The 136,226-nt window shown below is 43.9% G+C and overlaps 6 protein-coding genes across 7 annotated transcripts; 2 read left to right on the top strand and 4 right to left on the bottom strand.

Annotated features, from left to right (window-relative positions):
- Positions 1-19,682: 19,682 nt before the first annotated feature.
- Positions 19,683-32,400, bottom strand: LOC120034096. Its single transcript, XM_038980529.1, has 10 exons — positions 32,103-32,400; positions 31,499-31,631; positions 31,085-31,250; positions 30,726-30,835; positions 30,445-30,608; positions 30,079-30,098; positions 29,698-29,834; positions 27,875-28,041; positions 26,325-27,605; positions 19,683-21,947 (listed from the first exon to the last, which is right to left on the bottom strand). Exons 2-10 carry the CDS (start codon positions 31,609-31,611, stop codon positions 21,751-21,753), a joined length of 2,355 nt encoding a protein of 784 aa, XP_038836457.1. The 5' UTR covers positions 31,612-31,631; positions 32,103-32,400; the 3' UTR covers positions 19,683-21,750.
- Positions 32,401-37,693: 5,293 nt separating this feature from the next.
- Positions 37,694-56,061, bottom strand: LOC120034214 (serine/threonine-protein phosphatase alpha-2 isoform-like). Of its 2 annotated transcripts, none has more exons than XM_038980684.1 (8): positions 55,935-56,061; positions 55,558-55,668; positions 40,722-40,853; positions 40,224-40,454; positions 40,002-40,106; positions 39,496-39,719; positions 38,770-38,904; positions 37,694-38,589 (listed from the first exon to the last, which is right to left on the bottom strand). In XM_038980684.1, the coding sequence occupies exons 2-8, from the start codon at positions 55,610-55,612 to the stop codon at positions 38,473-38,475; spliced, it is 999 nt and encodes a 332-aa protein (XP_038836612.1). In that variant the 5' UTR covers positions 55,613-55,668; positions 55,935-56,061; the 3' UTR covers positions 37,694-38,472. The 2 variants fall into 2 exon arrangements, with proteins under 2 accessions (XP_038836612.1, XP_038836613.1); XM_038980685.1 differs by having other exon boundaries at positions 55,558-55,665.
- Positions 56,062-69,895: 13,834 nt separating this feature from the next.
- On the top strand, positions 69,896-70,727 carry LOC120034110 (claudin-4-like). Its single transcript, XM_038980543.1, has 2 exons — positions 69,896-70,027; positions 70,224-70,727. Exons 1-2 carry the CDS (start codon positions 69,896-69,898, stop codon positions 70,725-70,727), a joined length of 636 nt encoding a protein of 211 aa, XP_038836471.1.
- An 869-nt stretch (positions 70,728-71,596) lies between these two features.
- LOC120034129 (coronin-1A-like) lies at positions 71,597-80,543 on the bottom strand. The gene is made up of 11 exons (XM_038980572.1): positions 80,435-80,543; positions 78,428-78,631; positions 74,369-74,491; positions 74,055-74,184; positions 73,750-73,931; positions 73,392-73,511; positions 73,200-73,304; positions 72,670-72,815; positions 72,512-72,569; positions 72,158-72,373; positions 71,597-71,966 (listed from the first exon to the last, which is right to left on the bottom strand). The coding sequence occupies exons 2-11, from the start codon at positions 78,623-78,625 to the stop codon at positions 71,874-71,876; spliced, it is 1,371 nt and encodes a 456-aa protein (XP_038836500.1). The 5' UTR covers positions 78,626-78,631; positions 80,435-80,543; the 3' UTR covers positions 71,597-71,873.
- Positions 80,544-86,351: 5,808 nt separating this feature from the next.
- Positions 86,352-96,621, bottom strand: LOC120034079 (progestin and adipoQ receptor family member 4-like). Its single transcript, XM_038980503.1, has 3 exons — positions 96,456-96,621; positions 87,499-87,717; positions 86,352-86,785 (listed from the first exon to the last, which is right to left on the bottom strand). Exons 1-3 carry the CDS (start codon positions 96,619-96,621, stop codon positions 86,352-86,354), a joined length of 819 nt encoding a protein of 272 aa, XP_038836431.1.
- An 8,843-nt stretch (positions 96,622-105,464) lies between these two features.
- On the top strand, positions 105,465-108,669 carry LOC120034302 (perforin-1-like). The gene is made up of 5 exons (XM_038980806.1): positions 105,465-105,579; positions 106,212-106,799; positions 106,962-107,100; positions 107,264-107,481; positions 107,651-108,669. Exons 2-5 carry the CDS (start codon positions 106,267-106,269, stop codon positions 108,528-108,530), a joined length of 1,770 nt encoding a protein of 589 aa, XP_038836734.1. The 5' UTR covers positions 105,465-105,579; positions 106,212-106,266; the 3' UTR covers positions 108,531-108,669.
- The last annotated feature ends 27,557 nt before the right edge of the window (positions 108,670-136,226 follow it).

Below are 136,226 nucleotides of genomic sequence, written 5' to 3'. Positions count from 1 at the left end.
TTTGCCCAACTCTCCCTTCTGTCTTCTGCCTTCTCACCACCTCCTCCTCCTTTATCTCTCTGTCATCTTGTTCTGTATTAATCTTCTCTCTGCACGGTATTTGCCTGTGTATCTTCCTCTACAGTACAGTATTGATATGACTCTCCGTCAACCCACGTGACCAATGAATTAGACACATTTCACATCAACGCTGTAACTTGCATAAACAACCGCAACCACAACTCCCTCTAACCCTCTCCATTCTTTCCTGAGACAATCCCTGCTCTCGTCTGCTTGCCTTGCAATACTCCCCCATGCACCTCTCTCTGTCTCCTCGGATGCAGAAAAAGCGCTTCACTTACTGTTCTTCTTCTGTTGCACTTGATTCACAGATCCCTCCTTTGGAAATGGAGAGTGACAGAAGTGGTGGAGGGAGGGAGGGGGATCCACACACAAATAAGGAGAGAGTAGGCAGCGCAAATAAAAATAAAAAAAGAATGGGAGAAGTGGAAAAATCACCGCTGATAGTGAGGCCTTTGAAAATCACATTTTACGTGGTGTCCGGTGTCTGTGTGCTGTGGGGCGATGCATATTCTCCATGTCGGTCTTCTAGCACCAGGAGGCACAACCCAGTAGTAACACTTCTATTTCTCAGTCCTGAAAATGTCCTCTCGCTCTCCTCTGCCTCTCTCTCTTCCCCTCTAGCACGTTCAAACAGCCCAATCTCTCTCTCACTTTCATCTGGTTGGTTTATTTCCCTCTATCCCCTCCCATACCTGTGTCTCTCTCACTCTCTAGCGCTCTCGCCCTCCCCCTCATCTCTCCTCCGAGTCTCCCTCTCTCGCCTACACCAGCACCCAGATACAGGGCACACCCCTCCCTCTCTTTCTCTCTCTCTCTTCCCTCATCTCCCATTCTCGCTCTCTCTCCCTCTCTTTGATGTTTTGAAGAGTTCTTCACTCTTAGCTGGGAATAAAATAAAAAAAATACAGAACTGAAGACACTACAGAACACAGACAGTGGGAACCACCCAGCACCACAGACTTCACAGGGAAACAGACCCAAACTGTCAAATTACACACAATATCGACAGCACAAATACAATGGATAAAAAAATTATCCAATTATTTTCATCATCTCAATGATTGTTTTTCCTAATCAAATTATCCCAACAGACACAGTCTGAGCAGATGCAGCAGGACTGCCGAGCGACACACATAATGAAATATAAATTAAGAATGGAAAGGATGTGTATAAGGGGATAAGGGGGCCACTGCAGCAATGCTGATTTCCATACACAGAGACAGTGGGGGAGAGACTGTATGTGTGTGTGGGGAGGGGTAACAGTGGAGAGACTGTATGTGGTGTGTGGGGTGGGGTAACAGTGGGTGGAGAGACTGTATGTGTGTGTGGGGAGGGGTAACAGTGGGAGAGACTGTATGTGTGTGTGGGGAGGGTAACAGTGGGGAGAGACTGTGTGTGTGTGTGGGGTGGGTAACAGTGGGGAGAGACTGTATGTGTGTGTGGGGAGGGGTAACAGTGGGTGGAGAGACTGTATGTGTGTGTGGGGAGGGGTAACAGTGGGGAGAGACTGTATGTGTGTGTGGTGGAGGGGTAACAGTGGGGAGAGACTGTATGTGTGTGGGGAGGGGTAACAGTGGGTGGAGAGACTGTATGTGTGTGCGGAGGGGTAACAGTGGGTGGAGAGACTGTATGGTGTGTGGGGAGTAACAGTGGGGAGAGACTGTATGTGTGTGTGGGGAGGGGTAACAGTGGGGAGAGACTGTATGTGTGTGTGGTGGAGGGGTAACAGTGGGGGAGGAGACTGTATGTGTGTGTGGGGATGGGGTAACAGTGGGGAGAGACTGTATGGTGTGTGTGGGGAGGGGGTAACAGTGGGGGAGAGACTGTATGTGTGTGTGGGGAGGGGGTAACAGGGGTGGAGAGACTGTATGTGTGTGTGGGGAGGGGTAACAGTGGGGGGAGAGACTGTATGTGTGTGTGGGGAGGGGTAACAGTGGGTGGAGAGACTGTATGTGTGTGTGGGGAGGGGTAACAGTGGGTGGAGAGACTGTATGTGTGTGTGGGGAGGGGTAACAGTGGGGAGAGACTGTATGGTGTGTGTGGGGAGGGGTAAACAGTGGGTGAGAGACTGTATGTGTGTGTGGGGAGGGGTAACAGTGGGGAGAGACTGTATGTGTGTGTGGTGGGGGGTGGTACAGTGGGGTGGGGGGTTGAGGGGAGAGGGTAACAGTGGGGAGAGACTGTATGTGTGTGTGGGGAGGGGGTAACAGTGGGGAGAGACTGTATGTGTGTTGTGGGGAGGGGTAACAGTGGGGAGAGACTGTATGTGTGTGTGGGGAGGGGTAACAGTGGGGGGGGTAACAGTGGGGAGAGGACTGTATGTGTGTGTGGGGGGTACGTGGTGGTAAGAGGGGGGGAGAGACTGTATGTGTGTGTGGGGGGGGGTAACAGTGGGGGGAGAGAGTGTATGTGTGTGTGGGGAGGGGGAACAGTGGGGAGAGACTGTATGTGTGTGTGGGGAGGGGTAACAGTGGGGGGAGACTGTGTGTGTGTGTGGGGGGGGGGGTAACAGTGGGGAGAGACTGTATGTGTGTGTGGGGAGGGGTAACAGTGGGGAGAGACTGTATGTGTGTGTGGGGGGGGGTAACAGTGGGGAGAGACTGTATGTGTGTGTGGGGAGGGGTAACAGTGGGGAGAGACTGTATGTGTGTGTGGGGGGGGGGTAACAGTGGGGAGAGACTGTATGTGTTGTGTGGGGAGGGGTAACAGTGGGTGGAGAGACTGTATGTGTGTGTGGGGGGGGGTAACAGTGGGGAGAGACTGTATGTGTGTGTGGGGTGAGGGGTAACAGTGGGGAGAGACTGTATGTGTGTGTGGGGAGGGGTAACAGTGGGGAGAGACTGTATGTGTGTGTGGGGGTAACAGTGGGGAGAGACTGTATGTGTGTGTGGGGAGGGGTAACAGTGGGGAGAGACTGTATGTGTGTGGGGGGAGGGGTAACAGTGGGGAGAGACTGTATGTGTGTGTGGGGAGGGGTAACAGTGGGGAGAGACTGTATGTGTGTGTGGGGAGGGGTAACAGTGGGGAGAGACTGTATGTGTGTGTGGGGAGGGGTAACAGTGGGGGGAGACTGTATGTGTGTGTGGGTGGGAGGGGTAACAGTGGGGAGAGACTGTATGTGTGTGTGGGGAGGGGTAACAGTGGGGAGAGGACTGTATGTGTGTGTGGGGAGGGGTAACAGTGGGGAGAGGACTGTATGTGTGTGTGGGGAGGTGGTAACAGTGGGTGAGAGACTGTATGTGTGTGTGGGGAGGGGTAACAGTGTGGAGAGACTGTATGTGTGTGTGGGGAGGGGTAACAGTGGGGAGAGACATGTATGTGTGTGTGGGGAGGGGGTAACAGTTGGGGAGAGACTGTATGTGTGTGTGGGGAGGGGTAACAGTGGGGAGAGACTGTATGTGTGTGTGGGGAGGGGTAACAGTGGGGAGAGACTGTGTGTGTGTGTGTGTGTGTGGGGGAGGGGTAACAGTGGGGAGAGACTGTATGTGTGTGTGTGGGGAGGGGTAACAGTGGGGAGAGACTGTATGTGTGTGTGGGGAGGGTAACAGTGGGGAGAGACTGTATGTGTGTGTGGGGAGGGGTAACAGTGGGGAGAGACTGTGTGTGTGTGTGTGGGGAGGGGTAACAGTGGGAGAGACTGTGTGTGTGTGTGGGGAGGGTAACAGTGGGGAGAGACTGTATGTGTGTGTGGGGTGGGGTAACAGTTGGGAAGAGACTGTATGTGTGTGTGGGGAGGGGTAACAGTGGGTGGAGAGAATGTATGTGTGTGTAGGGAGGGGTAACAGTGGGGAGAGACTGTATGTGTGTGGGGGGTGGGGTAACAGTTGGGGAGAGACTGTATGTGTGTGGGGGGGGTAACAGTGGGGGAGACTGTATGTGTGTGTGGGGTGGGGTAACAGTTGGGGAGAGACTGTATGTGTGTGTGGGAGGGTAACAGTGGGGAGAGACTGTATGTGTGTGTGGGGTGGGGTAACAGTTGGGGAGAGACTGTATGTGTGTGTGGAGGGGTAACAGTGGGGAGAGACTGTATGTGTGTGTGGGGTGGGGTACAGTTGGGGAGAGACTGTATGTGTGTGTGGGGGGGGTAACAGTGGGGAGAGACTGTATGTGTGTGTGGGGAGGGGAACAGTTGGGGAGACTGTATGTGTGTGTGGGGAGGGGTAACAGTGGGAGAGACTGTGTGTGTGTGTGGGGAGGGGTAACAGTGGGAGAGACTGTATGTGTGTGTGGGGTGGGTAACAGTGGGAGAGACTGTATGTGTGTGTGGGGAGGGGTAACAGTGGGGAGAGACTGTGTGTGTGTGTGTGGGGAGGGGTAACAGTGGGGAGAGACTGTATGTGTGTGTGGGGTGGGTAACAGTGGGGAGAGACTGTATGTGTGTGGGGAGGGTAACAGTGGGGAGAGACTGTGTGTGTGTGTGGGGAGGGGTAACAGTGGGGAGAGACTGTATGTGTGTGTGGGGAGGGGTAACAGTGGGGAGAGACTGTGTGTGTGTGTGGGGAGGGGTAACAGTGGGGAGAGACTGTATGTGTGTGTGGGGAGGGGTAACAGTGGGGAGAGACTGTATGTGTGTGTGGGGAGGGGTAACAGTGGGGAGAGACTGTGTGTGTGTGTGGGGAGGGTAACAGTGGGGAGAGACTGTATGTGTGTGTGGGGTGGGGTAACAGTGGGGAGAGACTGTATGTGTGTGTGGGAGGGGTAACAGTGGGTGGAGAGACTGTATGTGTGTGTGGGGTGGGTAACAGTGGGGAGAGACTGTATGTGTGTGTGGGGAGGGTAACAGTGGGGAGAGACTGTGTGTGTGTGTGGGGAGGGGTAACAGTGGGTGGAGAGACTGTGTGTGTGTGTGGGGAGGGGTAACATGGTGTGGCGGAGACTGTATGTGTGTGTGGGGATGGGGTAACAGTGGGGAGAGACTGTATGTGTGTGTGGGGAGGGGGTAACAGTGGGGAGAGACTGTATGTGTGTGTGGGGAGTGGGTAACAGTGGGGAGAGACTGTATGTGTGTGTGGGGAGTGGGTAACAGTGGGAGAGACTGTATGTGTGTGTGGGGGAGGGGTAACAGTGGGGAGAGACTGTATGTGTGTGTGGGGAGGGGTAACAGTGGGGAGAGGACTGTATGTGTGTCGGGGAGGTGGGTTAACCAGTGGTGAGAGACTGTAGTGTGTGTGGGGAGGGGTAACAGTTGGGAGAGACCGTATGTGTGTGTGGGGAGGGTAACAGTGGGGAGAGACTGTATGTGTGTGTGGGGGAGGGGTAACAGTGGGGAGAGACTGTATGTGTGTGTGGGGAGGGGGTAACAGTGGGGAGAGACTGTTATGTGTGTGTGGGGGAGGGGTAACAGTGGGGAGAGACTGTATGTGTGTGTGGGGAGGGGTAACAGGGGGAGAGACTGTATGTGTGTGTGGGGAGGGGTAACAGTGGGGAGAGACTGTATGTGTGTTTGTGGGAAGGGGTAACAGTTGGGGAGAGACTGTATGCGTGTGTGGGGAGGGGTAACAGTGGGGAGAGACTGTATGTGTATGTGGGGAGGGGTAACAGTTGGGAAGAGACTGTATGTGTGTGTGTGAGAGGGGTAACAGTGGGGAGACTGTATGTGTGTGTGGGGAGGGGTAACAGTGGGGAGACTGTAGTGTGTGTGGAGGGGGTGACAGTTGGGAAGACTGTGTGTGTGAGGGAGGGGTAACAGTGGGGAGAGACTGTGTGTGTGTGTGGGAGGGGTAACAGTGGGGAGAGACTGTATGTGTGTGTGGGGTGGGGTAACAGTTGGGGAGAGAGTGTGTGTGTGTGGGGGGGGGTAACAGTGGGGAGAGACTGTATGTGTGTGTGGGGTGGGGTAACAGTGGGGAGAGACTGTATGTGTGTGTGGGGAGGGGTAACAGTGGGTGGAGAGACTGTATGTGTGGTGTGGGTAGGGGTAACAGTGGGGAGAGACTGTATGTGTGTGTGGGGAGGGGTAACAGTGGGGAGAGACTGTATGTGTGTGTGGGGAGGGGTAACAGTGGGGGGAGACCTGTATGTTGTGTGTGGGGAGGGGTAACAGTGGGGAGAGACTGTATGTGTGTGTGGGAGAGGGGTAACAGTGGGGGAGAGACTGTATGTGTGTGTGGGAGGGGTAACAGTGGGGAGAGAACTGTATGTGTGTGTGGGGAGGGGTAACAGTGGGGAGAGACTGTTGTGTGTGTGGGGAGGGGTAACAGTGGGGAGAGACTGTGTGTGTGTGGGGGGAGGGGTAACAGTGGGGAGAGACTGTATGTGTGTGTGGGGAGGGGTAACAGTGGGTGGAGAGACTGTATGTGTGTGTGGGGAGGGGTAACAGTGGGGGAGAGACTGTATGTGTGTGTGGGGAGGGGTAACAGTGTGGAGAGACTGTATGTGTGTGTGGGGAGGGGTAAACAGTGGTTGGAGAGACTGTATGTGTGTGTGGGGAGGGGTAACAGTGGGAGAGACTGTATGTGTGTGTGGGGAGGGGTAACAGTGGGGGGAGAGACTGTATGTGTGTGTGGGGAGGGGTAACAGTGGGGAGAGACTGGTATGTGTGTGTGGGGAGGGGTAACAGTGGGGGGAGAGACTGTATGTGTGTGTGGGGAGGGGTAAACAGTGGGGAGAGACTGTATGTGTGTGTGGGGAGGGGGTAACAGTGGGGGAGAGACTGTATGTGTGTGTGTGGGGAGGGTAACAGTGGGGAGAGACTGTATGTTGGTGTGGGTGGGTACATTGGGGAGAGACTGTATGTGTGGTGTGGGGAGGGGTAACAGTGGGGAGAGACTGTATGTGTGTGTGGGGAGGGGTAACAGTGGGGAGAGACTGTATGTGTGTGTGGGGAGGGGGAAACAGTGGGGGAGAGACTGTATGTGTGTGTGGGGAGGGGTAACAGTGGGGGGAGACTGTATGTGTGTGTGTGGGGGGGGGTAACAGTGGGAGAGACTGTATGTGTGTGTGGGGAGGGGTAACAGTGGGGAGAGACTGTATGTGTGTGTGGGGAGGGGTAACAGTGGGGAGAGACTGTATGTGTGTGTGGGGAGTGGTAACAGTGGGGAGAGAGGTAACAGTGGGGAGAGACTGTATGTGTGTGTGGGGAGGGGGTAACAGTGGGGAGAGAGACTGTGTGTGTGTGTGGGGAGGGGTAACAGTGGGGAGAGACTGTATGTGTGTGTGGGGAGGGGTAACAGTGGGGAGAGACTGTATGTGTGTGTGTGGGTGGGGTAACAGTTGGGGAGAGGACTGTATGTGTGTGTGTGGGGTGGGGTAACAGTTGGGGAGCGACTGTGTGTGTGTGTGGGGGAGGGTAACAGTGGGAGAGACTGTATGTGTGTGTGTGGGGAGGGGGTTAACAGTGGGTGGAGAGACTGTATGTGTGTGTGGGGAGGGGTAACAGTGGGGAGAGACTGTATGTGTGTGTGGGGAGGGGGTAACAGTGGGGAGAGACTGTATGTGTGTGTGTGGGGAGGGGTAACAGTGGGGAGAGACTGTTGTGTGTGTGGGGCGGGGTAACAGTGGGTGGAGAGACTGTATGTGTGTGTGGGGAAGGGGTAACAGTGGGGAGAGACTGTATGTGTGTGTGGGGAGGGTAAACAGTTGGGCAGAGACTGTATGTGTGTGTGGGGGAGGGGTAACAGTGGGTGGAGAGACCTGTATGTGTGTGTGGGGAGGGGTAACAGTGGGAGAGACTGTATGTGTGTGGGGGGTGGGTAACAGTTGGGGAGAGACTGTATGTGTGTGTGCGGTGGGGGTAACAGTGGGAGAGACTGTATGTGTGTGTGGGGTGGGTAACAGTTGGGGAGAGACTGTATGTGTGTGTGGGGAGGGGTAACAGTGGGGAGAGACTGTATGTGTGTGTGTGGGTGGGGTAACAGTTGGGAGAGACTGTATGTGTGTGTGGGGAGGGGTAACAGTGGGGAGAGACTGTATGTGTGTGTGGGGTGGGGGTAACAGTGGGGAGAGACTGTATGTGTGTGTGGGGAGGGGTAACAGTTGGGGAGATGACTTTCTGTGTGTGTGGGGAGGGGTAACAGTGGGGAGAGACTGTATGTGTGTGTGGGGAGGGGTAACAGTGGGGAGAGACTGTGTGTGTGTGGGGGGAGGGGTAACAGTGGGGAGAGACTGTATGTGTGTGTGGGGTGGGGTACAGTGGGGAGAGACTGTATGTGTGTGTGGGGAGGGGTAACAGTGGGGAGAGACTGTATGTGTATGTGGGGAGGGGTAACAGTGGGGAGAGACTGTATGTGTGTGTGGGGTGGGGTAACAGTGGGGAGAGACGTGTGTGTGTGTGTGGGGTGGGGTAACAGTGGGGAGAGACTGTATGTGTGTGTGGGGTGGGGTAACAGTGGGGAGAGACTGTGTGTGTGTGTGGGGGGAGGGGTAACAGTGGGGAGAGACTGTATGTGTGTGTGGGGAGGGGTAACAGTGGGGAGAGACTGTATGTGTGTGTGGGGAGGGGTAACAGTGGGGAGAGACTGTATGTGTGTGTGGGGAGGGGTAACAGTGGGGAGAGACTGTGTGTGTGTGTGGGGAGGGGTAACAGTGGGGAGACTGTATGTGTGTGTGGGGTGGGGTAACAGTGGGGAGAGACTGTGTGTGTGTGGGGGGGGGGGTAACAGTGGGGAGAGACTGTATGTGTGTGTGGGTGGGGCTAACAGTGGGTGGAGAGACTGTATGTGTGTGTGGGGAGGGGGTAACAGTTGGGAAGAGACTGTATGTGTGTTGTGGGGAGGGGTAACAGTGGGGAGAGACTGTATGTGTGTGTGGGAGGGGTAACGGGGGGGGGAGACTGTATGTGTGTGTGGGGAGGGGTAACAGTGGGGAGAGACTGTATGTGTGTGTGGGGAGGGGTAACAGTGGGGAGAGACTGTATGTGTGTGTGGGGAGGGGTAACAGTGGGGAGAGACTGTATGTGTGTGTGGGAGGAGGGTAACAGTGGGGAGAGACTGTATGTGTGTGTGGGGAGGGGTAACAGTGGGGAGAGACTGTATGTGTGTGTGGGGGGGGGGTAACAGTGGGGAGAGACTGTATGTGTGTGTGGGGAGGGGTAACAGTGGGGAGAGACTGTATGTGTGTGTGGGGAGGGGGAAACAGTTGGGGAGAGACTGTATGTGTGTGTGGGGAGGGGGTAACAGTGGGGAGAGACTGTGTGTGTGTGGGGGGAGGGGTAACAGTGGGGAGAGACTCGTATGTGTGTGTGGGGAGGGGTAACAGTGGGGAGAGACTGTATGTGTGTGTGGGGAGGGGTAACAGTGGGGAGAGACTGTATGTGTGTGTGGGGAGGGGTAACAGTTGGGGAGAGACTGTATGTGTGTGTGGGGTGGGGTAACAGTGGGGAGAGACTGTATGTGTGTGTGGGAGGGGTAACAGTGGGTTGGAGAGACTGTATGTGTGTGTGGGGAGGGGTAACAGTGGGGAGAGACTGTATGTGTGTGTGGGGTGGGGTAACAGTGGGTGGAGGTACAGTGGGTGGAGAGACTGTAATGTGTGTGTGGGGAGGGATAACAGTGGGTGGAGGTACAGTGGGTGGAGAGACTGTATGTGTGTGTGGGGTGGGGTAACAGTGGGGAGAGACTGTATGTGTGTGTGGGGAGGGGTAACAGTGGGTGGAGAGACTGTATGTGTGTGTGGGGAGGGGTAACAGTCGGGGAGAGACTGTATGTGTGTGTGGGGAGGGGTAACAGTGGGTGGAGGTACAGTGGGTGGAGAGACTGTAATGTGTGTGTTGGGAGGGATAACAGTGGGTGGAGAGACTGTATGTCTGTGTGGGGAGGGGTAACAGTGGGTGGAGGTACAGTGGGTGGAGAGACTGTATGTCTGTGTGGGGAGGGGTAACAGTGGGTGGAGGTACAGTTGGGGAGAGACTGTATGTGTGTGTGGGGAGGGGTAACAGTGGGTGGAGGTACAGTGGGTGGAGAGACTGTAATGTGTGTGTGGGGAGGGGTAACAGTGGGTGGTGGTACAGTGGGTGGAGAGACTGTAATGTGTGTGTGGGGAGGGGTAACAGTGGGTGGAGGTACAGTGGGTGGAGAGACTGTATGTGTGTGTAGGGAGGGGTAACAGTTGGGGAGAGACTGTATGTGTGTGTGGGGAGGGGTAACAGTGGGTGGAGGTACAGTGGGTGGAGAGACTGTAATGTGTGTATGGGGAGGGGTAACAGTGGGGAGAGACTGTATGTGTGTGTGGGGAGGGGTAACAGTGGGTGGAGGTACAGTGGGTGGAGAGGGAGCCTTCCAACTGACATGAATAGCAAGTAGAAATCCCTTCCATTACACCAATCAGGGATGAGTGAGGCATGTCAAAGCTGCTAGGGGGCTCTGATAGCAGACACACCCTTTCATGGCTCAAACACACTACCCTCAGAGGGAATCAGTCAGCACGGACGCCTGTGGATGTGTTCAGAAATATACATGGAGATGAAGTCCTACCTCCTAACACTCTGATATTAATATGAGTTGTTTGTGTTGGCTTGGTTAGTATCTGGATGGACAACCACTAGAAAGAGCTGTCAGTCATTCCTATGTATCCCAGGACTATCCCAGTGCCCCAGCGGTGTGTGCCCATCAAAGACATCTATCAAAACCATCTCACTGGCTGAAATATAATCAATATAAAAGTGACATATCAAAATGTGACTAAACTCTGTACTTAGTGAAAACACTGAGAGCTAAGTTCAATCAAATCTGCATCAAAATGTTTCCCCTGTGGGAAAAAGTCCACCCTTCACTCTAGCGAGTTACCTCATACAATATCAAGCACAATGTAAATGTGATCCATCATCATTGTCACTAAATTGAGTTTGCATTGATTTGTGTGTGTACGCACTGCCGTTGAATAATTTGCTTTTCCCCCTGCGTGATTGGGTGAGTCTGTGTGTTTACACAGGCAGACCAATTCTGATCTTTTCTAATTGGTCAATCCCATCAGATCTTTTTCACATCAGATATTTTTCAGAGCTGATCAGATTGGTCAAAAGACCAATTAGTGGAAAAAATATCAGAATTGGGCTGCCTGTCCAAACGCAGCCCCTGTCTGTGTCTATCTGTGAGAGTCTGTGTGTGGTTAGCTGAATTTAGTATACAATGAGTAGGTTTGCAAAGGGTCGGAAACTTTCCGGGAAATTTCCATGGGAAGTTAAGCCCGGGAATTTTGCTTAAATTCATCAAAAAAGTTAGCTTATAACAGTGAACCTTTTTTGTGGGATACACATAAGGCAATTCTAGGTCTTGTGGCATATTTTGGTTAAACTATCCCCAATTTGATGGAATCGCAACCCTCTGCATGCACGGTGCATTCTTCTATCACAGGTGTAGTGCACTCTTCCATCACATGTACAGCTGATTCTCAAGATCTTGCACACTAATGAGATGCTATTGAGCCCACACCACTACACTGTCTGAGCCAAGGACTACATGCTTTCTGGTAAGTTTTGATTATAATACTGGGTGGGTGTGAATATATTTTATATGACATACATTATTTTTTGCAAACTAGTAAATAGTAGCCTACAGCAAAGTGTGTTTTAAATCATTTCTAACTTGTTAACAATTTCTGCTAGTTAGTTTTTGCTACCGTGTGGATTTTAGCTTGCTTAAGCCTGCTAACTGAGGAGTGTTAATTCACCTGTTTCCATACATGTTTCATTTTAAAACATTTATCTTACAAAGGAGTTGTTTAATCTAACTGCTTAACTATGTATCTCTACATATTTATCTGGAATTGTATTTGGGGTTTAAAAAAAAAAAAAAAACGAATCTTTAAAGGAAAATGCCACGGGCATTATCTGATGTGTGGAGACATTTCACTGCAGGAAAAGCTGTATACATTTGCAAATAATGTGCCAAATCATATGTGAAGAATCCAACAAAGACGCAGAATCATCTGGCCAAGTGCATAAAGTTCCCTCAGCGCTCACAACAAGCAACCTCTGACAAAAGTCCCTCTACTTCTATTCAAGGTGAAAATGATGAATCAGACACCTTATCGATAGCAACAGCTCATGGTCCTCCTGGAATCAGAAGTTTTTTTTGACTCAATGAAGGACCGTAGTCAGAGAAATGCTGATGAATGTCTTGCTCGAGCTATGTATGCAACTGGTTCACCTCTGATGCTCACAGGCAACGTGTATTGGAAGAGATTTCTGAATGTTCTTCGCCCAGCATACACCCCAACCAGACATGCTTTATCTACTCTGGATGCAGAGTTCAACAGAGTTCAAGTGAAGGTCAAGCAAATCATAGAGAAAGCAGACTGTATTGCAATCATCTCTGATGGCTGGTCAAATGTTCGTGGGCAAGGAATAATTAGCAAAATCATCTCCACCCTCAACCAGTATTCTACAAGAGCACAGACACAAGGGACAACAGACACACCGGTCTCTACATTGCAGATGAGCTGAAGGAAGTCATCAATGACCTTGGACCACAGAAGGTATTTGCACTGGTGACAGACAATTCTGCGAACATGAAGGCTGCTTGGTCTAAAGTGGAGGTGTCCTACCCTCACATCACACCCATTGGCTGTGCTGCTCATGCATTGATCTGCTCCTCAAGGACATCATGGTACTGAAAAGAATCTACAAGAGAGCCAAGGAAATGGTTAGGTATGTGAAGGGTCATCAAGTTATAGCAGCAATCTACCACACCAAGCAAAGTGAGAAGAATAAGAGCACCACATTGAAGCTGCTCAGCAACACCCGTTGGGGTGGTGTTGTCATCATGTTTGTCTCCTGGAGGGAAAGGAGTCTCTCCAAGAAATGGCCATATCACAGTCTGCCGATATGGACAGCCCCATCAAGAGGATCCTCCTGGATGATGTATTTTGGGAGAGAGTGGTAAGCAGCCTGAAACTCCTGAAACCTATAGCAGTAGCCATTGCACGGATTGAGGGAGACAATGCCATTCTGTCTGATGTTCAGACTCTGCTTGCAGATGTAAGAGATGAAATCCGTACTGCCCTGCCACTTCACTGTTGCTCCAAGCAGAGGAAACTTCTGCCTGAAGCCCATACACGCCGCAGCGTACATGTTGGACCCCAAGTATGCTGGCAAGAGCACCCTGTCTGGTGCAGAGATCAACAAGGCCTATGGTGTCAATCACTACTGTGTCTCGCCACCTTGGCCTGGATGAGGGCAAGGTTCAACGATGTCGCTCTTGCTGCGGGTGATTCCCTGATCCACCTCTACGCAGACGACACATTCTGTATACATCTGGCCCTTCTTTGGACACTGTGTTAACTAACCTCCAAACGAGTTTCAATGCCATACAACACTCCTTCTGTGGCCTCCAACTGCTCTTAAACGCTAGCAAAACCAAATGCATGCTTTTCAACCGATCGCTGCCCGCACCCGCCCGGCCGACTAGCACCACTACTCTAGACGGTTCTGACCTACAATACGTGAACAACTACAAATACCTAGGTGTCTGGCTAGACTGTAAACTCTCCTTCCAGACTCACATCAAACATCTCCAATCCAAAATCAAATCTAGAATCGGCTTTCTATTTCGCACAAAGCCTCCTTCACTCACGCAGCCAAATTTACCCTAGTAAAACTGACTATCCTACCGATCCTCGACTTCGGCGATGTCATCTACAAAATAGCTTCCAATACTCTACTCAGCAAATTGGATGTAGTCTATCACAGTGCCATCGTTTTGTTACCAAAGCGCCTTATGCCACCCACCACTGCGACCTGTATGCTCTCGCGGCTGGCCCTCGCTACATATTCATCCAGGTCATCTATAAGTCTATGCTAGGTAAAGCTCTGCCTTATCTCAGCTCACTGGTAACAACACGCGCTCCAGCAGGTATATCATCCCCAAAGCCAACACCTCCTTTGGCTGTCTTTCCTTCCAGTTCTCTGCTGCCAGTAACTGGAACGAATTGCAAAAATCCCTGAAGCTGGAGACTTACATTTCCCTCACTAACTTTTAAACATCAGCTATCTGAGCAGCTAACCGATCGCTGCAGCTGTACATTGTCCATCTGTAAATAGCCCACCCAATCTACCTACCTCATCCCCCATATTGTTTTTATTTACTTGCTGCTCTTTTGCACACCATTATCACTACTTACACAGCACCATCTGCTCATCTATCACTCCAGTGTTAATCTGTAATTACTTTGCTACTATGGCCTATTTATTGCCTTACCTCCTCATGCCATTTGCACACACTGTAGATAGACTTTCTTTTTTTTCTATTGTGTTATTGACTGTACGCTTGTTTTATTCCATGTGTAACTCTGTGTTGTGTTTCTGTCGCACTGCTTTGCTTTATCTTGGCCAGGTCGCAGTTGTAAATAAGAAATTGTTCTTAACTCGCTTACCTGGTTAAATAAAGTTAAAAAAAGAAACTGTAAAGTCTGGAAAAGTACATTTCCAAGCAAGGGCTTTGGGATGGAGATGCAATATGGCAGTCGTACCAACAATCAATCAATCAATCAAATTTATTTATAAAGCCCTTCTTACATCAGCTGATGTCACAAAGTGCTGTACAGAAACCCAGCCTAAAACCCCAAACAAGCAAGCAATGCAGGTGTAGTGTAACGGCTGTTTGAAGAAGAGGACCAAGGTGCAGCGTTGTACGTGTTCATGATTTTTAATAAAGCTGAACACTAGAACAAAAAATAACAAAGCGGAACAAACTAAACAGTTCTGTCTGGTGCAGACACACAAAAACAGAAAATAACTACCCACAAAACCCATGTGGGCAAGAGCTACCTAAGTATGGGTCTCAATCAGAGACAACGATAGACAGCTGCCTCTGATTGAGAACCACACACGGCCAAACAACAAAGAAATACAAAACATAGAACACAAAACATAGAATGCCCACCCCAAACTCACGCCCTGACCAAACCAAAATAGAGACATAAAAAGGATCTCTAAGGTCAGGGCGTGACATGTAGAAACACGGTGGCTAGGAAAAACTCCCTAGAAAGGAAGAAACCTAGAGAGGAACCAGGCTATGATGGGTGGCCAGTCCTCTTCTGGATGTGCCGGGTGGAGATTATAACAGAACATGGCCAAGATGTTCAAATGTTCATAGATGACCAGCAGGGTCAAATAATAATAATCACCGTGGTGTCGAGGGTGCAACAGGTCAGCACCTCAGGAGTAAATGTCAGTTGGCTTTTCATAGCCGATCATTCAGAGTATCTCTACCGCTCCTGCTGTCTCTAGAGTTGAAAACAGCAGGTCTGGGACAGGTAGCACGTTCCGGTGAACAGGTCAGGGTTCCATAGCCGCAGGCAGAACAGTTGAAACATATCTCATCAGCCACCTGGTGGAAGGGACTTTGTGGATCTGAGGCTCTTTTCCCTGTTGCCTTCATCATCCTCCAAATCCCACCAACATCATGCCGCCTCAGAGCGCACTGGTCCTTGTTTGGGAACACACACCAAAGCACTCAACAGGTTGACCAATACAAGGGTTGAAAAACTGGTAGCCATCCGGGCAAAAGTTTTTTGAGCCTGACAACGAGCCATCCTCAAACAGGTTGGAAAGTGACAGTGAAGATGAGGCCTCAGAGTCTGATGTTCAAGAGGTGGACATTGAGGAGGGTCCAGGGAGAAGACATGAAGCCTGAGAGGAAGACAACCAAAGCTTTAGTTTCTAGACTATCATTTTACAGATGTATGTTGAAAATGTTTTTGGGAGATGCGATGGATCATTGGGGATCATTCAATATCCCCTTTCTTTTGTTGTTCAGTGAAATCATCCCATGTCAAGAGTCAAGAGTCAACTCATTTATTAAAGTTCAATTCGTAACTACATTGTTTTTTAATTTCTATTGTAAGGATTTAATCATTTGCAAATATGTCTACTTATGATAAGTTAAAAGCTTCATGTTTCTGTCTCCATATGATATGGTAAATATATCCAATGTAAAAAAACATCTACATTTAAATGGTATTAATATTAATTTGCATATATTTACGTTAATTCCCATATATTCCTGTTAATTCCCACGGAAAGGTTTCCACCTCAAATATTCCCCAAAATGTGCAACCCTAACAGTGAGTTTAATGACTATGAGGTTAAAGTACAGACTGTAAGTTTAATATGAGGGTATTTTCATCATTTTTTGTTTAGAAATTACAACACTTTTTTTTTTTACATAGTCCCCAATTTTAGGGGATCAAAAGTATTGGGACAAATTCACTTATATGTGTATTAAAGTAGTCAAAAGTTAAAGTATTTGATCCCATATTCATAGCACGCAATGATTAAATCAAGCTTGTGACTCTACAAACTTGTTGGATACATTTGCTGTTTGTTTTGGTTGTTTCTGATTATTTTGTGCCCAATAGAAATGAATAATAAATAACTCATTTTGGAGTCACTTTTATTGTAAATAAGAATAGAATATGTTTCTAAACACTCCTACATTAATGTGGATGCTACCATGGTTACAGATAGCCCTGAATGAATCGTGAATAATTATGAGTGAGAAAGTTACAGACACACAAATATCCTACCCCAAGTAATTAGCATTTTTGGGGGGGGAGGTATGATATTTATGCCACTGTAACTTATATATGGGACCAAATACTACACTTTTGACTGATGTTATACACAAGTGAATATTTCCCAATGCTTTTGGTCCCCTAAAATGGGGGGGACTATTTACAAAAGTGTTGTAATTTCTTAACGATTCACCCGATATGGATGAAAATACCCTCAAATGAAAGCTGACAGTCTGCTCTTCAACATCATAGTCATTCCATCATTCGAATCCAAAGTGCTGGAGTACAGAGCCAAAACAACAAAATAATTGTCACTGTTCCAATACGTTTGGGCTACCGTTATATCAATTAACTCAATCTAACAAAATAGTTGAAACCCCAAGCTCTAAGAGCAAAGAGTCTGACATTAAACTACTAACAGGAACTGTCAGAAAGAAAGATGTTCATAATAACGATAAAAGCCATGTCCCTGGCCGTGGAGCTGACATATTTATTCAGTCCTCTCTCTCCTCCACAATTGTCCAAGCCATAATTTACACTAATGCCCTGACACCACCAGCACTGGACACTCATTTGGAGCTTCAGCCTCCTGTCACCTGGAAAATAATGTCCTGCTACACTACCTCCTTCTAAGCCCTCTGCTTTCTCTCTCCTCTCCTCCATCTCTGCCCTGCTCTTTAAATCCAGCTCTTTTCTCTCTCTCCTCTCCAGCTGAGCTCATTTTTCAGGGTTACAAATGGGGGTGTTCTCTCTCTGTCTCTCCGCTCCACTGGCAGAGTGACTGAGCTGTACTCCTACTGTACTGTCTACCGCTGGTCTCCTCTAGACTCCAACACCAATTCCACTCAGTCCGTCTCAGCCATCTCTAAGACTACACCACTACACTACACATAGCTACAGCTACTCTCTGCCCCTCTGACAGCCTGTAATCACCAGAGGGTGTTAAACATGGGGGCAGAGGAGCTAATGCTGCTACATACACTATATATACAAAAGTATGTGGACCCCCCTTCAAATTACTGGATTTGGCTATTTCAGCCAGACCCGTTGCTGAAAATAGAGCACACAGCCATGCAATCTCCATATACAAACATTGACAGAAGAATGGCCTTACTGAAGAGCTCAGTGACTTTCAATGTGGCATCCTATTCCGATGCCACCTTTTCAACAAGTCAGAGCTGCCCCGTAAGTGCTGTTATTGTGAAGTGGCAACGTCTAGGAGCAATAACAGCTCAGCTGCGAAGTGGTAGGCCACACAAGCTCACAGATCGTAACTAGTGAGTTTTTAAGCGCGATGCGCTTAAAAATCGTCTGTTCTCAGTTGCAACACTCACTACCAAGTTCCAAACTGCCTCTGGAAGCAACATCAGCACAATAACTGTTTGTCGGGAGCTTCATGAAATGGGTTTCCACGGCCAAGCAGCCGCACACAAGCCTAAGATCACCATGCGCAATGCCAAGCGTCGGCTGGAGTGGTGTAAAGCTCAACGCCATTGGACTCTGGAGCAGAAGAAATGCGTTCTCTGGAGTGATGAATCACGCTTCACCATCTGGCAGTCCGACGGACGAAGCTGGGTTTAGCGGATGCCAGGAGAACGCAACCTGCCCCAATGCACAGTGCCAACTGTAAAGGAGGAATAATGGTCTGGGGCTGTTTTCCATGGTTCGGGCTAGGCCCCTTAGTTCCAGTGAAGGGAAATGTTAACGCTATAGCTTACAATGACATTCTAGATGATTCTGTGCTTCCAACTTTGTGGCAACAGTTTGGGGAAGGCCCTTTCCTGTTTCAGCATGACAATGCCCATGTGCACAAAGCGAGGTCCATACAGAAATGGTTTGTTGAGATCAGTGTGGAAGAACTTGACTGGCCTGCACAGAGCCCTGACCTCAACTCCATCAAACACCTATGGGATGAATTGAAACGCCAACTGCGAGCCAGGCCTAATTGCCCAACATCAGTGCCCGACCTCACTAATGCTCTTGTGGCTGAACGGAAGCAAGTCCCCGCAGCAATGTTCCAACATCTAGTGGAAAGTGTTCCCAGAAGAGTGGAGGCTGTTATAGCAAAAAAGGGGGGACCAACTCCATATTAATGCCCATGATTTTGGAATGAGATGTTCGACGAGCACGTGTCCACATACTTACGGCCATGTAGTGTATATTTAAGAGTTGAGTGGAATTGTGACGTACAGAAGAATAGGAGAAAGAGTGGGTGAGGCGTTATAGAATAATTGAAAAGGGAACATCACCGTTGTTAAAGATGGCCAGTTTCAGTTCCTTCATAGTGTGTGGCCTATTTTGCACATATATACACTAGGCTGTGTGTAGGTGAAGCTGATGGTGCATGGTGTGGATTAGTACCATTTACTAGCATTGATTTCACTGATTTGATGTACATGTAGGTGTCAGCAGGTACTAGCATTGATATCACTGATTTGATGTACATGTAGGTGTCAGCAGGTACTAGCATTGATATCACTGATTTGATGTACATGTGGGTGTCAGCAGGTACTAGCATTGATGCTAAGGGCTGTAGGATCATTCAGTGGTTGGTGAAACACCTCAAAGGATCCGGTCTCTTAGCACACTCAGATCGCCTCTCTGTCTCTCCCTCTCTGCTGCCTGCTTCTCTGCTCTGCTTGTCCTCATTATGGAAACGCTGTTCCACTTGGCATCACATTTAACCCCTCACTTTCCACTGAGACAAGCAAAGTGGGTCACAGGATCTGAAGCGCTAAACATGCCAATGGGAAGTACATGCTGCTGCACTTAGAGAAGAGGCTAGAAACAAGACTGAAAACTGAGTGATGGAGAAGATGGGAAACAGACAGGAGGAGGCTTAGTGACAAGACATAAATGACAGTCATATACTGTATGGATAGAGAGAAAGACATTACAGACTGGAGAGGGACACACATCCAGTCAAGAAAGGAATATGAAAGCTTGTGTAAATATGTTGAGTAAATAAGGAAGTAGTTGCCTGAAGGAAGCTTTCAATCAAACCTACAATCAAACCAGCATATTGTTTTTCCACCCCTAAACGTATGCACTGTTAGAAGTTTGGTATTTTCATAAACTACAGTATAACAAAATGTCTGAATGAACAAATAAGTCAATATAGAGTTTACAGCATTTTCTGTGGACTACAATGATGGTTGCAACCAAACAAATTCAGTCAAATAATATAATTACTGTATTTAATTAAGCAAAATGATTAACTAGCTAGGCACTGTAAGCTAACATTACAAGTTCAACATAGCATGCTTCAGACGATCCACAAATCTATAAATGAATCATGGTTCATAATACAGTTTCATGCCACACGACACAAAGGGGGTTTGTTGAACCAATAAATACATGTCATACCACGAATAAATTGTGAAGACACATCCAAAGCTTAATTTTTAAAAAAGAATGCATTTTTCTTTAATGATTTACATTTTACAATTCTACAGCAGACCATTAGAATGTTTACCTCTTCAGAAGGCTGATTATATATCACCACCTGAATCAACTCTAAATCTTGGTCCAGGGGAAACGTTGGGGAACCATAAATGAAATGTTAGATTTAAAAAAAAGTAAATAAACAATATGTTCTATCATGTAATATAAACAAACCTTTCATATCTGGAACAATCAATATTATATGTAAAATATTAAATTACAATAAAGCACCATTTTCAATAATAATAATAATAATAATAATACAGACAGACATGACTGCTTCATGGTTTTACATAAGATGATGTAGTCCTATTGAGTACCTCTGTTGGATTGCTACTGGAACGATGTCTAGATGACGAAAGTGGAATGCTCAAATGACATTACAAATGTGTAAGAGCAACATCCATTTCAAAAATGTGAATCTCATTCATGGATGTAAAAATAATACATGCAACCACGTGGCTGACTACACATTTCTCAGATAACATTTCATTGCGATCACCATCTACACAACTAGCCTAACCAGTGTGATCCAATTAAGTAATGAGCGAGACAAGACTAAAAGCAAGATTATCAAGTAACAAGTCACTGTCCTTGTTCTAATTCACAACAGATTGCTTTGAAGTTGCTTCATAAATAATGCCATAAGCACCAAGTATTCTCAGTGTGGATACAGAGGGGAAAGAAGGGAGGGAACACAAAATGTACCCACTTAGTCCAAGTTGCCCCACTAATACAGTATCATCTACCCCTTGACCTACACAAGACCAAAGAAAAAAACTCATTCTGCAGAAAACATTGCAGTCAGTCTCCCACCCACCCGGTCTCCCTCCCTCGTATACTGTGGGTGCTCTGGACAGCGGCTGCAGAGCTGCAGTTCATGTCATGCACGCCACCCCTCAGTGGAGTTGTCCTGGAATTTACAGGCCTGGAAGTCATTCTACAGTACACACACTGTTGATGCACAGTGCATTTCTTAATGCACCATTGACTGCTAATCTTCACTCAAATTGGCAAGGCAGTGCACAAATATACCATGTACAGAAAAGCATGGTACCTAAAATCACTCCTCACTCCCACACACACTTGCAAGTCTATGTACTTAGTGAAACAGAGAGCAGATCCAATAAAACTGTACATTTTAGAGCTCGTAGACAGAACTTAAACCGACTGGAATCAAAGCCCTACTGCCCAAAATCACAGAAACACACTTGTTTTAAAACTTAAAAACACATTTTTATGTCAAAGTAATCATGTTGTAGAATGTGCAAACGGTTTGTGTAGGCCTATCTTCCTGACGTGTCAACTTCAGAGAACAACCCATTCAACTATGTTACAGTACAATAAGAAGGCCTCCACATACTACTAACTAGAGGGTTCAATGTGCCCACCTTGAGGCTAACCTCTGCTATGACAGACATCATGCCAGAAAAGCATTGTGGAGACTGACTGATCTATTCACTACATATTTTCCTCTTGCAAATCACTGAACTTACACAGAAGATGGTTGTATTCACAAAATAAATAGAAGTAAAACTGTTAAGCATAAGCATTACTCGATCCCCACAGATGTCAATAAAACCTTCTCTGAGACATTCATATCATAACAGTATCCAAGAGAGGGATTAGAACAAACACCAGTAACCATTAAACAAACATAATGATAGGTAGACTGTGTAAATTGCTGTTTAAAAAAACATCAGGGCAGAGATATGCTCCTCATGAACAATTCTGTACAATAATGTTGATATATTACAAGCTGCATCAAAGTCAGATGAGAAGAACAGGTATAAATCAGTCTGTATACTGGAGGTCCAGATCCACTAGCCCATCAGTAACCACTAGCCTCAGTCTTTTGGGCTTACGGTCTGAGACCGGGGTACTCAAGGAGTGGGAGGATGTGGGAGCATGGTGGGATGTTGGTGGGTGATCTATGGGCTGGCACTGCTGTTGTGTGTCCCTCTTGCAGTGGTCATCCTGGCCTTTAAGCCCTGAAAAGCCCCCCACAGAGAAAGATGGTGAGTGTGAGAGTTGGGGTCCACATGGCTCCAAAACCAGCCTCCCCTGGGTGCCCGAAGGCTCCATGAGGCAGCGGTACGTATAGTTGGTGGGCGGTGACCCTGGGTAATCTCCCAGGCCCATGGTGACTGAGTGGTCACCAGTAAAGTTGACCACGTAAGGTGGACCTTGGTGACCATAAGAGTAGGAGAAGGAGGAGGAGGGGGGCTGCTGTTTGTTTGCTGGTGTCTGTGATCCAGAGGGAGAGCTGTGTGCTACTTGGGGGCTATTGTGCTGAGACATAGAGGGAGAGAGCGAGGTGGAAAAGGTCAAGTCTGAGGAATCGTAACACAGTTTGTCAGGTGACGCCGATGTGGCATAGGAAGAGTGAGGGTTCTGGGAGTGCACAGCAGCACAAGGCTTGTCCTGATTCAAACGTTTGCCATGAGGAGACCCATAACTCTGAGGTGCTTGGCTGGGGAAAAAGAAAGGCCTTGGGAGAGTGGAGAAGTTTTTGCTGCCAAAGCTGGTTTCAGTGTATTGAGGTTTGTCAGAGGGCGGCTTCTCCAAAGCTGTCGTTGTACTTTTACTGGACGTCTGGAAATAATCTGGATGGACTTTGTCATTGGGAAGATTTGACTTGATGGGGTAGTTTGATGCATTGAGACGAACTGGATCTTTTCCTGAAATGATGCTATAACTGGGCATGCTACCTTTATGGCCGCCAGTGCTAAAACCTGAACATTTGTTACTCTGGTGGACCTTGTCAGTGTCACTGTACCTAGATTTGGCAATATGAGGTTTGGCCGCAATTTTAGGGTTGCCAGCGACAATATTAACTTTAGAAGGGGCACTATTCAAATTCTGACTTGGTTTCCCTCCTTGAAACTTAAGCACACTCTGGATCACACTGGAGCTTTTGTCATAGGTGTTGCGAAAAGCATCTCCTACATTAGGATTTAATTGACAGCCAAACTTGTTAGAAACCACTTGAGGTGAATGGACAGACTTGACTGAGTAATTCTGGGGCCCGGTTTTGAAGGAACTTGGCACTGGCTGAGAGGTGGAAAAATATTGAGATTTGTTGGAAGAGCTCATCAGGTGGAAGGGACCCGGAGTTTTGACTTGAGGCTGGACCTTAGAAAAATTGGAATGAGCAGAACTAGCCTTAGTACCATTGGTGCTCTGATTGAGAACATTGACTGGGGTATTATGGGAATGGGAACCGATGGATGGAGTATTTGTGTTAAACATGAATGATTCTTTCTGAGAGTAGTGGGTTTTGGCTGCTGAAGATAAGGCCTGTGTCTTAGAATCTTCTTTTGACAATTTCATCCCAGGATTTTTCATCAAAAAACGATCCATGAAAGTCCCCTCAGCGCTGCTCAGGGGTGTAAAACAAAAATTTGCATTGAGCTGTCCTCTGTCTTTGGAAGTATCCTTAACTCCACAATCCAAAGGGAGAGACTCATTTTTGGAGCACACAAGACCATTAAGAAATTGCTGATCCTCTGCATTGAAGATACTTCCTGGGCTTGGAGGGCCAAGGTATGGGGTTTCTGGGTTCCAAGCATCCGAGGGGCTATGAGAGAGGGGACTACTAAAGGGCCCGCTGGGTGGATCCATTGGACAGAGGTCTATTGGAGAGGTTTGGAGGATGTTCTGTGGATGATAGAACCCTTCAAGATTGAGACACTGGAAGTCGAGGAGATCTTCACAGCAATTAGCAAAGCTGGATTCTGTGGAAAGCATCCTTTCTGGAAAACTGAACGGTGGAGACTGAGACTGGGATGGAATCTTTGAGGTGGAAGCAGTGTAATCAGAAGGTATGTTTTTTTCTAAGGATTGTGACTGACATAACCCTTCTGAGAGTCTAGAAAGACTGTTGTCTATCTGTAGCAGGTTATGACTAAGACAAGAAGTTCCCATCTCTCCAGTTGCAACCTTACGAGCAGTCTCTGTTTTCTGCCTTTCTTTCCGTCCCCTTCCCCTTCCTCCCCTATTAGTGATTTTTGGCATGGCCCTGTCATTCATTGTTTCAGGAGCATAGGCCATCACATCAGAACCCACAGGTTGGGGTGAGTTAAGGGTCAAGGGTGAGAGAGATAAAGTGAGGGGGGGAGGTTCTTTTTTCAGAAGAACAGCAGAGGAATCTTTTAAAGTGTTGCACTTGATTGCACTGTTGAGTTTCTGGCAGGTGGGAGGTTGAGAAGGGCACTCTTCTTTTAGCTTAACGCATGTCATTTCCTTCTTCTCTTTTTCAGACTCTGCTTCAATCTGCTCCAACTCCTGGCTGTCCACCTCCCATACACCCTGTATTTTTCTCCGCAGTTTGATCCGTGGCAAGGGTTGGTCCTCATCCTTTACTTTGTGTTCATGCAGTGCCCCACTGTCAACCAAACTACTCTCTACTCCAATACAAGTATCCTTCACTTCTTCTCTGTCTTCAGCCAAGGATGGAATATCTTTCTCTTTTCCACAGATTCTAACAGGACTTGGTGTGACTTGATAGTCACATTGCAGTCCCCCCACTCCGACAGACATACCCTCACTAGAAATTGTAAGGCCCTTTTCTCCTGGCAGTTGCTTTACTCCATAAATAACCTCGTCTAGCACCTCATTTATCTCTACCTCGCTGAGCTCCCCCTGTTCCTTTTTTTTCTCTTTCGAGTCTACAGCTACAACCTCACTCTGCCTGTTCATCAAAATGGGACCTCTATCTTTCAAACTCCCCAATCTGTCTCGTCTAACTTTACGTCTCTTCCAAAATCGTACGTCATGAGTCTCCTTCCCATCTGCCTGGGCACCCTTCTCCATTTCTAAGTTTAAGATTGACACAGAATCTAAAATGGCCCTATAAGGCTCCAATTGTTGTGAATCAATAGACTTTTCTGCTTCAATAATCAAATCCTCTCCTCCTGCAGGTCTGTCCAACTCCCACACTTTGCCCCTCTTTCTCTTAAAACGGATTTTGAAGTTGAGGCTCTGCCCTTTCCCGTTCTCTTCCTTGCATGTTTGCGAGGTGAGTGAATTCAGTAACTCAGTATGTGATTCTGGCTTCTTCTCTCCTTCATTTACATGTTCTTTTTTAGAATCCAGTGAGATTTCACCATGTCCTGCTTTGTGTTTGTCCTCATCAGATTCATTCTCCAGTACCTCTGAGTCTCGGGTCCCTCTTTTATACTTTCCTGCACTCCTCCGTGGCCGGTCTTGTTCCAGTTGATTGACTCTGGGACGCAGCATTCTGGGCGTTGCATTTTGTTTTGCTGTCCTCTTGAAGGTCTGTGTCCGAGATTGGACCCCAAACTCTGAAACGGTAGACTTAGGGTCACTATTAGACCGCAACCCACCTCTACCACAGTCCTCCAACACTTTGATAGCTTTGGTTTCTCTTCCTGAACACAGAGTCAGATTCTGCCTCAGCCCTGTGGAGGGTTTGAGGTCCTTGGAGGATGGCTCTGACACAGGAGAGTTGATGCTCTGCTCAGAGTCAGTCTCCACCGAATTACGGAACATCCGTTTCTTCAGAGGAATGTTGGCCTGGGTGTGTGTCTGAAGATATTCTGAAGAAGGAGGGGGAGACTTGGAAAGCCTATCTTTCGCTGGGATTAAATCATCGTTACTTTGTGGCGAGTGAATATGCAAGTCTTGGCCTGGACCCTCAAGTTTCATCTTACTAGCCCTTCCTTTCCCCCGTTTGGAAATTATCCCACTTTGTGTTGTTGCATGAGGCAAACTATTTGTCTGTGCATCAGATAATATTTGTTCCCTAACCTCTTTCCCTCCATCATTATTTGCCTCTCTGCCATCTTCCATTTGCTTATGGTTGGAGGAAATTAGATCTTTCTTTCCTGTGTTCCCACTTCCTGAGCCCCCAGCCTTCTGATCCCGCTCTTTTCTTAGAATATCAGAAAGTAGAACCCTCACCTGTTTGATAACAACACCCTTCTTGTCCATAGTTATACTACTCCCCTTTTTTACCATTTCAGACACCCTCTCATTCTTACCTCCATCCTTTCTGATAATGCTGTCACAACTTTTGCTATTTTGTCCTCCTGCTTTTCCATTACTCTGTTCTTCTGCATCATTTCGCCCTCTAAGCACCCTCTTATCACAGCCAACAACTTGAGATTGTACACTTTTACTATTTAGTTTTGCCCCTCTGTCAAAGTCTTTTACACTCCCCCTATGCCCCTTCCCAGCCACACTAACCTTTTCCCCCCCAGCAGCAGCTTCTATTTCAATGACCTTCTCACCTGCCCCTTTCTCACCATGTAAAACATCAACCTTCACCACAGCAGTCTGTCCCCTTCCTACATCAACTTTGTTAATCTTAGCCTTGAAATACATTTCCCTCACCCCTTTCTTACCTTCAGCATCTGACAACTCTCTGCCTGCTTCCTCCATGGACTTCTGCTGGGACCTGGACACTCTGGTGTCTGCCTCTCCTCCCTGTGTAGCTGATCTAGCCATCTGTTCTGCTTGCACTGGTACGCTGCTCTCTCTTCTCACAATGCCCTTTCCCTCCAATCCTGGACAGGCCCTTTCTTCTGCTACACTTCCCGGCACAGACACTCTTATCAAGCTAACTGTGACTTGCTTCAGTCCTGACATTATTGGAACATGGTCAAGTGAGGGGGAAGAGAGAGAAATGGTGCTAGGGGTGGTAGTGACAAGGGGAGTACTAATGGGTTTCTGGTGATTCCCAGGCTTCTTGGCTTTGTCCAAAGCACTTTGGCAAACTTCAACCCTTTTACCAGAGGGTTTGCTCGCCACAAGTGTCCCATCAGTCCCGGATTCTCCAATGGTTTTGATTTCCACTTTCAGATCCACTGGTTTCTGATCTGCATCCTGAGCCTTGCTGCCTTTGGGCCCGCCTCCACCAGTGTATGTTCTGTTGCTGATGTATGCCACATCATTGTTGTTGCCGCTGGTGTTATTTTCGATGGTTATGCAATTGGTTCCATGAATATCTTTGATAACATTGTGCGTGGCATCTTTTCCACTACAGCTATCCATGTGTTTCTGAGGACTTGCGCTGTTGCTTTTTCTGCAAATAGGTTTGGTGAGTTCAATGCGCTTGCTAATGATTTTGTTGTTCTTCTTGGCTCTGGAAACAGACGGGCGTGTGTGACAGTTTCTGATCATGCTCCTTGTTCTGGAAGAGATCCTTGCCTGGACAGATACTTTTTCCACCACTCGAAGGGGCTTGCCACCCAGTATCTGTCCACAAACTGCTGGTCCAGCATTCTGTTGAGAAGACAAGGAAGGGTGAAGAGTGAAAGGCTTCAGGTTTAACTCACAAGTATTGCTGCTCTTCTCTTTTTTGTCACTCTCTTTGGTTGTACAGCAGAGAGCAGATTGTTCCTTCCTCCACTTGTCTTTTGTCTCCACATGTTCAAGCTGGTGCAGCAAGGCCCTCTCTTTGCTGGTGGGGTCCTTGCAGCTCAACAAGAAGTTGAACGTGTGGCGCCGTACTCGGACCCTAAGGTTCCTCAACACCACCTCTGATAGGGATGGCATAATCAGTCGTTGCTGCTTCATTCCCGATATCCTCCTTTGCCCCTCCTGTTTCAACCTTTTGGTCTTCCTGCTCATCATCAGAGCATTTCTCTTCATCTGCTGGGTAAATGAATTCCTTGAAGGGATAGCTAAGACAGGAAGACAAAGAACTAAGAAATTCAGGCAAAACCAATAGCATAACAAATAAATGCATACTGGACCTAACATTACATTCTAGTTGCATACTGTCACTAACTGTCTTATCTGCAATACATTTAGCAATAACGACAGTTTATTGCTCAATGATCAATACGTAGTACCACTTGTATCTTCATAGAATGAGAATTTCAGGCATTGTTAAAAGACATGAACATCATTAGCTTAACGTTTGAAACGAGAGACACAAACACAAACTTACCTGAATTTGAAAATGTAAATGTAGGCCGAAATGTAGGAGGACAGGGTGCTTTCCCTCTGTTAAGACGAAGGTCTGTGTCTCTGAGGCGGTACTTCTGGCCAGACAGGTCATTAGAGTCATCACAACCAGGCTGCCTCTCTCTGTGTCGGAAGTGACCCTCTCCTTTTCTAAATAATAAAGAAATAGTATAATGTTACACGTCATTATATAGTACCAGTCAAAAGTTTGGACACATTCAAGGGTTTTTCTTTATTTTTACTATTTTCTACATTGTAGAATAATAGTGAAGACATCAAAACAACACATGTAGTGGGCCAAAAAAGTGTTAAACAAATCAAAATATATTTAATATTTTAGATTCTTCAACTAGCCACTCTTTGCCTTGATGACAGCTTTGCACACTCTTGGCATTCTCTCAACCAGCTTCATGAGGTAGTCACCTGGAATACATTTCAATTAAAAGGTGTGCCTTGTTAAAAGTTAATTTGTGGAATTTCTTCCCTTCTTAAGGCGTTTGAGCCAATCAGTTGTGTTGTGACAAGGTAGGGGTGGTATACAGAAGATAGCCTTATTTGGTAAAAGACCAAATCCATATTATGGCAAGAACAGCTCAAATAAGCAAAGAGAAACAACAGTCCATCATTACTTTAGGACATGAAGGTCAGGCAATGCGGAAGATGTCAAGAACTTTGAATGTTTCTTCAAGTGCAGTCACAAAAACCATCAAGCGCTGTGATGAAACTGGCTCTCATGAGGACCGCCACAGGAATGGAAGACCCAGAGTTACCTCTGCTGCAGAGGATAACTTTATTAGAGTTACCAGCCTCAGAAATTGCAGCCCAAATAAATGCTTCACAGAGTTCAAGTAACAGACATCTCAACATCAACTGCTCAGAGGAGACTGTGTGAATCAGGCCTTCACGGTCAAATTGCTGCAAAGAAACCACTACTAAAAGACACCAATAAGAAGATGGGACTTGCTTGGGCCAAGAAACACAAGCAATGGACATTAGACTAGTCCAAATTTGTCCTTTGGTCTGGAGTCCAAATTTGAGATTTTTGGTTCCAACCACTGTGTCTTTGTGAGACGCGGTGTGGGTGAACGGATGATCTCCGCATGTGTATTTCCCACCGTAAAATCATGGAGGAGGAGGTGTTATGGTGCTTTGCTGGTGACACGGTCTGTGATTTATTTCGAATTCAAAGGCACACTTAACCAGCATGGCTACCACAGCATTCTGCAGTGATACGCCATCCCATTTGGTTTGGGCTTAGTGGGACTATCATTTGTTTTTCAACAGGACAATGACCCAACACACCTCCAGGCTGTGTAAGGGCTATTTTTACCAAGAAGGAGAGTGATGGAGTGCTGCATCAGATGACCTGGCCTCCACAAACCCCCGAACCTCAACCCAATTGAGATTGTGACGGAAAAGCAGCTAACAAGTGCTCAGCATATGTGGGAACTCCTTCAAGACGGTTGGAAAAGCATTCCAGGTGAAGCTGGTTGAGAGAATGCTAAGAGTGTGCAAAGCTGTCATCAAGGCAAAGGGTGGCTACTTTGAAGAATCTAAAATATATTTTTTGATCTGTTTAACACTTTTTTGATTCCAAGTGTGTTATTTCAAGGTTTTGATGTCTTCACTATTATTCTACAATGTAGAAAATAGTAAAAATAAAGAAAAACCCTTGAATGATTAGGTGTGTCCAAACTTTGAATGGTACTGTATGTATGTATGTATGTATGTATGTATGTATGTATGTATGTATGTATAAGTTAAGCTGGTCATTGAGACAATGAGCAGATGTCTCAATCCTCTCACCTCTCACAGGTGCAGCATTCACACATTTCATTGTCTTCTCCAAAAAAGCTGTCACCATAGTAACAGGTGATCTCCTCCCCAGGTGCGATGGGCCTCACCACTTTTACACAGCCTCCATTCTTATCGCCAGGAACAAACTGGAGAGAAGGGGGAGGTGAGGGAAGAAACAAGGTGACATCGCTAGCCCTGGGGATGTAACACTTCAAACAATAAAACCATAATAGTACAAACAAAAGACACAGACGAAGAGGATAATAACAATAATCATGTATAACAACACTTCTATAAAAAAGGGAACAATGCTTAACAGGAACAAACACACAGAGCGATTAAAAATATAGAAGAGTAACATGACTAATAATATATAACATTGTTGATTACCTTACAGTTTGGTCTGCAGTCTTCACCCAGGAAACAGAAACAAACGTATGGTTACAATACAGATATAACAACTTAAAAACACTGGAAATTGTGCTATGCGTCTGTATAATAAAAGCATTGACCATTAGCAAATCCTGTGAAGCTCTGCTGTAGGTGAGCACATTAAATAACAGGATTAGATTAGTGCATTTGATTTGATCACTCTAGATCTAATGTATGACTTGTTAGGATTGCCTAATTAAGAGAAATCCCATAAGCAGATGCTCTGTCTGTGTGTTCTGTGATAGTGTATGCACAGTGGGTTTCTGTTTAAGTGTGTGTACAGTGTGGCAGACAGTAACTGGGGTTGAATCTTGAAAAACTCACCGTGGTTGATGAAAGCCGCAGGCCCAAGCCAGAGTTGTGCACAGCGCTTACGAGTGGAGTACATCACACTAAAGTCATTCACCCCTGCTCTCAGAACAGCACTGTCTGCTGGACTCAGCTCGGCTATACAACCCAACAGAACCTCCATCCGCTCACCAACAAACCTGCAGCATTCAGCGTCACAGTTAAACATGATATATAAATACACAGACAAGATGTATCTAATCTGCAGAGTAAGACATGACTATTGAATGCAACTGTTAAAAGAAGTTGATCCTTACCAGTGCTTGGTAGAGGTTATCTTTGCTCCGTTGGTTTCTGAAGAGTATCGGTCACATGACTCAATCTGGACACCACTATCCAACAGGAAGGCACAGAGGTAGCGATACACCTGAAGAAATAATAGCTGTCAAGACCATGCATATAGCCAAGCATGTTCATGCACACAATCATGAATACCCACAGAGTGAAAATAGCTAATATTAGCTAACTACCCAAACTAATAAGACAGAGGCCAACAAAAGTATATGAACAAATGAAAGAAATTACACTGACTAAAGAAAGGAAGGGGCAATCAAAAACGTACTTCTAGTGCACACTGATATAACAGGGTTAACTGATCCTGCAAACACACACTTACATGCTGTTTCAGTAGTTCCAGACGGTGTGTTCCCAGTCCAGTGAAGTAGTCACAGGCCCAGTCTCCCACTGTGAGAGCCTCAAAGGTGGCCTGCAAGTCATGTGTGCGTTGGAAGCGTAGCAGAGTCTCTTTAAGATAGCCCCAACGACGGACCTCTGGGGGGGGACTGCAGGGCGACAAGAATTAGGTGTGTGCTGTTCTTTGCAATTGTGAATTAACTTCTCCACTTCTCTTTGAAGAACGCTGAAGTTGTGCCTTAACTGCCTGATGAAGACTGATTACTAGACGTATAGAGGAACCATCAAGACCAAGCACAAGAAAAATGGTACAATGCATACATCTATGGCAAAAGTTTGTCATTTCACACACTTTTGTCAAATACAATGTAATGGATAGGAGGTTTAAAGAGATTACCTGACGTTCATTTTATGGGTGCTGAACCCCAGCAAGGGGTCCAGCACCAAGCTGGTGGCCAGATCATCCGTCTCACACAGCTCCATCACACTCATTTTACTGCATCCGTCCATCGCCTCCCACCATCAGCATGCTGAAAGGACAGGGGTCGGGGTCAAGGGACAGGGCGATGCGACTGACAACCACCCACAACTGAGTCAAGTTGTCCTCGTATCCCCATACAAGCTAACGTTAGCCTTTATGTACGGCTTCGATAAGCTAGTTCTAGCTCAAGCATCAATACGGTTATGTTAGAAACTAGCAAACTGACCAGCTCACTAGCTAGCCAGCCTTCTGATTTTGATGTCTAATTTAGCATCATAGTTAGCAGCTAGCTACCGCAGGACATAGCGTTAAGCTGAAAGTCTAGCTAGTTAGCGTCTCAGGCATAAGCAAACATGAGAAATATAACTAGCATCATAGTTAGCAGCTAGCTACCGCAGGACATAGCGTTAAGCTGAAAGTCTAGCTAGTTAGCGTCTCAGGCATAAACAAACATGAGAAATATAACTAGCTATATTGATTTATATAAGTTAGTCTGCAGTTATATTTAGCATAACATTACCTGGGAGTATTTGATAACGAAAGCCGTTAGCTAGATTGTATCCGTAGTGGTTGCAAGCTAGCCGCTAGCTGGCTATGTCAGATGTCGAGTCAGCTAGCTAACGTTACGTAGCCGAAACACAGCACAATTTCTTGGTGTTGCCTCGTTGATTCAACGCTGCAGATGTAATCAAATTAGCTAATCAGCTAGTTTCCACAGCAAATCGACTGACCCGAGGGAAGGAATATTTTTTTTTAAATGTTTGTTATTCTCGTATCAGAAGTTGGGCGAACAACCACTGAGGTATGCGAGTAACACTGCTGCAGTGAAACCGAACTAGGGCCATATCCGTTGTTTTTCATTGGCTAGTGCCAAGGTCAATTTTACGCCAGTTACGAAATCTCTCACAGGCCATTTGTCAATAGGGAGAGGATGTACTTTAGTTCTAGTAATACTGTTGGTTGTACCTGGTCATAGTAGGTTGGGTTTCAGTTGCTTGAATGGACAGTCGTTATTTATACGTTTCAGTTTAACAGAACTCACGTTACACAAATTGATAACCCTCTCAAAAATAACACTGTTACATCGACAGAATCCATGGCTAAGGACCCAGTCTCAGCCATCTACTACATTGGTGTAAGCAGTGGGATCATATCAGTGGTCCTTCATGGTCTTGGGGAAGTGTACCCTTACACACATGCTGGGTGTCTTGCACGGGACACGGAGTGGATAGCGCATCAGTGTAAGCTTGTAACTACCCAGGCTTGAGGTACAAATCGTTGTAGATCGAACCCATTCCAACTCACACCTACTACACTGAAGTTCTGGGCCAGTTTTCCAGACCTTGATTAAGCCTATACTCCTACGTCTGGGTTAAATACAAAGCCAATATTACGATGTTGGCCTTATAAATTAATTTACACAGGCAGTTATATGATATTTCTTCCTACCAATGGGTCAGCTCTGAAATGTGATTATAAGTGAAGAAAATAAAAAATCTGAATTAGGCTGCCTGTCTAAACGCAGCCAGTGTGAGGCAATAGAACACTTAGCAAATGTCTAGGACTAGATTGAAGAAGCCAGAAAACTGGAATGCTGAGGATTGATCAAGGACAGTGGATACCCCCCTCATGTCCTATAAACAATATGAAATCTATGGCACCACTAAATAAGTTAGACATACAAAGTCCCCCTATACCAGCAAGGGCCTGATTCTGGCCCCAGGTGGTACCCACTACAATCAGACCACATGTTTACTTAGCCAGACATTTAACTTTCCAAGGAAATGGTAGTAGACAGTTTCACATGATTGAAGACATCCAAAATTGGAGCTGCAATTTATTACAATGCTTGTGTAGTACAACAGGGATAATGGCATGTGCACGGGTAGAGGACATGGAGTGTCATGCGTCAAGCCCTCACTGACAGCAGCTTGTGTCACACATCTTGCCCTCCTTGCACACACACAACCAGCGGCGCACTTGCTGCATCCAGTTGGGCAGCAGGAACAACCTGGAGGAATGATAGAAGAGATTAGTACTAATTAATGACCATGACTGGTTTTCCAACAAGACCTGCGGCTGCTATATAACAGGCCTGAAGGCATTTTATCTGGGCTAAAAGTTCAGCTGAATGTTAGACATGCCACTGGTGGCAGCATCCGGAGTTTGACAGTGGATATTCAATTTGAAAATTATTATTTGGACATTACACTAAATACTTACAATGTAAGGAAAGATATGCAATTTTGTAATTTCAGGTGAAGGATTCCTTTAAAGCAGGGTTTCCAAACTTGGATCTTGGGCCCATGTTTAGATTTTTGGCCAAGCACTACACAGCTTGGGCAAAATCAAAGCTTGATGAGTTGATTATTTGAATCCGCTGTGTAGTGATTGGGCAAAAATCAAAGCATGCACCCAAGGGGGGCCCCAGGACCGAGTTTGGGAACCCATGCCTTAAAGGGACACTAGGGTAGTCAATTTCGCTCTTAGGTCTCAATGGTGGGTTGCGCTTTGACACTGGGCGGATTTGATTATGCCGAGCAGCGGGGCACAGCCTATGGCCTTTGATGTGAAAAGGCGAAGGCGGTGAGGGAGGAGCCGGTTCGCAAATCGAACAGTCATCTGCACCGCACCGTATTTGCAAACTAGTTGTTTTCATAGGGAAGGCAAATAGAGAAATTACTATTGCACGTGAAGGCAATCCTACTCATTACTCCACGCGCATAATTACGTCACTTTGAGCGGACTTCGCCGTGGGCTTTCTCCCGGCACCTGGCTCACGCCCAGGAGGCAGCCCGGTTCTTAAACGAACGCAATAATCTTGCTCTCGTTGTAACGCACGCCTACCCGGGCCAAATTTTTTGGAATCCTCTCATTGGTTTGGGATGTTCAGTCTGTCGAAGACGTGGCTACCAATTGTTCACAACTAAACTGTAAAGTTTTTTTTTTAAAGCAATCTGCACTTGTTACAGCTATTTTGACATTCACGACATGTACCCATTGATTCTTTAAGAAATTAACTTAAATGTATAATGCGCTTAGTTTTACTGTCGTAGGCCTATTCCATCAGAACACAATATAAAATGTTACTAAATATTGGAGAAAACACTAAAGTTACAACTATATATAATTGAATGGATAGTCAGTCCTTACATCCCATAGCGCAGTCTAAGTGTACATTTCGCCAGCTCCATCCGTTAGCGTCGCTTTGCACTTTATCAAATTTTATAGATCATACACATTTAGCAGAAGTTATTGCGGGTGTAACGATTCTTGTTCCGAGCGCAAACAGATCAACACATGCACTTACTTTTCGTGGCACATCCGCATTTTGTACACTTGCAGATTCCACCGCAACTGCAGCGTCCAGCTATAAACAAAACACGCCAACTACTAAATTAGAGTCACCTGCATTGCAAATCTATATAAAAATCCATTGTACCCGTTCAGGTCAATTCGGAATTTAGAGATCAATTCCATTAGGCAAACTTACTTTTTGAGCAATCACAAGGATCCATTTTCAGTTTGAATTATATCTTAGCCCAAACAATTCAACAAGGCTGACCTGACTCCGTTCCAGTGGCGCTTTGTCTGCTATTGATTTGAGATTTGGTTCAGCTGTTTTATATGATCGGAATTGATAGGGCAATGTGCAAAATAGAAACGTGCATTCATGCTCCGCTTATTTCTCCCTATAATACAATTTACTGTAAATTATTTCCTATAGATGAACTGCATACGTTGTTGTATACACTAGATGGCGCCCATTTAAAATGCAATCTGAAACATACAATATGTAGTATGTATCACAATATGGGTAATTCAACATTAGTGGCCTATAGCGTCAATTTATCTTACATTATACACAAACCATGGCTCATTTAAAGTTCCATTATGGAATATTGGCCGTTTCTTGAGACAAAAATGGTCCACTATTATGGACAGTAATAATGTCCAGAAATGACTTCTTTAGACAGAAGGGGGGCCAACCTCCCCACACCCATGAGCAAAAGTTTATATTGCACATCATGCATACGAACCATACAGCCAACACTCGAGCAAAACTTCCATATTGTATCATCTTTAAGACAAAAACAGACAAAGTACAAATTCACTATTTTTTATTTTCTACCCGGTAACAGACAGGATTTGTGATTGGTTGGAAAACAAATTACATAAAAATAAAACATTTTATTTTTATTTAACGTTTTTGATTCATTTATATTTTAGCTTTTCTAGCCTGGGGCGCGTTCAGCAGGACTTAACGTTTGATACGTTCGGATAGAAATAGGCTATGTAGAACAAACGCCTCTGACATGTAGAATACGAACGCATCAGCTCTATTCATGGCATTTCTATCTGCAACGTCCGGCAACTGAACGTGGCCTTGTATTGCCCCCAGCGACAGTGCATTAAGGAAAAGCGTCCCTGATTGGTTAAAATAAAAACGTTTTACATTATCACAATATCTATATTGCCCTAGTCCTTGAAATAAAAGTTCAAAAGAAATAAGATTGATATCGATAGTTACAGTAGATTCTTGGTGATGTCTTAATAATGATTTTAGCAAATGAATGATCTGACCAACATTACAAGCAGAACGTTTACCCTGCTATGAACAGAGTAGGGTCGGGTGAAATTGGAAGTTGTGAAGTATCATTCAGGACAGCAATACTAAGACCTGCAATGATCGCCAAAACAATTTATCTTCAAGTTGAGGCATTGCTCTACCCTACTGCCTAAAGCATGTAAGCAAAGCTTGTTTCCAAAATGCATATTTAAAAAAAAATTGCAGATGGTCTACATTACAGTCTACATTACAGCTCTGAATCATCGTCTTAAAGCCTTGTCAGAAAACAAGCCATTGACAATTCCGACAACTTGAAACTCCTGCCCTGTTATTTTTTCAGCAAAAAAGTTTTCCAACCCAAAATGTTCTAATATTACAGCTCTTTTAAAAACAAGCGTATTACCTTTCCATGTAACATATTGTATATCAAGCATTCAATATCCTTATAACAGCAAATAACACTTCCTCTGGTCAATAGATCATAACATGTCATTAAAACCAACACTCCTTGGTCTCACAATATTATCAATTTTCTTTATAAACTACAAAGCCAAAAAACCTTGAGCCATGTGCTCTTTAAAAAACATACTGCCAACTATGCACCATGAACGCACTCAGCACTGTTGGGGGCGCATTGAATGTACAGTACTCCTGATCCCATCTTCAGTGAGATGACGCAATGGTGAGTGTTGTATGAAATGCACCACCTAGTGGAGAGGAGAGAGCACTAGAAGCAGATATGCGCTAGCTACTAAAATGTGAGAAAGAACCCAGCACAGGAAATGAGCATTAATGCTGTCTGGCAAGTTGTTATACATCTTTAAATATAAAAGAGAAAAACATGAGCTGAGTAAGGGGTGGGGGGGCAGATGCAAAGTGGGGTGAGAATTGAGGTATGACATTCTTTGACTACTCAGAACCCAGAGGGAAACTGCTGAGCAAAATGGGAGACGGAATATGGAAGAGTGGTGAGAACCAGAGAGATTAACATTGACCGTGTTTAAAGGATAGGGGCAAGAACAACACATTTTAAGGAAAGGGGATGATAGAAAATGGCTAAGCAAAAGCCCCCAAAATGCTGTACAGGAAATGGGTATTTCTTGGAGCCAGCAACTTATGCCAACATCCCACCCTGAACAAACAAAGCTTTCCATACCGTTCAGACAAGAGAAGAGCAAGTGGGAATAACAAAGGGGGTAGAGCAGGGGTGTCAAACTCATTGCATGGAGGGCCGAATGTAACTAGGCAAGTCGGTTAAGAACAAATTCTTTACAATGATGGCTTACCCCGGCCAAACACTAACCCGGGCGACACTGGGCCAATTGTGCGTCGCCCTATGGGACTCCCACTCACGGCCAGTTGTGATACAGCCTGGAATCGAACCAGGGACTGTAGTGACTCCTCTAGCACGGAGATGCAGTGCCTCCCACTCGGGATCCCTGAAATTCCTTACTATTTAGTGACCTTAATTCATCAACCAAGTACAAGTGTGGAGCAAAAACCCACGGAAACGCAACCCTTTGTGGAATGAGTTCGACATGTGGGTTAGAGGAATTTAATATATAAACAAATCACAAAGCAATGGTGAGGTGAACATAGTGAACAGTGTGATGGAATATTTTAAATAAATGGTTCTTTATTAATCATCGGCTTCCAAATAAACTAAAACTCAAGGATTCAAACTTTTTTTATGCATCTTCAAAAAAAAAAACAAAAAAAAACAGAAAAGCAAAACTATTTCACATCCATGATTGCGTTTTCAAATCATTGGTTTTTGGGAGAAAAAAATAATAAACGTGTCCGCTTCTTGATCTTTGTGAATCCATAAACTAAAAGGGTCCATCTGCACATATTCACCTGTGCTCTGTGTGTGGTGTGTGCCGTTGTTACCATCTGACCATGCAGATTGACCCCATTCCATACACACACAAATACACCTCTCAAACAGGATGTACAAAAGCTTGTGTTGAGCATCAAAACAGTGCAGGGCCCTAACAAACAGTAAAGGCTCCTTTCTCCTCCCAGGTATGCATTTACATCACTGAAAGGAAGGACCTATTTCATCTACAAAGTGACAGGAGAACAGAGCAGGGGAAAGGAAGGACATACAGAATACAATAAACCTCTCAGACACACGCACGGACATACATACACTCAAACAGTTAAAAACAGGACCAGAGAAAAAGAGGACCGAACCCTAGGTACTGTCTGCTTTGTTGCTGTTTGGTGATGAGGGAAAAAGTAGGGAGGTAGAGAAAGAGTGTGGGGGGGGGGGGGGGGGGGGGGGGTGCCTGGTTCAGGGAGGGGGGTCCATTGGGTGTTATTTCTTGGCCTTTCCGCCTTTGGCGGAATTCCGTGGCGGGGTGACGGGGCGTCCAGATCCCATTCCTCCACCTCCACCATAAGAGTAGAGCTTCTTATCCGCTGGCTTGAGAATCTGAGGAACAGAGAGGCTTTCTTTAGACAGCTATAAATATACTCCTACAGACTGAACACTGCAGCAGATAACAGGTAAGACAGGGGACTGGCAAAGCTTAAAAATCTAGACTGACGGACAGGAACAGCCAGACTGAAGGAGAGAGAAAAGGGGCAGAGAGAAAAGCAGAGGAGTACACACCTGAAAGGAACACATGAGGGTCTCATCCACACTCATCATGGCACCGGCATTATCAAACTCTCCACAGTAGTTAGGGGCAGAGAACAGAGTAACAAGCTGTCTCTTTGCAAAGAACTCGTAACCGTCTTCTACCACCTGAGGACAGGAATGGAAGAGGTAAGAATGCATTGAAAAATAAACAGGAGAAATACCAGGAGTGGATAACCAACAACTGCAGGGCAATCAGTACATTTCAAACAGAGGAGTTACCATCTTAAATGAACACAACCTCCATCGCCAGTAAAAACACTAAATGACACGCTTTAAAGAAGGAATCTGCATCAGGGGAAACAGAGCCACTGTTCACCCCAGCACCTTTCTTGTTGTTTGTGTTGTGAAACGGAGTCGGCTGCTTCGACAGCACAGACCAAAAAAATTGCAGTACATATTCTGCTGTTCTATCGCGCGTGCAATGATGTCAGAGAGGAAAAATCGGGTTTGTTGTTTACAGCAACTCCTGTTGTTGTTGTAATATCCCAAACAGACGTGGCAGTGTCACCAATTAAGAATTCCAGCTTTGAAAAAAGTGCTTCAATATTTTATGTAGGTGCAATGACCTTCGATCATCTGATTTCCCTGATTAATAACAAGATCCCTCTATTCTTCCAAACCTACCATTGGTCTGACAGTGTCCAGCAAAATACTCTTCCCAGCCCCTAACCCCCATCCAAAACTCTAAACCATTACCTGATGTGCCCTGCATATAAGGTCCATGTCGTGTTTGTGCAGAAATTTGGCCACCACGTCTGCCCCGAATGTGAAGGAGACCCCGCGGTCGTTCTCGCCCCAGCCCAGGACATCTTTGTCTGGGTCGGCCCACAGCAGGTCACACAGCAGGCCCTGGTCAGGCACATCTGTGGGTCGCATCACTCTGCGCACCTGCTCCATGGACTGGAGGTCTGGAGAGAGGCCTGGACAGACCATAGCACACAGAAACATTACATCACCATACAAATGAATGATGACTGCCATGATACTGTCTTCTACCACCAAGAACAATAATATCTCAAATCACACCTTGATAACTACCACCTCTTATCAAACGTATAGTGTATACACTTGAGTCATCTTCCACCACAAACACTTAAGGGGAGTGGTTAATCCAAACGATCATGGGGCCACCAAGTGCTTATTGATAAGGCCCACAGGGGAAAGACCCACACACTCAGACCATGCAAGCATACACCACCCACCTCCATGGCAGCAGAAGATCTTCTCATCTACAATGGCAGCCACGGGTAAACAGTTGAAGCAGTCTGTGAACGTCTTCCACAGCTTGATGTTATACCGTCTCTTACCTAAAGAGGAGCAGGGGCCACAAAGAGCAAGGGGCATTACTAAATGGTTAATACTCTGTGTGTGTTCCGGTCTCCTGTTGTTAAGCATGTGTTCCAGCTTCTCGTCTCGGCACTTACACTCGTCATAAAAGCCATAGATACGGTTAATGGAGGCACACTCGTGGTTGCCACGCAGCAAGAAGAAGTTCTCTGGGTATTTGACCTTGTAGGCCAGAAGCAAGCAGATGGTCTCCAGGGACTGCTTCCCTCGGTCCACGTAGTCCCCTAGGAACAGGTAGTTGCTCTCCGGGGGGAAGCCTCCGTACTCAAACAGCCGCAGCAGGTCGTAGTATTGACCGTGGACGTCACCTGCAGGGGGCAGCACAGAGGTGGCTAGTCAGTCACTACCACACCCTCCCTGACTACATTAGATCTGTGTGTGTATACAGGCCGTTGGACTGAGATAGCAAAGGCAATTAGAGATTAGAATTCTACAGTAAATCAGACAATCAGTCGTGTTATGAAACCTTGGAGCTTTCACTGTCAGTTGTGTCAGAGGCGCAGCTGCTTTGCTACACTGACATTAATTACTATGAAACCAATTTCAACCATCGTAACTTATCCAATATGACTCACCGCAGATCTTGAGTGGTGCCTCAAGCTCGAGCAGGATTGGCTGGCTGAGGAAGATTTCGCGAGACTTGAGGCAAAGGCCACGGATCTCGTTCTCTGTCAGCTGAACGTTCTTGCCTGGCCGAGAGCCCTTAACTGGAGGAGAGAGAAAGACAGAGCAAACAGAGTGAGGACTGACGTTGCGCTTATTGGAACAAACATGCTAGGCCAAGACCATGGAAACAACACATACACAAATAGCACAGCCACAGATCTAACACACAGCACACCAGAGCAGAGAAACCAATCAATATCACGGGCCCCCGCTGACAGCACAACCCTGAGCATACTGCAGAGCCAAGGTGAATCTGCTCACACAGCACAAGCCAGGAGGATGAACTATTTGATGTGTGAATCTCAAGGTTACAGAGCGTGAAACCTAAATGAAGAGGGGGTTGGGGTCTTTGTTTCTGAGCACTCAAGGCTAGAGGATGATGATGGCCGTGTTGAACTGAGCACCAGCAGAAGGTACAGGCCTGGCTATGTGTCTGAACAAATGTGTGCAGTGTGCACCCAGCCCCAGAAGCACGTATGAACACACCACCTGCCTGTCTGCTGATATAACCAGGACAGAGAGGCTGCAACGGAAAGAGGCACACATAGCGAATCTCACACTGTACGACTCAAACAAGGATCAAATACACTGCCCTTCAAATCAAAGTAGTAGTAAGTGTATTCCAGTGACTCATGATGTATGGGGGACTTGTGCAAGAATGCGCATCAGGGTTGTGTGTCACAGAATCAATTCCACCCCCTTTCCTGCACGTTCTGCTGTCTTCCCTAGGTGCAGGTGAAAAGTCCAATGCCAGCGCTCTATAAACCATCCAATCTCACACAAATTATCAATGAATTATCAATGAACCTACCAGGTACCACCCCAAAGCCGTAAACACGGGCACCCTCATAGATATCATCCTAACCAACTTGCCCTCTAAATACACCTCTGCTGTTTCCAACCAAGATCTCAGCGATCACTGCCTCATTGCCTGCATCCGTAATGGGTCAGCGGTCAAACGACCTCCACTCATCACTGTCAAACGCTCCCTAAAACACTTCAGCGAGCAGGCCTTTCTAATCGACCTGGCCGAGGTATCCTGGAAGGATATTGACCTCATTCCGTCAGTAGAGGATGCCTGGTTATTTAAAAAAATAAATGCCTTCCTCACCATCTTAAATAAGCATGTCCCATTAAAAACATTTAGAACCAGGAACAGATATAGCCCGTGGTTCTCTCCAGACCTGACTGCGCTTAACCAACACAAAAACATCCTATGGCGTTCTGCATTAGCATCAAACAGCCCCCCGTGATATGCAACTTTTCAGGGAAGTTAGAAACCAATATACACAGGTAGTTAGAAAAGCCAAGGCTAGCTTTTTCAAGCAGGAATTTGCTTCCTGCAACACAAACTCAAAAAAGTTCTGGGACACTGTAAAGTCCATGGAGAATAAGAACACCTCCTCCCAGCTGCCCACTGCACTGAGGATAGGAAACTCTGTCACCACCGATAAATCCACTATAATTGAGAATTTCAATAAGCATTTTTCTACAGCTGGCCATGCTTTCCACCTGGCTACCCCTACCCCGGTCAACAGCACTGCACCCCCCACAGCAACTCGCCCAAGCCTTCCCCATTTCTCCTTCTCCCAAATCCAGTCAGCTGATGTTCTGAAAGAACTGCAAAATCTGGACCCATACAAATCAGCTGGGCTAGACAATCTGGACCCTCTCTTTCTAAAATTATCCGCCACAATTGTTGCAACCCCTATTACTAGCCTGTTCAAGCTCTTTCGTATCGTCTGAGATCCCAAAGATTGGAAAGTTGCCACGGTCATCCCCCTCTTCAAAGGGGGGGACACTCTTGACCGAAACTGCTACAGACCTAGATCTATCCTACCCTGCCTTTCTAAGGTCTTCGAAAGCCAAGTCAACAAACAGATTACCGACCATTTCGAATCCCACCGCACCTTCTACGCTATGCAATCTGGTTTCAGAGCTGGTCATGGGTGCACCTCAGCCACGCTCAAGGTCCTAAACGATATCTTAACCGCCATCGATAAGAAACAATACTGTGCACCCGTATTCATTGACCAGGCCAAGGCTTTCGACTGTCAATCACCACATCCTCATCGGCAGACTCGATAGCCTTGGTTTCTCAAATGATTGCCTCGCCTGGTTCACCAACTACTTCTCTGATAGAGTTCAGTGTGTCAAATCGGAGGGCCTGTTGTCCGGGCCTCTGGCAGTCTCTATGGGGGTGCCACAGGGTTCAATTCTTGGGCCGACTCTCTTCTCTGTATACATCAATGATGTCGCTCTTGCTGCTGGTGTGTCTCTGATCCACCTCTACACAGACGACACCATTCTGTATACTTCTGGCCCTTCTTTGGACACTGTTAACAACCCTACAGACGAGCTTCAATGTCATACAACTCTCCTTCCGTGGCCTCCAACTGCTCTTAAATACAAGTAAAACTAAATAGATGCTATTCAACCGATCGCTGCCTGCACCTGTCCGCCCGTCCAGCAACACTACTCTGGACGGTTCTGACTTAGAATATGTGGACAACTTCAAATACCTAGGTGTCTGGTTAGACTAAACTCTCCTTCCAGACTCACATCAAACATCTCCAATCCAAAGTTAAATCTAGAATTGGCTTCCTATTTTGCAACAAAGCCTCCTTCACTCATGCTGCCAAACATACCCTCATAAAACTGACCATCCTACCGATCCTCGAGTTCGGCGATGTCATTTACAAAATAGCCTCCAAAACCCTACTCAGCAAATTGGATGCAGTCTATCACAGTGCCATCCGTTTTGTCACCAAAGCCCCATATACTATCCACCACTGCGACCTGTACGCTCTCGTTGGCTGGCCCTCGCTTCATACTCGTCGCCAAACCCACTGGCTCCAGGTCATCTACAAGACCCTGCTAGGTAAAGTCCCCCCTTATCTCAGCTCGCTGGTCACCATAGCAGCACCCACCTGTAGCACGCGCTGCAGCAGGTACAGTGGGGCAAAAAAGTATTTAGTCAGCCACCAATTGTGCAAGTTCTCCCACTTAAAAAGATGAGGCCTGTAATTTTCATCATAGGTACACTTCAACTATGACAGACAAAATGAGGAGAAAAAAAATCCAGAAAATCACATTGTAGGATTTTTAATGAATTTATTTGCAAATTATGGTGGAAAATAAGTATTTGGTCACCTACAAACAAGCAAGATTTCTGGCTCTCACAGACCTGTAACTTCTTCTTTAAGAGGCTCCTCTGTCCTCCACTCGTTACCTGTATTAATGGCGCCTGTTTGAACTTGTTATCAGTATAAAAGACACCTGTCCACAACCTCAAACAGTCACACTCCAAACTCCACTATGGCCAAGACCAAAGAGCTGTCAAAGGACACCAGAAACAAAATTGTAGACCTGCACCAGGCTGGGAAGACTGAATCTGCAATAGGTAAGCAGCTTGGTTTGAAGAAATCAACTGTGGGAGCTCCCTCGATCTGGGGCTCCACGCAAGATCTCACCCCGTGGGGTCAAAATGATCACAAGAACGGTGAGCAAAAATCCCAGAACCACACGGGGGGACCTAGTGAATGACCTGCAGAGAGCTGGGACCAAAGTAACAAAGCCTACCATCAGTAACACACTACGCCGCCAGGGACTCAAATCCTGCAGTGCCATACGTGTCCCCCTGCTTAAGCCAGTACATGTCCAGGCCCGTCTGAAGTTTGCTAGAGAGCATTTGGATGATCCAGAAGAAGATTGGGAGAATGTCATATGGTCAGATGAAACCAAAATATAACTTTTTGGTAAAAACTCAACTCGTCGTGTTTGGAGGGCAAAGAATGCTGAGTTGCATCCAAAGAACACCATACCTACTGTGAACCATGGGGGTGGAAACATCATGCTTTGGGGCTGTTTTTCTGCAAAGGGACCAGGACGACTGATCCGTGTAAAGGAAAGAATGAATGGGGCCATGTATCGTGAGATTTTGAGTGAAAACCTCCTTCCATCAGCAAGGGCATTGAAGATGAAACGTGGCTGGGTCCTTCAGCATGACAATGATCCCAAACACACCGCCCGGGCAACGAAGGAGTGGCTTCGTAAGAAGCATTTCAAGGTCCTGGAGTGGCCTAGCCAGTCTCCAGATCTCAACCCCATAGAAAATCTTTGGAGGGAGTTGAAAGTCCGTGTTGCCCAGCAACAGCCCCAAAACATCACTGCTCTAGAGGAGATCTGCATGGAGGAATGGGCCAAAATACCAGCAACAGTGTGTGAAAACCTTGTGAAGACTTACAGAAAACATTTGACCTCTGTCATTGCCAACAAAGGGTATATAACAAAGTATTGAGATAAACTTTTGTTATTGACCAAATACTTATTTTCCACCATAATTTGCAAATAAATTCATTAAAAATCCTACAATGTGATTTTCTGGATTTTTTTTCTCTCATTTTGTCTGTCATAGTTTAAGTGTACCTATGATGAAAATTACAGGCCTCATCTTTTTAAGTGGGAGAACTTGCACAATTGGTGGCTGACTAAATACTTTTTTGCCCCACTGTATATCTCTCTGGTCACCCCCAAAACCAATTCCTCCTTTGGCCGCCTCTCCTTCCAGTTCTCTGCTGCCAATGACTGGAATGAACTACAAAAATCTCTGAAACTGGAAACACTTATCTCCCTCACTAGCTTTAAGCACCAGCTGTCAGAGCAGCTCACAGATTACTGCACCTGTACACAGCCCATCTATAATTTAGCCCAAACAACTACCTCTTCCCCTACTGTATTTATTTATTTAGCTCCTTTGCACCCCATTATTTCTACTTTGCACATTCTTCCACTGCAAATCTACCATTCCAGTGTTTTACTTGCTATATTGTATTTACTTCGCCACCATGGCCTTTTTTTTGCCTTTACTTCCCTTATCTCACCTCATTTGCTCACATTGTATATAGACTTATTTTTCTACTGCATTATTGACTGTATGTTTGTTTTACTCCATGTGTAACTCTGTTGTTGTATGTGTCGAACTGCTTTGCTTTATCTTAGCCAGGTCGCAATTGTAAATGAGATCTTGTTCTCAACTTGCCTACCTGGTTAAATAAAGGTGAAATAAACAAATAACAAATAAAATCACAGGAGAACAAGGCAATGACAAACAAGCATCAACAGAAAACCTAATATTCAACCATAGACACTTGTTGTGCTCTATCATGCACCTGGTACTGTAACTACTGAAGCTAAATGGGGTATCGATACACTTAAGAGAGCAGAACAATAAAATTGCCTGAAACCCTTCAGTGACATTCTGCTTCACAAGCTGGGTGCAGACAGTGTTCTTTACAAAAACACACGCTGGGGTTAATTGAACACTTGTCAAAGCTCTGACAGCTCAAACTGAACGTTGCTGACCTTGCCAAATACCAAACGAGAAAATGCAGTTCACACACAATACCACAGATGTGTCAAGTTGAGGGAGCGTGCAATTGGTATACTGACTGCAGGAATGTCCACCAGAGCTGTTGCCAGAGAATGTAATGTTAATTTCTCTACCATAAGCCGCCTCCAACGTTGTTTTAGAAAAATTGTGAGGCCAGTTGGACGTACTGACAACTGCATACCACGTTGTGTAGGCGAGCATTTTGCTGATGTCAACGTTATGGTATGGGCTGACATTAGGTACGAACAACAAACAATTGCATTTTATCGATGGCAATTTGAATGCACAGAGAAACCGTGACGAGATCGTAAGGCTCATTGTCGTGCCATTCATCCGCCGACATCACCTCATGTTTCAGCATGATAATGTCGCAAGGATCTGTACACAATTCCCGGAAGGTGAAAATGTCCAAGTTCTTCCACAACCTGCATACTCACCAGACAACTCACCCATCAAGCATGTTTGGGATGCTCTAGATCGACGTGTACGACAGCGTGTTCCAGTTCCCGCTAATATCCAGCAACTTCACACAGCCATTGAAGAGAAGTGGGACAACATTCGGCTTGGGGATTCGAACCAGCAACCTTTCAGTTACTGGCCCAACGCTCTAACCACTAAGCTACCTGCCGCCCAACTCTATGCGAAGGAGATGTGTCACACAAGATACTGACTGGTTTTCTGATCCATGCCCCTACCTTTTTTGTAAGGTATTTGTGACTAACAGATGCATGTGTATTCCTAGTCATGTGAATTCCATAGATTAGGGCCTAATGAATTTATTTCAATTGACCAATTTCCTTATTTGAACTGTAACCCAGTAAAATCTTAGAAATTGTTACATGTTGCATTTATATTTTTGTTCAGTGTAGTGCTTTCACAAAAATATATTCTGCCATAATAAAATCACAGGCAGTGGGAGAGGGGCACACACATTTGTTCTGAAAATGGAGGATGGAAACGGACGAGGACTTCCAGGTAGGACCTCAGCAATATATCTAAATGAGCAGTGTCATGTTAGGGCAGCAACACAGGCCTTGGCCCTAAAGAGTGAAATGTGGGTATAAATAGGGTAGTGCTGCTTGTCACTTTAAACCTGGATTAGGGTCGGCTAAGCCATGACAGAGCTTACTCTAAAGTTAGCCACATGGCCAATGGCAACAGTGAGCTTAGAGAAGGGGCGTGGGGGTTGGGGAGGGGGCAGACAAAGGGCTTTCCGCTTTGCTGGTCACGGGATAGAAAATAAAAAAGTTGGACAAGCACAATAGGAAAGCCGTTGGGAATCAACAGTTGGCTGGCTTCAGATTCCCCACCTGATATGTCCATGGCTGATATGGACATCCTCATAGATGGTGACAGGAGGTGGTAGTAGCGGCCTGGACTGACCGTTCAGATGTACAGGTCAGGAGGCTGATGGTTAATCCCATTGAAACTAGTCACACCGTCACCGCTTTTCCCTGGTTTGCAAACATTGTCACCAGGCTGGCCCATGTTTTAAAACTTCTTGACGCTAGGAGGCAGAATTTTTATGTTTGGAAAAATAACGTTCAATGTAAACGGCCTATTTCTCAGGCCCAGATGCTAGAATATGCATACAATTATTAGGATAGAAAACACTCTAAAGTTTCCAAAACTGTCAAAATATTGTCTGTGTGTATAGCAGAACTGATTTTGCAGGCGAAAACCTGAGGAAATCCAACCCGGAAGTGCCTCATTTTGAAAAATCCCTGTTCCATTGCCTGCCTATCCTCCATTTAAAAGGAAATCAACCAGATTCCTTTTCCAATGGCTTCCACAGGTTGTGAACAGGCTTTAGACATAGTTTCAAGCTTTTATTCTGAAAAATTTGCGAGATTTATCAAATCGCGTCAGTGGATAGCCAGGTGTCCTTTGATTAGTTCTTGCGCGCGAAAGTGGTAGCTCAACATTTTCTTTCTCTATTGTATTGAATAGTTTACCGTCCGGTTGAAATATTATCGATTATTTATGTTAAAAACAACCTGAGGATTGATTATAAAAACGTTTGACATGTTTCTATGAACTTTACGGATACTATTTGGAATTTGTCTGCCCTTCATGACCTGCCTGAGCCTGTGGATTTCTGAACATAACGCGCCAAACAAATGGAGTTTTTTTTACATAAAAATAATCTTTATTGAACAAAAGGAACATTTATTGTGTAACTGGGAGTCTCGTGAGTGCAAACATCCGAAGATCAAAGGTAAGCGATTAATGTTATTGCTTTTCTGACTTTCGTGACCAATCTACATTGCTGCTAGGTGTTTGTAATGTTTTGTCTAGTGATCAATAAACACAAACGCTTGGATTGCTTTCGCTGTAAAGCATATTTTCAAAATCTGACACGACAGGTGGATTAACAACAAGCTAAACTGTGTTTTGCTGTATTGCACTTGTGATTTCATGAAATTAAATATTTAGTAATTTTTTGGGAATTTGGCGCTCTGCAATTCAGCGGTTGTTGATGAAAATTATCCCGCTAAAGGGATCCGTGCGCCAAGAGGTTTTAACCTCTCTGGGGTAGGTGGGACGCAATCGTCCCACCTGGCCAATAGCCAGAGAAAATACAGAGCGCCATATTCAAATAAAATGATATAAAAATCAAACTTTCATTAAATCACACATGTAAGATACCAAATTAAAGCTACACTCGTTGTGAATCCAGCCAACATGTCAGATTTCAAAAAGGCTTTTCGGCGAAAGCATAAGATGCTATTATCTGATGATAGCACAACAGTAAACAAAGAGAGTAGCATATTTCAACACTGCAGGCACGACACAAAACGCAGAAATAAAAATATAATTCATGCCTTACCTTTGACGAAATTATTTTGTTGGCACTCCAATATGTCCCATAAACATCACAAATGGTCCTTTTGTTCGATTAATTCCGTCGATATATATCCAAAATGTCAATTTATTTGGCGCGTTTCATCCAGAAAAACTACTTTTGTAATACAACGTTAGGTATTTTTAAACGTTAATAATCGATCAATTTGAAGACGGGATGATCTGTGTTCAATACAAAAAGAAAACAAACTGACGCAACTTTTTTGGTAATGTGCCTCTCTCAAACAATTTACTTCAAGTGAACCTCATTTACGATTGCCGTACTTCTTCATTACACAAAGGAATAACCTCAACCAATTTCCAAAGACTGGTGACATCCAGTGGAAGCGGTAGGAACTGCAAACAAGTCCCTTAGAAATCTGGTGTCCCAATGAAAACTCATTGAAAAGACAGTGACCTCAAAAAAATACATTCTGAATGGTTTGTCCTCGGAGTTTTGCCTGCTACATAAGTTCTGTTATTCTCACAGACATGATTCAAACAGTTTTAGAAACTTCAGAGTGTTTTCTATCCAAATCTACTAATAATATGTATATCTTATATTATGGGGATGAGTAGCAGGCAGTTGAATTTTGGCATGCTATTTATCCAAAAGTGAAAATGCTGCCCCCTACCCCGAAGAAGTTAAGGTGTACATGGTGCAGCTAAATGTCGATGGTGGTCAGTCACCATTCTCTGACAAACAAGTGATTAAGCAACCAGAAGGCAGTTACCTTGGCCTGTCTCTACATCATAGAAATACAGCAGGATTGGAAGGACAAAAAGCCACAGGTGATGGTTTATGGACTGGCCAAGACTTAAAAACGAATTTAGAAAATGCCATACATGATGTGTTAGGCTAATTATGACAACTCTCACGACAGAGGCAAACACTCTGCCTTGTAATGAGTTGCCACACCGCAAAAGAAAAAAAAGGTTCGCTATATCCTGCCAGTACAGCTGTTTTTTTTGTTTTTTTTCTGAACTTGTCAGACAACCTTATCATGGACAGAGTAGACCACGGTTTCCACAACACTCTTCCTGCCATCAAGAGCCACAGTCAAAGTCAGAAGGGGCTAGGGCTGAGCGATATATCTAATTCATTTGAATGTGCATTTTAGTGCGAAATTCCAAACACATGCATCTCAAGAATAAAGTTCTCCCGTTTTTATGAGCGTTTATGTCTGCTTGTCTTTTTACTCCAGTGCTGTGTGCACCTTCCCATTCACCAAGCCCCTCCCCCTGCCACTCACAACAACAAAGTTGATAGACTACTTCTTTCTTCTTTCAACGAGCAGTTTCAACTGGCTATTTGCATTTGAGGTTTGGTACAACAGAATCATTCATATGGACACCGAAACACATTCGAGACATTTTACTGTAATAGAAAAGTGAACCTTTCCAACGATACCCTTTTAATGTCTCAACTCCCAAAATTTAGCACAGAGCAGACCCTGTCTAGTCTACTAGCTGTCTAGCCTGTTTTTAAATGTGAAATGAGCATAAAAACTAACAACTAAAACATTATGAAACTTCTATTTGATCAATTAAGTAGCAAATAAGCCATTCCATTGTTTGTTAACCAAATTCAACACCCATTAAAATATATATATATATTTCACCTTTATTTAACCAGGTAGGCTAGTTGAGAACATGTTCTCATTTACAACTGCGACCTGGCCAAGATAAAGCATTGACCTCCATACAAAAACACCTCGAAAAATATAAAAACAACATCTGCTGGAGAAGACAGACTTTGGGCCCAGCTATCCCTCTAGCTTCACCTCTTCCTCTCTGGTGTGACTCACACATTTCAGTTAATTACTATAGCTCCTGCCTTGGGCCAATCAGTGTCATCGTTCACCCAAGTTTCAACAAACTCGGGCCAGTGCTGTCTGAGATGGCGTTTTTACTAACGTACGAACAGAGACCGATCCACAGTCCCCATACCTGATTTCATTGTGGGAAACAACAAAGTGGACAGGATAGTATGTAGTTCAAACAGTTGGAGACAGACAATATGGTGGCGCCAAAGATGTTTTATAACTAACCCAAGATAGACCACAGCCTGCGTTTCCAACAGGAACAAATGAGTCATAGTGGGCAAAACAAGCAAGGAGTGGGCAGAGCCAAGCAAGAGCTAGAGAGGTCCTATTGGTGTGTTCTAGCATGTATTTGTATATTTCTGTTAACTTCTCTAGGATAGGGGGCAGCATTTTCACTTTGGATGAATAGCGTGCCCAGAGTGAACTGCCTCCTACTCTGTCCCAGATGCTAATATATGCATATTATTATTAATATTGGATATGAAACACTCTGAAGTTTCTAAAACTGTTTGAATGATGTCTGTGAGTATAACAGAACTCATATGGCAGACAAAAACCTGAGAAAAAATCCAAACAGGAAGTGAGAATTCTGAGGCTGGTCGATTTTCAACTCATCGCCTAATGAAATCCCAGTGGGATATGGATCTGTTTGCACTTCCTACGCCTTCCACTAGATGTCAACAGTCTGTAGAACGTTGAATGAAGCTTCTACTGTGATGTGGGGCCGGATGGGAGCTGTTTTAGTCAGTGGTCTGGCAGAGTGCCAGTTCCTGGTCACGCGCATTCCACATGATATCGACTTGCGTTCCATTACTTCTATAGACACAAAGGAATTCTCCGGTTGGAACATTATTGAATATTTATGATAACATCCTAAAGATTGATTCTCTACTTAGTTTGACAAGTTTATTCGACCTGTAATATAACTTTTTGAAGTTTTCGTCTGACGTTCACCTGGATCTGCGCGAGCGTTTGGATATGTGTACTATACGTGCTAACAGAAGTAGCTACTTGGACATAAATAACAGACATTATCGAACAAAACAACAATTTATTGTGGAACTAGGATTCCTGGGAGTGCATTCTGATGAAGATCAAAGGTAAGGGAATATTTATGATGTAATTTCGTATTTCTGTTGACTCCAACATGGCGGAGAAATGTTGTTTATATCTGAGCGCCGTCTCAGATTATTGCATGGTTTGCTTTTTCCGTAAAGTGTTTTTGAAATCTGACACAGTGGTTGCATTAAGAACAAGTGTATCTTTAATTCTATGTAAAACATGTATCTTTCATCAAAGTTTATGATGAGTATTTCTGTTATTTGATGTGGCTCTCTGCAATTTCTCCGGATATTTTGGAGGCATTTCTGAACATGGCGCCAATGTAAATTGAGATTTTTGGATATAAATATGCACATTATCGAACAAAACATACATGTATTGTGTAACATGATGTCCTATGAGTGTCATCTGATGAAGATCAAAGGTTAGTGATTAATTTTCTCTATTTCTGCTTTTTGTGACTCATATCTTTGGCTGGGAAAATGGCTATGTACTGACCTAACATAATCTTTTGGTGTGCTTTCGCCGTAATTCGTTTTGAAATCAGACATGTTGGCTGGATTCACAACAAGTGTAGCTCTAACTTGGTGTCTTTCATGTGTGATTTCATGAAAGTTTGATTTTTATAGTAATTTATTTGAATTTGGCGCTCTGCATTTTTACTGGCTTTTGGCCAAGTGGGACGTTAGCATCCCACATATACCAGAGAAGTTAAGGAACACCTACTCTGAAGTGTGTGTGCAATAACTCAATTTGCCCTTGCACTCCTTCTAAACAACATTTTAATTGTTTTACTTTGACAAAGGGTAAAATCTCCAAAACTTAGTCCACTCTTCATAACGGATTCTAGCTTTGAGAACAGAAAACTGTTGAGGTCAAATGTTTCATCGAGGAGAAAATAATCACAATGTCGGCAAAAATCCATCTCGTCTCACTGCCGGCCACTGGGCTTTCTCTCATCACCATATTAGGTAGTGAGTAGAAGTGTCAATCGGATGCTTCACACTTATACATCCGATGAAATGTCTGGATTATTGTTCTATCTGTGGTGGAGCCCTACAACATGATGCGCCACTATTACCATGATGTAGAGGAGCGATAACACTGAGAAAACAGACATGTGAAAATGTCTAGGTTAACTGCAGTACCATTACAGTCAATAATTGTCAAAACAGAAATAAACGATTGCCTATAAATTGATACAGTAATAATCTGTATACATCTAGATCAATAGATTTCTGAAAGGGAAGAACAAAACAGCAGATCCAGGGGTTTGAACACCTGACGTGACTTTTAAACCAGTTAGACCAGACTTGGAGAGAGACATTTTTTAAATCTAACTAGACAAGTTCCAAGAGCAGCAGAATGCCCCACTTCCTGTTTTCTGAACTGTTCCCAGGCCAGCAGAAGCTCATGTCTGGCTCAGCCACTGTGCTCATTACAGCGGAAGGCCCCTGCAGATTTAGTAGCTGGAGGGGCTTATGTTGGTCTGACAGCCTCAGGTCTCCCATTACGCAACATTTATCATACAGATCATAAGTTTGCTTCTGCCCCCCCCATGTACACACACAGTCCCCAAGGCTCATATCTGTTACTATAGAAGCCATCATAAATCTAAGGAGTGGCCAGGACTGAGGGTAGGCAAACCTGTGTGGTATAGACAGCTTCTCCCATGCATCAAACACCTACATATTATTCAACAGTCATTAACCTCCACAATACTCCCAAGAGTGGTGTGGTGGTCACAAACAGAAACACGGATAGCGGAATCGTTTTAATCCATCAATACATCCATAAGCTGCCCACAACAAAAGACGTGTTCAAAGTAAAAACCCAAGAGAAAGAAAGACATTAGGCCTGCTACTTGCAAACACTGTCCCTCACATTCCCCAAGTCTGCCCATATTTCTACTATTCATGCTTCGGTAGCCGTTGTGAAATACCTAGCTAGTTAGCGGTGCGGGCTAATAGTGTTCAATTACTACTAGCCAGCACCGCTAACTAGTGCTGACTCAGAGCTTGAAGTAGTTGTTTCCCTAGCACATGAAGGGACACTGCTTTTGTGGAGCTATAGGTAATGCTGCTTCTTGGGTGACAGTTGGCGGTGTTCAGAGGGTCCTTGGTTCAAGCCCAGGTTGGGGCAAGGAGAGGGAGGGCAGCAACACTTCATTGCATCATTACATTACAAATCTACTGCGATTGCAGAGAATGTAATGTGCCATAATGTTTCCACCTCTAATGTTTACAGTATGCACAACTTTCAGCCCTGCTATAAGCTACTTGCCCAAAGAAAAACAAACCCAAACCTGGATATTCCCTTTACTTTATAATGTAGTAAAGGCCATTGGCCTTCTTTAGACAGATAAGAGTCTAAAACCAGGGCACTGATGTTTCCTGTCCATGGAATTTGGAGTCTCACAATAGTACGTTATCATGGTGGAAACAGTTGCACCGAATGATAGCCAGTGTGACCCATTGGTGCCCTTCACTCTGTGTAACCAACCACTAATGATATGGCTAAACCTACTGTAGCTTGCATTTTAAAAATAAAAGCAAGTTATTACTTCAGCAAGCACGCTTTCAGCACATGATAATTGCATCCGCAGCCCTGAAAAACATGCTTAAGTATGCTTCTCCCTCTTCCAGGCATGAATTGCAATGGGCCTGCTCCTATATACAGCACCCTCCATTCAGGCTGCAAATGTACCATTTTCCTCCTTAACTAGCTTTAATTAATGGGCATTAAAAAAACTGAAAATATGCATACTTTCTTTATGAAACAATTAGTATTTTCGAACAATTTAGGATATTGCACATTCTTGGTTGAACATGGTGTGCAACATATTAGATTGTGCAAAAATATAAACAATTGTGGTGGGAAATTGTGTTTCAAAAAAATAAAGTAAGCATATTTCCCTTGAATGGAGGATGTTTTATGTACAAGCCGATCCATAGGGGGACACTAGTGTATTACCGGGAATGCACATCCAACATAGACGATAGTACAGATCTAGCGCCCATGTACTATCGTCTGCCTAGGCTACAGTATAACCGGTGTGTGTTAGACATAGCTAGCTAAATACTGGCAAACAAAAAAACGACATTATGGAAAGATTGGATGCAGGAAACAGAAATGAATGGTAAACAAAACCTACTAACCGACGTTACTGGCTAGCTTTGCATTAATTTTTGTAACAGCATACACCAGACAGACCACTGAACATTTTTAACGTTACAGTAGCTAGCGAGAGTTAGTTAACTAACACAGCACCATCGTAAAATAGCCGTGTTTGTCATCTTAATAATGATTTACCATTAATACCAATATTACAACAAAATGGGCACTTCAGGCCGAGTGACAAAGATTGAAGCAACAAGCCAGCCATCTCTCATTTGCCCTACTAGTTCGTAGATCTAGGTAACGTTATCTCTCGCTCTAACCCGGACACATCCTTTTCAAAGAGAACAGCTAACTTGACGTTAAGCCTGCTAGCTACGCTAACATACACCAGACATCGTTAGAATTCCGACGCTTCTTTAAAAATACAAAAATACAAATAGCAACTGATTCGTAATTAATCAAATTAAGTAGCTTGATTCCTAGTTAAGTGCAAATCCTCACCTTCCAGAAGACGCTGTATTATGGAGTCGATGTTTAATTTGTCCGGCTCCGCCATTTTACTTATTTTTTTGTCGTGGTTCAGGCAGTCAAGACCTTCGTTTCGTGTTGCTTCTTCGATGAGACAAAAAAACAAGTACCGATCAAGTTAAACAAACAACTAGGCAGCTTATATTTTGTTATGTCAAATTGAGGGGGGAAAATGTCATTTGGCTTTACTTTCCCTTCCGTGTTGTAGCTAGCTGGCTAAATGGGTTAGCTAGCTAGTTAGTTCAAGCTAGCTAGCCGATGTTAGTTAGCTAACAAACCAAGCTACCCGCTTTAGTTATAGCTAGCCAACAATGAATGATCCAAATACGAAATGTTAACATATAATCAACCTTTGATTTGACAATAGTCTTCCCGTGTAGAAGACAGGGCCCTTTCAGGTCTGTTTTGTGTCTTTTTGTCTTCGTATTTCAGAGTCCCCCTTTCTCTTCCCCCACTGAACTTAAAAAGGGCCGTGTTGTTCAGGGGAAGTGAGAAGAGAGGGGTTGATACTAAGGCGAGCTTTAGATATACTCAATGATGATTGGGTCACTGCTTGATTTTGAATCCATGTTGTCGTTTTCCATTGGATACATTGTACATCCACCACACACTGGTGCCCCACCTCCAGCTGTTTTACGGTTGACATCAACGGTCGTCACTAGTTACCACTACTGAGATATTAAGAACTACCACAGCCACGAAGTCAGAAACTCCGCCTATTTCTACAATGTATCATCTTAAAATGTGATTTTAGACCTAGCCTTTACCATAACCACACTGCTAACCGTATACCCAACCCTAACCTTAAATTAAGACCGAAAAGCATGTTTTCAATTATTTTTACGATATAGCCAATTTCGACTTTGTGACTGTGCTATCTAGTGGAAACCGACGTCAATGGGGTTGGTACCGGCAAGGACTGCCACCGTGTGTTAGAAGTTAAAAGTATAAGGCATATTTTGCATTAGGGTAGAGTCCAGGGTTTCCCACACTCGGTCCTGTTTTTTGCCCTATTACTACACAGATTATTCAAATAATGTAGTAGTTTAGTGTGTCGTGTGTAGTGTATAACTTTGTGGGAAGGTAATATGTGGATGTTGTGCAACCCTAACCCATCTCTTTCCCGACATTCCTCATTCCTTCCCATAATCTCCACAAATTCACGTTCCTCCATTACAGGTCAATATTACACGTTCTTTACCGGCTTTCCAAATCCATCCCTCACCTCACTGTGTTTCTATTCGTCAGACAGTTTCGACAGAGGTATGGGCTAAACTTTTCCTTGTGGGTGTGGGGTATGGGGTGGGACATTGTGAGTTCTGTGCCTTATGATACAGGTAGAGGTAGGGGAGGGGGTGACTTCGACTGAATTCACAGTGAATCATAGGCTACATATTTACTATGAATCAGAGCCTAAATGTGTGAGCTCCAAATGATTCATGGTTTCATGATGGTATTGAGAGATCTCTGCTGTTATTGTTGTTCATGTCTTCAATCTATACAACAAAAATAAACCATTTATCTTTCACTCACATATCCTTTGTTTTCATTTTTTCATGTAGTGGGTAGTGGGTAACACTTTATAGTCGATCTGTAGATGCTCTTCAGACTATCCGTAACATTTCAACTATCTGCTAAGCCTAGCCCTAACCCCAAACTGAATCCTTATCCTAACCCTAAACTTAATAACCCTAGCCCAAGCCCTAACCCTTACCCTAACTCTTATTCTAAACCTAACCATAACCTTAGCAAGCAGTTTCTCATCTACAGATGGACTATCCAGACTATCCAAATAAAGTGTGACAGGGTAGTGAACCTCATTTTGCAGTAGCTTGGTGGCAGTTGAACTAAATTTGAATCTAGGTAGTGTTTTCAGTATTGAATGACTTTTTTGAGATGTAGCGGTGTAGCTAACTACTGTAAGTACACAATACTTTTTTGCAAAAATATAACATGGGTGAAGTGGGCAATAATTTCCTTTCTTTTTCAGCATCAGACATTCATAATTCTCACTTGAAACAGTTTTTTTTTTTGGATCCCATTAGCTCTTGCAGAAGCAGCAGCTATTCTTCCTGGGGTCCACACAAAAACATAAAACACGACAAGTAACAAAACACTGATAAACTGACAGACAAGAACAGCCACACACATTTAAAATACAATGAAATACAATCAATACAATTAAAGAATAACGTGTGTGTAGATTGTGTGTGTGTTAGATTGTGTTTATGTGTGCGTGTGTTTGTGTGTGAGTGTCATTTCACAGTCCCTATCGTGCCATTAGATGTTGTTTTAGAATTTAGCTTTTTACTTTAGTAATAAGAGATGGAAGGGATTTCAATGCAATCACGGCTCTGTATAATACTGTGTGTTGCCGTAAATTTGTTTTGGACTTGGGACTGAGAAGAGACCCCTGGTGGAATGTCTTGTGGGGTATGTGTAGGTGTCTGAGCTGTATGTAATTTGATTATGCAGACAATCAGGAATTTTTATCACAGTAATATTTTTCATAAAAACTAGAAGAGAAGCAGTTCATCTCTCATCAGCCTTCAACCAGGGAAGACTGGCATGCATGTTGTTGATGTTAGTTCTGTATGTGTAGTTAAGAGCAAGGCGTGCTTCTCTGTTTTGAGCCAGCTGCAGCTTTGCTAGGTCTTTCTTTGTTGCATTTGACCATATTACCGGACAGTAATCAAGATGGGACAAGACCAGTGCCTGAACAACTAGTGCAGTTGATCTTTGTGTCAAAAACATAGAACATCTTTTTATAACAGATATACCCCTCCCCACCTTCACAACAACTTTGTCAATATGACTTGACCATGATAATTGACCATCCAATGTTATAACTAGGATCTAGCTTCCTCAACTTGCTCAATGTTCACACCCTTTATGCACAACTCCAGTTGAGGTTTACGTCTTACAGAAGGTTTTAAACCAAATACAAGGCTTTTAGTTTTAGATGTTTTTAAGACCAGTTTATTATTAATCACCCATTCTGATACTGACTGTAACTCCTTATTTAGAATTTCAGTGAGCTTATTGGCTTTGGGTGCTGACATGTAATGTGGAATCATCCGCATACATAGTAATTCTAGCTTTGTGTAAGACCAGTGGCAAATCATTTGTAAAAATAGAGAAGAGTAACGGCCCAAGGCAACTTCACTGAGGGACACTGCACTGTACATATCTGATGTTAGAGAAGCTTCCATTGAAGAATACTCTCTGGGTTCTATTGGATAAATAACTCTCCAACCATGTGATGGCAGGTGATGTAAAGCCATAGCAAGAGTTTTTTCAATAACAATTTATGATCCATAACATCAAAGGCTGCACTGAAATCTAACAATACTGCTCCAGCTATCATCTTATTATCCATTTCTTTTAACCAATCATCAGTCATCTGAGTCAGTACAAATTGAGTGTCTTCTCTGTATGCATGCTGAATGTCAGTAGTTAAGTTGTTCTCTGAAGAATAGCATTGTATTTGGTCAAACACATTTCTCTCCAGTCTACTAAGAACAGGCATCAAACTGATTGAGCAGCTGTTAGAGCCAGCAAAGGGTGCTTTACTATTTGTAGTCAGTGAAATTACTTTAGCTTCCTTCCACACCGGTGGACACACACAGTCCTTTAGGCTTTGGTTAAATATATAGCAAATAGGCGTGGCAATACAGTCTGCTACCGTTTTCAATATTTTCCCATCAAGGTTGTCGGTACCTGGTGGCTGATCATTATTGATGGAAAACAACAGTTTTTCCACCTCTCCCACACTAACTTGACCAAATTCAAAACAGCAATCCTTCTCTTTTATTATTAGATCTTTAATACATAAATAGGATTGGTTCACTGTTCAGTGTTGTCATTTCACTTCTAGGTTTGACCATTTTACTAGTGAAGTAGTCATTGAAATGATTGGCAATATCGAAAGGTTTTGTTATAAATTACCGATCAACTTCAATGAACGATGGAGATGAATTGGGTTTTCTGCCCACGATATCATTTAAGGTACTCCAATGTCTTTTTCCATTGTGCTTTATGTAATTTATATTGGTTAGGTATTATAATTTCTTCTTCTTTTTGTTAAGTTTAGTCACAAACTTTTTCAATTTACAGTGTCAACCAATCAGTTGAGCAGCCTGACTTGTTTGCCACCTATTTTGCACAATTTCCTTTAACCATATAATTGTTCAATTAATCATCAATCCAGGGGGCTCTAACAGTTCTCACAGTTAGTTGTCAACAATTGGCATACATGAATAACTTTACAGATACTGCATTTGGATTCACTTCCTCATACACATCAGACCAACATACATATTTCAACAAAAGATTGCTGATATTTATTTTTGTATGATCTCTTATAAATTACTTTAGGCCCAACCTTTGTCACTTTGGGTTTCCTTATTATTGTCACAGGGACCACTTTTACATTCACACCAATATCCCGTTATTATTTGGGATACTCAAGTATTTTGTTTTTAAACATCATATACCGTTAACAATAACCTGAAAAAGCTTGTTTCCCGGTTATAAGAAACCCGGGCTAGATACCTGGGATATGCTGATCTAAAACGGGATACTGTGGCATGTTAAATTTGATCCCGTTTATTGTTGTTTTTGCAGTTTGGGCAGGTTCAGTTTTGCATATCATATGTGTTGTGTGATGCATTATGTTTTCATCTGATTGTTAAACAAATCACTTCAAAAAGTAGGCTACCTGTGCAATTGGATCCACCCTAATAATTTAGCCTACTATAATTAAGTTACTGTAAGTTTCTGCTTATAATTTCCGACATTTGGTAGGCCATATTCAGGGACGACCTGTAATTCAAGGCAGTTTTGAGCCCCACATTGTTTGCAAAAAATAAGTAAAAAGAAAGGCTTGCCTGTTTTGTATGTTATTTTGGCATTAATGTAACAGTATGCTAACTAGCTAGCCATTTCACATCCGTTACATTAATACGTGTCAGTTTGCAAACAATTAAAAAAATATATAGATATCATTGAGTTAATAAAGCCGCATACAAACAAGGTCTCTTTTTTGTTTTTCTTAATAAGGAAGCCCCAAAATGCAGGTGTTTCAGCCTAGCTCAGTGCTTTCTGTTGTGGTGGGGCAAGCCAGCAGAAAATACGGAGTGTTGCGCCGTGATTGGCTCAGTGTTCTGTCAGTCATGGGGACACGACGTCACTGCCAAGGCTAAGGGCAGAGCTCTAAAATTCTAGCTCCTTGAGGGCTGCCATAGAGTTACATTAGAAGTGTCCATCCAGGAAGGCTCAAGGTCAGTGGCCACAGATAAAATGACGTCAAATCACGTTATATCTACAGTAGCTTTGATTGGACTGATCATGTCAACATCATACATTCAAAATCTTATCTAGCAGTCATCATGAATCAAGTCACCAATCTACTGGCAAATCCTTTTCAATCTTTGTCATATGAAGATAAATAATGAAGAGAAATTATAGATAAAAGCCATATCAGCTATGTTTTTTTTAAAGACAGTAAATGAGGCTGAATGAACTGTTTCACTGCCAGACAAGACTCCGCTGATAGCAAGGTGTAGCAGTCGTATAGTGCAATTAATGTATTGTTTAGTGTTGTGTTGTGTAGTGGCTTTGCTGGCATACATACCACTTTTTTTTGTTTTTGCCCCACCAATAGATTTACATGCTAAAATCGCCACTGGCCATATTATAATTTCCGACATTTGGTAGGCCATTTGTTTATCAACTATAGTTTGATACATGCAGCTTCTCTTCTGTCATAACTTGCTGCCCCAGAAGATTCAATAAAGTAGTGCTCACCAGAATAATGTCTACATCGATAGAATGAATGCATTAGTAATGTAGTTAATACCAGTAAAGTTGTCTGTTTTGTTAAGGGACCGGGGACAAAACGCAATAACTCCAAAACGATAGAAAGATTGGTCCTGTGCAAAAGGTTTGACCAGTTTTAAGGAAATTAAAAGCTGAGAAAACGACAAAACACGTTTCTGATAAGATTTCAGTTCGTCTTGGGTGCATATTTTATGTGGTTGAAATACGGTGTGCTTGCATAACAGTGTGAAAGATAACACATTACATGGGCATTTGCATTTTCTCAAGAGATCCTGAAAGAAAGAAATCATATTTCTCCACTCCTGTTCCCAAGACAAAATTTGAATTTGTTGTATAATTTCACTGCAAGAAATGCATAATTCTGCAGGAGTTAATATTATATTATGCTACATGTGAGAGGTTGTAGGCCTACAGTCAGTGTCCATATTTCAGTTACAATTCCATTTAACCCATATGAACTTAGATGAGGAATATTATTTTTATTCATGGATACAGGGATACTCATTAGAGGGATATCAGAGGTGCATGTAAATGGCTTATACCTATAAAGACCTTAAGCGAGATATGAGCTACTATCCGGAATACTGTGCGCACATAAATGTGGTCAATGTTATGGTCACTACAGCCAATGGGAACTGATATTGCTCTGGAACGACGCTCTGCAGTATTAGTGAAGAGATGATCAATACAAGTTGATGTAACAGATCCAACACTATTTGTATGCACTGTAGTTGGTTGAGTGATAACCTGGGTCGTATTACAGGCATTAGTCACAGGTAGAAGCTTCCTTTTGAGAGAAAAAAGATCTCTCTGTTAATATCACACACAATATCGAGCATTGCACACATATGATCCAAATACTGATTGTTGGCACTTTGTGGCGAAAAGTAGCACCCCACAAGAAAAGGGTTTAGATGAGATAGGGGAACTTGCAACCACAACACTTTGACAAAACTCTCTAAGTTTGACAGGAATATGGTTCTGAAAATATACAGCAACACCTCCCCTATAGGCATTCCTGTCTTTCTTTAGATGTTACATCCTTTTATTGCTACTGCTGTTTCATCAAATAAATCATGTACTGTAAGTGAGTTTCAGAGATGGCCAGTATATGAATGTTATCCGATGTTAGCAAGTTATTCATTTCATTAACCTTATTTCTAAGGCTACATACAGTGCCTTCAGAAAGTATTAATACCCCTTGACTTATTCCATGTTTGGCTGTGTTAGAGCCTGAATTTAAAATGGATTCAAGAGATTTCTTTTACACACACTACTCCATAATGACAAAGTGAAAACATGTTTTTAGAAAATGTAGCAAATTTATTGAAAATAAAATAGAGAAATATGTGGTACTCAGTAATGTGTTATATTGGATTTGCTCCAAACATAACACTTTGTATTCAGGGAAAAAGTTAATGCTTTGCCAATGTTTTTTGCAGTATTACTTTAATGCCTTGTTGCAAACAGGATGCATGTTTAGGAATATTTTTATTCGGTACAGGCTTCCTTCTTTTCACTCTGTCAATTAGGTTAGTATTTTGGAGTAACTACAATGTGGTTGATACATCCTCAATTTTCTCTTATCACTGCCATTAAACTCTGTAACTGTTTTAAAGTCACCATTGGCCTCATGGTGAAATCCCTGAGCGGTTTCCTTCCTCTCCAGCTACTGAGTGAGGAAGGACGCCTGTATTTTTGTAGTGACTGGGTGTATTGATACACCATCCAAAGTCTAATTAATAACTTCACCATGCTCAAAAGGATATTTAATGTCTTTTTTTTTTTTTTTTACCCATATACCAATAGGTGCCCTTCTTTGAGAAGCATTGGAAAACCTCCCTGGTTTTGTGGTTGAATCTGTGTTTGAAATTCACTGCTAGACTGAGGGACCTAACAGACAATTGTTTGTGTGGGGTACAGAGATGAGGTAGTCATCCAAAAATCATGTTAAACATTATTATCACACACAGAGTGAGTCCATGCAACTTATTACGTGACTTCTTAAGCAAATTTTTACTCCTGAACTTATTTAGGGTTGCCATAACAAAGGGTCTGAATATTTATTGACTCAAGACATTTCAGATTTTCATTTTTAATTAATTTGTAAAAAAAAATAAAAAAAATAGAAAAACATAATTTCACAACAAAATGTGGAAAAAGTCAATGGGTGTGAATACTTTCTGAAGGCACTGTATAATAATATGGGCTGTTCTTAGCCTTTTCCTTGGTAGCTTATTGGAGATAGATATGTGGAGAAGAAAAAATTCAATTAAAACATTGTTTAGCTAATAGTGTCAGTCAATCAGGCACTTGTGTCAGTTGCTGTGTGTGTGTGTGATGTTGGGCCGAAGCTACTGACCCAGAAGCTTGGCTCTCTCACTCCTCCCAGGCTTTTGGGAGGGAGGGTGGACAATGAGCTTGTAGTAGGCAATATAAGCAATGTCCCCACGCTCTCTGGCAGCTTTCATAGCTGGGATAAGTTCTTTCTACCTCTGGCACACAGCTTCAGAGAAGTCCCTCGTTGAGGAAGATGATTCCTCTCAAGTTTTTGTCTCTCTCCAGAACAGCCATCTTGTCCTTGAACCTTAGGAACTTGACCACTATCGGCCTGGGTCTGTCACCTGAGCTGGTTACAGGTTTTCCAGACCTATGGGCGCGCTCCACCGCAATCTTCCTATGATCCATCTGCAGCTTTTCAGTAAAAAAAGAATTGCTCACTTTCTCCTCAGACTATATCCAGGTCAGATGTGGAGACTCTGGTATGCCATCTACAACAATGTTATTCCTCCTGGATTGTCCTTCTAGTCTGTTTTCCCAGTCATTTGTAATAATGATTCACAGACAGTGTTGATGTCATCTCGCATAGACTTAGAGTTTGTTGTCAACTTGCTGCAAGTCTCTTTCAGAGAATCCACCTCTCCCTGGGAGAACTGCAAACTGTTCTTAAGGTCTTGGACCTCTCTGGTCAGATCGTCCATTCTTTTGTTAGCTGAGTCCACCAATATTTGGACAAAGCTCTTGAAGCTATTTTCCTGTTGCTGTAACAATTGCTTGTAGACATATTTTTGTTGATTTAAAAGATCACACACTTGCGATAGCAAAACACTGTCCTCTCCATTACTACCACCTTCTTTAGCTTTGGAGAGCATGATGGTAGCGTTACACATTCTGTTAACATAAAGTGTTCTGTTCTGTTGCAATTTTATAGTCAATGACATTTCAGATTTACATATGGTAATTTTTCACAAAGTAGTTTTGATGTAGTGAACTCGTTTATCAAAGTAACTTTAGTTAAGTAAACAATATTTGTCTTAAGGGTAACTTTAATGTAGCTTAACTTCTTCCAGTGTGAAGTAATTGGTAGCTTGGTAAACTATTTTCAGAGTAGCTGTCACGTTCGTCGTCCTCCTCATCTGAGGAGGAGTAGTAAGAAGGATCGGCGGACCAAAATGCAGCGTGATGATTATCCATTTTAATTAGAAAACTTGAAAACAAAGAACAAAACTGTAACGGTTCTCCTCTTCCTCTTCATCCGAAGAGGAGGAGCATGGATTGAACCAAGACGCAGCGTGATACTTCGACATGATATTTATTTAGACACGACAAAACAACGAAGACAAAAAACGAACTATACTTGAATTAACTAACAAAATAACAAAACGAATGTAGACAGACCTGGACGTAAGAACTTACATGTAACACGAAGAACGCACGAACAGGGAAATGACTACATAAAAAACCGAACGAACAAAATGAACAAACGAACCGAAACAGTCCCGTATGGTGCAACATAGACAGACACTAACACAGGAGACAACCACCCACAAACAAACAGTGTGAAAACACCTACCTTAATATGACTCTCAATCAGAGGAAATGAAAACCACCTGCCTCTAATTGAGAGCCATATTAGGTCACCCTTTACACCAACATAGAAACAGAAAACATAGACTGCCCACCCAAACTCACGTCCTGACCAACTAACACATACAAAAACTAACAGAAAACAGGTCAGGAACGTGACATAACCCCCCCCTTAAGGTGCGAACTCCGGGCGCACCAGCACAAAGTTTAGGGGAGGGTCTGGGTGGGCATCTGACCACGGTGGTGGCTCAGGCTCTGGGCGAGGTCCCCACCCCACCATAGTCAATCCCAGCTTACGTTTCCCCCTACGACTGACCACCCTCCTATTCCACCCACTTAATTTTTGGGGTAACATCGAGACAAGGGGCAGCACCGGGATAAGGTAGCTCAGGACAGAGAGATAGCTCAGGACAGAGAGGTAGGTCAGGATAGAGAGGTAGCTCAGGATAGAGGGGCAACTCCGGACTGAAGGGCAGCTCCGGACAGAGAGACAGCTCTGGACTGAGGGACAGTTCTGGATCAATGGCAGCTCTGGGCTGAGGGGCAGCTCATGACTGGCTGACGGCTCTGGACGCTCATGGCTCGCTGACGGCTCTGGCAGATCCTGTCTGGTTGGCGGCTCTGGCAGATCCTGTCTGGTTGGCGGCTCTGGCAGATCCTGTCTGGTTGGCGGCTCTGGCAGATCCTGTCTGGTTGGCGGCTCTGGCAGATCCTGTCTGGTTGGCGGCTCTGGCAGATCCTGACTGACGAATGGCTCTAGCGGCTCCTGACTGACTAACGGCTCTGACGGCTCGGGACAGACGGGCGGCTCTAATGGCTCGGGACAGACGGATGGCTCAGACGGCGCTGGGGAGACGGATGGCTCAGACGGCGCTGGGGAGACGGATGGCTCAGACGGCGCTGGGGAGACGGATGGCTCAGATGGCGCTGGGGAGACGGATGGCTCAGATGGCACTGGGCAGACGGATGGCTCTGGCCGGAATAGGCGCACTGTAGGCCTGGTGCGTGGTGCCGGAACTGGAGGCACCGGGCTAAGGACACGCACCTTCAGGCTAGTGCGGGGAGAAGGAACAGGGCATACTGGACCCTGGGGACGCACATTAGGCCTAGTGCGTGGTGCCGGAACTGGTGGTACCGGGCTGGGGACACGCATCTCAGGGCTAATGCGGGGAGCAGCAACAGGATGCACAGGACTCTGGAGACGCACAGGAGGCTTGGTGCGTGGTGCCGGAATTGGTGGTACCGGGCTGGAGACACGCACCATAGGACGAGTGCGTGGAGGAGGAACAGGGCTCTGGAGACACACTGGAAGCCTGGTGCGTGGTGTAGGCACTGGTGGAACTGGACTGGGGCGGGGAGGTGGCGCCGGAAATACCGGACCGTGCAGGCGTACTGGTTCCCTTGAGCACCGAGCCTGCCCAACCTTACCTGGTTGAATGCTCCCCGTCGCCCTACCCGTGCGGGGAGGTGGAATAACCCGCACCGGGCTATGTAGGCGAACCGGGGACACCATGCGTAAGGCTGGTGCCATGTATGCCGGCCCGAGGAGACGCACTGGAGACCAGACGCGTTGAGCCGGCTTCATGACACCTGGCTCAATGCCCAATCTAGCCCTACCAGTGCGGGGAGGTAGAATAACCCGCACCGGGCTATGAACACGTACAGGAGACACCGTGCGCTCTACTGCGTAACACAGTGTTCGCCCGTACTCCCGCTCTCCACGGTTAGCCTGGGAAGTGGGCGCAGGTTTCCTACCTGCCCTCGGCCCACTACCTCTTAGCCCCCCCCCCAAGAAATTTTTGGGGTCTCTTCTCGGGCTTCCAGCCACGTCTCCTTGCTGCCTCCTCATACCACCGCTCTTGGGCTCTCGCTGCCTCCATCTCCTCACGAGCGCGGCGATATTCCCCAATGTGAGCCCAGTGTCCTTTTCCCTCCAATACTTCCTCCCAAGTCCATGAGTCCTGATTTCTTGGCCGCTGCTCAAACTTGCGCTGCTTGGTTCTGGATAGGTGGGTGGTTCTGTAACGGTTCTCCTCTTCCTCTTCATCCGAAGAGGAGGAGCATGGATTGAACCAAGACGCAGCGTGATACTTCGACATGATATTTATTTAGACACGACAAAACAACGAAGACAAAAAACGAACTATACTTGAATTAACTAACAAAATAACAAAACGAATGTAGACAGACCTGGACGTAAGAACTTACATGTAACACGAAGAACGCACGAACAGGGAAATGACTACATAAAAAACCGAACGAACAAAATGAACAAACGAACCGAAACAGTCCCGTATGGTGCAACATAGACAGACACTAACACAGGAGACAACCACCCACAAACAAACAGTGTGAAAACACCTACCTTAATATGACTCTCAATCAGAGGAAATGAAAACCACCTGCCTCTAATTGAGAGCCATATTAGGTCACCCTTTACACCAACATAGAAACAGAAAACATAGACTGCCCACCCAAACTCACGTCCTGACCAACTAACACATACAAAAACTAACAGAAAACAGGTCAGGAACGTGACAAAAACAATAAACGGACAAACGAACGAAAACGTAACAGTCCCGTATAGTGAACACAAAACACAGGAACAGGAACAATAACCCACAATACAAAACAGGCTACCTAAATATGGCTCCCAATCAGAGACAACGAAAACACCTGCCTCTGATTGAGAACCATATCAGGCCAAACACATAGAAATAGACAAACTAGACAAACAACATAGAATGCCCACTCATATCACACCCTGACCAAACAAAACATAGAAACATACAAAACAAACTATGGTCAGGGCGTGACAGTAGCTTTCCCAACACTGCTAAAAAGTTGTGACTAAACCTGGAATATCAACACTGGAAACACAAATGAAAGCTGGGAAAGAGAGGCATGAGACAAGTCCAGTCTGGTTGTGAGGTACATCCCACCTCCCTCTCTCTCCTGTTCTTCCCGGCCCCACCCTACACCTCACAGTCCACTACAAAACCCTTTACATCACACCAGCTACATAACAGACCACCGCTTTACACAGATCAACACCTGAATTAAGAGAGTAGAATTTCCTTTTTAAAGAGAAGGAAAACCCTTGACAAAGAACTTTACTTTTCAAATTTCCAATCAAGACAAGAGGACACATAAGGTATTTGTTAAACTTTTCTGATTTTGTGCTATTTCAAATATGAAACATACCAGCTCCATAGTGCATTATAACTGCATTTTAATTTGTTATAACTCTTAGCGGAGTAACCTATCCAATCAAGTTTAAATAAATGAACATTGATGGTATGTTTAGGGAGCATACACATGCATGTAACATCCTTATACTTTCATGAATGTCACTTAATTCAAACAGACTAAGGTATGTAGGATTCAGGCCATATGCAAAGTACAAACAAATACACTTTTTTTTGTTGCTCTCTATCGATTAAAATATAATAAGTTCTGAGGAACATTTCCACCCAAACTTTTACTTTTGACATGAATCTATTGCGAAACAATCTATGGTTAATCCAAAATACGCAACTTTTTTTCAATATGGTATAACAAATGTATTCATACTCTATTCCATTGACGAACCAAACATAACGCCTTCATGTTATGCTCAGGATTCAGTGATTCACCAGGATCTCTAAGTAGCAACAATTACTATTAGTAATTTTGTTCTTACCACTCACCCCCATCCTCTCGACCTCCTCCTCTTCCTCTTACCCTCACCTCTATGGGTCCTTTAGAGAAGAGAAGACACATTTATGTCTTTGTTTTACTAGTCTGCCAGGTCTTGTCCAGTTGAATATAAGGAGAAGGGTCCAAGTAAGCACTATTGCATGTTTTCTTAATTCAATGAGAGTAGCATACCATCATGGGGCGGCAGGTAACCTAGTGGTTAGAGTGTTGGGCCAGTAACCGAAAGGGTTCTAGATCGAACCGCCGAGCTGACAAGGTCAAAATCTGTCGTTTTGCCCCTGAACAAGGCAGTTGTTCCTAGGCCGTCATTGTGACAAAAGCATTTGTTCTAAACTGACTTGCCTAGTTAAATAAATACAAAAATTGCTTAGGTGGAATAAATAATATGATCCCGTGGAGAAAATAAAGGTGTGACATTTTGCAAGGCTACTTACTGTTGGGGTGGAAGAAAAGCTCTTTTGGCTTGATTTAGTCAAGTTGTACTCAGCTAAAGGGATGACATTTGCTGGACTTTTTCACAGGGCTAGGTGAGATTGAGTGGATCCAGGTGAGGAGATGTTGAAGTCTCAGTGAGACTAGGAGTGGCAGCATGCCACTGAGCTGAAGCAGCAGCAGGCTGAGGTAGACCGGGCCTGTCACAACATGACTCTGTCCCAGGGCTGTGCTTTCTGAGACTTTGTTTTTAAATGCACCTCTGAGCTACACAATCCTGACTTGTACAGGCCTGTCATAGGGAATGAGTCAGTGTGTGTGTAAGTATGTGTGTGTAGGTGTTTGTTGGGTACTCTCCTGTGTGATGATCACAGAAATGACCATGTAATTCTATATCTACATTTAAAGCAACCACACTTCCTTTAATACCAGAATGTGAACTGTTTTGTATCCCCCCCCTCTCTCTTCCAGGATGGGATCTGCTGGGGTACAGATTGTATGTGTGGCCCTTGGGGTCCTGGGCCTGATCGGGGGCATTGTGTGCTGTGCCATCCCAAGGTGGAAAGTGTTATCATTTACAGGACAGAACATCGTAACGGCACAGGTACTGAGCAGATCAAGTGTTTTATTAGCCCTATGTGGTTTACATTTTAAACCCCTAAATACTTTCCATAATTATATTGACTCAAATGACTCTAATAACTCGGAAAACGTAGAATGAATGCAATGTGCTGAAGTCAAATAAGCTGTAATGAATGAATGGCGTGTGTATTACTGTAACTATTTGTCTCTGTGTGTAGGAAACTGAAGAGGGCCTGTGGATGACCTGTGTGGTGCAGAGTACGGGCCAGCAGCAGTGTAAGAGCTATGAGTCCCTGCTGGTCCTGCCATCTGACCTGCAGGCGTCCCGCGCCATGACCATCATCAGCTGCATGGTCACCTCCCTGGCCATCCTCATCTTGTTCGCCGGCGCCGACTTCACCACCTGCGTGGAGAATGAGGACATCAAGCCCAAGATCAGCCTTGTGGCCGGGATCGCCCTGTTGGTGTCTGGCCTCCTCCTCATCATCCCTGTCAGCTGGTCCGCCCACAACACCATCAGAAACTTCTACAACCCCCTTGTGGCCCAGAAGATGGAGCTGGGAACCTGTATCTTTATTGGCTGGGCTGCTGGGGTGCTGCTGATTCTGGCTGGAGGCCTGCTCATGTGCTTCAGCAGAGCCAAATCTGGCAGCTCGGGAGGAACCGCCAAGTACTACGGCAACAGCGCTTCAGCCCCCGCCGCCAACAAGAACTACGTCTAGTGCATTTACTACACCTCTGTATGTTTGTATGTGTGTAGAGAGATAGTTTGATGGAAAGGAAATGGGTCAGACAGAATGGAAACAAGAAAGGGGAGGGGTTTAATCTTGAGGATAGAGAAGGGACATTATTAGTGGAAATAATGGTTGTAAATATTGAATATTTCAAAATAGTAAGACTGGTTTAGTTGTAGTTAATCCAAGGGTCCAATATGGTGGTTCAATTTAAAATACAAATATATGTTTCTTTTTTGGGGGGGGGGGACTAACTCAATATACTATAATATACTACAAATCGAAACTGTGTAGAGATGATGATGTACCTACATCCATACAGTTTCTTAACTGTGTCCAGCTCGCTAATAATCACCTACATGAAGGTTAGACAGTCAAGGAGCTGCGGAAATTCCAAAAACGATGGATAGAGGAAATTATTTTACAAATTGTGACGGCGAGGAAATATAACCAATTTTCAGTGTGGATCTCCGGACCTCGTTGAAGACCAAATGCAGCCCCCGGGGCAGAATGAGTTTGACACCCTTGTTGTAATGTGTTATCTCGTTGAGTTTTTTAGTGCTGGGTGACATGCTTCTATAATGCCATGAATGAACAACAGAGAGCAAGGTGAGGGACTCAGTGGTCATGCATTTCAAAATACATGTATAGTCAAATGACTGTATATATCATTTACATCCATGAGATCACAACTTTTTTACTTATGTAAATCAGCTTGCCTTTTACTTTTGTGTATCAAATAATAAATACATGTTTTTATTTTATTCTGTTGCAATACAAATGATTGTCATCTCCTTCAGGTGTGCCATCCTTTGGATGGCGTTTGGAAATGTTAACAAAAGCAAAACAAGTTTAAATATTTTGGAAAATATTAAGGACTTTTATTTCCAACTATGTAAGAGCATATATTAAAAACAAGTCTCTATAAATGTGAAAACTGACACCAAAAAACGAATTCAAGCTTCCAGACTCTGATATTGATGGAACCTGTCTCCAACTCTCCCTTTAACCATCTTTCCTTCAAACATCCCCAACTATTTATAATTATTTTACTTTAATCTCCTCTTTCTCTTCTCCTCTTTACACTTCCTTCTCTCTCTCCATCAGCTCCCTCTCGAACCCAATGGCTCTGTTTCAATTATTGCTCTCCAGTTCGCTCACGCGCTTGGTCAGCTCCTCTACTGTTTCCTTCAGAGTCTTCACCTCCTTCTGCAAGGCATGTACCTCCTGAGAGAGAGAGAGAGAGAGACAGAGAGAGACAAAAAAAGAGAGAGAAAAAGAGAGAGAGAGAGAGAGAGAGAGAGAAAAAGAAAGGGGAGATTCCTGGTAAAATGTGCAAAAGAGGAAGCCATATCTAAAATACAGTATCTATTCACAGATATATCAAAGCATGTAGGTAGATGCAGCCATGTCCTTACCCCACTGTTATCGTGCTGATGCCCCATGGCTGCTGATGTGGTCTTCAGAAGACTTTTGTGAACTTTGAACTCTTTGGTTTTGGTGGTTGTCGCAAAACCGTCCTTCAAGGAGATCAGGATAGGTTGGCCCTCTTTGCCTTCAAACCACTCATTGGCCTCCACAGACGGCTCTGGACCCATGGTGTCTGGGTACAAATCCTCCTGAAACAGGTCAGACTGAAGAGAGAGAGAGAGAGAGAGAGAGAGAGAGAGAGAGAGAGAGAGAGAGAGAGAGAGAGAGAGAGAGAAAGTGAAAGTGAGATATTTAAGAATTACATGCTTTGAGTTATAGTCATTTTTTTAAAGTGTATTTACCTTGCGGGGCACCGTCATGACAACGGGCTCACACTTCCTCTCATGGAGCTTGTAAAACCTGGTGGAGGGTGAATAAAACAATATACATTCCCATTTTACAAACAGCGCTTGTGTGTATATACTGGCGAGTGAAAATGTCCATAACTCTGTGTGGTTACCTGGCGATTTCACACTTGTTGACCTCCAGGCCCCTCTTGGGCATGTAGCCCATGCCCTTCTGACTCTCCTTACTGCTGTACATGGACAGGTAGTGAACATAGGGAGCCTCATCTGTCACCTCAAAGTACCGGATACTGCTGTCACCCTGAGGCAGGAAAATGAATGGTTAGTAAACCATAGTGTGTGTGTCAAAGGAGGTTGGTGGCATCTTATTTGGGGAGAAAGGGCTCGTGGTAATGGCTGGAGCGGAATAGGTGGAATGGTATCGAATACATAAAACACATGGTTTCCATGGTTTCAACGTGTTTGATGCCATTCCATTTGCTCTGTTCTGGACATTATTTTGAGCTGTTCTCAAAAAACATTTGAGCCTCCTGTGTGTGTGTGTCTGTGTGTCTGTGTGTCTGTGTGTCTGTGTGTGTGTGTGTGTGTGTGTGTGTGTGTGTGTGTGTGTGTGTGTGTGTGTGTGTGTGTGTGTGTGTGTGTGTGTGTGTGTGTGTGTGTGTGTGTGTGTGTGTTTCACTCTAACCTTGCCACAGAGGTAGACGATGCCAGTGTCAGGGTCAAAGAAGGGCAATAGGACACCACTGCTGGTGTCCAACTCCTGCAGGGTGAGTGGCTCCCCAAAGCTCTTCTGTCAAACACATACAGGTCATGTCGGGTCTTTAGACACCATTCATAAGTCTTTATAAGAAGTTCATAATTGACCCATAACACTCACCGGGTCCCAAAGTGCCACCTGCCTCTCACTCATGCGACTGAAGCCGGTGCTCAGGATCTTCCCATCGGACACAAACACAGCCTTGACAGGCCTGGAGCCTTCGTGGGTCTTCTCCTTCTCCTGAGAGAGACAGAGAGGCAGAGAGAGAGAGAGATGCAGACTCAGGGAAAGACAGACACTCAACGAAGGAGGTTCATCTATCAAAGACGCGTGAAGGAAACTATATGAACTAATCACTGACTGTGATTCTATTGAGATCTATGACATTAAACCTGGTAGCTAGGTGCATCTGACTCTCCAGGGTTAGAATGGCTGGTTCTCCTGTGGTATTGATGGGGGCAGGGAGGGGGGCACTCACGGCAATGACTGTGCCCTTGCGGGGGTCCAGCACACGTATGGTCTTGTCCTTACAGGAGGTGAGGATCTGGGATCCGTCCCTGTTCCAGCAGGCACTATAGATGAGGTCAGGGTGGACCGAGTCGATCCTCACCATGGCCTCTCCACACGCCACGTTCCACAGGATCACCACGTTGTCACAGCCTGGAAGCAATGGGAGAGAGAGACGGAGGAACAGGCAGTTAGGCCATGCAGTGCTACTCCACTTATGTTAACAGTTGAAGAGGCACTTGTATTCTGAGGTGATGCATCATAGCAGTGCTATACCTGCGCTCATGAGCACATTGTGGGCAGTGGGGTGCCAACTGAGGATGCCCACGCGTTTGGAGTGCCCCTCCAGCTTCACCACGGGGTCGTTCAGGGGCGTGACCAGGCCACCCTCCGGGATCTCCCAAATCTGAATGATGGAGAGGTAGAGGAAGAAGAGGGTATGTTATTACACTGAGTTAACACAGTACATAGATACAGAACACTGATCGACTGGATCACACAGGGACATATGTCCTAAAGTGCGTCCATAATATAATTCTACTTAACAAGCTCAACATTATGGCCAGTGAAAGGTTGTGACCTCTACTTACCATGACACTGCAGTCCTCTGAACCACTGGCAATGATGTTGTCGTTGTGGGGACAGAACTCAATATCCAGCACTGGGCCTGTGTGTCCACAGACTGTGGGCTGGGACATGTCAATACGACCCGTCTACAGGGAGACACAAAGGAAAAAGATAAGTTACTATGACACAAATAAACACACACACACACACAAGCTGATGGCTCAATCAGGAGATAAATACTACAGTATGCAGTAAGAACACATGGAGACGTAGAGTGTTGCTACCACTGTGGTCTTTGCAACAGAAAGACCTAGAGAGGGTTCAGAGGAGAGGAACTCAGTCAGCTGATGACAATTGTATAGCTATGCCTCAAATCAGCCTTAGAGAGCAGAGAACTCTACTGGGAGAGCACTAGCAGTCTGCAGGGTTCCCATGGCCCTGGTGGAACACACACAGGATCTGGACTGTTGGCCCTTGTGGAACACACACAGGATCTGGACTGTTAGTCCTGGTGGAACACACACAGGATCTGGACTGTTGGCCCTTGTGGAACACACACAGGATCTGGACTGTTGGCCCTGGTGGAACACACACAGGATCTGGACTGTTGGCCCTTGTGGAACACACACAGGATCTGGACTGTTGGCCCTGGTGGAACACACACAGGATCTGGACTGTTGGCCCTGGTGGAACACACACAGGATCTGGACTGTTGGCCCTTGTGGAACACACACAGGATCTGGACTGTTGGCCCTGGTGGAACACACACAGGATCTGGACTGTTGGCCCTGGTGGAACACACACAGGATCTGGACTGTTGGCCCTTGTGGAACACACACAGGATCTGGACTGTTAGCCCTGGTGGAACACACACAGGATCTGGACTGTTGGCCCTGGTGGAACACACACAGGATCTGGACTGTTGGTCCTGGTGGAACACACACAGGATCTGGACTGTTGGCCCTGGTGGAACACACACAGGATCTGGACTGTTGGCCCTGGTGGAACACACACAGGATCTGGACTGTTGGTCCTCTCTGTCACGTTGGACCTCACCCATCATTCACAGTACCAAAACAAAACCATCTACATTCAATAATGTACGAAGGATGTACAGTACATGCCTTATTTTGAATATGAAGTGGTATAATGTTTTTTTTCAAACTTCATTCAAATGTTTCTCCTAATGTCCCTGCCTTCATTGTAGATGAACCATCAGCTGCCATCCAAAAACCTCTTAGTCACCGTCTCAATAATAGTGATCACATACTGGTTATATTGCTGTAGTAATAACTACAGAGTAGTTAAGTGACAGAAAATTGTACTTCTCCAACATACAAATTGGGGAGGCAGGTAGCCTAGTGGTTAGAGCGTTGGACTTATAACCAAAAGGTTGCAAGATCAAATCCCAGAGCTGACAAGGTGAAAATCTGTTGTTCTGCCCCTGAACAAGGTAGTAAACCCAGTGTTCCTAGGCAGTCATCGAAGATAAGAATTTGTTCTTAACTGACTTGCCTAGTTAAATAAAGGTATAAAAAATCAAGGTAGACTCAGCGATATGACGTAGATGCAGAAAGTAAACAGCATAGTGGTTCAATTTCCACAACAACTAAGAGTGTTGAAGCGCGAGGGTCAACTTCTCAGCTCTTTTGGTCCCGTGGCTCCCACACTGTAAGAGCGTGATGCGAACCCGTGCACATGAGCAGATACTTTGTGTGACTGTGTGAAGTCTTGCATCTCGCTCATCTCAATATCTACAGTCATTTCGCTGTCTACCTTTAAATCAAATTATCGTTCATTGGGGAACAATGGCTTCCTTTGACCAAATCATTAGGCCTTAAATGCAATTTTGGTTGAGAGGACTACTATTCATCCCTGTTACAGGCAAGTCCAAACAGTGATGCAATGGCGTCTACCCATGACGTTGAGACAGCCTATATCTTTGGGTAAAAAAAAAAAAAATCTGTTATATCTACGTATCTGTTTTATATATGAATATGCATACACTTAATGTCAAAGTCTTTCAATTACACCTTTATGCTTCAATATCACATAACGCATTCAAAATCAATCTAGATATTGACTACTATAAGACCATTACATACACTAAATATAGAAAAGTATGTGGACACCCCTTCAAATTAGTGCATTTGGCTATTTCAGCCCCACCCGTTGCTGACAGGTGTATAAAATCGAGCACACAGCCATGCAATCTCCATATACAAACGTTGGCAGTAGAATGGCTTTACTGAAGAGCTCAGTGACTTTCAACGTGGCACTGTCATAGGATGACACCTTTCCAGCAAGTCAGTTTGTCAAATTTCTGCCCTGCTAGAGCTGCCCCGGTCAACTGTATGTGCTGTTATTGTGAAGTGGAAACATCTAGGAGCAACAACGGCTCAGCCGCGAAGTGGTAGGCCACACAAGCTCACAGAACGGGACTGCCGAGTGCTGAAGCACGTAGCGTGTAAATATCATCTGTCCTCGGTTGCAACACTCACTACCGAGTTCCAAGCTGCCACTGGAAGCAACGTCAGCACAAGAACTGTTCGTCGGGAGCTTCATGAAATGGCCGAGCAGCTGCACATCACCATGCACAATGCCAAGCGTCTCCTGGAGTGGTGTAAAGCTCGCTGCAATTGGACTCCAGAGCAGTGTAAACGTGTTCTCTGGAGTGATTAATCACACTTCACCATCTGGCAGTCCGATGGACGAATCTGGATTTGGTGGATGCCAGGAGAACGCTACCTGCCCCAATGCATACTGTCAACTGTAAAGTTTGGTGGAGGAGAAATAATGGTCTGGGGCTGTTTTTCATTGTTCGGGCTAGGCCCCTTAGTTCCAGTGAAGGGAAATCTTAATGCTACAGCATACAACTACATTCTAGATGATTCTGTGCTTCCAACTTTGTGGCAACAGTTTGGGGAAGGCCCTTTCCCGTTTCAGCATGAATATGCCCCCGTGCACAAAGCGATGTCCATACAGAAATTATTTGTCAAGATCGGTGTGGAAGAATTTAACTGGCCTGCACAGTGCCCTGACCTCAACCCCATCGAACACCTTTGGGATGAATTGGAACACCGACAGGGTGACAGGCCTAATCGTCCAACATCAGTGCCCGACCTCACTAATGCTCTTGTGGCTGAATGGAAGCAAGCAAGTCCCTGCAGCAATGTTCCAACATCTAGTGGAAAGCCTTCCCAGAAGAGTGGAGGCAGTTATAGCAGCAAAGGGGGGACCAACTTCATATTAATGCCCATGATTTTGGAATGAAATGTTCGACAAGCAGGTGTCAACATACTTTTGGTCATGTAGTGTATGTGTTTGTTGCTGATATTGCAGCACATTCGTCCCATGCTGATACTGTACCTGCATCCCACATATGCTTCTGTTTTTCAATGGCAAACCCACCACTGGTATACATGACCAAAGAGCTATATTTTCATGTTATCTGACCAAAGCACCGGTTCAAATCCATGTGCCAATGCCGTTGATCAAACTCCAGGCGGTGCTATAGTCAGATGGCATGAAAATATAGCTCAGTAAATAGCTCAGTATTTGTATTATATGTTTTATACAGTCTTTTTTTCTCATCTTTATCAAGTGTGCTAATAATTTTGGACCTGACTGTATATGCAGCTGCACTATACTGCGCCCTAGCCACATCCTGTCAAGACTGTGTTGCACTGAACCACTCCAAATATGGTGAAAAACTAGCAACAACACAGAGAGAGCGAGTGACGTGTAGAACCAAAACTCTGCCCCAAACTTCCTTATTCAGCACAATGTGTGATGTCGCCTTGCATTATTCAAAATTCAAATGTTGAAAAAACATCGTTCTTAGAACACTGTACAAACGACACGCCAATGAGCATTTTCATCAAAATTGTACCGTAGTTGGGCAAATCTGGGCATGAATGAAAGTGACATTTTGAAACTTCAAGATTTGAGACTGAGGCATATGCTTAGATCTACACAACAGATGGAGAGGGAAATGGACGTTAGACCACTTTTGAGGCCTGAAAACGTCTAACTTCACTTAAGGCATTCACTTTGACCTCTGTCTCTCTGCTCAGGCCCACCTTGTTCAGAGGAAGCACTAGGAAGGCCCCTCCTCCGCTGGCATCCACAATCATGGCCACGAACTTGGGGTTGACAGAGCAGAAGTTGCTGTCCCAGGTCATCTGGGAGATGCGGATGTCATCGTAGCACTGGTCAGCCTTCACCCCCTGGCCGAAGACATGACGGAACTTACTGGCTCTCACTACCTTCCTAGACATGGTGACCTGATAGGGGAGAGAGATGAGGACGGGGAGAGGAGAGGGGGAGGGGATGGGGCGGTAGTAGGAGAGATGATGACGGGGAGAGGAGAGAGTGGGGGGGTGGGGCGGTAGTAGGAGAGATGAGGACAAGGAGAGGAGAGGAGGAAGGGATGAGGCGGTAGTAGGAGAGATGAGGACAAGGAGAGGAGAGGAGGAAGGGATGAGGCGGTAGTAGGAGAGATGAGGACAAGGAGAGGAGAGGGGGTTAGTGTGAGATAATTAAGAGGAGATATAAGAAGAAAAAGGAAGAGGGGCAGAGTTTTTAATGCACAGTTGTAGACTAATCAAGTGGTTATTGTATTTAAGAATATGCAGACTGCTACTGTAGCCAGTGAACTCTCACCCGGCACCCCTACAACATTTACATAGACAGAGACAGAGAGAGAGAGAGAGAGAGAGAGAGAAAAGAGAGAGAGTGAGAGATGTATAGAAGAAAACCAGTAATCTGTGAAATAAATGTTCATCATTTATCATCACTGTTCATCATTTGCATAAATAATACACAAATGCAAGTATAAACATTTTACAGGATATGAAGAGCAATGAAGGGATTTGAATAGTGTGACCTTAGATGCCACAAAATGTCTTAAGAACATGAGCATCACTGACCCACTCCCTAGTTAGACCACAAGACAAACACATAGTGAGGACACAAACATACAGACACAAAGCTACAGGAAGGAAGGTCAATACAGGAAAAGCAGAGAAAAGGGGAAGAAAGAACTTGCACAACTACTTCCTCCAGTCTGCAACTGTTTCTTTTTGTCTTTATTATCCGAGGCACACTTGTGGCTCTGTGCAATGCTTTAACTCACATCTAGTCATAGGGATGAACCCACACAGAGAGAGGCAACATGGAGAATTGAAGGAAATATGAGCATATGGGACTATAGAGGCAAACTGAAAGGTATACTCCACTGCTGTTTGGAAATCATGTGAACCAGGAACCTACAGCAACAGTTAGACCACATCCTACAGAACAAACAACAAAACCACAAAACTATCTTTCTTTCCGTTTCATTCACACACATGCTCTCTTTGTCCCTCTCTAATGCTCCTTTTCACACATTAAACAGTTGGCAGATATGTATATGATATTATCTTTTTGCGAGCTATAACCAAAGAGAATGCAACTGGTTGAAATACTGTCGTCCAATTTAGGGTTTGTAGGGTTTGTCATGCATTACTGTCAGTGGATAGTCCTCATGTTCAATGCATAGACTACATTTCACAAGTTTCAGATTCATCAATAAGAATATTAGTGCACACAATGACTCAGTCCTGGCCTACAGCCCATACATTTATGCTGTAAAACGACAACTCTAAAAGAGTGAGCATAGAATTTTCCTCCATTTGCAGACCTTACTTCCTCAAATCTGAAGCTGCGCTGACTGAATCCCTTGGCTAAAGACTTAGGCCTCATTGTTCTTGTAGCATTTGTGCATCACAAGACCTCTTTGGTAGACATTCATCTAATGCAATAATCCTTTGCAGAGTGTACTTTAATGTTATAAAGGACCTGAGTACATGTTAATAATGGTGTGTGTGTGTGTGTGTGTGTGTGTGTGTGTGTGTGTGTGTGTGTGTGTGTGTGTGTGTGTGTGTGTGTGTGTGTGTGTGTGTGTGTGTGTGTGTGTGTGTGTGTGTGTGTGTGTGTGTGTGTGTGTGTGTAGGCTTACAGCATGATCATATAAAGTGACAGCAATTATGGACCTTCATTCACATGGTGTGTGATTACTAGGAGAAGGATGCTGAAAGCAGGCCTACCTGTTTTAGTGATGGGAAAATGTTCTGCTCAGTCAGGCTCCCTGCTTGGTTCTGCTGTGTCGCCAGAGAGGAGTAGGAGCCGGTAGTCTAGGGTAGATCTCTTTATGTGATGGAGGAAGTGAGAGTTTTAGATGAAGGTGGAAATGGGAGGTGTCTCGTTCTGTCTTCTTACTTGCTGGGGTTGAAACATCTAAATGACAGATCTCAAGAAGAGATTAGATGCAGACCAAAGTGATTAATTAGACTAATTAAATCATCAAAGCGGGTGTGTAATACTTTCTAAGTCTGTATTACTTTGATTTGATTACATTTAATTTAAATTAAGATATATATATATGAAGATAAACATTGTAATGTCACCGGAACAGAGTCTCCAGAGTGCTCTAAAGCTTTGTGCCTCCCGAGTGGCGCAGCGGTCTAAGGCATTGCATCGCAGTGCTAGAGGCGTCACTACAGACCTGGGTTTGATCCCGGGCTGTATCACAACTGGCTGTGATTGGGAGGCCCATAGGGCGGCGCACATTTGTCCCAGTGTCATCTGGGTTAGGGGAGGGTTTGGCCGGGGGGGCTTCACAAGTAGGCCGTCATTGTAAATAAGAATTTGTTCTGAACTGACTTGCCTAGTTAAATAAATAAAGATCAATGAATTCTAGGGTTAGGTCATCCCAAGGATCCCACTTAGCATCTGCCATACTGTAGTTGCCTACTTGCAGTGGGGACTGTTGACTGTGGGAAAATTTACACAAAGAGGGTGCTGCTGTGTACAGGACAACAGCCTACAAAAATCACAATTTAACCCCTGTGCACAACGTATGGATAACAGGATGAAGTCAAACAGAGAATGCCATGGCACAGCTAGGCTCTGCTTAGACACATGTATGCATCCTTTAACCAGACCCAGCTCCCTCAACCCCCCTGAAAACATCGCCATTAAAACAAGCAAGAGAACAGAACAGGAGATACCAAAGACAGAATGGAAGGCCAGAGACAGGTTTAAAAATATAGACTTCAGTTTATTGCACAATCGTTGCTGGAGACTGAGGAGTGGGAGGGCCTGTCTGTATAATGCAAGACACTACAGATGGACACGTAGAGAAACTAGACACAGGGAGATACAAGATGGCCATAAATTAACAGAAGCGTTGGTGAGAAGAACACAGGTGGGTCGATGAGGCACAGTAGGATGCAACTTGCAGGACAGACAAAACACAACACATTAAAACACAGATTTCACACATAAAACAGCTCATATATTCAAACATACAGGGTCCATAATATACATTCATAACTGGTTTGTGCAACCCTGAACATGCAGGGTTTGGTCACTCCTAGCATGTTAACACTGATGAGTAGTAAGTATGTCAGTCAGTCACGTTGCCTGTGTAAAAGCAGCCTGTCTAATTCTGGGTTTTTTTCCCCACCAATGGTCTTTTGACTAACCACATCAGATCTTTTTCAAAGTTGATTGGTCAAAATATCAATTAGTCAAAATATCAGAACTGGGCTTCCTCTGCCAGACACAGAACGGTTGGTGGTGAGCCTTTATACGATACAATACGATGCCTGCAACGTTACAGAGTTATGTCCACCAGATGGGGCCAAATAAACAGCCATTCAATTCATTTACAAAAACCAAGACAGACCGAAGACAAGGACAAACAGAGAAACAGACAGACCCTCAAGAAAGCTCCCTTCATCAAGAGGAAAAGGGCATTTCATCATCTGTACAGACAGTATCATAATTAGTACCAACCCTCCACAGAGTAATTGTATCAATAATAATAAGTATCATCGTCATCATCATCGTATAACAATAGTGGACAGTTAATCATTTATAAATAGTCAGAAACAGGCTAGCTGGCACCTGTGTACAAAAAAAACGTTACATTTTGTTAGTGTTTTCATACATTATGTCATCATTATCATCATAGAATATCAGAATATAGACTAAAACAATGACCGGTGGCTGGCTTGGTTCCATCTCTGAAAAATGGTACTGTTGGTGGGCCTGGTTCCTCTCTGAAAAATGGTTTTCAGTTCTTTCTCCCACCACTATTCCCTCCCCTCCCATCTTCCCGTTTCCACAGTCTTACTCTTTGCTCAACCACTCTTTAAATACATTTCACCTTGTTTTATCAGAGACCACCCCAAGAATCCCTAAATAATCCCTACTTCTACTACTACTGCTGACTCTTACCTTCCCTCAGACCCCTACCCAGTTCAGGAGTCCCTCACAGTGGCCTCTGTGGTGTGCGGCTCTAAAAGCCATGTTTCAGAGAGGAACCCCCTGGCCTCAACGTAACAGCTACGGCTATAGCACCCTGAGAAGTGGAAAACCCAGGGTGGTGGAGTCCCTTTGAGTAGAGAACTGGCCCTTTTTGTTCTTTGTGACAGTTGAGAAACATACCACTTGAACACACATCCACTTCAGACATTGTAAATGTATTTGTATCTGATAATGCATAGATATCCAATTGTAATCAGAGGTATTCATACATGCCCCCCCTCCTGTATCTTCCCCATCTTTTATTTGTATTTTTATGAGGTTACATTTAATCGAGCAAAAGCATTCTTAAACCCTGGGTCTATCAAAAACCCACACGGTTACCCATCTCTACAACAGATCTGAAAAGAATCCATTTTATCTGGGTTCACATATTAGAGTAAATAGGTTGAATGTGGTTGATATTAAATACACAGTAGTACCACCCTCAGCCTGTTTCTCTTACCAGGTCCCTTTTCCCTCGGACACAGAGCATTGTCTGAGGTGACATACATATTGAATTCCAGGTTCCTACTTCTGCTTTCTTCCCTTTACATATATGTATAAAAAAGTATCAGCGTTATATACTGTTTGCACTGTATGTATATATAATCTACATACATGTATTTACATGGACTTTAAATAAGTTTCATTACTGGTTTTCACTTTGATCCAAAGCCCTTTTGAAAATAAATAAACAGTGCAGTTTATTTGATATAGTTGTATTGCCTCTGTTCTAGTCCCTCATATTCCTGTATTAGTATATACTGTATGTAGTATGTTCCTCTCTTAACACTCATGGTCCACTGCCCTGACAGCATGTAAAGCTCTTAGCTGGAGTGACTGACACATGACGTGTCATATGTTACAATGCACAAGCATTTGGCTAATACTAAGTTAAAGTCCTCGTATGAGACAATGAGTTTCTGTTTGAGAGCTACTAACATGCATTAATAATCAGTTTCATTCAGTGCACTGTAATACAATTTCAGCGTATGACGATACAAGGGGCCATGGCTGTAATGTACTCACCATGACAGGGGTGGTTTCATAAGGGGGCTGAGAAACAGTTTAACACTAGTCAGGGTCGGGTTGCAGTCTGAGGCCTGTGTGGGAGAGGCTGGGACATTCTCCCTCACTCTTGACTCAATGTGAGCAAAGTATGTGCTACAACGGAGGCCCTCGACACATCATTTGGCAACTTGTGAGTGAAGTGGAAATTAGTGTGGGTATGTGTGAGTGTGTACACCAGGTTACAAAAGTGCAATGTTACATAGAAACATGCCAACTTAACTAGTCCATGGGACGACTAGGTAAAAGGTCCCTCAGAGCAAAGCAGATTAAAAAAACAAAACGCTTGGTCTCAACCTTCCACATACAGTCAATCTTTGAACAAAATCTATAAAACACAAAAGTAATCCAAAAGGTAAACATTGTACTGTTCCTCAGAGCATAAACTCAAATACCAGTGCAGAAACTAGTGGCAACAATTTTTACTTTAAAACTGAGTAACCAGACATAGTTTCTCAGGGTTACTGGTTGTGAACATGGTGAGAGGGTTAGGGGTTCATTCATGCTTGGTTGCAGTTGTCTAATGAAATACTATATGGCACAGGTCAGCTTGGTACTACAGTACTGTACCTCTCTAAGGGTAACAAAGTGCAAAGAGTCAAACTGGGCTATGTTATGTAGTAATAATGTCCAGCTTTGGCATAGAATGCAATGCATCATACCAAATCCTTATCTGGCCTCGGACAGTTAAAAGCCTAGAAAGTAGCGTAGCTGTCGGCCATTTCCACCCTCTCAGGGGAACCTACTGGTTTCTAGTAGTCAAATAATAATAGTGCATTCTAATTTAAAAAACTCTCATCACAAACGGTCTCTCTAATACTTTAGCGTAATAAACATTTGGCATCTGTTTGGTGGCATAACTTCCCTTTTCAGTCAACAAGATCCATCCTGCACAGTCATGTAGCTATTGTTCAGGTATTATAAAAGAGAGACATTTGGTCTGTTTTAGGCATCTTCATTTAAGATATTATGTGCCCTTTTCATTGACTACAGTATGTGCCAAACATGATTACAATAATCAACAACAAAATATATTTTTTTTACTTAATAGTCATGAACTAATTCTAATAATCCGTATTCAAAACCAAATCAATTTCCTCAGTTAAATGTGAGGAATTGTCACTTTAAATATAGATATTGATGAATAAATAAAAAGCACTGTCTCACAAGATTAAGGTCAACCAATAATAATGAGCAACTTAATGTAACTCAACAATAGCAATTGTAAACGTGGATAATCTGTCATGATTCCCTATTCAAAATGGTTGTATTTTCAATGGCACAATGCATCCAAGTTCAGTCTAGCATTTAGGCTATGTGGACTGCACTAAAAGGGAGGTAAACTTCAAACAAAATGAGCACTAACAAGCCAAGGAATGAACCCCTTCACCCATAACCAGTTACCCTTCACCCATACCCAGTTACCCTTCACCCATACCCTTCACCCATACCCAGTTACCCATACCCTTCACCCAGTTACCCATACCCTTCACCCAGTTACCCATACCCAGTTACCCATACCCTTCACCCAGTTACCCATACCCAGTTACCCATACCCTTCACCCAGTTACCCATACCCAATTACCCATACCCTTCACCAATACCCAGTTACCCATACCCAGTTACCCATACCCTTCACCCAGTTACCCATACCCAGTTACCCATACCCTTCATCCATACCCAGTTACCCATACCTGACCACAGAGAGACAGACAAAGCCAGAGAGAAGGGAGAAAGACAAACAAACATGGAAGAAACAATGAGAGGGAGAATATCCTCTCTAATACACAGTAACTCAAGTAGTTCCATAGGACTCTGTGACGGGTCTGGGAGTGCTTTGTGCATTACTTGTGCATTACTAGCATGTATGCATGCTACGCTGTGAGTGTGTGCGGTGTGTGTGTTTGTTCTAAAGTTTATATGCTATGTGCTGCATAGGTTGCAATAGAATGACATCTGAAAAATACTTCAGAAAGAATGAATGTATCATTGACGGATCCACTTTGATAAAAGCCATAGGATGAAATGGTAATTGACACATGAGGATCAACAGAAAATCAACTATTGCTCAAGTGTAACTTCACTTGCATATCATGATTTTTTTTAAAGACATTTCTATGTGTATTTCTGATATCAAATCCTTAGTCTCCTTTGTGTGTAATCGTCACAGATCCTCTGCTGTGTGTGTGTGTGTGTGTGTGTGTGTGTGTGTGTGTGTGTGTGTGTGTGTGTGTGTGTGTGTGTGTGTGTGTGTGTGTGTGTGTGTGTGTGTGTGTGTGTGTGTGTGTGTGTGTGTTGACCAGTGAGCCAATATCCAAATCCTTGTGTGTGTTCCCTAATATAAATAGCAACGCATGTATAATGGCAAGATGGACACAGATACAGTATGAACATTCTCGCTAGGTGCACATGTGTCAAAGCCTGCACCAATCCCTATTATGTAAAACACTTTATCTGGCCTTCCATGCACGTCTTCATGAACATCTCCCATCTTCCCTTCCCAACCATTACCTATTGAAACAGCCCCCCCCCAGAGGTCCTAAACCCTGTTCCCCGCTGGTCCTCCTCCAGGCAGGGTGGGGCTCAGTCTGAGGGACAGTGGTGGCTGTTGATCCAGAGCAGGTCGTCCAGCACACCCCAGTGCAGGTAGAGGATGGAGCCCACCACCAGCACGTGCATGATCTGGTGGCTGTTGCACCAGTAGTCAAAGAGGCCCGGGCGGAAGCGCTCTGGGATGCGCGAGATGTTGATGATCCCGCCCAGTACAGCCAGCGCGTCCATGGTGAGGAAGTGTTGCAGCGAGGTGGGGCTGCCGCCGCCCACGCCCACCCAGCGCAGCAGGAAGAAGGAGAAGCGGAACAGGGCCTGCCAGGCAAAGGAGCGCAGACGCCGCACGCTACTCCGCGCCGTGATGGCCGAGTAGATAGCGTAGCTGGACAGCAGGATGTAGACGAGCAGAGCCACTGTGCGGGTGAATGGGTAGCACAGCAGGGTGCTGTAGACGATGGGCAGCGCTCCTGAGGCAAACACAACACACAAAGTCAGAGGCAGTTAGTCATTAAACTACACCACAACAAATATTCACATCCCAGAGAATCATGCACACAAAGCTGCCATCAAGGCAAAGGGTGGCTACTTTGAAGAACCTCAAATATAAAATATATTTTGATTTGTTTCACACTTTTTTAGTTACTACATGATTCCATATGTGTTATTTCATAGTTTTGATGTCTTCACTATTATTCTACAATGTAGAAAATAGTAAAAATAAAATAAAAACCCTGGAATGAGAAGGTGTGTCCAAACTTTTAACTGGTACTTTATATATAGATGACTTCCCTGTCAAAATAAAGGTTTAATAATAATAATACTTTATTTGGCACTTAATGTAGTCATTTTTTTATGAGATGGGAATTTTTTACAATTTTTATTAGGTTATGCATGTGCTCTTTATGACAAAGTGTGAAATCAAACTTTTTCCCCCCTACCAAGTTACAGATCTTGAAAGGCACCAAATTGCTGGAACGACCCATCGCTTATTGGATACTCAAGATGATTTGCATATATGTAAATTCAAAAGGATTTGCGCAAAAAGATTGTGCCAGAGTGTACACAGAAAACAAAAGGCCGGAAGAGAAAGAAAGGAGAGAAGGAGATAAAAAGGGAGAGAATGAAAGAAAGAATGAGAGAGTAGAGCTTTTAGTTGCTACCCAGAAGCCCCTCTACTTACCCAGCGTGTTGATCATGCAGATGCCGCACATGTCGAGGGTGAGAAGGGTGTGGTAGACAGGCTCTCCTCCCTCATGGTTCATGAAGAGGTGGTAGAGCACAGAGCCCAGCTGGGGGGACAGGCAAGCCAGGAAGTGGACCACACCCAGCCATGTCACACTGATCTGGGACCAGGGGAAGTTGAGGGGGATGAGGAACAGGAAGCAGAGCAGAGGGATACCTGTCAGGAAGGGGTGAAGCGGATAAACAGGGTTCGGTCAAATAGGCCTAAATCTTGCTGACAACTAGTACCAGATTTACCAATACAAAACGCTTGCAGTTTGCACTACTGTACTGGATAGTTTATTTTCACCTGTTATTCTATTCCAATGAAATGACAAAAAATGTCAAATGTGTTATGAATTTCCAATCACATTAGCAATACGGCATAGCGCTACTGCATAGACACCTTTTTTCGTTTAGCTTCAGCAACAATTACTGCTGCACTACAGGGCAATTCCACAGTAACAGAATTACACAGAGACTGTATGGCAAGCAAAAAACAAACTATGTACAATGACTACTTTGAACAACTTACACACCAGGGTTCTCCCCAGGATATTTTAACAAGGAGGTGCTGCAGAGTACAGCCAAGATTTATGAACACCTGTAACTACGATTTCCTGCAATCTAGAGCAAACAATGGCCTTATATGATAACAAATTAAGTATTTTTTTAATATATATTTTTTAAATGGTTCGGTCCTACAGACAGTGAGTCATGTGGCAGGCAAACAGGCATCCAGTTACTGTTTGATTGAACGCTAGGATGACATAAGCGACTTTGAGCGTGGTATGATTGTCCAGTATCTCAGAAATGATTCCAAGGTTCCAATGGGAACGTGATCACCAACACTGGACAACTGAGGAATGGAAAAACTTTTCCTGGTCCGACTAATCACGGTTGCTGTTATGTCATGCTGATGGCAGAGTCAGGATTTGGCCTAAGCTGCATGAGTCCATGGCTCCATCCTGCCTGCTGTCAACAGTACAGGCTGGTGGCGGTGGTGTAATGGTGTGGGGAATGTTTTCCTGGCACACGTTAAGTTCCTTGTTACCAATTGAGCCATGTTTGAACACCAACCACACCTTGTAGAATCCATGCCCTGAAGAATTCAGGCTGTTCTGGAAGCAAGAGGGGGGTCTGACCCGGTACTAGATGGGTGTACCTAATAAGCTGGCCACTGAGTGTAAGTGCCTTCAGAAAGTATTCATACCTCTTGACTTATTCCACATATTGTTGTTACAGACGGAATTCTAAATTGATTAAATAGATGTATTTTCTCACCCATCTGCACACAATACCCTATAACGACAAAGTGAAAACTTATTTTTTCAAGATTTTTGCAAATTTATTGAAAATGAAATTCAGTAATATCTAATTTACATAAGTATTCACACTCTTTTGCTTTGACACTCCAACTTGAGTTCAGGTTCATCCAATTTCCTTTGATCATCCTTGAGATGTCACTACAACTTGATTGGAGTCCACCTGTTGCCAATTCAAATTTTTGGACATGATTTAGAAAGAAACACACCTGTCTATATATGTCAGAGCTGAAACTATCCCATGAAGTCCAAGGAACTAGTACAGTCCAAGATTGTGATGAGGCATATATCTGGGGAAGGTATACAACAACTTGTAGAGTGTTCAAAGTTTCCAAGAGCACAGTGGTCTCCATCATTGGGAAATAAAAAAAATATGGAACTACCCAGACTCTGCATAGAGTTGGCCTTCTGACCAAACGGAACAACCGGGCAAGAAGGACCTTGGTCAGGGAGGTGACCAAGAACCCAATGAACACTGACAGAACTAGAGTTCCTTGGCTGAGATGGGAAAACCTGCCAGAAGGACAACAGTCTCTACAGCACTTTAAGGGAAAGTGTCCAGACAGATGCCACTTCTGAGAAAAAGCCACGACAGCATGCCTGGAGTTTGCAAAAATGCATGTGAAAGACTGATAGCATAAGGCAAAATATTCTGTGGTCTGATGAGACAAATTTTACTATTTGGCCTGAATGCAAAGCGCTATGTCTGGAGAAAACCAGGCACAGAACATCAACCGTCTAACACCATCCCTACTGTGCAGCATGATGCATGGGCATGCTTTTCAGCTGCAGGGATTGGGAGACTGATAGAGGGAACAATGAATGGAGCCAAATACAGGCAAATCCTTGATGAGAACCTGCTTCAGAGTGCAAACGACCTTAGACTGGGGAGAAGATTTACGTTCCAACAGGACAATGACCTCAAACATACAGCCAAAGCAACGCTGGAATGCTTTAATCCTATTGAAAATCTGTGGAAAGACTAAGATTGCTGTTCACCACCACTCCCAATCTAACTTAACAGAACTTGCGAAAAAAAGAAAAAAAAACAGATGTGCAAAGCTGATACAGACATACCCAAGACGACTCAAAACTGTAATCACCGCCAAAGGTGCTTCTGCAAAGTATTGACTCATGGGTGTGAATACTTATTTAAATGAGATATTTCTGCATTTAATTTTCAATACATTTGCAAAAAAAATGTAAACATGTTTTCACTTTGTCATTATGGGGTATGGTGTGTAGATGGATGAGATAATAAAAAAAAAAAATTCAGGCTGTAACAAAAAAAAAGAGGTATAAGTCAAGGGGTATGAATACTTTCTGAAGGCTCTGTTTTTTTTCTCTCTTACGTTCTTTGGGAGATCCCTGCACAGTAAATACAATTAAAACATTTACTGGAAAAACAGTGCAGATGCAAAGATCACAGTTCTTCCCTGTGAAATATCGCAGCATAATTCCGTTACCATGGAATTGCCCTTAAACTACAGAGATGTGTTGTAGGTTGCTTCACTTAGGCTATTGGGATGTGCTTAGTGAGCAAGATCAGGTCCTTGAAATTTGATACACACATATCACTCTCCTCCACATCCTGCCTTCTTCCCGATCTTTTGCTCACTCTGCTTTTACGAATGTAAAATCATTTGTCCTGGCCAGGTGATACAGCCAATGCAATCCAACACCAGAGGAGGCTGGTGGGAGTAGCTATAGGAGGACAGGCTCATTGTATTGGCTGGAATGGTATAAATGGAATGGAGTCAAACATGTGATTTCCATGTTTGATACCGTTCCATTTATTCCATTCCAGCCATTACAATAAGCCCGTCCTCCTATAGCTCCTCCCACCAGCCTCCTGTCTAACATCTATTTTGAGAGTGATCTCTTCTGCACCCCTCCCTCCATACCCCGCTCAGCACTACTGAACAGTACAACTGGACAGGCTCTCTAAGGCTGCGTTTACACAGGCAACCCAATTCTGGGGGTTTTCCATTAATTGGTCTTCTAAAAATGGGACCTGTGTGACTTCACCAACTTGAAATATATAAATATATACCATTTAGCAGACGCTTTTACCCAATGAGACCCAATGAGTCATACATCCGTATTTATGTAGCCTATTTTCTGAATGCTATTATGCTGCAAGAATATTGCAATAACCTTTTTCTCTGAATGACAAACCTTTTCCTCTGAATGACAAACCTTTTTCTGTTAATTACTTTCTCTGAATGACAAATTGCATAGTAAGGGAGAGGCTAAGCTGCCTGCCAATCAATCAATCATTCCTGGTCTTAATAAAGGATTCCTCTTCCTTTCAGGAATAAATTCCCCCCTGCCCTGGTGATCACTAATCCTGTCTGTTCAACTGACTGTTGGCAGGGTGTGCTGTAAGTAAATGGAAGGAGTTGGCTGACACTAAAACTCAACACTCCATTGGTACACAAGCATCCTTTATACCGTAGCAAGTTGACTTCACTTGAGGTCATCAAGAATCCTATGCTAGAGACCATGGTTTCATATGCAATCTTGGTCACTTCAATCTGAAAATGAAGAGGATTTTTAGAGACACAGACAGCCTTCTCCTTCTCTGCCCAACACATATACTGAAATTATAAGAGTATGTGGGCAAATTCATTGTGAATATCTAAAACTTGTTACCATACTTTCTGACATAATTACCACGTTATTACCAGTTTATTCTGTGCTGTAATGTACTACCAAGTGCAACCAAAATTTTACATAAAACTTATTATATTAGTCATCAGCTGGTGATGAGATTTGTCTTTGGTTTTGCCTATGGCAACTTACTATGATTCAACTAACTACAATAGCAAGCTGCTTGCTAGTTAGCTAGCCAGCTAACCCTTTCCATGGCTGCTGTCACTGGTCACAGTACGGAGCGACTTCAGTGCCAACAGAAACTGTATTTGAATTCAACATTTTTGAATTTGTAATGCACAAATTGAATCATTGAATAAATAAATTGAACTTGTATTTCATGATTGAAAACTGAATTTAATTAATAGTTTTAAAGTTTAATTTAAATTGAATTAAAACATTTTCTAATTCAGTTCTCTAAATTCAGATTCAAAACCAGAGGCAACATCCTGGTACTTTGTCAGCAAGGAATGCTAGAAGTTAACGGATTGAATCAAACGTTCTACAGGTTGAACAGGGTTCCGGCGGTTTCTGAAGCCAATGTGGCATGTTTCATTTATTTTCTTCCGATTAATTTGGCTCTAATATGTGTACCATTTTGGCAATAAGCTATTATGACCCCATTCCTGAATGGGACTCTCTAAGACTCTCTTGAATATTGCCGTTCCTTCTGTTCCCCTCTATGATGCACACAGGACACGCAGGACACGTAATAGAGTGTGACAAAAATAAATGCAATTTTGCCCCCATAAGAATATAGTTGAATTGCCCTGTCAAAGCCCTTCTGAGGATAGCCTTTCCACCCCCTATTTAATCTTGCTCTTGTGACTGACTGGGTTCGAACCGGGTCTCCAGCTTGTCATAAGACTGTGTTAGCCCACTTAGCTAAATCCCATATGGATGAGTTCAGGAAGCTAACAAGTCTTCAAGTCTCCAAGTCTCCAGCATGGGCTCCTGAGTGGCGTAGGGGCCTAAGGCACTGCATCTCAGTGCAAGAGGCAGCACTGCAATCCCTGGTTCAAATCCAGGCTGAATCACATCCGGCCGTGATTGGGAGTCCCATAGGGCGGTGCACAATTGGCCCAGTATTGTAAAAAATAGAATTTGTTCTTAACTGACTTGCCTATGTGGTATTAGACTGGGCAAATTCAGCTCCTCATGTGGTAAAATAATGACTAAAGGTTCAATAAAAAATAAAGGTTACTCATTAAAAGAGTGTGGATCTCGGTTACATTTCACCCACCTTTGACCTCATACTCACGTCACCAATATAACTGACTGGGTTCGAACTCAGGCCTACTGTAGAACAACACTTTCTGTGGCAAACAAAAGCATAAGAATCTGTTTACCACATTTAATGAGAGCACAACAGCGGTGGTTTGGTGATCCATGCATGTGATGAACAACCTTGCCTGAGACCGGAAGAAATGATTAGGTTCTAACACAGGGCTCCTGTGTGCCAGACAATGCAACTTTTCAGGTCTCAGAGTACTCATCATGCAAGCATGGTCGATGTACCACCTGTTACACTTCACCCCCCCTTTGACCTCCTCCTCGAAGAGACCTATCCAAGTCACAGGACCAATGCCTAGGCTTTAGCTCAGCAGGTTAACAAAGTCTTCACCCAGTCAATCACATTATAATGAGTACCCTTGCCGGAGACTTGAAACTAATATGTCTAACATGTCAAACTAACACGTCTTCGGACAAGGTTCTCATCACATAAGCATTGTCACAGAAACCACAACCATGTTCCAAGTTTTAGCTTTCAGCAAAGGGGTCATAATAGCTTATAGCCCAAAGAGTTCAAACGCTAGAGCCAAATTCATTGGAAGAAGATAAATTCAACATGACACATTGGCTTTAGAAAATGCCTGAAACCTGTTTAACACAGAGCGCACGGTTCTCCCCAATGTAAGTGGGGTGCTGCGCCACCTTGTAGACTGGCTGCACCACTATGTAAAAAACATGTTTTTTTGTTAGAATTTAATACAGTATTTTTTGCTTTAGATTGGAGGAAATGGCAAAAAATGGCAAAACAACAAGCCACCTAAATATGATTCCCAATCAGAGACAACACAAAACACCTGCCTCTGATTGAGAACCATATTAGGCCAAACATAGAAACAGACAAACTAGACACACAACATAGAATGCCCACCCAGCTCACGTCCTGACCAACACTAAAACAAGTAAAACACACAAGAACTATGGTCAGAACGTCCTGAGGTGCGGACTCCGAACGCACCACCTAAAACTCTAGGGGAGGGTCTGGGTCGGCATCTGTCCGCGGTGGCGGCTCTGGTGCTGGACGAGGATCCCACTCCACCATTGTCTTTGTCCCCCTCCTTAGCGTCCTTTGAGTGGCGACCCTCGCCGCCGACCTTGGCCTAGGAACCTTCACAAAGGGCCCCACCAGACTGAGAAAACTCCTCCGGACTGAGGGACAGCTCCGGACCGAGAGGCCGCTCATGACTGAGAAGTAGCTTATGACAGAGAGGTAGCTCAGGACAGAGAGGTAGCTCAGGACAGAGAGGTAGCTCAGGACAGAGAGGTAGCTCCGGACTAATGGCAGCTCCGGACTGAATGGCAGCTCCGGACTGAATGGCAGCTCATGACTGGAGGACAGCTCATGACTGGAGGACAGCTGGCGGGCGGCTCTGGCAGCTCCTGACTGGCGGGCGGCTCTGGCAGCTCCTGACTGGCGGGCGGCTCTGGCTCCTGACTGGCGGACGGCTCCTCCTGACTGGCGGACGGCTCCTCCTGACTGGCGGACGGCTCTGGCGGCTCCTGACTGACGGACGGCTCTAGCGGCTCAGGACAGACGGGCGGCTCTAGCGGCTCAGGACAGACGGGCGGCTCTAGCGGCTCAGGACAGACAGGCAGCTCAGATGGCGCTGGGCAGACGGGCAGCTCAGATGGCGCTGGGCAGACGGGCAGCTCAGACGGCGCTGGGCAGACGGCGCTGGGCAGACGGGCAGCGCAGACGGCGCTGGGCAGACGGGCAGCTCAGACGGCGCTGGGCAGACGGGCAGCGCAGGCGGCGCTGGGCAGACGGCAGACTCTGACCTGCTGAGGCGCACATTAGGCCTGGTGCGTGGTGCCGGAACTGGTGGTACCGGTTTGTAGACACGCACCTCAAGGGTAGTGCGGGGAGCAGGAACAGGGCACACTGGACTCTCGAGGCGCACTATAAGCCTGGTGCGTGGTACCGGCACTGGTGGTACCGGGCTGAGGGCACGCACCTCAGGGCGAGTGCGGGGAGAAGGAACAGTGCGTACAGGGCTCTGGATACGCACAGTAGGCTTGGTGCGTGGTGCCGGAACTGGTGGTACCGGGCTGGAGACACGCACCACAGGGAGAGTGCGTGGAGGAGGAACAGGGTTCTGGAGACGCACAGGAAGCCTGGTGCGTGGTGTTGGCACTTGTGGTACTGGACTGGAGCGAGGAGGTGGCACCGGATATACCGGACCGTGCAGGCGTACTGGAGCTCTTGAGCACCGAGCCTGCCCAACCTTACCTGGTTGAATACTCCCCGTAGCCAGGCCAGTGCGGGGAGGTGGAATAACCCGCACTGGGCTGTGCTGGCGAACCGGGGACACCATGCGTAAGGCTGGTGCCATGTACACCGGCCCGAGGAGACGCACTGGAGACCAGCTGCGTTGAGCCGGTTTCATGGCACCTGGCTCAATGCTCACTCTAGCCCGGCCGATACGTGGAGCTGGGATGTACCGCACCGGGCTATGCACACGTACAGGAGACACCGTGCGCTCTTCCGCATAACACGGTGTCTACCCGTACTCCCGCTCTTCACGGTAATCACACACCTCAGGGCGAGTACCGTGTATACTACGCCAAACCAACATCTCTCTCTCTTCGCTCTCCTCCAATATTACCAACAACTCATCGAATGTCTCATAATCTCCCATCCTTTCACTTTCCTCCAATCTGTCCAATAACTCCTCCACATTCCGACTCGTACCTCAATTTAGCCAACTGCTCCTTATGGTAAGCACGGGGAACTGGCTCAAGTCTCCCACTTGACCCAGCCACACTCCCCATGTGCCGCCCCCCCCCCCCCAAGAAATTTTTGGGGGAGCCTCTCGGGCTTCCAGCCACTCTGCCTTGCTAGCTCCTGCTGCTGCTTCCCGTAGCCATGCTGCTTGGTCCGAGTTTGGTGGGTGGTTCTGTAACGGTTTTCTTCCTGGGATGAAGGAGAGGACCAAAACGCAGCGCGGCTAGTGTTCAACATGTTTAATAAAGAATAATAACGTGAACACTACAAGCTACAAAACAATAAATGTGAAAACCGAAAACAGTCCTATCTGGTGCAGAACACAAAGACAGGAAACAACCACCGACAAACCCCAACACAAAACAAGCCACCTAAATATGATTCCCAATCAGAGACAACACAAAACACCTGCCTCTGATTGAGAACCATATTAGGCCAAACATAGAAACAGACAAACTAGACACACAACATAGAATGCCCACCCAGCTCACGTCCTGACCAACACTAAAACAAGTAAAACACACAAGAACTATGGTCAGAACGTGACAGAAATTATATTTTGTAAACTTAATACCCAGACAATGAAAGTAATATATACCATATTGAAATTGAATATATAAATATTGTATTTGAATATTTAATGCAAGTGAAATTGAATACAAGTGCAATTCATGAATTCAATAACTCAATTTGTGCATTACAAATCGAAAAATATAGAATTTAAATTCAATATCTTAATACAAAAATATTGAATTCAAATCGTTTCTGTTGGCACTGAAATCGCTCCATAGCAAAGCCTTCACCCAGGCAAGATCTGCACTGCTCTGTTGCTAGCTAGCTAGCAAACCCACTCATTTATTTCTAGAGAAATGTAGCTAGCCAGCCAGCAAGTTATCTTCATCTCAAAATATTTAAACTCACCATGTGTATATATGTTTCCCAGTTCGTTGTGCATGTAAAAAAGGCTTCTTATACAGTCTTGGACAGAAGATATTGGTCGGTATCCAGTCAGGACGTATTTGTTGAATTGAAGATGAGGAGGTGAATTCGCCCAGTCTAATAGTCTGGGTCCATTTAAAAATGCCATAGCAACCAAAATAGTTAAAACGACGCCGCCAAAAAAGTAAAATAATGACTGTACACCTATATACACATATAATAGAATTATTGCGAATAAAAATTTATTAGACACCATTGATAAAATCTGGGGGGGTTAGCTAGCTATAATGTGCTGCTAGCTACATAGCTAGCTAGCTCCCATAGCTACAGTACTGTAGCGAGCTAGCGACAGAAAATGTTCTTTCTTTTCAGCACCACTACCCGGTGACAGCGTTTTTATCCCGCTGTTTGCTTTTAAAAAACAATACTTGTGTCAACCACAGGGGTTGACAAGGACGAGGCCAACCACATACATGGTGTAAGCCCGTGGTATACATTACATATTACATTTCATTGCCGACATAACACCCAACATCTGTCGGAGGTTAGCTAACACAATATAAATCATGGTAGCTGCTAGCTAGTTACTCAATGTGTCGCTAGCTAGCGTACAACATTCCACGGCACATAGCATTAGCCATAGTTAGTTTATCTGCACCGGTTCACAAGTCCAGTGGCTTTAGTTTAGCTACTTCCATCCGTCACCTTGATACCACTGACTACAGAGGAATGGGTTTAGCGGTCAGATTTCCAATACAGGACTAACGTTAGCAGGTCATAACGTAAAAGCAGCTAAACGCTCGCGCACAATCATCTCTATTGTATTTACAAAAATACCCATATTCTGGTTACAGCTAACTAACGTTAGCTAGTTTGTCACCGACCAACAACTACAGATGTAGTGCGATGGAACGCGTTAGCGTGCTACTGCTGTGATTTGCACCGGGAGATTTCAAACAAATATGGGTAAGGAAGATGTCAATCCGACACCAAAAAATACAGATTTTTGAGTCCAAATCTTCTCTCGTATTGGTACCCCCATTTCCCATAAAGATTCCGTCCAAACTCTTGTTAAATGTGACTCGTTTGTTCACCGGCGTCGAGTCCCTCGCATCGGATGATTGATGCCCTGTACCGGACAGTGACGCTCTAATCCAATGTGGCTATAGAGCGGTACTGAAGAGAATTATTGCGGGGGACTGACACTGGGGTTTTATGAGAAAACAGCACAAGGGAGACAGGGATAAATACCTCACCAGTCACTATCTGGTATTATTTTGGTATTTTGGAATAATGTTTAATAATGGCTGCACCAATAATTAGGCTATCCTCTCTAGAATTTAGGAAACATGAAGAGTGAAACAGTTATTTGTACATTAATCTTACATCTTCTCCTATGTATTTTTCTAATTACTTTCACGTAGTTAACAAATGTAGGCCTACAACAGCAAAGTTTATTTTAAAATACACAAAAATGCACATTGGATAAGAAGGTGAAAGGTTGACTGTAGTGCCAGCCAGGGTGGCGGGAGCCATGTCAATCAACCAACCCTCGCAGCTTGCGCTCTATGTTCACCCCTCATTAGCCAATAGGAAAGCCTATAACATGAACACGCCATTACTAAACCAATTGGAGCGCAGAATTGTGTTCATGGGTGTGTTCATATATTATATTATTATATGGGTGCGTTTCTATCTGATATGATTCTGTAGTTGTGAGAGAGGGCAAAGCATAGAGAAAATATGTTGTCCCTATATTGTTGGAGGTATGCTTAATAATTCTAATTGACTGTATAGATTGTGAATCAATAAAAAAACAATTGTTTACCAAAAAGTAATAACTTAGTTACTAAGAGCATATGAATGTTTCTCTAAATATGAATCTAAAATATTGTTTCCACACTCTCTTTCTTTCTCTCTTTCTTTCTTTCTTTCTCTCTCTCTCTCTCTCTCTCTCTTTCTTTCTCTCTCTCTCTCTCTCTCTCTCTCTCTCTCTCTCTCTCTCTCTCTCTCTCTCTCTCTCTCTCTCTCTCTCTCTCTCTCTCTCAATTCAATCCAAGGGTATTTATTGGCATGGGAAACATATGTTTACATTGCCAAAGTAAGTGAAATGGATAAACAAAAGTGAAATAAACAATAAAAAGTGAACAGTAAATATTACACTCACAAGATCCAAAGAGTAAAGACATTTTAAATGTCATATTATGTCTATATACAGTGTTGTAACGATGTGCAAATAGTTAAAGTACAAAAGGGAAAATAAATAAATGTGGGTTGTATTTACAATGGTGTTTGTTCTTCAATGGATGCCACTTTCTTGTGGCAACAGATCACAAATCTGCTGCTGTGACACACTGTGGTATTTCACCCAATAGATATGGGAGTTTATCAAAATTGGATTTGTTTTCAAATTCTTTGTGGGTCTGTGTAATCTGAGTGAAATAAGTGTCTCTAATATGGTCATACATTAGGCAGGAGGTTAGGAAGTGCAGCTTAGTTTCCATCTCATTTTGTGGGCAGTGTGCACATAGCCTATCTTTTCTTGAGAGCCAGGTCTGCCTACGGCAACCTTTCTCAATAGGAAGGCTATGCTCACTGAGTCTGTACATAGTCAAAGCTTTCCTTAAATTTGGGTCAGTCACAGTGGTCAGTTATTCTGCCACTGTGTACTCTCTGTTTAGGGCCACATAGCGTTCTAGTTTTCTCTGTTTTTTTGTTAATTCTTTCCAATGTGTCAAGTAATTCTCTTTTTGTTTTCTCATGATTTGGTTGGGTCTAATTGTATTGCTGTCCTGGGGCTCTGTGGGGTCTGTTTGTGTTCGTGAACAGAGACCCAGAACCAGCTTGCTTAAACCTCTAATTCCTCCCAAACCCGGATCCGGGAGCACCCCCATCAGTAAAAAAGCTGACTAGCATAGCCTAGCATAGCATCACAAGTAAATACTAGCATCTAAATATCATTAAATCACAAGTCCAAGACACCAGATGAAAGATACACATCTTGTGAATCCAGCCATCATTTCTGATTTTTAAAATGTTTTACAGGTAAGACACAATATGTAAATCTATTAGCTACCCACGTTAGCAAAAGACACAACTTTTTTTACTCCACCATTGTCACGTTCCTGACCTGTTTTCTGTTAATTTTGTATGTGTTTAGTTGGTCAGGGCGTGAGTTGGGGTGGGCATTCTATGTTTTGTGTTTGTATGTTTAGGTCAGGTGTAATTAGCCTTATATGGTTCTCAATCAGGGACAGGTGTTTGACGTTTCCTCTGATTGAGAACCATATAAAGGTAGGCTGTTCACACTGTTTGTTTGTGGGTGATTGTCTCCTGTGTCCGTATATGTTACCACACGGGACTGTATCGTTTGTTTGTAGTCTGTACCTGTTCGTGCGTTCTTCGTTATATGTAAGTTCACATGTTTTAGGTCAGTCTACGTTCGTTTGTTATTTTGTAGTTTGTTGAAGTGTTATTTCGGTTTTCGTCTTTACTTTAATGAACTTCATTATGTCAAATTATCACGCTGCGCTTTGGTCAAATCCCTCTTCTTCCGAAGAGGAGGAGGACAGCCGTTACAACCATTTTTTTACTCCATCAGTAGCTATCACAAATTCGACCAAATAAAGATATAAATAGCCACTAACCAAGAAACAACTTCATCAGATGACAGTCTGATAACATATTTATTGTATAGCATATGTTTTGTTAGAAAAATGTGCATATTTCAGGTATAAATCATAGTTTACCATTGCAGCCACCATCACAACTCTCACCAAAGCGACTAGAATAACTACAGAGAGCAACGTGAATTACCTAAATACTCATCATAAAACATTTCTGAAAAATACACAGCGTACAGCAAATGAAAGACAAACATCTTGTGAATCCAGCCAATATTTCAGATTTTTTAAGTGTTTTACAGCGAAAACACAATATAGCATTATATTAGCTTACCACAATAGCCAGAAACACAACACCATTTACCAGCAGCAAAGGTTAGCGATCGCAACAAGCAAGCAAAAGATATATAATTTTTGACTAACCTTCATAAACTTCTTCAGATGACAGTCCTGTAACATCATATTACACAATGCATATAGGGTTTGTTCGAAAATGTGCATATGTAGCGGCACAAATCGTGGTTATACAATGTGAGTAGTGGCCAAACTTCAAGCAATCTGTCCGGCGCCATCTTGGAGAGGCACCTAATCTAATCGATAACTATTCATAAACTTGACTAAAAAATACAGGTTGGACAGCAAATGAAAGATACATTAGTTCTTAATGCAACCGCTGTGTTAGATTTTTAAAATTAACGTTACTGCGCATACAGCGTGCGCTAAAGCGAGACCGCACCGAAATTCATGGCGGAATTATTGTTTAACATTTGTCAACATAAATACGAATTAACAGCATAAAGACTTCTTACTATTTGACGAGCTTCCATCAGAATCTTGGGCAAGGTGTCCTTTCTCCAGAACAATCGTCTTTTGGTTGAAAGATGTCCTCTTCTCCTGTAGAATTAGCAGCTAACGCTAGCTATGTGCAGGAGAGGTGTCCAACTCGTGATAGCGCGTCACAAAGAAATTCCAGAAAATCGCAATAAACTGATATAAACTGCTATAAGTCAGTTTAAATTAACTACCTTATGAAATCAAATTAAATCAGAGCCGGAGATATAGAACTGCTAAAACGAAAGCTTTTCAGGACGCCATTGTGATGTCCCTCCTGCGCCAGGCGCCCCGTTGAAAAGGTCGGACCTTCCGTTCCACGGGCTTTTATAGTGCCCCAGATGGTGCAATCCACTCCATTCAAATTCTCACTGCTTACTGACATCTAGAGGAAGGCGTATGCAGTGCATGTAGCCCCATAGCTTACATGGGAATTTATAAACTGACCCTAGAACAGAGACCTCGATTTCAGAAATCTCACTCCTTGACAGGAAGTGTGCTGCAGAATGAGTTCTGTTTCACTCAGAGAAATAATTCAAACGGTTTTAGAAACTAGAGAGTGTTTTCTATCCAATAGTAATAATAATATGCATGTACGAGCAAGAATTGAGTACGAGGCAGTTTAATTTGGGAACGAATTTTTACAAAGTCGAAATGGCGCCCCCCTATTGACAAGAAGTTTTAAGGGACTGTTTTCCAGGTTCATCTCTCTGTAGGTGATGGCTTTGTTATAGAAGGTTAACGGCTCTTTCTGGATTTTGATAATTAGTGGGTATTGGCCTAATTCTGCTCTGCATGCATTATTTGGTGTTTTACGTTGTACACACAGGATATTTTTGCACTCTCTCTCTTTCTTTTTCTCCCTCCCGCTCTTTCACTCCCTCTCTCTCTCTAGATGAGTGTCATTTCATATCTAAACTTGAATAACATTATGAGTCTCCCAGTCGGCCAGTCTCAACATTTCAATAGTTGTCCTACGAAGTGACCCTATGGGTGTAACATGCCATAAATGTCAGTCTCTTTATATGAGAGACTTGATGCCATTGTATCTATTTTGATAGTTCTGATTGACACATCAAAATTAAGCTTGGAGCTAAGGCAGTGGAATCTCCCTCAAACATGGTTTAACTTCCTACTACATTTGGAAATGAGCAGTAGGCTGCTCAACTGAGAGTGGGTTGGTTAACATTATTCCTTCAAATTTTGTCTGATATGGGAACACTTTTTGAATTAAACTGAAGAAAAATATAAATGCAACACGCAACAATTTCAAAGATTTTACTGAGTTACCGTTCATATAACGAAATCAGTTAATTGAAATAAATTGATAAGGCCCTAATCTATGGATTTCACATAGGAATACAGCTATGCATCTGTTGGTCACAGGTATCTTTAAAAAAAGGTAGGGGCGTGGATCAGAAAACCAGTCAGTATCTGGTTTGACCAACATTTGCCTCATGCAGCGCAACACATCTCCTTTGCATAAAGTTCATCAGGCTGTTGATTATGACCTGTGGAATGTTGTCCCACTCCTCTTCAATGGCTGTGTGAAGTTGCTGAATATTTTGGCGGGAGCTAGAACACGCTGTCATACACATCGATCCAGAGCATCCCAAACATGCTCAATTGGTGACATGTCTGGTGAGTATACAGGCCATTGAAGAACAGGGACATTTTCACCTTCCAGGAATTGTGTGCACATCCTTGCGACATGGAGCCGTGCATTATCATGCTGAAACATGAGATGATGGCGGCTAATGAATGTCACGACAATGTGCCTCAGGATCTTGTCACGGTATCGCTGTGCATTCAAACTTCCATCGATAAAATGCAATTGTGTTCGTTGTCCGTAGCTTATGCCTGACCATACCATAACCCCAGCGCCACTATGGGGCACTCAGTTCACAACGTTGACATCAGAAAACCGCTCGCGCTACATTGTAGAATAATAGTGAAGACACCAAAACTATGAAATAATACACATGGAATCATATAGTAACCAACAAAGTGTAAAACAAATCAAATTATATTTTATATTTTAGATTCTTCAAAGTAGCCACTCTTTGCCTTGATGACAGCTTTGCACACTTTTGGTATTCTCTCAACCAACTTCACCTGGAATGCTTTTCCAACAGTCTTGAAGGAGTTCCTACATATGCTGAGCACTTGTTGGCTGTTTTTCCTTCACTCTGCAGTCCAAATCATCCCAAACCATCTCAAGTGGGTACAGGTCGGGTGATTGTGGAGGCCAGGTCATCTGATGCAGCACTCCATCACTCTCCTTCTTGGTCAAATAGCCCTTACACAGCCTGGAGGTGTGTTGGGTCATTGTCCTGTTGAAAAACAAATGATAGTCCCACTAAGCGCAAACCAGATGGGATGGCGTATCACTGCAGAATGCTATGCTGGTTAAGTGTGCCTTGAATTCTAAATAAATCACTGACAGTGTCACCAGCAAAGCACCCCCACACCATTACACCTCCTCCTCCTCCATGCTTCATGGTGGGAACCATACATGCGGAGATCATCCATTCACCTACTCTGCGTCTCACAAAGACACAGCAGTTGGAACCAAAAATCTCAAATTTGGACTCAGACTAAAGGACAGATTTCCACTGGTCTAATGTCCATTACCTGTGTTTCTTGGTCCAAGCAAGTCTCTTCTTGTTATTGGTGTCCTTTAGCAGTGGTTTCTTTGCAGCAATTCAACCATGAAGGCCTGATTCAAGCAGTCTCCTGTGAAGCATTTATTTGGGCTGCAATTTCTGAGGCTGGTAACTCTAATTAACTTATCCTCTTTAGCAGAGGTAACTCCAGGTCTTCCTTTCCTGTGTTGGTCCTCATAAGAGCCAGTTTCATCATAGAGCTTGGTTTTGCAACTGTCCTTGAAGAAACGTTCAAAATTCTTGATATTTTCCGCATTGACTGACCTTCGTGTCTTAAAGTAATGATGTACTGTCGTTTCTCTTTGCTTATTAGAGCTGTTTTACCAAATAAGGCTATCTTCTGTATACCACCCCTACCTTGTCACAACACAACTGATTGGCTCAAACGCCTTAAGAAGGAAAGAAATTCCACAAATGAACTTTTAACAAGGCACACCTGTTAACTGAAATGCATTTCAGGTGACTACCTCATGAAGCTGGTTGAGATAATACCAAGAGTGTGCAAAGCTGTCATCAAGGCAAAGGGTGGCTGGCTACTTTGAAGAATCTCAAATATAAAATATATTTTGATTTGTTTAACACTTTTTTGGTTACTACATGATTCCATATATGCTATGTCATAGTTTTGATGTCTTCACTATTATTCTACAATGTAGAAAATAGTAAAAATAAAGAAAAACCCTTCAATGAGTTGGTGTGTCCAAACTTTTGACTGGTACTGTATGCTTCAAGGGTGCTTTCTTTCTTTCTTTTTCAGACCTGAGCCTAGGACCATGCCTCACGACTACCTGGCCTGATGACTCCTTGCTGTCCCCAGTCCACCTGGTCGTGCTGCTGCTCCAGTTTCACCTGTTCTGCCTGCGGCTATGGAACCCTGACCTGTTCACTGGACGTGCTACCTTGTCCCAGACCTGCTGTTTTCAACTCTCTAGAGACAGCAGGAGTGGTAGAGATACTCTGAATGATCGGCTATGAAAAGCGAACTGACATTTACTCCTGCGGTGCTGACCTGTTGCACTCTTTACAACCACTGTGATTATTATTATTTGGCCTTGCTGGTCATCTATGAACATTTGAACATCTTGGGCGTGTTCTGTTATAACCTCCACCCGGCACAGCCAGAAGGGACTGGCCACCCCTCATAGCCTGGTTCCTCTCTAGGTTTCTTCCTAGGTTCCGGCCTTTCTAGGGAGTTTTTCCTAACCACCGTGCTTCTACACCTGCATTGCTTGGGGTTTTAGGCTGGGTTTCTGTACAGCACTTTGTGACTGATGTAAGAAGGGCTTTATAAATACATTTGATTGATTGATTGCTGTCTTGTTTTCTATCTTGTTGTGTGTTATGTGTTTGTTGTTATTAGTGTAATGGTGTAATGTCATATTGAAAATTTAAAAAACTTTATTGACAAAATAAAAACCATTCTTCATTCAGTTATCTATGGCCAGCTCATATTCCTCTGCCTCTTTTACAGTAGCACAATGATTATATTTGGTCATTTCAGAACATACATGTAGCTTGTTATATTGAATTATCAGTTCTATAATTGAGAAGGTAAATTCCTTCTTATATCACATTACCCAGGGTTTCCTAGACCTAGTAGGCTATCATTATCTTCTCAACAGTTTCATTTTATCAACCCACACCACCACTTCAGAGAAATGACAAAGTAAATGGTCTGTCAGATGAAGACATTTAACTGAAAGACCACTGTCGTATATTTTTCCACTGAGCAGCACACCAGACCACCACCCCAACCCCTCTTCCGCTCAATTCTCGCTCTCTGAAACCACAGAATGTTCTGTTCTGCGGCAGACACTCTTTTGCATCGTCTATACTAAGACCAACATCTCCTCAACCTTCCATTTGCTCATCCCGTTTGAGTACGAACACACCTTTTCCTATATCAAAAAGGAACTTTAATACGATACATTATTGCCCCAGCCTCTCACTCTCACATCCATCACATAGTGGACAGACTGGTCAAAGGTGAGTTTTAATGCTGTATATTTAGTTTTGCTTTGCACCATTTTTATAGAAAGGAAACATACACACATAGTTATGTGCATATGGACATAAATATTATTATTGAGTACACATATTCTAATAATTGGATTTGACTTTGATAGTAGGCTGCGGTAACACATTTACTACCACATTAGATAACAAAAGAAAGAGAAATTGAACAAAATATGCACCAAAAAATCTGTACAGTCAATAAGAGAGTGGCCTTTGAAATGGATAAATAACAAGTGGGATGAAACAGAACAAGATTGAGTTTATGCAAGTGTTATGCTTATACCATATTATGTATTTCATAGTTGAGGGTCATGATTCATTTCCATTGAGGATTCAATTCAGGGAATGAATATGATGACATGGAAGTAGAATTCAAGAATAACCATTATGTAAATTGGAAATATTTATGTAGAAGTTCCATGTACACCAGCACCAAGTTTTCATATGTTTGTGTAAAATATGGTAAACATTGTTAGCTTATGATCTAGCCTATAGGTTATGTTTGCATGCTGACTTGCAATAAGTTATGTATGTTATATCTTGGTTATCAATAACAATTACAATAATTATCCTCTAATTCACAAATTTAATTTTCTTTTCAGCATGACACAGTGACTTGTAGCTGCCCGTCCCAAACATCTTCTCACCTCATCCAGGATGTCCTTATTGATAGTGTGCCTCTGGGCAGGGCTTATGTTGTCCCTTCCTCGTCCTAGTTGCCAATCATGCACCATCGGCTCAGCCAATGAGTGCAAAGAGGCAGAATTTGCTCCTGGAACCAACCTAGCAGGGGAAGGCTTTGACATCACCAAAATGAAACGCAAAGGAGCCTTTGTCATTGACATGAACGTGTGGAAACGCAAAGACAAGACATGCACCCTCTGTAAGAATCCCTATCTGGAAGGGAAAAAACAGAGGCTTCCTTTGGCAGTGGTGGATTGGAGACCAAACCACCAGTGTAGTATGAAAGTGTCCAGTAAACTCCATCGCTCCAGTGAGTCTCTCGTCAGCTCCAGTGGCTCTTCTGTGGAGAATAACTGGCAGGTCAATCTAGAGTTAGAGAAGGGATCAAAAAGTGGGAAGATTATGCTCGCTGGAACCAACTCCAAATTGGCTGAGTACTCCATGGAGAAAACCAAGAGTGACAAGTTCAGTTTCACAAGCCACAGTGTGTCCTGCGGGTATTACAGGTAAACATCAGGTGGCCCACACAGCATGAGCTCATTTTACCCATGTGTCTCTGTGAAACCTCATCTCAGTTTCCTTTGGGGATTGTAAATACAAGTGTGTTTTTGCATGTTTATTTACATACAGCATTAACCCCCCTCTCTCTTTTCTCTCTCCACAAATAGCTATCGAGTATCTGGCCAGCCCAAGTTACACCAAGAATTCAAGACAGCAGTAAAGAATCTCCCCAAAATATATCAACAAGAAAACAAACAACGTTATTACAAGCTTATTGATAACTTTGGCACGCATTACATTACCAAGGTGAGGGAGAGAGATGGTCAACATCAATGTGGTAAATCATCAAGGCAGTAGGCACACAAACTACATATCAAAATTAGGAATGTTTGCCCCTAGATGTGCAGTTTACTGGCATCTCTCTGGGAACATTCATTACATTACTTTCTACCTCTCATCCTGTGTGTAGGTGAGCCTGGGTGGAACGGTGCAGTCTGTGACCAGTATCATGCAGTGCCAGGCCAGCCTGCAGGGTCTCAGTGCAGAGGAGGTGAAGATGTGTCTGGATGTGGAGGCGTCTGCCAGTGTGGGTGACAGCAACAGCTTGAAGACTGAGTTCAAGCACTGTCAGGAGGATAAGTCTAAGACAGAGAGCAAGGCCAGCTTCTCCAGTGTCTTCAATGATAGGTGGGGAATTATAGTCTGCTGCTCTTTCACATATAGATTCTCCCTCACACAATTTCTTTATTTCTGTCTCTCTCTCTCTCTTCACACTTCCCTAATCAATACATACTCTCCCTTGCTGAAATGTGTACTGCCCCTCACAAAAACCTTTTCCCCCTCTGACACCCTACAGGTTCACAGAGGTGAAAGGTGGCCACACCACAGAACCAGAGCTCCTCTTCTCTGCTGATAAAGATCCCACCTCCTACAAGGAATGGCTGAACTCCCTACCACACTATCCGGACATCGTCTCCTATTCACTGGAATCTCTCCATGAGTTGCTGCCCACCACCAACCCAGCTCGGAAGCACCTGCGCAAGGCCATCAGCGACTACATCCTGGAGAAGGCCTTGTGGAAGAACTGTTCTGAACCCTGTCAAACTGGCATCAAAAGTGACCACAGAGACTCCTGCGTCTGCAACTGCCACAACAACCCCGGGGTGAGCGCCGACTGCTGCCCCACCCGCAAGGGCCTGGCGCGGGTGGTCATCACTGTTCAGAGAGGGGCCAACCTGTGGGGAGACCACACCACTGCCACTGACGGCTACGTGAAGGTGGCTTTCGCAGGCCAGACAATCGGACGCACTACAGTTATCTACAACAACAACAACCCCAGATGGGCAATGAGCTATGACCTGGGAACCGTGGATCTGTCAACCAGTAAGAAGCTGAGATTTGAGGTGTGGGACGAGGACGACAAGTGGAACGACGACCTGTTAGGAGAATGTGAGAAGGAGCTGACAGCCGGTGTGAAGGAGGATCTCTGCAACCTCCAGCATGGCCAACTGTTCTACAAGTGGGAGGCGGTGTGTGCCCCCAGTCTAGGTGGCTCCGCCTGTATGGACTATGTGCCCTCCCCTATGAATCCCCACCTGGAGAAGGTTTATGTGTCTCGCCACTCCCGTCTCATTCCAAAGGACATGCTGGTGAGTATGGGAGTGTTGGTGGACGGACCCAATCTCCATGGCAACAAGAGCCTCAGTACAGGGAACAGAGAGTGTGGTCGATTTTAGAGGTATGCATGGTGATCCATGTCAAAACCCGTATCAAAACCCCAGATCTTTTTCAGGTAGATTTCTCCAACCTAAAATAATAAAATAAATGTTTTGGTAAAATGTGTTTTGGTGGGCCTCCCGGGTGGCGCAGTGGTCTAGGGCACTGCATCCCAGCGATAGCTGTGCCACCAGAGACTCTGGGTTCGCGCTCTGTCGCAGCCGGCCGCGACCGGGAGGTCCGTGGGGCGACGCACAATTGGCCTAGCATCGTCCGGGTTAGGAAGGGTTTGGCCAGTAGGGATATCCTTGTCTCATCGCGCACCAGTGACTCCTGTGGCGGGCCGGGCGCAATGCGCGCTAACCAAGGTAGCCAGGTGCACGGTGTTTCCTCCGACACATTGGTGCGGCTGGCTTCAGGGTTGAAGGCGCGCTGTGTTAAGAAGCAGTGCGGCTTGGTTGGGTTGTGTTTCGGAGGACGCATGGCTTTCGACCTTCGTCTCTCCCGAGCCCGTACAGGAGTTGTAGTGATGAGACAAGATAGTAATTACTAACAATTGGATACCACGAAATTGGGGAGAAAAGGGGGTAAAATTAAAAAAAAAGTTTTGTTTTCTATACTGTATCTTTGAACTCCCGAGTGGCGCAGCGGTCTTAGGCACTGCCTCTCTGTGCAAGAAGCGTCACTACAGTCCCTGGTTCAAATCCAGGCTGTATCACATCTGGCCATTATTGGGAGTCCCATAGGGCGGCGCACAATTGGCCCAGCATTGTCTGGGTTTGGCCGGGGTAGGCCGTCGGTGTAAATTAGATTTTGTTCTTAACGGGCTTGCCTAGTTAAATAAAGGTTACATTTAAATAAAACAATTTGAGTATTAGTTGCTTGTTTTGTACTTGTTTGTGTTCATTTACAAGGTAGCTTGCATTCAGTTTAAAATTGTTGAATGATTGGGTTACTTTATGCATAATAAAATGCTTATAGCACACACAGGGAGATCTCTTTTATGTCTCAAATGCAAAGTTCTCTGAAGTTAACAATAAGGCAATATGTACATGTTGATGCAAGATGAGCAAGTGCATAGCTGTCATTTATTTTTATGTCAGGTGTTGTATTGTTACGTTATGTTTTGTTGCATTTGGTTTTGTTTACTGTATGTGAGATACCAGTTGTTTGAAGGCACAGTTGCATTACTTGAGAGAGGAAGGGCTATGGTTTCCTGTGCACGGATGAAGTTTAGGTGACGCCATGCAAAAGACGAATGAAACGAACTGCCGTGTTGAGATAACGACAAAACTATTTCCGTTGTGGAACATGATAAAGGTCTTTGGGGATACATTGTCAGTAATAGCAATACAGTAACATAAGAAGTACTATGTCATGAACAAACACCATTAGCATACTGAGGTATTAAGGAATAGTTTTTCATACACATGACATCTTCTGTATGCAATATCCATCACAATGTCCCAGAGAATATCCCCCTTTATAATGACCTCAGAATAATTCAGGTGTCAGGTTTTGGGAACAGGTCTTTGAATTTTATTTGGTGTTGATTTAAACTCATAGAGCTTCAGTCTTAAAACTCAACCCCCACATTACATGTACAGTACATTTACCATACTGTTGCCAAGGTTAAAAGGAGGAGACTGACATACATTATACGGTTGCTTTCTGACCTTTAGTGTGAAATGGATATGAACACAAACACACTGGCAACAGAATCTCCAAAAACAGTAGGGGAAGAGAGGGGACAGACACACAACAATACAAAAGACAAGGACCATGAACAAAAAAACACAAATAAGAACAAAAATGGAATAGCTAAATGTAACAACAGACCAAACAACAAACATCACAATGAACACATGATGGAACGGAACAAATATTCACTTCAAGAAGGCCTCAGCTGATTGACTTAACCTGGACAGAGAAAGAGAGAGATAAGAAATGATGTTGAGTGATGCAGCTGGTTAAAGAGAACAATAAAACAAGGTAGGCCAAGAAGCTCTGATCTAAATTACTAGTAAGGTGACTTCATGTGCTCAGTCACAGAGACAACCATAAATTAGTAACAAACACTCATCCCACCCACCTTTGTACCCTCCATTTCCAAAGAATCCATTCAGTCCACCACCACCATATTTGCTTTCCTTCCCTCCTGCTCCTGAAGGAGACACACAGTCAGAGGTTTAGGTTTTGTTAGTTCAGCAGACAACAAAACAACCAAACAACAAAACAAACAAAAATGCAAGGGTGTTAATGGACATCCCTGGTTAGATGTAGGAACCAGTGGAGGCTGGTGAGGGGAGGAGGGTTTACAGTAATGGCTGGAATGGAGTCAATGAAATGGAATGCAACACATTTCATTCCATTCCATCCACTCCATTCCAGCCAATAATCTCCCTCTCTTTCTCTATACTATAATGACTATAACGGCTGGAATGGATCTACTCCATTCCAGCCATTACTATGAGCCGTTCTCCCCTCACCAGCCTCCACTGATAGGAACTAATAGGGTTATTCTGACAGAAGAGAGCAGGACTTTCAGTCAGGGAATGTGACTTTATAACTTACCGTTACTGTAGGGGGCACTCTGACCTGCACCCAGCTGTCCTTGACCATAGCCTAAGCAGTGCCAAAATGAGAGTCGTAACAATAGTTACCACAAACAGGACACACAGAACACGCACAACAGACTAACACTGAAAAATGTCTGCTCTTCCTCACCCACATGCACTCACACCTTAAGCAGTTACCAGACACATAATTTCCTGAGGTAAGCAGTGTAGGGGTTGTGGTTGTGAGTGTGAGTTTAATCACCTGCTGGCTGTGCTCCATAGCCCCCTCCGTTTCCTGAAACGACAAGAGACAAGTACCCACATGTAAATAGGAGGAACAACGACAAACACTTTCAGACATACTACAGAAAACACACAAAATCATATACAGCACATGAGCAGACGGACGTGCGGACACACAAACACGTACGTATAGCGACAGACGACACATATAGGACAAACGGACATGTACACAAAGACATGTACCATTTTTGCAAGGTGGTTTCCCACCACCAGTCGCAGGTCCATAAGGCTGTGCACCCTGTTGTGCACCCTGTGGCAATCCACCGTTGCCTTTAGAGAGATAGTCAGAGACAGCAGAACCAAGACAGGTTAGAGAGAAATTACCACACAAACAAGCACATAGTACACACACAATCTCTGTCTTTCTTTCTTATACTCTCTTTCTCTCTCACACACACACACACACACACACACACACACACACACACACACACACACACACACACACACACACACACACACACACACACACACACACACACACACACACACACACACACACACACACAAACACTACCAGTCTCACCATATTTGCCAGCGGATTTGCCTCCATCACCACCACCAAGGCCCAGTTGCTGAGCACCATAAGGGAAGCTTCCATCACCTGCTGGGAGAGTTTATTACAACAAGTGTATTTAATTGTGTCTAATACTGTTATAACAAGACCTCACATAAACATTCACAACCACACACACAAACAGTTTTTTTTCTTCCTCACACATCCACACTGTATAAGCAGGGTCACAAGTCACAGCAAGGAATTGTAAAACAAAAAATTCCTTGGGTCACAATGCTCTTACCATCCAGTCCAGCAGTATTGACTGGGGCTCCATTGTAAGGAAGCTGACTGACTCCACCCCCTGTGGAACACCACAAGGGTCGCTTATAGAGTCTCATCATCTCTCCTCCCATCCCACAGACCACATCAATGCATGGAAAACATGTGACTCAATTATGGCATCATCTGTATGCAAATGTTTAAAATGACAATCATTACTGGCTTTCCTGTGACAGTGACCCTTGAGTTTTTGACAGTGACCTTTGAGTCCATCTGTTGCTGCTTCAGTGTTCATCACTGACTTGCTTTTTTCTTTGTCTAATCCTTCTCTTCTCTCCATCTCTTTACTTTTCAGTCTCTCTATACCTCTTTATTTTTCCTGACCACTCAGTTTTTTCAGTCCTTTTTCTGCCTCTATTTTCTCTTGTTCTTCCTTTGTTTACCCTCCCCTCTCTTTAGAGTGTATTTACCCAGGCCCGTATCATGCCCCAGCCCCATAGGCTGAGCAACCCCGTAGGGCTCTGGGCCGTACCCGCCCAACTTCCCACCATCAGGCCACAGCCCAGCAGGGACCACAGGCTGGCCCCCATAAGGCACCAGGACCAGAGCCAGCACCCCCTACAGACACACACAGGTTACTGCATGAAGGAGGAGGCATGCGAGTTAAACAGAGATGGATTACACAGATTACACAGTGCTGATCAGAGTGAGCATAGAGAGTGTGTCAGATGAGAAGTGAAACACAGAATGTGTGTATGATTGTGTGAAGGTAATCATAAAATGGAGAGACGTCAATTTGTTTCGCTATGTGTCCTTTAGAATGAAGATATAGGTAGATGTTATCATCCAGATGATGTCATGCATGATGTGCTGAACATGCATATTTTGATGAGCTGGCATTCCTGAAACAGATGTTTTTCAAACATAACTGTCTGGTTAAAGGGGTCATCCATATGGTGCACGTTTACGGATTATCACATGATTATGGATTATTACATGATTATGGATTAATTGATCAGGTATGTTTCAGATGGTCATTCCTGATGGTAATTCAGAGTGTTTAGGGTGAGTGATTAGGTATTACACTGTGACATGTCCAGGGAGCGTTTCATTACTTTCGTTAGCATGCATGTTTTGGAGTGTAATGTTATTAGTGACATCAATTAGGGTGAAAGTTATTCTCCTTCCATGTGTACATCCTGCTTGTTGATGCCCTCTATCTTTTCAAGACAGGACATCTTTGGGAAACATCCACTTCTTGACCCCTCTTCTTCCATCTCAGGGTGACTTCCTCACCATATTTCTCCTGTCCCTGTGGATATCCTCCTGCGCCAAGCCCTAGAATAGCAGAGGAATAAAACAAACGATGAACCCCTGGGCGGTTAACTCTGTGGTTAGATAGAGGTCCCCTAAAGTGATGAAGAAAACCCCACATAAGACAACTAGGAGATATTGACAAGACATGGTTGGCAGAACATTGGCATGGTCCAGAGTTATTACACCTAGAGTCCACACTGTTACATTATACCTAGCGTCCACACTGTTACATTACACCTAGCGTCCACACTGTTACATTACACCTAGCGTCCACACTGTTACATTACACCTAGTGTCCACACTGTTACATTACACCTAGTGTCCACACTGTTACATTACACCTAGAGTCCACACTGTTACATTACACCTAGCGTCCACACTGTTACATTACACCTAGCGTCCACACTGTTACATTACAGCTAGCGTCCACACAGTTACATTACACCTAGCGTCCACACTGTTACATTACACCTAGCGTCCACACTGTTACATTACACCTAGTGTCCACACTGTTAGCATCCACACTGTTACATTAAACCTAGCGTCCACACTGTTACATTACACCTAGCATCCACACTGTTACATTACACCTAGCATCCACACTGTTACATTACACCTAGCATCCACACTGTTACATGACACATGACATGTTATATGATTACGACCTGACAAAATACTTCCCTCTTACCTCTCTCAATGCAGACTTTGAACGATTGTTATTTGTTGAGTAGGCCTAAGTAAGATCCTAAATTAGGATGTTATAACTACTTATGAGTTGTTATGACAGCTTATGCAAGTTTTATAATGCACTATAATGTCTTATTTGTATATATGAATCATAGAAAGTGTTACTGGCCTTCCTCATCTTACTGAGAGCGAGTCAAGTTCCCACAGAATAGAACAGTTACCAGATTGAGTAATTATTGAGTTATTATTTATGCTGCTGGTGATTCTCTGATCCACCTCTACGCAGATGACACCCTTCTGTATACTTCTGGCCCTTCTTTGGACACCGTGCTAACAAACCTCCAGACAAGCTTCAATGCCATACAACACTCCTTCCGTGGCCTCCAACTGCTCTTAAATGCAAGCAAAACTAAATGCATGCTCTTCAACTGATCGCTGCCTGCACCCGCTCGCCCGTCTAGCATCACTACACTGGACGGTTCTGACTTAGAATATGTGGACAACTACAAATACCTAGGTGTCTGGTTAGACTGTAAACTATCCTTCCAGACTCACATTAAGCTCCAATCCCAAATTAAATCTAGAATCGGCTTCCTATTTCGCAATGGCATTCCTTCACTCATGCTGCCAAACATACCCTCGTAAAACTGACTATACTACCGATCCTTGACTTCGGCGATGTCATTTACAAAATAGCCTCCAACACTCTACTCAGCAAATTGGATGTAGTCTATCACAGTGCCATCCGTTTTGTCACCAAAGCCTCATATACTACCCACCACTGCGACCTGTACGCTCTCGTTGTCTGGCCCTCGCTTCATATTCGTCGCCAAACCCACTGGCTCCAGGTCATCTATAAGTCTTTGCTAGGTAAAGCCTGCCTTATCTCAGCTCACTGGTCACAATAGCAGCCCCCGAAGCCAACTCCTCTTTGGCCGCCTTTCCTTCCAGTTCTCTGCTGCCAATGACTGGAACGAATTGCAAAAATCACTGAAGCTGGAGACTTATATCTCCCTCATTAACTTTAAGCATAAGCTGTCAGAGCAGCTTACCGATCATTGCACCTGTACATAGCCCATCTGTAAATAGCCCACCAAACTACCTCATCCCCATATTGTTATTTTTTATTTTGCTCCTTTGCACCCCAGTATCTCTACTTGCACATTCATCTTCTGCACATCTATCACTCCAGTGTTTAATTGCAAAATTGTAATTATTTTTGCCACTATGGCCTATTTATTGCCTGACCTCCCTAATCTTACTACATTTGCACACACTGTATATAGACTTTTCTATTGTGTTATTGACTGTACATTTGTTTATCCCATGTGTAACTCTGTGTTGTTTGTGTCGCACTGCTTTGCTTTATCTTGGCCAGGTCACAGTTGTAAATGAGAACTTGTTCTCAACTAGCCTACCTGGTTAAACAAAGGTGAAATAAAAAAAAGAATGAGTTGTTACTGGTTTATGAATGGTTACCCCCTGCTCCCTTCCCTGCCTTGCCTCCCAGCCCAGCAGCACCATCCGCTAACACTGTTGGGTACCCAATCCCTGAAACATAATTATAATCATCAATCAATTATAATTATGTCTGTATGTGAGCTGGTCAGTTAGTTGGTCAGCCACCCACAGATGTTAGTTGGTTGGCTATAGATGATGAGACCTACCGGCTCCATAACCATTGCCTCCAGTACTAGCACCGTAGCCATTGCCATAGCCTGTGGAGAAGAGGGGGCATGTTAAAAACCTTGACAAGAAAGCAGACATTTAGTCTCAAACAAAGTCCCCAAACAACACTGCATGTAGCTTTCCAGCTCCTCTAGCTTTTTATAAGTTTTCCACAACAGTACTTCCTGTACAGGGGACAGAAAGGTTAACAGATAAGGACAGGTGCATGCCATGTACAGACAGACAGATAGACAGATGGAGAAGGACAGGTGCATGCCATGCACAGACAGACAGACAGACAGACAGACAGACAGACAGACAGACAGACAGACAGACAGACAGACAGACAGACAGACAGACAGACAGACAGACAGACAGACAGACAGACAGACAGACAGACAGACAGACAGACAGACAGACAGACAGACAGACAGACAGACAGACAGACAGACAGACATGCCGACGCCAAATACCTGCAGGCACTGCATTGGCCCCCCCAGCTGGGCCTCCACCTGCATGAGAACCAAAGGAGTCGAGGTCACTTCCTGGTGGTACAGACACTGAGGATCTGTCTTCTCTCATTTAAGATCACTTCTCAGTGACAACTTTGGTGCAGTTGTCTTCCGTCTCTAGAGAGGCAGCTATGTTTCACACTGCTACTGTAATCCTCAGTCATTCCCAACATATCTATTGAATTTCGTATTTCATTGTCAATGCCTCAGCTCTATACTTCAGTCTACAGTGTCCTCTAACTGTAGTTATATTTTAAGGCATTTGACCTTAATAAAGGAATTTGACCTTAGCATATGACAAGGGGAAGCAATCTGACTCACCATTCCCATAGCCGTTGCCCGCTCCAGCCCCGGGGTATGCTCCTCCCATTTGATCACCATAACCTGTGATGACAACCAAAAAACATTAGAGCACAGCACATCATTCATAGAGAGAGTACTGTGGGATATTTCATAAAGAGAAAAGAGGAGATTGGCACCTGAGATCAAAAATCGAGTGAAGAAGATGGCAAATGGAAATGAGAGAGAAAATGTAAGTTGGGAGAGATAATAAGAGAGCAAGAGAAACAGAGAAAGATAGAAAATTAGAACTAGAGAGTGCAAAAGTGTGATAATTAATAGGCCTTACCCGCTGATTTGCCTGCTCCACCCTGGGGGTATCCTCCTGCTCCACCCTGAGGATATCCTCCCTGTCCCAGATTAGCACCTGAGAGAGAGAGAGAGAGAGAGAGAGAGAGGGCAAATGAGAGTGAAAGAGAAAAAATTGAATAGAAAGAGAGAGAGTGAGAAGAAAGAAAGAGAGAAATAAAGAGAAAAACATGACGACAAAGTAAAATGCTCACCACCGCCAGCTTTGCCTGGTTTTCCTGCTCCACCCTGGGGGTATCCTCCTGCTCCACCCTGGGGGTATCCTCCTGCTCCACCCTGGGGGTATCCTCCTGCTCCACCCTGGGGGTATCCTCCTGCTCCACCTTGGGGGTATCCTCCTGCTCCACCCTGGGGGTATCCTCCTGCTCCACCCTGGGGATATCCACCAGCTCCTCCCTGAGGGTATCCTCCCTGTCCCAGACTGGCACCTGAGATAGAGAACAGGAGTGAGAAAGAGGGAAAAATGGATTAAGATAGAAAAAATAGAAGAGACAAAGATATATAAAGAGAGACAGAAATAGAAAGATAAAGATATATAAAGAGAGACAGAAATAGAAAAACAAAGATATATAAAGAGAGACAGAAATAGAAAGATAAAGATATATAAAGAGAGACAGAAATAGAAAGACAAAGATATATAAAGAGAGACAGAAATAGAAAGACAAAGCGAAAAGCTTTGCCTGCTCCATTCTGGGGGTATCCTCCTTGTCCAAGACCTGTAGCATAGGTCCATTCATCAGTCAAGCGATCATCTACTTTTAAATTAGTTTCAATTACATCACCTAACATGCAGTAGAATGTACTGTGAAGAGGTAACATGGAACCTGTGACTGTTATGGATTTTATGAATAATGACTAAATGATGTATACATTTAACGTATAACTATAACTAACAGAATACTACCCTGTCACTGTATGATTGTATGAAACTTATTAGAATCATAAAACTAAATCTAATGTGTGTAGTTTTAGTCAAGAATTAGAACAAGGACTCTCTGTTCCTTTTTCGTCAGACAAGCTGGAATACTATGTTCCTTACAGGACATTCTGTCCCCACCCTGGGAGGGGAGAGACCTTGGGCTTGTAGTAGATTGTTTAACAGGTGGCAGACAACGTGTGAGTAGGAGAAGACTTGTGAACTATGTTGCCATTGTATCTGAGAGGAGGAGGGACATTTATGACAAAATGTGAGGTATATAGACCAATGTACAGGAAATGATAGGCAGCGCGCTCTTGTAAATAAATTATCTGACTATTGTAACTGGGCCTCCGTCTGATTCATTCCAACCAGTTTCTTACAAATACTGGGTTTCAGGCTGAGTAATTAATACAATTGGGTTTATGAACACTGAGAACATAAATCTCGTGACAGTGACAGATTTAGTTTCCAATGATTTTCTTTTTGCCACAGAATAGTGAGCCATCCATTGAAAGGAGAGAAGATGTTGGTTAGGTTTCTGTCTGTCAGTGTCAGTTCCATTACCTGCTCCATAGCCGTTGTTTCCTGCCCCAGGATAGCTGCCTGCTCCAGCACCGTAGCCTGTGGAATAAGTCAACAAAGCTCAGCACAAAACCCTGTGATTGACTTGAGACTGAGCGACACGATCCCTAAACTCATCGCATTGTGATTGACCCTGTTACCTGTGGAGGAAAACATACAGCGAGCACTCATCACATAATACTGCTATTGGCACCAAGCCTGCGGAGCACAACATCCATGCACATTACATATCACTGTGATTAGGCTGTAGCCTGTGACACACAACATCCATGCACATTACATATCACTGTGATTAGGCTGTAGCCTGTGACACACAACATCCATGCACATTACATATCACTGTGATTAGGCTGTAGCCTGTGACACACAACATCCATGCTTACCACATAACTGTGACCAATCAGAAAGATATGTTTACACAAATCCAAGCCACAGTGAAAATAAGACAAATCTGCAACTCAGGTCAGATTTCAAGTCAACCATCCCTAAAGCAATTCATCAAAAGCTTCCAGTGTGCTTCTAGAACACAAATATAGAGCCAACAAGACCGGTGCATCATTCATAGAGGGTATTATCATATACAGTGCCTTCGGAAAGTATTTAGACCCCCTGACTTTTTCCACATTTTGTTACGTTACAGACTTATTCTAAAATTGATTAAATCGTTTTCCCCCCTCCTCAATCTACACACAATACCGCACAATGACAAAGCCAAAACAGGTTTTTAGACATTTTTGCTCATTTATAAAAAATGAAAACGTAAATATTACATTTACATAATTATTCAGACCCTTTACTCAGTACTTTGTTAAAGCACCTTTGGCAGCGAATACAGCATTGCGTCTTCTTGGGTATGATGCTACAAGCTTGGCACACCTGTATTTGGGGAGTTTCTCCCATTCTTCTCTGCAGATCTTCTCCAGCTCTGTCAGGTTGGATAGGGAGCATCGCTGCACAACTATTTTCAGGTCTCTCCAGGGCCGTTATCCTGTTGGAAGGTGAACATTTGCCCCAGTCTGAGGTCCTGAGCACTCTGGAGCAGGTTTTCATCAAGGATCTCTCTGACTTTGGTCCGTTCATCTTTGCCTCGATCCTGACTAGTCTCCCAGTCACTGCTGCTGAAAAACATCCCTACAGCATGATGGTACCAGGTTTCCTCCAGAAGTGAAGCTTGGCATTCAGGCCAAAGAGTTCAATCTTGGTTTCATCAGACCAGAGAATCTTGTTTCTCATGGTCTGAGAGTCCTTTAGGTGCCTATTGGCAAACTGAAGTGGGCTGTCATGTGCCTTTTACTGAGGCGTGGCTTCGGTCTGGCCACTCTACTATAAAGGTCTGATTGGTGGAGTGCTGCAGAGATGGTTGTCCTTCTGGAAGGTTCTCCCATCTCCACAGAGGAACTCTGGAGCTCTGCAAGAGTGAGCATCAGGTTCCTGGTCACCTCCCTGACCAAGGCCCTTCTCCCCTGATTGCTCAGTTTGGTAGAGCGGGCAGCTCTAGGAAGAGTCAAGGTTGTTCCAAACTTCTTCCATTTAAGAATGATGGAGGCCACTGTGTTCTTGGGGACCTTCAATGCTGCAGACATTTTTTGGTACCCTTCCCCAGATCTGTGTCTAAAAACCTGTTCTCGGTTTGTCATTATTGGGTATTGTGTGTAGATTGATGAGGATTTTTTATTTATTTAATCCATTTTAGAATAAGGCTGTAATGTAACAAAATGTGGAAAAAGTCAAGGGGTCTGAATACTTTCCTAAGGCACTTTAGCCATTGACACAAAGTGATCGCTACAAACGACAGTTAATGGCACATGCATGTGGATATAACACATGGACAGCTAGATTGTATGGGGTAACCAGTTTTGGTTGCTTTAGCACCCTGTCCATTGGGCTCTCCCACTCCTGGACCATATCCTAGAGACCACAACAAATGTTACTCGACAGTGCTACATTCACAATATTACAGCCGCAAAGGAAAATAGAAAAAAGGGACACACAGAGGTTTACCATTGCCTTTGGCTCCCTGATCACTGGGAACTCCAGCTCCTGGACCATATCTTGGAGACCACTAAACAAGTTAGCTCTGTAGCTTATAATAATAGAAACAGCGTCCCTCTGTTATAGCACTTGCAACACTAAGGGTTGTGGGTTCGATTCCCGCTGGGGCCACCCATTTATAAAATGTATGCATGCATGACTGGAAGTCGCTTTGATTAACAGTGTCTGCTAAATGGCATATATTATTATATATTATGTGTCCAGCTCGAGGGACCATGAAAAACACCACCACCCAGAGAGTGGTTTAAAATAAGAAACATATCGCCCTGTCTCCTCCTACTGTGTCATTGTCCTAACAGGGGACCCACTTTAAACAGTACCTCTCCCTGTGTCCAACCCTCACTGGATGGTGCCCAGACACAGTGACGTTACAGAGACTGAGGAAGAGGTTTACCATTGCTTTTAGCACCATTGAGAACTCCAGCTCCTGGACCATATCCTAGAGACCACAACAAGTGTTACAACTAGAGGTCGACCGATTAATCGGAATGGCCGATTAATTAGGGCCGATTTCAAGTTTTCATAACAATCGGTAATCGGCATTTTTGGACACCGATCTTGGCCGATTACATTGCACTCCACGAGGAGACTGCGTGGCAGGCTGACTACCTGTTATGCGAGTGCAGCAAGGAGCCAAGGTAAGGTGCTAGCTAGCATTAAACGTATCTTATAAAAACAATCAATCGTAACATAATCACTAGGTAACTACACATGCTTGATGATATTACTAGTTTATCTAGCTTGTCCTGCGTTGCATATAATCGATGTGGTGCCTGTTAATTTATCATTTAATCACAGCCTACTTCACCAAACAGTTATTTAACAAGCGCATTCGCGAAAAAAGCACTGTCGTTGCACCAATGTGTACCTAACCATAAACATCAACGCCTTTTTTAAAATCAATACACAAGTATATATTTTTAAACCTGCATATTTAGTTAATATTTCCTGCTAACATGAATTTCTTTTAACTAGGGAAATTGTGTCACTTCTCTTGCGTTCTGTGCAACAGAGTCAGGCTATATGCAACAGTTTGGGCCGCTTGGCTCGTTGCAAACTGTGTGAAGACCAACTTCGCCAAACGGGGGATGACTTAACAAAAGCGCATTTGCGAAAAAAGCACAATCGTTGCACGAATGTACCTAACCATAAACATCAATGCCTTTCTTAAAATCAATACACAGAGGTATATATTTTTTTACCTGCATATTTAGTTAAAAGAAAGGGTTAGCAGGCAATATTAAACTAGGGAAATTGTGTCACTTCTCTTGCGTTCATTGCACGCAGAGTCAGGGTATATGCAACAGTTTGGGCCACCTGGCTCGTTGCGAACTAATTTGCCAGAATTTTACGTAATTATGACATAACATTGAAGGTTGTGCAATGTAACAGGAATATTTAGACTTATGGATGCCACCCGTTAGATAAAATACGGAACGGTTCCGTATTTCACTGAAAGACTAAACGTTTTATTTTCGAAATGATAGTTTCCGGATTTGACCATATTAATAACCTAAGGCTCGTATTTCTGTGTGTTATTATGTTATAATTAAGTCTATGATTTGATATTTGATAGAGCAGTCTGACTGAGCGGTGGTAGGCAGCAGCAGGCTCGTAAGCATTCATTCAAACAGCACCTTTGTGCGTTTGCCAGCAGCTCTTCCCTATGCTTCAAGCATTGCGCTGTTTATGACTTCAAGCCTATCAACTCCCAAGATTAGGCTGATGTAACCAATGTGAAATGGCTAGCTAGTTAGCGGGGTGTGCGCTAATAGCATTTCAATCAGTGACGTAACTCACTCTGAGACCTTGAAGTAGTTGTTCCCCTTGCTCTGCAAGGGCCGCGGCTTTTGTGGAGCGATGGGTAACGATGCTTCGAGGGTGGCTGTTGTCGATGTGTTCCTGGTTCGAGCCCAGGTAGGGGCGAGGAGAGTGACGGAAGCTATACTGTTACACTGGCAATACTAAAGTGCCTATAAGAACATCAAATAGTCAAAGGTATATGAAATACAAATGGTATAGAGAGAAATAGTCCTATAATAACTACAACCTAAAACTTCTTACCTGGAAATATTGAAGACTCATGTTAAAAGGAACCACCAGCTTTCATATGTTCTCATGTTCTGAGCAAGGAACATAAACGTTAGCTTTTTTACATGGCACATATTGCACTTTTACTTTCTTCTCCAATACATTTTTTTTTGCATTATTTAAACCAAATTGAACATGTTTCATTATTTATTTGAGGCTAAATAGATTTTATTGATGTATTATATTAAGTTAAAATAAAAGTGTTCATTCCGTGCTTCTACACCTGCATTGCTTGCTGTTTGGGGTTTTAGGCTGGGTTTCTGTACAGCACTTCGAGATATTAGCTGATGTACGAAGGGCTATATAAAATAAACTTGATTGATTGATTCAGTATTGTTGTAATTGTCATTATTACAAATAAATAAATAAATAAATAAATAGGCCGATTAATCGGTATCGGCTTTTTTTGGTCCTCCAATAATCGGTATCGGTATCGGCGTTGAAAAATCATAATCGGTCGACCTCTAGTTACAACCACTGATTATTCAAAACCATTTGCATTCCCACAACACACTCTTTATCCTAGTAATTCAACACATAGATTCTTAGCCATGCACAAAAAAAGATCACAGAGACAAGCTGACTAGCATTTGGGAGGATATCAGCAAATTTCATGTCACCAAAAATATATTTTTAAAGATAGTTCTAAATATACAGCTCCACTTCAATACAGAAAGAGACAGAGACAGACTGTGACACAGACAGGGTATCAGAGGTTTACCATTGCTTTCAGCACCGCTGGGTTGCTGAACTCCTGGGCCATATCCTAGAGACCACACTAGTCATTACTTTACACTACTTGCTCAACACTGTTTACAATTGACCATTGGAAAGCTCTGTTACATCCTTTCCAGAACAGTTACAGGCATTCAATAAGTCTGTCGGGTTAAAGTGAGACTTACTTCCAATATGGTCTTAACTGTAAAGCTGACAAAGACATAATTGTTGCAGTGGCAGTGCCATCCAGCATGCAGAACAATGTGCAGATCCCCACTGATGAAGACCAGCCAGAGAAACAGAAACAACCCAGTAGCAGAAGTCTACCATTTTTAGCACCAAGCCCTGTAGACACTCCAGCTCCTGAACCATATCCTGGAGACCACAACTACTGATACTGAACACTGGTTACTCAACAAGCCAAGTAAGACTTATAGTCCCAGGTTCTGTAGTTTATCATACGAGAGTGAGCGAGAAAGAGAGATTGAGAGACTGTAACACTCAGATAGAGCTTTACCATAGCTTTTACCACCGTTGAGGGCTCCAACTCCAGGACCATATCCTAGAGACCACAATAACTATTACTTAACACTGGGTCAAAGCAAGTTAGCGCTGCAGAATTTATTATCAAAAGTTTTGTAGGTTATGATAATGAGTGCTATCCAGTTATTTAAACTGGCATTACCATTGCTTTTAGCCCCACCATTGGGAACTTCAGCTCCTGGACCATATCCTGAAGACCACAAAAGCTGTTATTCAACACTGCTTATAGAAAATCAAAACCACTTGCATAAACACAACACATGTTGTCTTTGACACAGACAGACAAGATGCACAAAGACAGACAGAGACACACAGACAGGGTATCATAGGTTTACCATTGCCTTTGGCTCCCTGATCACTGGGAACTTCAGCTCCTGGACCATATCCTGAAGACCACAACAACTGTTATTGAAAACTTGTTACTCAACACAAGTTAGCTGTGTAGATCTGATCATCAGAGGTTCTGTAGCTTATCATAGGAGAGTGTCAGATGAATAGAGATTGAGAGACTGTAACACTCTGAAAGAGGTTTACCATTGCTTTTACCACCACTGGGAACTCCAGCTCCTGGACTATATCCTGGAGACCACAACAACGGTTACTCAACACTGCTTATAGACAATTGATCAAAACCACTTGCACAACACATTTTGCCCTTGATCCTAGTATTTCATCACATAGCTTATAGCCGTGCACAAATATCTAGCAAACACCAGCTGGATGTGTTCAGGAGCTTATCACCAATACTCTTCGAAAGATAGAGTACCATACAGCATGCAACACAGACAGGCAGGGTATCAGAGGTTTACCATTGCTTTTAGCCCCGTTAGGTGCTCCAGCTCCTGGGCCATATCCTGGAACCACAACAACTGTTACTCAACACTGTTCTACAATTGACCAGGCCAGCATCCATGGATCGGTCAAATTCTACAATATGCTCAATGAACTGGCAACAGGCATGCAAAAATATGTTACAAACTGTAACATTATCACACAGCATGTAGCATCCTGCTCGACCTCAACTTTGACATGGACGACAAACATTGAAGACAGACAGGACACAGACATAGCACAGGTTTACCATTGGGTTTAGCACCCTGACCATTGGGACCTCCTGCTCCTGCACCATATCCTGAAGACCACAACAACTGTTACTCAATACATGTTACTCAACATAAGTTTTCTCTGTAGATCTTATCATCAGAGATTCTATACCTTATTTATAATAAGAGATGCTATAGCATTTCACTGTAATAATAATAATAATGTTTATTTGGCCTGATGTAATGGTTCAGAGTACTTAAATGTCTGGATCGAAGGACCAGGAAAAAGAGCGTCACCCAGTGATTGGTGGACTAAGTTTACCTCTAAAGTGACAGAGAAATAGAGACTGATGAAGACTCAGAAAGAGGTTTACCATTTCTTTTACCACCGTTGGGTGCTCCAACTCCTGGGCCATATCCTGGAGACCACAACAACTGTTACGCAACACTGTCAACACTGACTTATTGTAAATAATCACTTGCATGAGCATAAAACATGCTGCCCTGGGACCTTTCCCCTCTGGCCATGCACAAATATATTAATCCTACTCAACGTGTAGGAGTCACATCGCACCAACCTTTGTAGCACATATCATGCAACATACAGTCAAAGAAGCTCCACTTTGATACAGAGAGACAGAGTGTGACACATACATGTTATCATAGGTTTACCATTGGATTTGGCTCCCTGATCATTTGGAACTCCAGAACACTATCCTAAAACCAACAGCTCTTATTCAAAACTGTTCTAAAAATGACCAGACCATGCAAGCATAATATGCTACAAACGTTGGCATTACCACACAACATGCACCAGAAAGCTCAACCTCAATGTAGAGATAGAAAGACACACATTGAATAGGGCTGTAGACACAGACAAGGTAGCCATGGTTTACCATTGGGTTTAGCACCCTGACCATTGGGAACTCCCGCTCCTGGACCATATCCTGAAGACCACAACAACTGTTATTAAATACAAGTTAGCTCTGTAGATCTCATTAATGACCATTAAGTTCTGTCTGAAGTCATGAAAGATACAGCAATAGAGATACAGACTCTGACATTTAGTGATGGTAACAGAGGTTTACCACTGGGTATAGCACCACTGGGTATAGCACCACTGGGTATAGCACTACTAGGTATAGCACCACTGGGTATAGCACCACTGGGTTTAGCACCACTGGGTTTATCACCACTGGGATTAGCACCACTGGGTTTAGCACCACTGGGTATAGCACCACTGGATTTAGCACCAGTGGGATTAGCACCAGTGGGATTAACACCACTGGGATTAGCACCCCTGGGATTAGCACCACTGGGTATAGCACCACTGGGTTTAGCACCACTGGGTTTAGCATCACTGGGTTTAGCATCACTGGGTTTAGCACCACTGGGTTTAGCACCACTGGGTTTAGCACCACTGGGATTAGCACCAGTGGGATTAGCACCACTGGGTTTAGCACCACTGGGTTTAGCACCACTGGGTTTAGCACCACTGGGATTAGCACCACTGGGTGCTCCAGCTCCTGGACCATATCCTGGAACCAACGACAACTCTTACTCAACCCTGTTCTACAACAGACCAAACCAGCATCAACATTTAGTGTTATCACACTGGCCTAGGCACAATCTATCTGTCAAATGCTTCAATATGCTAATTCTAACAAACAGTTGAGGTTACAGACATGCAGCAATGCATCACAAAGACAGAGACACACAGACAGGGTATCAGAGGTTTACCATTGCCTTTGGCTCCCTGATCACTGGGAACTCCAGCTCCTGGACCATATCCTGAAGACCACAACAACTATTATTGAACACTTGTTACTCAATTCATCTTGGCTCTGTACTTATTATTAACAGAAGTGATGTATCTTATCATAAGAGAGCAACAAAGAAAAAGAGATGGAGATAGACCTGTAACACTCAGAAAGAGTTTTACCATTGCTTTTAGCACCGTTGGTAGCTCCAGCTCCTGGACCATATCCTGGAACCAACAACAAAACATAAATCAAAACCATTTGCAAACACAATGCATGCTGCCCTTGACACAGACAGACAAGATGCACAAAGACAGACAGAGACACACTAACAGGGTATCAGAGGTTTACCATTGCCTTTGGCTCCCTGATCACTGGGAACTCCAGCTCCTGGACCATATCCTGGAGACCACAACAACTGTTACTTATCGCTACATTCTCAAATCTATTCAAATGGTCTTGACACAAAAATTAACAAAGACCTACTCATACTGGTATCACCAAACATGCAATACAGTGAGAGTGTGCAGATCACCTCTGACACAGGGAAATAAACATAGAAACAGAAACAACTACAGGGTAGCAAAAGGTAAACATTTTTAGCACCAGATACAGTAGGAACTCCAGCTCCTGGACTATATCCTGGAGACCACAACAACGGTTACTCAACACTGCTTATAGACAATTGATCAATACCACCTGCACAGCACATTTTGCCCTTGATCCTAGTATTTCATCACATAGGTTATAGCCGTGCACAAATATCTAGCAAACACAGACCTTAAGGCGCTACAGAGGGTAGTGCGTACGGCCCAGTACATTACTGGGGCTGAGCTCCCTGCCATCCAGGACCTCTATACCAGGCGGTGTCAGAGGAAAGCCATTAAAATGGTCAAAGACTCCAGCCACCCTAGTCATAGACTGTTCTCTCTGCTACTTTATGGCAATCGGTACCGATGCACCAAGTCTGGAACCAACAGGAACCTGAACAGCTTCTACCCCCAAGCCATAAGACTGATAAATAGTTAGTTAAATAGTTAGTCTGGGTAGCTTTGGGTTATCTGTATTCACCCTTTTTGCACCAACTCTTTTGACTCATCACATATGCTTCTATTACCATTTATTGTCTGTTCTGTCGCCTAGTCACCCCGGACACCTGCACATCAACTCTGTACTGGTACCCTGTGTATATAGCCAAGTTATCGTTACTCATAGTGTTTTTAATCCTTGTTTTATTATTTTTCTCTCTCTGCATTGTTGGGAAGGGCCCGTAAGTAAGCATTTTATTCTTAGTCTACACCTCTAGTTTACGAAGCACGTGACAAATACAATTTTGATTTGAACACTAGCTGGTTGTGTCCAGGAACATATCACCAATTTTGTTCTAAAGATAGAGTACCATACAACACAGACATGCATGCATAATATGCTACAAACGTTGGAATTACCACACAACATGCACCAGAAAGCTCAACCTCAACTTTGAGATAGAAAGACAAACAGTGAAGACGGACATAGACACATACAAGGTATCAGAGGTTTACCATTGCCTTTGGCTCCCTGACCTTTGGGAACTCCAGCTCCTGGACCATATCCTGGAGTCCACAACAACTGTTACTCAACACTGGTTACTCAACACTGGTTACTCAACAATGGTTACTCAACAATGGTTACTCAACACTGGTTACTCAACAATGGTTACTCAACAATGGTTATCTCTGTAGATATTATCAATGACCATTGAGTTCTGTCACAAGTAATGAAAGATACAGCAATAGAGAAATAGAGATAGAGACTCTGACATTTAGTAATGGTGTCAGAGGTTTACCACTGGGATTAGCACCACTGGTTATAGCACCACTGGGATTAGCACCACTGGTTTAGCACCACTGGGTTTAGCACCACTGGTTATAGCACCACTGGGTTTAGCACCACTGGGTATAGCATCACTGGGTTTAGCACCACTGAGTTTAGCACCACTGGGTTTAGCATCACTGGGTTTAGCATCACTGGGTTTAGCACCACTGGGTTTAGCACCACTGGTTATAGCACCACTGGTTATAGCATCACTGGGTATAGCACCACTGGGTTTAGCATCACTGGGTTTAGCATCACTGGGTTTAGCACCACTGGGTTTAGCACCACTGGTTATAGCACCACTGGTTATAGCATCACTGGGTATAGCACCACTGGGTTTAGCACCACTGGGTTTAGCACCACTGGGTATAGCACCACTGGTTATAGCACCACTGGGTTTAGCACCACTGGGTTTAGCACCACTGGGTATAGCATCACTGGGTTATAGCACCACTGGGTTTAGCACCACTGGGTTTAGCACCACTGGGTTTAGCACCATTAGGAACACCAGCAACTGGACCATATCCTGAAAACCACAACACTGGTTAGTAACCACCACATACCGTTTAAAGAATGCATGTCTGAACACTGTGTAAAACTGCATCAAATACCACAAAAGCAACAATAAAACTATTTCAATAGGGAAGTTAGGCATCCAGTCAAAATGTATAGCAACAGTGTTCTTAAAAATCCCTAACAGATCATAACAGGTCACCAGCTGATATCCACACACTAGACAGTGATATTTGTCAGAAGGGCAATATCATCCAGAAATACCAGCATCATGCAATACTGTACGTCGCAGACAGACAGAGAAACAACAGACAGAGAAACAACAGACAGCATAACAACAGACATAGTAACAACATGCAGAGTAACAACAGACAGAGAAACAACAGACAGCGTAACAACAGACAGAGAAACAACAGACAGAGTAACAACAGACAGAGAAACAACAGACAGGGTAACAACAGACAGAGAAACAACAGACAGGGAAACAACAGACAGAGTAACAGCCGACAGAGAAACAACAGACAGAGAAACAACAGACAGAGTAACAACAGACAGAGAAACAACAGACAGAGTAACAACCGACAGAGAAACAACAGACAGTGTAACAACCGACAGAGTAACAACAGACAGAGTAACAACAGACAGAGAAACAACAGACAGGGAAACAACAGACAGGGAAACAACAGACAGAGTAACAGCCGACAGAGAAACAACAGATAGAGAAACAACAGACATAGTAACAACAGACAGAGAAACAACAGACATAGAAACAACAGACAGAGAAACAACAGACAGAGAAACAACAGACAGAGTAACAACAGACATAGAAACAACAGACAGAGAAACAACAGACAGAGAAACAACAGACAGAGTAACAACAGACATAGAAACAACAGACAGAGAAACAACAGACAGAGTAACAACAGACATAGAAACAACAGACAGAGAAACAACAGACAGAGAAACAGCCGACAGAGAAACAACAGACAGAGAAACAACAGACAGAGTAACAACAGACAGAGAAACAACAGACAGAGTAACAACCGACAGAGAAACAACAGACAGTGTAACAACCGACAGAGTAACAACAGACAGAGAAACAACAGACAGAGTAACAACAGACATAGAAACAACAGACAGAGAAACAACAGACAGAGTAACAACAGACATAGAAACAACAGACAGAGAAACAACAGACAGAGAAACAACAGACAGAGTAACAACAGACATAGAAACAACAGACAGAGAAACAACAGACAGAGAAACAACAGACAGAGTAACAACAGACATAGAAACAACAGACAGAGAAACAACAGACAGAGTAACAACAGACATAGAAACAACAGACAGAGAAACAACAGACAGAGAAACAACAGACAGAGTAACAACAGACATAGTAACAACAGACATAGAAACAACAGACATAGTAACAACAGACAGAGAAACAACAGACAGAGTAACAACAGACATAGTAACAACAGACATAGTAACAACAGACATAGAAACAACAGACATAGAAACAACAGACAGAGAAACAACAGACAGAGAAATAACAGACATAGAAACAACAGACAGAGAAACAACAGACAGAGAAACAACAGACATAGAAACAACAGACAGAGAAACAACAGACATAGTAACAACAGACATAGAAACAACAGACATAGTAACAACAGACATAGTAACAACAGACATAGTAACAACAGACAGAGAAACAACAGACAGAGTAGCAGAGGTTTAACATGGGGTTTAGGTTTAGCACCCTGACCATTGGGCACTCCACATCCTGGACCACTTCCTAGAGACCATAATACTGGTTATTCAACACAACCTAAAACAGGGTATTCAGCAGCTATCTGATTGTAATATATTTACTGTATCGTCGTATCTTCCTGCTGTTAGAGTTTAAACTTTTGACAGAGACAGACACACAGAGATAGAGTAGCAGATGTTTACCATTGGGCTTAGCACCCTGTCCATTGGGCACTCCAGCTCCTGCACCATATCCTGAAGACCACAACAATGACTCATTAGGTACAAAAATATTTAAAAACAGACCAAACACGTGACATAAAAGCTTACATATTGACAAGTTGGGCATGCAGTCTTAGCGACACTTGTACTGCAACTAATATGAACCATACATATACTTCAGGAACTCAATATGACACAGCATATTGAACACACCAGCACGCAACAAGCAGTGTTCACTATTAAACTGTGACACTCACTCTAAACGAAAGCTAAACTGAGGATGTAGCAGAGACTCTATATTTAGACTGTCAGAGTCAGGGGGATGAATTCGGATTAGCATGTAAGTCAGAGTTTTGAATGAACCGAGCTGTCCTCTGTGGCTCAACACTGATACATAGAACAGACACCAGGGCACAGACACAGACAGGATCACACACACTGAGGTACAGACGGGACGACAGGCAAACACACGGTTGCCTTTAGCACCATGTTCAATAGGTTGCTCTGCTCCACCATCACCAGTCCCATAACAACCAGTAGAGGTACAGTATATACACATTTTATACAACCGGTGGGTCCACCCCGAATGCTGATTGGTTAAAAGTGCATTCCAGCCGGTGTCTATTCCACAAGTTTCCACCTGCTAAATCTATACACATTTTACCACACACTCACATACCTTCACTACACACATCAACATGTTCAGCTAAGAAGTCAAGTAAATGTTAATTGAAGGTCACTTCAAGTTTCTTGTCACAACTGAATGAAATGCTTTTCCAATCTGGATATATTAAATCAAGAACTACTCATTCTGATAAATCAAGGCTGTTAATGTAAATGAGAACTCAATTGAGGCGTAAGTGAAGTGTACACGCTCAAATCATCACATATGAAGATTGTTAAAGACATTGGACGACAAAGACGCTGGAGAGACAACATAGATAACATGTTAAAATAACACTTGAAAAAAACGCCATATCAAATTCATTAGCAACCTCAGACAGCTGATATGCACATATTAAAGAGAGGTTTCTATGAACACCTGGAGATAGTCACTGATTGAGATACATTTTAAGATTTAAAACATTGTAATTAGATGAAGAGCAACATTCAGAAACACTTTTGGAATGAAACCATAGACAAACAACAGGAAGATGATATGCGTCCCAGTTGACAACTAACAATAGGATGACTGAAAACAAACAATAGCAGGTGAAGAGGAGTCTCTAGCGAGCCCCAGTCCAGCTGGTATTGTAGGTCTATAGTTTTTGGCTCCCTGTCCATCTGGTATCATAGGTCTATCATTTTTGGCTCCCTGTCCATCTGGTATCGTAGGTCTATAGTTTTTGGCTCCCTGTCCATCTGGTATCGTAGGTCTATAGTTTTTGGCTCCCTGTCCATCTGGTATCGTAGGTCTATAGTTTTTGGCTCCCTGTCCATCTGGTATCGTAGGTCTATAGTTTTTGGTTCCCTGTCCATCTGGTATCGTAGGTCTATAGTTTTTGGCTCCCTGTGCTACAGGACCAAGACTTTTGCCCTCTTTCCCAACAGTCACCTGAGGTTCTAGACTTTTAGCGCCTGTGACTCTGGGACCACAGAACCAACACCTTCGGAACCCTGTGGCTGCTGAGCTACTGGACCTTTACCCCCCCTTCCCATCTGCCACTGCAGCAGGTCCATAGCATTTGGCCCCTGTGATTCTGGAGCAGCAGGACCAAGACTTTTGGCCTCTTTCCTAATGGGTATCTGAGGACCTAGGCTTTTAGATCCCGGAGTATGGGATGCCACAGGACCAGAACTTTTGACCCCTTTGCCATTTGGAGCTGCCGGTCCAAAACCTTTGGCCCCCTGTGGCTGCTGAGCTACAGGACCAGAACTCTTGGCTTCCTTTCCCAGTGGAGCTGCAGGTCCATAGCTTTCAGCTCCCTGTGCTTGAAGAACAACAGGACAAGGGCTTTTGGGCCCCTTCACATCTGGCAATGCAGCAGGTCCTTGGCTTTTTGCTCCTGTTAAATCCTGTGCCACTAGACCTTCGCCCTTATTACCCTTTCCAGCACCCCTCAAACCTCCCGCAGAGGCACCTGGCAGAAAAAAGCTTGTCACCATTCACTATTGAATTATTTGGGACCTGGAGAAGGCTCAAATCGTATGCATATCCCATTGGCACATTTGTGGCTGAGGGCAGAAGACTTTCACAATAATGAACTATTGGCATATACAGATGTTTTTGTTATTTTAAAAAATTCTCAACATTTTCTTTTTTACTGCACAAACTGAGACAAGCCTTAAAGGTATAGATTTCAGGACTTTGGCACAAAGCACTTTATCTACTTCTCCAGAGTCAGATGAACTCATGGGTACCATTTTTATGTCTGCATCCAGTATGAAGGAAGTTAGAGGTAGTTTTGCGAGTCAACGCTTGCTAGCGTTAGCGCAAAGAGTGGAAGTCTTCGAGATCAGCTAGCATTCTTCCTTTATACCTCTAACGTCCTTCATACTGGACACAGAGACATACATTTTTTATCCACGAGTTAATCTGACTCTGGTGAAGTAGAGATTGACCTTTTATTTGTTCTTGATAATAAAGAAAAATAAAGATCCATTGAATTGCAGGTCGTATAGGCCAATTCTGTTGCTTAATGTAAACATAAAAATAATCTCTAAAGTTCTGGCTCTACAACCACAGTTTCTGGTTCTATGACTACAAATCTCTTCACCCAGCCACAAGGTATATCCACCGGGTTGATTGAAGACAGACCATTGTACTTGAACACACTTTAAAACACCAACTTAAACAGTAGTACAAATCTTCCAAATTACACTTCATGGGCCTTTTTCTCCAGGTCACTCAGCACTCAATACCAAACAACCATCCTCTGACAGACTACATATAGGACAGCGTGACAGAAAAAAGACACACAACACTGACAAGATGAGGGGCGATCGTCCGAGATTAACGATGGGCCTAGGTTAAAGGACACATCATCAGCTGTATTAAGACACAGACTAAGACAAACAACAACAGATGACAACAAAAGCCACAAGGGAAACAACAGACGCAAAATAGACTAACGTTAAAATATACTCTCTGAGGGCATCCACTGGCATAAACACACGCCCACATGGAGGTCACACACCTAACAAAGCATTGCCATCCAAAACTCTAAAACGTCAATGGCACACACCAAGACCAGTCTCCATGTGACATTTATAGACGAAGACACACAACAGTCAACATCAGTGGGTGACAAATCCACCTGATGGACAGTGAGAAACGAAAATTCAGAAGACACAGACTTGACGGACAAGCCGGAGATCATTTACAGGGACAATTACACAAGAATCTTAGCGGCAGGGGCCTAGTGGTTAGAGCATTGGACTAGTAACCGGAAGGTTGCTAGATCAAATCCCCGAGCTGACAAGGTAAAAATCTGTCGTTCTGCCCGTGAACAAGGCAGTTAACCAACTGTTCCTAGGCCGTCATTGAAAATAAGAATTTGTTCTTAACTGACTTGCCTAGTTAAATAAAGGTAAAATAAAAAATAATAAAAACATCCACAAGACTCACAAAACATCCACATGTCAAACCGTAAGCCCATTGGATATACCAGCGGCTTGAGCACTGACGCTGAAACCTTGAAAGCACTTAGTAAGTATAGAGAACCAGATCAGAGACTTAGAACCAGATCAGAGAAGAAGGAAAGGCCACCAGGTGCACGTATGAAACGTTAAGTTCTAGACTAATTATTATAAAGAGATGACATGAAAACAAGGAAAGCGAGGTTTACCCTGTTTGGATGGTTTAGCACCCTGTCCAGTGGGAACTCCTCCAGCTCCTGCAGCATACCCTGGAGACCACAACAGTGGTTATTCAAAAAGATTCACCCAAAAACCAACCAATAAAAAGACTGGAGTCTGAACCCCAAAATGAATCTAGAATTCTATATGACAGTGATTTCAAATATCATAATATTGAAAATAGAATACTTTGATCATCGTTAGGAGTCACTTTCTAGTGATTGGTCAAGAAGACCCAGGACAAACACATGCTGTTAGAAAAACCCAAATCCCTATACAAAGTTAGGAACAAAACCCACAACCACAACATGCTGACAGGGGCTGTGATCCACACATGGCAATAGATATTGGCATGGTGTCTCAATAGCATTCAAACAAAACTATGACTGAAAATGATACCTACACCATATGTAGACAGTATGTGAACTTACACAATCAATATCATGATTGTGGCATAATGTGTCTACATGCAACATGCATATTTATAGAAACTGGGACAAAGACACACATAGACAGACAAACACACAGGGTAGCAGATGTTTACCATTGGGTTTAGCAACCTGTCCATTGGGCACTCCAGCTCCTGCACCATATCCTGAAGACCACAATAGTGATTACTCAACACTGGCGACTATAGGACAGACTCATGCAGATACGATGCTCTGATCCACGAACATAACCATACACAGACACACCCACTTTCATACTTTACTACTAACACAATTCCAATCACACCACAACAAAATATATATGGCTGCCCACTTGAAAGAATTTGGCAGCCGAAAAATGAAGACAACCATTGATGGTAAGTAGATAGACACCTGTTAATGCACTGAGTAAACAACATGCATTTACACCATGTCTGACTGAATCAGCGAAAGGCATAAATACTGATTACACAGAAGAGATTGAAAACGGCAACACGAAGAGCAGACATGAAGGCACAAACTGAAAAACGCAGGTAAAAACAAACAACCACGAATGCGGACACGGACGGACACAGCAGGATTGGAAAGTTTACCCGGTTTTGGTCCCTTAGATCCCTGTCCATTGGGATACCCAGCTCCAGCACCTAATGTTTGCAAAGGGGCACTGTCAATTGGAATTATCAAACTCCACATGCAGGGTATGAGGTACAGAGGCTTTACAGCAATCAACCACTTTGCTTGTACAGATGTAGGATCTTAATTTCAGCCAGTTTGCTACAGCAGGAAAATAATCCTGCTGCGACAGGAAATGTGAATTTTTATGTGGATTAGAATTCATCTTGAAGAGTAAATTGACGCACCTGTACATCAATCTAAGTAACATTACAAAATAAATCCCCAACAAAACCAGTTAGTTTAATGGACATTTATGTAGGGGTTAATACATTTTTCAATGGGGCAAATTAAGT

The sequence above is a fragment of the Salvelinus namaycush genome, chromosome 41, assembly GCF_016432855.1.
Source record: "Salvelinus namaycush isolate Seneca chromosome 41, SaNama_1.0, whole genome shotgun sequence".
NCBI lineage: Eukaryota > Metazoa > Chordata > Actinopteri > Salmoniformes > Salmonidae > Salvelinus > Salvelinus namaycush.
This window is presented reverse-complemented; position numbering and strand designations above follow the sequence as displayed.

Coding starts and splice junctions, on each gene's coding strand:
- LOC120034110 (XM_038980543.1), top strand. CDS start 69,896: ATGGGATCTGCTGGGGTACAGATTGTATGTGTGGCCCTTGGGGTCCTG. Junction 70,028..70,223: donor AGAACATCGTAACGGCACAG/GTACTGAGCAGA, acceptor CTCTGTGTGTAG/GAAACTGAAGAGGGCCTGTG.
- LOC120034079 (XM_038980503.1), bottom strand. CDS start 96,621: ATGGCATTTTTAAATGGACCCAGACTATTAGACTGGGCGAATTCACCT. Junction 87,718..96,455: donor GGGAAACATATATACACATG/GTGAGTTTAAAT, acceptor CCTTCCTGACAG/GTATCCCTCTGCTCTGCTTC. Junction 86,786..87,498: donor CTGCATGATCAACACGCTGG/GTAAGTAGAGGG, acceptor TGTTTGCCTCAG/GAGCGCTGCCCATCGTCTAC.
- LOC120034302 (XM_038980806.1), top strand. CDS start 106,267: ATGTCCTTATTGATAGTGTGCCTCTGGGCAGGGCTTATGTTGTCCCTT. Junction 106,800..106,961: donor GTGTCCTGCGGGTATTACAG/GTAAACATCAGG, acceptor CTCCACAAATAG/CTATCGAGTATCTGGCCAGC. Junction 107,482..107,650: donor TCCAGTGTCTTCAATGATAG/GTGGGGAATTAT, acceptor GACACCCTACAG/GTTCACAGAGGTGAAAGGTG.
- LOC120034129 (XM_038980572.1), bottom strand. CDS start 78,625: ATGTCTAGGAAGGTAGTGAGAGCCAGTAAGTTCCGTCATGTCTTCGGC. Junction 74,492..78,427: donor TAGTGCTTCCTCTGAACAAG/GTGGGCCTGAGC, acceptor GTCTCCCTGTAG/ACGGGTCGTATTGACATGTC. Junction 73,932..74,054: donor CAATGTGCTCATGAGCGCAG/GTATAGCACTGC, acceptor CATTGCTTCCAG/GCTGTGACAACGTGGTGATC.
- LOC120034214 (XM_038980684.1), bottom strand. CDS start 55,612: ATGGCGGAGCCGGACAAATTAAACATCGACTCCATAATACAGCGTCTT. Junction 39,720..40,001: donor GATCTTCTGCTGCCATGGAG/GTGGGTGGTGTA, acceptor TGGTCTGTCCAG/GCCTCTCTCCAGACCTCCAG. Junction 38,590..38,769: donor CCCTCATGTGTTCCTTTCAG/GTGTGTACTCCT, acceptor TCTGTTCCTCAG/ATTCTCAAGCCAGCGGATAA.
- LOC120034096 (XM_038980529.1), bottom strand. CDS start 31,611: ATGGACGGATGCAGTAAAATGAGTGTGATGGAGCTGTGTGAGACGGAT. Junction 30,836..31,084: donor TGGAACTACTGAAACAGCAT/GTAAGTGTGTGT, acceptor TTATTTCTTCAG/GTGTATCGCTACCTCTGTGC. Junction 30,609..30,725: donor ATAACCTCTACCAAGCACTG/GTAAGGATCAAC, acceptor TGAATGCTGCAG/GTTTGTTGGTGAGCGGATGG.